This window comes from Salvelinus namaycush, chromosome 29 (genome assembly GCF_016432855.1).
Source record: "Salvelinus namaycush isolate Seneca chromosome 29, SaNama_1.0, whole genome shotgun sequence".
In the NCBI taxonomy this organism is placed as follows: domain Eukaryota; kingdom Metazoa; phylum Chordata; class Actinopteri; order Salmoniformes; family Salmonidae; genus Salvelinus; species Salvelinus namaycush.
In genome coordinates, this window is record NC_052335.1 from 9078890 (window position 1) to 9189790 (window position 110901).

The following is a 110901-nucleotide window of genomic DNA, read 5'->3' on the forward strand; positions in this document are numbered from 1 at the left end:
TATTAAACGATTGCATCTGAGCTCCTAGAGTTTGCGGCTCTCATTTTCTTCTTCCACGTGATGGAACAGCCTCAGCTGAACCCAAAAATCACAACAGCTGTCTATCATATTTATTTGGTAGAACGACTGAGAAAGCATGTGGTGTTCATGTCTTGACATTCGAAACAATATTTGGAGTATCTCAACGGCATGCGTTCGGTTGAAGAGAGACTCTCCTATTGGGCTAATCGGTGACCCACTGGGACACCTCGCCTGGTCAGAGTGAAGAATAACAGGCAACACAGAGCTACACACAAGGGCACTTTATTTACATCATGGTCATACAAATGTAGTGGGAAAGATAGTGGAAATGGTAGTGGTTCTGTAATGGATAGAAAACTGGGGTAATGAGTACACAATACAATAACTGGTAGCACAAGTAGAGCAACAATAATATTAACAAAGGAAGGACTGTATAAATACTGACATATGCTACATGAAGAGTATCACACGCAGAATTATCAATTAGAATACTCAAGTCATCTAATAGGATCTCAATGATCACACATTACAACACAGTGAACACAAAGGCAACATGCCAACGCATCACCAGGGGCACACTGCCTGCCCTCCAGGACATCTACAGCAGACGGTGTCACAGGAAGATCATCAAGGACCTCGTCAGCTACCACCAGGTTACTCTACCATGCACCTTAGAGGCTGCTGCACTATGTACTGTACATAGTCATGGAACACTGATCACTTTGAATCATGTTGACATACAGTTTTACCCACTTCATATGTACAGTATATACTGTATTCTAGTCAAGGCATTTCCTATTTAACTATTCCTGTACAAATACTATTATTCAGATATAGTACATATTCTACGCATATATTATCCATATTGTCTACACGTCCCATCACATACTGTATACATACAGTGCATTCGGAAAGTGACTTTTTATTTACGTAAGAATTTAGAGGCTTTGCTATGAGACTCAAAATTGAGCTCAGGTGCATCCTGTTTCCATTGATCATCCTTGAGATGTTTCTAAAACTTGATTGGAGTCCACCTGTGGTATATTCATTTGATTGGACATGATTTGGAAAGGCACACACCTGTCTATATAAGGTCCCACAGTTGACAGTGAATGTCAGAGCAAAAAAGTTCTGCAGCATTGAAGGTCCCCAAGAACACAGAAGTTATGAACCATCAAGACTCCAGAGTTCCTATGTAGAGATGGGAGAACCTTCTCGAGGGACAACCATCTCTGCCACACTCCACCAATCAAGCTTTTATGGTAGAGTGGGCAGACGGAAGCTACTCCTCAGTAAAAGACACGACAGCCTGCTTTGAGTTTTTCAAAAGGCACCTAAACAACTCTCACATCATGAGAAACAAGATTCTGTGGTCTGATGAAACCAAGATTGAACACGTCTGGAGGAAACCTGGCACCATACCTACGGTGAAGCATGGTGGTGGCAGCATAATGCTGTGGGGATGTTTTTCAGCAGCAGGGACTGTGAGACTAATCAGGAATGAGGGAAAGATGAACGGAGCAAAATACAGAGAGTTCATTGATGAAAACCTGCTCCAGAGCGCTCAGGAAGGTTCACCTTCCAGCAGGGCAATGACCCTAAGGACACATCCATGACAACGCAGGAGTGGCTGTGGGACAAGTCTCTGAATGTCCTTGAGAGGCCCAGCCAGAGCCCGGACTTGAACCCGATCTAACATCTCTGGAAAGATGTGAAAATAGCTGTGCAGTGACACTGCCCATCCAACCTGACAGCACTTGAGAGGATCTGCAAAGAAGAATGGGGGGAACTCCCCAAATAGAAGTGTGCCAAGCTTGTAGCGTCATACCCAAGAAGATTCAAGGCTGTAATTGCTGCCAAAGGTGGTTCAACAAAGTACTGAGTAAAGGGTCTGAATACTTATGTAACTGTGATATTTCAGTAATTTTATTTATACATTTGCAAACATTTCTAAAAAACTGTTTTTGCTTTGTCATTATGGGTTATTGTGTGTAGATTAATGAGGGGAAAAAACTATTTAATCCATTTTAGAACAAGACTGTAACGTAACAAAATGTCTAAAAAGTCAAGGGGTCTGAATATTTCCCGAATGCACTGTATGTATATACAGTACCAGAACACACCTACCCATTCAAGGGTTTTTCTATATTTTTACTATTTTCTACATTGTAATAGTAAAGACAAACTATGAAATAACACATATGGAATCATGTAGTAAACAAAAAAGTGTTAAACAAACCAAAATATATGTTAGATTCTTCAAAGTAGCCACCCATTGCCTTGATGACAGCTTTACACAAGAGTGTGTAAAGCTGTCATCAAGGCAAAGGGTACAATATATCTTGGCATTCTCTCAACCAACTTCATGAGGTAGTCACCTGGAATGCTTTTCCATTAACAGGTGTGCCTTGTTAATTTGTGGAATTTCTTTCCTTCTCAATGCGTTTGAGACAATAAGTTGTGTTGTGACAATGTAAGGGAGATACAGAAGATAGCCCTATCTGGTAAAAGACCAAGTCCATATTATGGCAAGAACAGCTCAAATATGCAAAGTGAAATGACAGTCCATCATTACTTTAAGACATGAAGGTCAGTCAATCCGGAACATTTAAAGAACTTTGAAAGTTTCTTCAAGTGCAGTCGCAAAAACCATCAAGTGCTATGATGAAACTGGCTCTCATGAGGACCACCACAGGAAAGGTTACCTCTGCTGCAGAGGATAAGTTCATTAGAGTTAACTGCACCTCAGATTGCAGTCCAAATAAATGCACATTGTTCAAGTGACAGACACATCTCAACATCAACTGTTCAGAGGAGACTGTGTAAATCAGGCCTTCATGATCGAATTGCTGCAAAAAAAACACTACTAAAGGACACCAATGAGAAGAAGAGACTTGCTTGGGCCAAGAAACACGAGTAATGGACATAAAAATACATTTTGATTTTTGTTTCCAACTGCCGTGTCTTTGTGAGACGCAGAGTAGGTGAACGGATGATCTCCACGTGTGGTTCCCACCGTGAAGCATGGAGGAGGAGGTGTGATGGTGTGGGGGTGCTTTGCTAGTGACACTGTCTGTGATTTATTTAGAATTCAAGGCACACTTAACCAGCATGGCTACCACAGCATTCTGCAGCGATACACCATCCCATCTAGTTTGTGCTTAGTGGGACTATCATTTGTTTTTTAACAAGACAATGACCCAAAACACACCTCCAAGCTGTGTGAGGGCTATTTGAGATGGTTTGGGATGAGTTGGACTGCAGAGTGAAGGACAAGCAGCCAACAAGTGCTCAGCATATGTGGGAACTCCTTCAAGACTGTTGGAAAAGCATTCCTCATGAAGCTGGTTGAGAGAATGCCAAGAGGGTGCAAAGCTATCAAAGCTGTCTTGCTCCTAACAGATTACATTCATATTCTCTGAAACTCACTTAGATAATACCTTTGATGATACCGTGGTAGCAATACATGGTTATAACATCTACCGAAAATACAAAAATGCCAACAGGGGCGGTGTTGCGTCTATATTCAGAACCACATTCCTGTAAAGCTTAGAGACGATCTAATGTTAAATACTGTGATATCAACAGAGAAGTATATTTTCTGGGTGATTTAAATATTGACTGGCTCTCATCAAGCTGCCCACTCAAGAAAAAAACTTCAAAATGTAACCAGTACCTGCAACCTGGTTCAGGTTGTCAGTCAACCTACCAGGGTAGTTACACACACCACAGGAACTAAATCATCAACATGTATTGATCATTATACTAATGCTGCATAAATATGCGTTAAAGCAGTATCCAAATCCATAGGATGTAGTGATCACAATATAATAGCCATATCTAGGAAAACCAAAGTTCCAAAGGCTGGGCCTAATATGTATAAGAGGTCATGCAAGAAGTTTTCTAGTGATTCATACGTTGATAATGTAAAGAATATTTGCTGATCTGTGGTGTGTAATGAGGAGCAACCAGACGCTGCACTTAACACATTTATGAAATTGCTTATTCCAGATAGTAATAAGCAAGCACCCATGAAGAATAAGACTGTAAAAACTTAAATCCCCTTGGATTGATGAGGAATTTAAAAATTGTATGGTTGAGAGAGATGAGGCAAAATGTATGGCAAATAAGTCTGGCAGCCCAACTGATTGGCAAACGTACTGCAAATTAAGAAATCATGTGACTAAACTAAATACAAATAAACTATACTATGAAACAAAGAAATGATATATATATATATATATATATATAATGCCAGTAAAAAGCTTTGGGGCATCTTAAATTACATTTTTGGGGGGAAAAAGCCAACTCAACTCCATTCATTGAATCAGATAGCTCATTCATCACAAAGCCCACTGATATTGCCAACTACTTGAATTACTTTTTCATTGGCAAGATAATCAAACTTAGGGATGACATGTTAGCCAGCCTGCCAGCTTAGTGGAGTCTGCCACTAGCACAGTCAGTGTAGTCTGCTCAGCTATCCCCATTGAGACCGTGTTTGTGCCTCGACCTAGGTTGGGCAAAACTAAACATGGCGGTGTTCGCCTTAGCAATCTCACTGGAATAAAGACCTCCTCCATTCCTGCCATTATTGAAAGAGATCGTGATACCTCACATCTCAAAATAGGGCTACTTAATGTTAGATCCCTCACTTCCAAGGCAGTTATAGTCAATGAACTAATCACTGATCATAATCTTGATGTGATTGGCCTGACTGAAGCATGGCTTAAGCCTGATGAATTTACTGTGTTAAATGAGGCCTCACCTCCTTGTGTCACGCCCTGACCTTAGTTCCTTTTTTATGTCTCTGTTTTGGTTTGGTCAGGGCGTGAGTTGGGGTGGGCATTCTATGTTTTGTGTTCTATGTTTTCTATTTCTGTGTGTTTGGCCAGGTGTGGTTCTCAATCAGGGGCAGCTGTCTATCATTGTCTCTGATTGTACCAAACTCACTAAACATGGCAGTAATAAAGCCTCTCTTGAAAAAGCCAAACCTTGACCCAGAAAATTTTAAAAACTATCGGCCTATATCGAATCTCCCATTCCTCTCAACTCACTGCCTTCCTGAAGACAAACAATGTATACGAAACACTTCAGTCTGGTTTTAGACCCCATCATAGCACTGAGACTACACTTGTGACGGTGGTAAATTACCTTTTAAAGGTGTCAGACCGAAGCTCTGCATCTGTCCTCGTGCTCCTAGACCTTAGTGCTGCTTTTGATACCATCGATCACCACATTCTTTTGGAGAGATTGGAAACCCAAATTGGTCTACACGGACACGTTCTGGCCTGGTTTAGATCTTATCTGTCGGAAAGATATCAGTTTGTCTCTGTGGATGGTTTGTCCTCTGGCAAATCAACTGTAAATTTCGGTGTTCCTCAAGGATCCGTTTTAGGACGACAATTGTTTTCACTATATATTTTACCTCTTGGTCATTCGGAAACATAATGTTATCTTTCACTACTATGCGGGTGACACACAGTTGTACATTTCGATGAAACATGGTGAAGCCCCAAAATTGCCCACCCTTGAAGCCTGTGTTTCAGACATAAGGAAGTGGATGGCTGCAAATGTTCTACTTGCTCTAGGTCCCAAGAAACAAAGAGATCTTCTGTTGAATCTGACAATTCATCTTGATGGTTGTACAGTCGTCTCAAATAAAACTGTGAAGGACCTCGGCGTTACTCTGGACCCTGATCTCTCTTTTGACTAACATTTCAAGACTGTTTCAAGGACAGCTTTTTCCCATCTACGTAACATTGCAAATATCAGAAACTTTCTGTCCAAAAATAATGCAGAAAAGGTATCCATGCTTTGTCACTTCTAGGTTAGACTACTGCAATGCTCTACTTTCCGGCTACCCGGATAAAGCACTAAATAAACTTCATTTAGTGCTAAACACGGCTGCTAGAATCTTGACTAGAACACAAGAATGTGATCATATTACTCCAGTGCTAACCTCTCTACACTGGCTTCCTGTTAAGGCAAGGGCTGATTTCAAGGTTTTACTGCTAATCTACAAAGCTTTACATGGGCTTGCTCCTACCCATCTTTCCGATTTGGTCCTGCCGTACATACCTACACGTACGCTATGGTCACAAGACGCAGGCCTCCTTACTGTCCCTAGAATTTCTAAGCAAACAGCTGGAGGCAGGGCTGTTTTCAACTCTCTAGAGACAGCAGGAGCGGTAGAGATACTCTCAATGATCGGCTATGAAAAGCCAACTCACATTTACTCCTGAGGTGCTGACCTGTTGCACCCTCGACAACCACTGTGATTATTATTATTTGACCCTGCTGGTCATCTATGAACATCTTGGCCATGTTCTGTTATAATCTCCACCCGGCACAGCCAGAAGAGGACTGGCCACCCCTCATAGCCTGGTTCCTCTCTAGGTTTATTCCTAGGTTCTGGCCTTTCTAGGGAGTTTTTCCTAGCCACCGTGCTTCTACACCTGCATTGCTTGCTGTTTGGGGTTTTAGGCTGGGTTTCTGTACAGCACTTTGTGACATCAGCTGATGTAAGAAGGGCTATATAGTAAATACATTTGATTTGACGTGCCAGCAAACGCTGACAATACACATCGAAGTATATCGGACCAAATTATGAAAGACAAGAATTTTACTTTTCAATTCTGTAAAGTCAGTGTGGAAGAGGTGAAAAAAATATTGTTGTCTATCAACAACGACAAGCCACCGGGGTCTGACAATCTGGATGGAAAATGACTGAGGATAATAGCAGACGATATTGCCACTCCTATTTGACACATCTTCAATTTAAGCTTACTAGAAAGTGTGTGCCCTCAGGCCTGGAGGGAAGCTAAAGTCATTCTGCTACCCAAGAATAGTAATGCCCTCTTTACTGGCTAAAATAGCCGACCAATCAGCCTGTTACCAACCCTTAGTAAACTTCTAGAAAAAATGGTGTTTGACCAGATACAATGCTATTTCACAGTAAACTGTAAATAGACTTTCAGCACACTTATAGGGAAGGACACTCAACAAGCAGAGCACTTACACAAATGACTGTTGATTGGCCGATAGAAATTGATGATAAAATGATGGGGGCTGTCTTGTTAGACTTCAGTGCAAATTTTGACATTATCGATCATAGTCTGCTGCTGGAAAAACTTGTGTTATGGCTTAACACCCCCTGCTATAATGTGGATAAAGAGTTACTTGTCTAACAGAACACAGAGAGTGTTCTTTGATGGAAGCCTCTCAAACATAATCCAGGTTGAATCAGGAATTACTCTGGGTAGCTGTCTAGGCCCCTTGCTTTTTTCAATCTTTCCTAAAGTTGATGCTACTGACTTTGAGTAAAGCCAGAGTGTCTATGTATGCAGATGACTCAACACTATACAAGTCAGCCACTACAGTGACTGAAATGACTGCAACACTTAACAAAGGGCTGCAGTTAGTTTCAGAGTGGGTGGCAAGGAATAAGTTAGTCATAAATATTTCTAAATCAAAAAGCAGTGTATTTGGAACAAATCATTCACTAAAACCTAAACCTCAACTAAATCTTGGAATAAATAATGTGGAAATTGAGCAAGTTAAGATGACTAAACTGCTTGGAGTAGCCCTGGATTGTAAACTGTCTTAGTCAAAACATATTGATACAACAGTAGCTAAGTTGGGGAGAAGTATGTCCATAATAAAGTGCTGCTCTACCTTCTTAACAGTACTATCAACAAGGCTACTACTGTTCAGTCATTTGGTCAAGTGCCACAAAAAAGGACTTGACTCAGAACAGGGCAGCACGGCTGGCCCTCGGATGTACACACAGAGCTAATATGAATAATATACATGTCAATCTCTCCTGGCTCAAAGTGGAGGAGAGATTGACTTCATCACTACTTGTATTTATGATAGGTATTGACATGTTGAACGCACTGAGCTGTCTGTCTGAACTACTGGCACACAGCTTGGACACCCATGCATACCCCGCAAGACATGCTACAAGAGGTCTCTTCACAGTCCCCAAGTCCAGAACAGACTACGGGAGGCGCACAGCACTACAGTACATAGAGCCATGACTACATGGACTCTATTCCACATCAATTAACTTACACAAGCAGTAAAATTAGATTTAAAAAACAGATAAAAAAACAGATTATGGAACAGCGGGACTGTGAAGCAACACAAACATAGGCACAGACACATGCATACACACACTAACATACACGTGTTGTGAAATCTGTGAATGTATTGTAATGTTTTTACAATTTTATAAGCTGCCTTAATTATTATGGATCCCCATTAGCTGCCTAGGCAGCAGCTAATGGGGATCCACAATAAATACAAATAACGACAAATAAGACATGGCAAAATGCGTAGAATTTTTGGCAATCAAATTTTGGCAATAGAAAATGGCAATTTTTTTCTCTCTCCGTCAACAAGAGGGGTTCTCTTTACTGTACATTTGATACGTTTCCCATTGTGTTTTACAAAGAGTGACGCCTTCTTTGTGTGGGTGGGTATATACTGTAGCTCCTGTTATGGTTTCACAATAAATGTATACAAATGGATGAAAAAACTTAACACTACAACAGCACTTCTAGCTCATAAAGGTGGAATCTATATGTTGAGTTTTTTCCCCTACAGTGTTACCCTGAGTGAGTTATTAGGGTAAATGTTTCAGGACAGTTGTAGTTTGTTTCATTGCCACGAGGTAGAGAAAAGGTATGGATTGCGCCTTTAATACACCAAACATTCAATCACAATGAAAGACACAATGTATACACATGAGGTCACTCAAATCTAATACCGGCACATAAAACAACCAGGAAAATTGCCTAGAACTAAGACAGGCTAGGGGAGTTTTCACATATGAAATTCGGTTCCATGGTTCGGTTTCCTGTAGCATTTGTGAGAATTGTACAGAATAAATGTTGCTTTCACAAGAACCCGAAAATAACGGATTCAGGGTGCGATCAGCACGACGCACATTCTACATGACGTTAGCGAGCTAGCTTGTTTACAACGGGCAAGAAAGTTCCACGCGACTCGCGCTGCCGCGTCACAATATCAAGTACACTGGTCTCGAATCTTGGACCCACTACTCATGCAGGTCCGGGATTAATTAATTAATTTCAGCCAGGGTTTGTTTGTGTTTCACACATGCTTTATACCGTGGATCAGGGTACCAAACACTCCAGGATCCGGGTCGTAAGGGAATATGGGAATTCCTCACTTTAGAAATTGTCAAATGTAAACAGAGAATATGTGGAAGTTCCATGGGAGTTCTCTAACTGGCATGATGGAACAAAGAGAAGGATGTGAATCATGACTGCACGTGGAACACCACACACGCCACCACAACATTGATAGTGACTAAACCACACCTAGACACTCAATATCATTCTCCTTGTTCTCGTGGTTGAGGTGAACAGTGAAGTTGAAATGTTTTGTTCACGTGAATTGTTGTCGTGAATGTGTGTCCTTGAAATATTTGGTTCGTTAAAGGTCTTTGTAGCCTAGTTGTTCTAACTCTATGATGCCCATGACATGTTTAGGCATGTTATTGCTGGTAAGGGAAAAGACACAGGATTATTTCCCCCTTTGCTGTTTATTGGGACATGGCACAATCTGGCCTACCCCTCCCAACAGAGGCCCAACCTCTATTTCCCTTTCATGCTTTCTCATCCTGCCGTAAGGGCGTCCAGAATAACTTTTTTCTCTCCCTTCGTTTAAAAAAAACAGCTTGTCACTGTTTCTTATCGCTTTATTGAACTGATGAGTACCAAAGACCCAGGGAAATGTTTCACAGGTGCACAGTTCACATAGGGAGTGTATATGGATTGACATCCCCGGCAGCTCTGAATACTGCATGACAAGAACAACCTGTTAACCGGTGAGGCATTATCTTTTCCTTTGACAAGTACAGGCTTTCACTTATTGGTGCCTTATTGAGTGCAGTTTTGAATGGTCATGTAAAAGTCTATAAGTATTAAGTGTTTTTAGACTATAAAAAAAGTCAACGAAAATCATTATTAGTCAAGAATAAGGAATTTCAACATTCACCAGATGACATTGTGACAAACTAGACTTGTGGATCAGTACAGCAAAGGGGTATAAGATCACTTGTTTAAAGTACACCTTACCCACAATTGTGAAAAAAACAAGAAAACATGTACTTCCAACACGTTGTGCTGAAAGGACATTTTTGTTATTAACGTCAACACAATCCTGAGGTAGCCAGGTACATGGGCACGTTTCCTCATTGTTCCTTTTGAATCTAATCTGACTTAACCATTCTCATTGTTCATGTTTCCATTTGCATCAGCTGTATCTGTGGTTACTCTCAAATGAGAGAAAATGTTTCATCTGCACCTGCTTCTTTTCTCATACTTTCTCTCTGTACACAAGCGCTTTTTAATAACAGTTGAACAAAAATCTTCATTTGGTTTCATTTCTTTGAGTGTGAATGATAATGTAATAATGCGTTTTTCCTCTCTTCCACAGGAGCCAAAATGCTGTCAAGTACTTTCCTTACAGGAGCTTTGCGTATCTTCCTGGTAGGGATCCTCTGTCTAGGAGGATTTGTGACACTGTTTTGCATGTATTACAAATCAGCTCTGGACTGCACTCCTCAGCCTCATTACTCAAAGCGACCTGAGAACAGATCCTTGTCTAAGAAGCAGCCAGCGCCAGACAAGCCCATCATGCTGTTGTGGTTCTGGCCTGAAAACCGCGAGTTTGATTTTAGCGATTGTGCCACTTTCTTCAACATTGATGGCTGCCACCTGACAGATGACAGGTCTCTGTACAACAAGGCAGACGGGGTGCTCATCTTTCACAAATCCATCAAATACGATTTATCCAACTTGCCTCCATCACCTCGACCACCATTCCAGAAGTGGATTTGGTATCATGTGGAATCACCTACAAACACAATTAGGATACCTGGTCTAGAGAACCTTTTCAACTTGACCTTGAGTTATAGGGAAGACGCAGACATCCCTGTTCGTTGGCGTTTGACCGCAAGGAAAGGCCAGGGTGAAGACTTTGTGCTGCCAAAGAAGGATAAATTAGTTTGCTGGATTGTGAGCAACAATGACCCTAACACTGGAACAGGGGTACGGAATAACTATTACAGAGAACTTGTAAAACACATTAAGGTGGAACTCTTTGGCACAGCCTTTGCTAGATTCTTGAAATATGAGGACTACTACTCAACACTCTCCAGCTGTAAGTTTTACCTCTCCTTTGAGAACTCAGTCCACAAAGACTACATCACAGAGAAGCTTAACGGACCACTTGCAGCAGGAACTGTGCCAGTGGTATTGGGCCCACCGAGACAGAACTATGAAGACTTTGTCCCAGGAGATTCCTTCATCCATGTTAATGACTTTCCCGATGCAAAAGCACTGGCTGAATTCCTCCTCAAGTTGGACAAGGATGATGAGGCATATCTGCGCTACTTTCAGTGGCGTAGAAACTTCTCTGCTCAGCAACATCTGGTTCAACTGAGTCAAGAGTTCACGCAAGCTATTTGCTATGCCTGTGACCACATAGGCAAACATTGGGAGTACAGGGTTGTTCACGATATTTACAAATGGCATTTTGGTTAATCAGTCACTTACATCCTCACCGGTGTATGTGCTGTTACCACTATATTACCCTCTTCTCTCCATGTACATGATCATGCCTCAGGGTGGAATTTAGTCACACCCAGCATCCCACAAATGCAACGTTTACACAGTGCCTTTACGACCTATTGCACTACTTGTAAGATAAGTGTACCTGGTTGTTTTACTGTACTAGTGTCATAGCTAGGTTTTTAAGTATCCAGAACCATTCAGGCTCTTATCTTTATAACTACCCAACAACTAACCTCTGCACTATTTATTGTCTGAATTACTACCTGTATGTATATTTTATATCTTTACACTCACACATTTTGAGCTGAAATAATTAAAGGGTAATTCCACCATTTTTATCTCCAGCACAATACCAGTGTCTACAAATGTGAAAACAGAGCATTTCTACGTTTTGTAGACAATAATATGAAGTAAAAAAACTTCTAACTGATGACATCATCCATTTTCAAACACCGTGAGAGTAGTTATCGTAGGGTTAGCTTCTGTCAAACTATTTACATCCTGGTGACTTCACACCAGGATGTAAATATCACACCCATTGTTCAGAGTGGCCGGGGCATTACCACATGTCGTATGTAAACATCACACCCCACTTTTTTGATTACTGTATTTCGGATGTGAGGAGGGTCCTAGTGTCTGTGTGCAGACATGGTGTAAAAGGTGTTGATCAAGGGGCTATTGTATTGGGGCCTAGTTGCTTCAAATAATTGTTTTATTAATAACCAGAGCTGTGAATTTAAAACATGCAGGGTTAATTTAATTCTAACCAACGCTCCAACCAAGTTCTCTCAGAGAGAATGCTTGAACTTGTAAGTGGTGTGTCAAAGATCAATGATGTATAAATTTTTTAAACACCCATCATTGTTTTTTATAAAATGTCTGGGAGAACACTCATTGGATCTTTTCAATATAGCTCCTGGAGACCTGGAGAAATCTTTGAGTACAGATACCTTGTGAAATTTGTTTCACTGATTCATCAAGGGTGTAATATCTGTCATTTCAACAGGATTTTATTGTCTTTATCGACTTGTTATCCATAGCTGAGAACCACGGACATGTGCAGCCAAAAACTTCAGAGCCTTTGTTATTTGTCTGTTGATGGTTGACAGGGTCCTCATTGTATTCAAACTGGTGAGGTTTAGACCTCCTATAGCCTTCACACCTGGCCTTATGGGGAATCAACAAGCAGCTGGCTGGACTTCACAGGACCCTGGAAGTTACTTTTTGAATTACTTTGGTGCAATTTTTACAAGTGTGTGGAACATTTTCACAACTCTAAGCACAAAAATGCAATCAGATCATCGAAATAGCTTATGTTTCAAAGCTCATTTTCATTTGACTGAGTACAACAATTCACAAAGTCACTTGTTCACTGCACCAAATCACACATTCAATTTGGATACATATTCAATCTAAGTATCTGCTTTTCAAAATACAATATTCACTTTATTTTTTATATGATTTTCATAATTTGCTAACAATACAATTAACTATCACTTAATTAAACTGCTCAAAACCGATAACTGCTGAACCAAAATGAAATATGGCATAGTTAACGTACAGTGCCTTTGGAAAGTATTCAGACCCTTTGCTATGAGACTCAAAATTGAGCTCAGGTGCATCCTGTGTCACGATCGTTATATGGTGGAAGAGAGGAGGACCAAGGCGCAGCGTGACAACAATACATTCTTCTTTTAATTAAGCGAAACGAAGAACACTATACAAACTATACAAAACAACAAACGAACGAACGTGACGCTATAAACAAATAGTGCTGACACAAACACTACACATAGACATAGACAATAACCCACAAACTACCCAATGAATATGGCTGCCTAAATATGGTTCCCAATCAGAGACAACGATAGACAGCTGTCTCTAATTGAGAACCAATCTAGGCAACCATAGACATACATACATACACCTAGACTAGACACTCCCCCATAAACATACAAAACCCCTAGACAATACAAAACACATACATCCCCCATGTCACACCCTGACCTAACTAAAATAATAAAGAAAACAAAGATAACTAAGGCCAGGGCGTGACATCCTGTTTCCATTGATAATCCTTGAGATGTTTCGACAACTTGATTGGAGTCCACCTGTGATAAATTCAAGTGATTGGACATAATTTGGAAAGGCACACACCTGTCTATAAAAGGTCCCACAGATGACAGTGCATGTCAGAGCAAAAACCAAGCCATGAGGTCGAAGGAATTGTCCATAGAGCTCCAAGACGGGATTGTGTCGAGGCACAGATCTGAGGAAGGGTACCAAAAAAAATCTGCAGCATTGAAGGTCCCCAAGAACACAGTGGCCTCCATCATTCTTAGATGGAAGAAGTTTGGAACCACCAAGACCCTTCCTAGAGCTGGTCGCCCGGCCAAACTGAGCAATCGGGGGAGAAGGGCCTTGGTCAGGGAGGTGACCAAGAACCAGATGGTCATTCTGACAGAGCTCCAGAGTTCCTCTGCAGAGATGGGAGAACCTCCCAAAAGGACAACCATTGCTGCAGCACTCCACCAATCAGGCTTTTATGGTAGAGTTGCCAGACGGAAGCCACTCCTCAGTAAAAGGCACATGACAGCCTGCATGAAGTTTGCAAACAGGCAAACTCTCAGACCATGAGAAACAAGATTCTCTGGTCTGATGAAACCAAGATTGAACTCTTTGGCCTGAATGCCAAGCGTCACGTCTGGAGAAAACCTGGCACCATCCCCAAGGTGAAGTATGGTGGTGGCAGCGTCATGCTGGAAGACTAGTCAGGATCAAGGCAAAGATGAACGGCGCAAAGTACAGAGAGATCCTTAATGAAAACCTGCTCCAGAGCGCTCATGACCTCAGACTGGGGCAAAGGTTCACCTTCCAACAACGACCCTAAGCACACAGCCAAGACAACGCAGGAGTGGCTTCGGGACATGTCTCTGAATGTCCTTGAGTGGCCCAGCCAGAGCCCGGACTTGAACCCAAAATAACATCTCTGGAGAGATCTAACAACAGCTGTGCAGCATCGCTCCACATCCAACCTGACAGAGCTTGAGAGGATCTGCCGAGAAGAATGGGAGAAACTCCCCAAATACAGGCGTGCCAAGCTTGCAGCGTCATACCCAAGAAGACTCGAGACTGTAATCGCTGCCAAAGGTGCTTTAACAAAGTACTGTGTAAAGGGTCTGAATACTGAATACTGTAAGTGTGATATCCGTTTTAAATTTAAATACATTTCCCAAAATTTCAAAAAAAAAACGGTTTTGCTTTGTTATCATGGGGTACTGTGTGTAGATTGCTGAGGGAAAAAAATATTTAATCCATTTAAGAATAAGTCTGTAACGTAACAAAACGTGTAAAAAGTCAAGGGGTCTGAATACTTTCCAAATGCAATATATATAGTTTGATAACGGCTGAACACTGTACTTTTCTATATTTTTATCTCATAAATGTAGTGATTTGGCATCAATATGTGTTGGAAGGTAAAACCCAATCATATATGGATGTGGCTGTAAATACTACATCATATGACAAAGTGGAAAGAGTCAATATGTGCTACCATTTGAAATTACAGTGTAGTGTACAATGCACTGCTGACATACCTGGGTTATACACAGTGGTGGGCCATCAGGGCCAGCAAGGCCTTCTCTGCTGGCCTAAACATCATCAGAATATAATTTTTTTTAAAATATATTTTCCCACAAATATGTATTAAATTATTCCCCAGAGTAAGAGTTATACTCTTCATTTCATAGCTTTCCTCTTGGTTGCACTGCTTCCAGCCCCAGGTTGAGATTTGGAGGGCTGGTCTTTATGTTAGATCTTTTATTCAATCATATTCAGCCAACATGTGTTGCCAGGGGTCTAAAATCTGCCCTCAGGCCTTCAGAATCAACAGTGCGGGCGCTTGTAGCTTAAAGTGAATGGATACTGAAAATTTAGTGTCAACCAATCAGCTTTAGAGTTGGCTATTGTACGCCTGCTGGCTGGCTCCAGTGTTACACAGGAGCCAGCTAGCAGGCGTAGTGCGTGCACGTCTTTTTATTGGATTACCAATATTGAGAGGCAGGTCCTATGGGCAGGTCTATGCAGAGCTAGGAAACTGAATTTGATAAACGAATTAATTCGCGTACTACTAAGCTGTTTTTTCAACCCACAATGGCGGAAGGAGGAGAAGATATCGATTTGGTCGAGGATATAATTATAACGCCATTCTCAAGACAAACTTTTCAAGAAAGGTTAGACATTGTAAGGAGAGGTCGCCCGACGCCGACGCTACAAAGCCTGTCACAGGCGGGAAAGGGGTTCGTTCGCTCGCCACTTTCAAAGTTCCAACTACGAGCGCTATCAATGGCTCACAGGCTCCGAGAAGCACTGCAAACTGTACTGCTGGGAATGCCTATTATTTGCAAGTGATCGATTTGGTGTTTGGAGCCACACTGGCTTTGCAAACTTGAGTTGTCTAACCAAGGCAGCAACGAGACACCAAAGTACGGCTGGGCACTTACAAGCAATGGTGCTTTTGAAAACTCTTGGGGACACCCGAGTGGATCTACAGCTCAACGAACAAGCGCGCAGGACAATGGAGCTGCACAATGAAAAGGAGAAGAAAAATAGGGAAATATTGAAAAGACTCATTGATTGTGTCATGTTTTTGGGTAAACACTTTACCCAAAAATGTCAATTTTTGTCAATTTCAAGGTGACGCAACGCCTGGTTATACTGCGTTTCTGTCTAAATGTATAGTGTCTAGAGCCATGGCATCATAATGATGGTAATAAGAGGTGGATTAATTCGGGTGGGACTGTGTAGGACCTCACTGAAGGCCCAGGCCCCAGGCCCACGGCACGCCACTGGTTATACATAACAATATATTCCACTCATTATCTGAATTTCATTGAGACACTGTGAGCAGAGAGACAGGCAATACTGTATAAATTGACAAGGCACATAAAAAAAGGTTATCTTGCACAATGTTGCATAGAGCAGAAAGGGCATACAACACAGTGCTACATTTTTAAAGTAGCCAAACTGTTTTACAATACCCCTATTTCTGATGATTTGTCCTACGTATGTTCTGTATAAGGATAATGAAACTGTAAGATTGACATATTTCTCAACCTGCTCACAACCTGCCATTTGATACAAATTATAAAATGGTGCATGTCAAGTTACAGTCAAGTATTGTATGGAAACTGATATTTACCATCTATTCAGCACTTCAAAAATAACAGTTTTGAACAGTGTACCTTGTATTTTTGCTATTGGATTACATGGTAGTTAAAAAGACTAAATGGTGAGCCTATCATTAACTAATGGGTTTTCCATATCCATCCCCATCACTAGTAAATTGTTGATGTTTTTCAGGCCCTTTACCGCACTGATGATGTCATATTTACTACTGAACAGTCGTTTAGACAAAACACAAGTTGTTATACAATCCGCATTCAAATGATTCCATACGGAGAACAGGCATATGCACTTTTCTGAAAGATCTTGCTGTTTGGATTACATTTATTTGTCTTTTTCATAATCGGTTAGTCTCAGGGTGTTGTGTAGATATGGATTTTGTGTTCGTTTTTAAAATATATTCATAACACATCCTAGGAATAATTTTGACACACACAATTTTGAGAAAAATAACCTAAGGTGAAACAGGGAGACACTAATGGTTTATATATTACACATATCCAGAATGCTCATTCAGACAATAAACAACAAAAGTAGCTTTTAAAGGATGTTACAATATATTTTAGTTATCAAGATACAGTATGTCAGGACTGTACTACTACACCAACACTACGTTGTAACATACTACTAATGTACTACTATTCAAGATGGTAACCCTTGAAAATGACTGATAAGTGCCTAAACTGGAATGCAGTGGCAGTAGGGTAAAATGATATAAATGAAGTCAGAGCTCAGGCTCCGCGCTTCACAGCGCTGTTTGGGTTTTGACTGACAGCCGTTCTGAACTTGAGCACCGCACTTAACATGAAATGATCCCCATCCCTCCCACTAATTTGGCAACTTTAGCAATTTTTGTTGTTGTCTGAGTGAGGGAAATGCGGTAAATTAAGAGGACTCAATGTATTTTGAAAGATGAGATGTTGAGGATTATAATACCGCTTTGACATCATACAAGCAAGCCAGACACACCCATGAGTCCAAATGTGGACTTCACATTTCCGTATCAGAAAACTCATGTCATATACAGTGTCAATGTTTTTTATCACTATGTTTGATGTAGTTAGTTACAAAATGACATGGCATCAAAACCCTAGGTTGTTCTGAACAGAATGAACAGCAGCAGGGGCTATGAAGTCATGGAGAAACTAGGTCCAGTGACATACAGGGTAAACCAGCCAGATCAGCCGTAAACGGGAGCAAGTGTATAACATTAACCTTTTGAAAAAGTGTCAGGAGGATGATGTTACTGTGGCCTACTGTCTGTCTCCACAGAGCTTCCCGAGGAAATGCCACATGTTTACAACATCTCAGGGTAAGACCTTACTCTCCAACAACTCCAAGAGGTTGATCATTGATCAGTACACGGTTTTCTTTTCCTCTTTGCCCGGGTGGACAGATGTGCTAGAGCACAATATCCGTACGCCAGTTGGGAAGACTGTACACGTGAAGCCGTACAGGGTCAGTGAAGCTCGTCGCAAAGCCATCCACACTGAGGTCAAAAGGATGTGTGAGTTGGACGCCATAGAGGAGTCAAAAAGACCATGGGTCAGCCCCATCATCCTGGTATCCAAGTCAAATAGTACACTGTGCTTCCTTTTGGCCTTCACGGGGCCCCAGCCACCTTTCAAAGACTGGCCAAATCGGGACTTTGCTGCTGCCTACCTGGAGATGGGTAAGAAGTGGGTGTGGCACCGTGAGAGGCATGAGCGTAGGTGTGGCTGAAGGACTCCCAGTGCAGCACCATGGACAGTGGCACTGGCTGCAGCACAGTGGACCACGACACTCAGTTCAGCAGTGTGGAAGGCTGAGCTATCATCAACACCAGGCCAGCCGAAGACAGCGCCACAGCTATGCTCACCCAACACACCCTGTGCAGGATTATATAATCAGCACACCTGCAAGGCATTCCCTAATCAACTGACTGGCACAAGAGTGCAGGCTGCACATCACTCAAGTGAAGGAGTTAGGTAGACACAGCCAGAGTGTGCCTACTCTCCCACTTACACTGCGGTTCTCTCTCCTTCCACAGACTCCTCAGAAGGAGAGTTACGGACTTGGCCAGTGAGGCCACACCACTGCAGGAGAATACAGGTGCCTGCCATCTCTAACCACCCTCTTGCTTGAACAGCTTGTGGACCAGAGTGCCAGAGACACTAAAAGCTAAAGTAAAAGCATATGGAAATTGAACTATATTGTTGTGTGTTTACTCATTGCCGCTTGTGTAGTCAGGCACAACCACTCTTCCCGATAGGCATTTATTGGTAGATTGGTTAAAAAAAAGCAGACGTTGAATATCCCTTTGAGCATGCGGAAGTTATTAATTACACTTTGGATAGAGTATAAATAAACCCACTCACTACAAAGATACAGGCATCCTTCCTAACTCGGTTGCCGGAGAAGAACGGAACCGCTCAGGGATTTCACCATGAGGCCAATGTTGATTTTAAAACAGTTACAGTTTAATGGCTGTGATAGGAGAGAACTTAGGATGGATCAACAACATTAGTTACTCCCCAATACTAACAGAGTGAAAGATGAAATCCTGTACAGAACAAAAATATTTAAAAACATGCATCCTGTTTGCAACAAGGCACCAGAGAAATACTGGAAAAAAATGTGTCAAAGTAATTAACCTTTTTCTCTATACAATGTGTTATGTTTGGGGCAAATCCAATACAACACATTACTGAGTACCACTCTCCATATCTCCAAGCATAGTGGTGGCTGCATCATGTTATGGGTATACTTGTAATCGTTAAGGACTGGGGAGCTTTTCAGGAGAAAAAAGAAACGGAATGGAGCTAAGCACAGGCAAATTCCTAGAGGAAAACCTGGTTCAGTCTGCTTTCCACCAGAGACTGGGAGATTAATTCACCTTTCAGCAGGACAATAACCTAAAATACAAGGCCAAATCTACACTGGAGTTGCTTACCAAGAAGTCAGTGAGTGTTCCTGAGAGGCCGAGTTAAAGTTTTAACTTAAATCTGCTTGAAAAACTATGGGAAGAACTGCAAATGGTTGTCTAGCAATGGTCAACAACCAATTTGACAGAGCTTGAAGAATTTTTTAAATAATACATTGGCAAATGTTGCACAATCCAGGTGTGGAAAGCTCTTAGAGACTTACCCAGAAAGACTCACAGCGGTACTCGCTGCCAAAGGTAATTCTAACATGTATTGACTCAGGGAGTTTAATACTTATCTAATCACGATATATTCATGTTTTATTTTTCATAAATGTTTTACAAATGTTAGGGTGGGTTGCACCAACATGGATTAACTATTAAACTGGGTTAAATCAAGGTTAATCTATTAATCATGTTGCACCAAATTTTAAACCTAGTTTTAAATTAATCCTAGTTAAAATCCTTCCTCTAATCTAAATCTAGTTTTCACTTTAAACCTCGATTAATTTTAAGCATGTTGCTCAATTTAAATGTTTTTTTAATATAAATTTAGATTGGAGGTTAATTCTAAACTGCCACTTGAGGTGGTTTAACTGATAAAATGGCAGCATATCTACTGTGGAGAAACCAAAATGGCAGAGTTCCTCAGAGAATAATTAGAGACAGGTTGAGTGTTATGATAACTAACTCATTATTAGTAGGCTATTTACGTGCCCAGTTTGTACAACAATTGAATTGGGGCTTATGACATGCCCAGCCTTGATACGAGTGAGGATGTTACGCAACAATCTGTAACGGGCCTGATAACGGTAACATGGTAGTGAAGTTGTATTAACGTTACTTTTAACGTGCATTATAGGCATTGACATTTTCCAGTGATTTATGCTTACTAAATATTGGTGGTTCAAGTTGTCCGTTGTCATCATAGGGGTTATGGAGAGGGGCAAACTGCTGGGCAATAATCTCGCATATCTTCTGGGTGATAGGATTAATTCCCTTGGAGGCCCAGTGTTGCCAATTTAGCGACTTTGTCGCTATATTTAGCGAGTATTCAGACTCCTCTAGCGACACATTTTCAAGAAATCGACTAGCGACAAATCTAGCGACTTTTTCTGGTGTTATTGGAGACTCTGACGTGAAAGCACGTATTGTTCTTACTCTTCTCAACGAGCAGTGGGTGCTGCCGTGGGCCCCACCCCGTCCCAAAGCACTCACAGGCGGCCCAGTCCTCGCGCAGCAGTCCCTCCCAGCTGCAGTCAGAGCAGATGTTCACCCCTCCGCGTCCAGACTGCAAATGAATCGCGCATGCGGGAAGCCTCCGCTGGCTGATCCCACCCTGGCTTACATTCAGGGCGGGATGTAAATGTAAAATGTGCTTGTCTAAAATAAATCACTGCATTTGACTCACACAGCCTTAGTCACTTACTCACCTTGTCCACTGTGTGTGTGTGCCTCTCTGTGACATAAGCTAAACATCTAGCTGGCTAGCTCATCATGTCTCAGTCTAAACTGTACACTCAAAAATACAGAAAGGAGTGGGAATCAACCCTGAATTCAAAGGCTGGTTGAAGCCGTTTATTGGAGATGATACACGGGCATACTGCCTGTATTGTAAGGCTGATTTCTACGCCAAACTTAGTGATGTAAAAAAACACATGACAACTCAAAAACATACTCAAAAGGCAAAGCCTTATAACAGTTCCACCCAAAACAAGCTGCCATTTATTGTAAAAAAAAATTGACTGCAAAAAAGGCAGCTTGTTTTGGGTGGAACTGTTATAAGGCTTTGCCTTTTGAGTATGTTTCTGAGTTGTCATGTGTTTTTTTACATCACTAAGTTTGGCGTAGAAATGTTTCAAAAAAAATAAAAAATAAAGTTATACACTTCTACTCTCCCCCATCCCAGTATGTTACCAATTCCCACTTGACTCTGTATCTTATTCCCCTTCATGGAGCTCTGGTAGTTTCATGATTAAAGAAAATGGTTCATTGGGATTCTACATGACATCTTTAGGGGTGCCACACATTAAGCAAGTGATAGAACCTTTTAAAACACAGTTTGAGATCATTGTAGGGTTTTTTCCTCCAGTACTTTGAATAGGGAATGGGGTTTCCACGGGAAATGTTTTCCTGAGGTTCCAACAGTAAACACGGGGGTAGGGCTTAGCGAAGGATCAATTGTGAATTATTTCAGTGTTAAAGCTGTCTGGAATAATACGCTTTCAGTCCTCCCAAGTCATAAGTCCGCAACCCTCTCTCTCCAACTCTAGACCGCAGCCATCCTCTCTATGTTCTCGAAAACCCTACTTTTGAAGTTTTGAACTTGATGATACAGTAGGTCTTGTTATTAGTTTGCCATAGTAGTAGAGCTAATGGTCGTGTCCCCCTGCTCTGACGTTGTTTATGCATGCCAGATCTTACAATGCCCAGATAGGTATTTTACGTATCAGGTGAGCTAACCACATCATGGGTGCGTTCCTTTGCCCAGGCGTTGCTGACATGTCAGATCTTACAACGCCTGTTTAGGTATTTGACTACATATTCTATAGCAATCTAGTGCCCGACGGCACAGTCAATGGTGTGGCATGCAACCATTGGTTAATGCATGTAACGTCTGAGCAGGGGAACACAACCCATAAGTTTTAGCAATATGGTGGCCGACTGCACAGTCGATGATGTGGCACGCAACCATTGGTTAATGCATGCAGGGGAACGCAACCATATTGTCAGGGACCGCTTGAAAGTTCTTTGAGCCCCTCAGGAATCCTATAGGCCCCTTGGTTCATCACTGACATAAAAGACTTGCAGAATTTTCTAAAGAAGAAGTGAAGTTCCTTCTGGAAAAATTAAGTTAATCTATTCTATAGCCTAATGTTTAGCCTACCTGCTCTGCCATACCTGGGTCGTTCCATATGCTTTCAATCACTTTCTGACTGCACCCTTTTTGATTTGAACGAAACCTTTCATACATGCTTGCCCATAGTGGACGTGGTCAGAAAGTGCCTTTTTGGACCTGAACGCCATAAATGACCCATTTGCGAACCCACCCTACCATAAGACGTCCATCTCTTCTTCGCTGAAAAATATTGATATAATTTGAAAGCTTATAAAACAGGGTTGTCACGGTTGTTCTATGACTTCTAGAAAAAAAGTTATTACATTTCTTTCAAGTTTTACTGTCAATTTTTATTTTTTATTTTATTTTGATTTCACCTTTATTTAACCAGGTAGGCTAGTTGAGAACAAGTTCTCATTTGCAACTGCGACCTGGCCAAGATAAAGCATAGCAGTGTGAACAGACAACAACACAGAGTAAACAATAAACAAGTCAATAACATAGTAGAAAGAAAAAAAGAAAAAAAAAGAGAATCTATATACAATGTGTGCAAAAGGCATGAGGAGGTAGGCAATAAATAGGCCATAGGAGTGAATAATTACAATTTAGCAGGTTAACACTGGGGTGATAAAACATCAGATGATCATGTGCAAGTAGAGATACTGGTGTGCAAAAGTGGTGTGCATGATCATTTTTTTTCTCATTTTCACAAACGTTGTAGCTTAAACCCTATTTTACATCATCTGAAGTATTTATGTTGTGCCCATCATCAGTTGAGACAGCATACTCTTGAATAAGGGGTGGGTGTCATTTCGATCATAGAAATAGAATGCATAGAATGGACCTATCCCTTCAGACCACTGCCATTTAGCTGGTACACCATTGACATATACATTGAATTCAAACTTTAACTTCCAACAGAGAGGAAGAGCCAAAGCAAAAGGGTTTACTCTGCCCAAAATCTGTCCACAAAAATAAGACCACAAAGTGAAGGATTTTTGTATTGCAGTCAATGAGAGAGTATCGAATTTGGTCAACAAAAAATGAAACTGCTCATTTGCTACGTGTGGCTTATTTGATAAAAAAAAAAAATCGTAATAGTTAGATTTTTATGAATGCACTGATATAAGTGGACGCAGGTGGCATTTCAGCAACTTTGGAAAAAAACAACTTTACAGCTGTATATCGGAGTTCTGCCTAATCCCGCCTGCCTTGCATCTTTGAGGACATGTATTTAAATTGCTAGAGCGGTCACTCGACTATCTTGTCAATATAATATATCCTCTCTGCTTCCAATTACTACCACACCATACTTTTATTTTCCGGCATAAGTAAAAGCAGGAAATCATCTATGCCTCCATTGCCATTCATTCCAATTAGACTGGTGTTGGAATTCTCCCTGACCAAGATGGCTGACATTTTGGCTCCATTATGGAACTTTGAAAGTTTATGACATAACTCCTTTAGTAGGGTTGGGCAGTATCCAGATTTTGGAGTTTTATGGTATTACCGGTTTAGTACACAAGGGGGCGCCAAAAAATAAAATAAAAAGCCAATTGCGCATCTATTACCAGAATGCTAATACGATTTGCACAAGTAATAGCGAATTTCCATGGAGGCTGCTAGCTAAATATGCTAACGAGCGCAAACGAAAATGCACGAATTGCAAAGACAGGCAATCCAGCTCATGAAGTTATACATATGGTAGGAGCTACCGAATGTCATTTTTGGTGAGTTTGGACATTTACAAGCGAATGTGAACGAGAGAATGTATTGAAGAACAGTACTGACTCTGGAGCAGCATGTGTACTTTCGTTCACTGACCTAGATCACTAAAGTTATGTTTAGGGGTTGCTGCATTAACGGAAAAAAAAAACACATAAGAAATATCTTGCTGCGTTTTGTAAACGCAGATCTAAAATGCTTGTTATTGTAATTTCTGCTCTGCATCAGATTCATTTTGTGCTTCAGTTCACAAGCGGGTATTCTATCAGTGTTCTGACTGATGTGTAGATACTTTTCGCTGGTACTTTTCTCCGTGAAGCCAGCCTAATTTTCTCCAGTAAAATGCAAGATTAACTTTAAGTAAAACGTAAGGAAATGTAGCTGGCTACATTATTTCTATGATTAACATTAGAAATATCATGGCCATGCATCGTTTTTGCAAAAAGATACCTTGCATTTTCATTGTAAGCTCATTTACTTGTGTGGCTGCCAGCCAAATAGCGTTGCACTTCTGTTGTCATCTGATGAAAATGAAGCTATTTTCTGCCGAATGTGTTGCACTAATGTATTTTCTGTGAAGGAAAACTATAGTTGCACGTCCCTGATACTCTATTGAAGCAAAAAAACAAACACTGTTGGTTTATAATTTAAAACGCAACCGCTGTCAATACACATCGGGATTTACCTGCTCCCGCTTTCTCTCTTTGTGCTATTTACAAACGCACACTTGACTGGCTCAACTGTTCTGGGGAAATAAGGTAAGCTTCATAATGTAAAATAATGTGACAGGTGAAATTAAGAACGTGATCTGCGTCATCTTCTATGTATTGCACAAGTTGACTGCAGGTATTTACTTAAAGTAGCTACAAATATAACAATTTATTGAAATACGTAAAATAAATTCAAAGGTATTGACGATATTGAAAACCCATCCTGTGGCTATTTCTAAATACGGTAAATGGTATAGGCTAGTGTATACCGCCCGAGCCTATACCCTAACGTAACATAGCATACTTATTTAAGTGTCTCGGATTTACATTTACTAAGTTAAAAATCCACGAGACCAGGCTACAGGCATCCATGGACTGCATTGTCATTCTCAACCTGAATTGCATCACAATTCATGATATCCTCCTCTCTCAACCACCCTAAACTTGGACATATTTATAAACACATTTCCAGTTAAATAAATGAGCCTGGGCTCTGGGATACAACTTTTCGCAGAAGGACAGTAGGCTACCTTGCACGGAGCAGCTTAGTCCAGCCCTTTTCTTTTCTCTGTTTGCCGCATTAGAATCGAGTTCCTAGCAAGACCCAACATTATCTTGGGCCACTCTGTAGTGTAGCCGGCTCTCCCCTGCACTCGCGTTTCAACAACAGCAGCAGCAAACAGCCTCAAGCCTGTCTCTGACTATTGAAGCAACAGAAATAGAGGTAAACGGAGAAAAATGCGGTGAGGCAGAAAAAGAGAGACAACTGGAGTATTTTATCGGCCGGTAAGTGGGGATATCAAGGTGGGTGGTTGATTGCATTGCAATAGCCTACGGTGTTTGCCTGATTCAAGCAGCCCGCACGGTGATATTGTTTTATGCAGGGATAGACGCTAATAGTATGTGCATTTCTGTGTCTTGTCATTGCATATCCCCCTCTTATAGCCTAGCCTTGTACAGATCCGAGTTCTGTATATCATATCAGGGTTTCTTTCATTCAGAATCTGCTCTCTGTGTCTACACATGTTCAGAGTTTTACTGTAGCCTTATTGCCATGCCTAACAATTAGACACTTGTATTCAGCAGGCATTTCTTCTGCAAGACCACACACACACCAGTGGATAAACCTAAGCAGCTGCCTTTCCATTGATCAGGCAACCTATTAATTCCACATGAAACTAAGGGACGGTGCTGTCAGGTTCTCTTTCCATCACCTACTTGTATGATTAATCTAATGTTACACTGGACATGATGATGGTGAACATCCTGCAGGGTTATGCACATCCCAGCAGTCATCCCTGTGTTCAATTAGCTTGCAGCATTTTAAGTATGGGTCATTGCTCTGGATCACTTGTCAACAAACATGGTTTGCCACTGTAGTCAGAGGGTACCTGCTCTATTAAAGGAGAATTTAGAATTGAGCAGTGTTAGCCATACTTGTGTTAAAAGATTTATGGACTGAGCATTCCCTGTACTTCTAGGTGTATTACTCCCTGTCCACTCTGAGGCGGACCCAAGAGAGAGCACCGGAGGGGAGAACGAGGGGTGCTGGGACACATAGTCACGTTGCTTCCACTCTGCACCTGCTGCATCATGGGTAACGTCGCTGGCAAGGACGACCATGGCCCTACAGGTTCCCTACATGAACATACACACACACACACACTCTCTCTCATTGTCACATGTCATTATATTAAACTCTGACAGTAACTCTGATTAGAACCTTCTCTTGCTGTTTCCCATGTTTCTACAATATTTCCTTTCAAGCTGTTTGTACTCCTACACAATTTGTTCATTATCTTTATGCCTCCCCTTCTCGATCTGTCTACCTGTGATTCTATATTGTAGCATTGGTGACTTCTTTTTCTGACACACACACACACACACTTCCTCCCCTAAACACCTGTTTAAAACCCTGGCCGTTCCTATCCTTTCTATCTGTTTTCAGTAGGCTGGAAACCGACTCAGACTGGGGTGGGAATAGCTCCCTGGATACTGTGTGCCCATCGCCAGGCACATGCAATACATCAGGCCGTGCTAGCTGAATGATGAGTGCAGAATTCTGCTGCCCAACACAACGACAGGGAGGGGGAACATGAGACACTAGAGGCTTAGGGACCTGTGTGTGTGTGTGTGTGTGTGGATATGCAGTAGAGTATGAAATAGTGGATGTGTTTCGAATGTAAATCAATTGACTAAAAGCAGCAAGAGATGCGGCGTCTAAATTCAGTGAGGGAGTAAGTCTCTAGATATGGCCACTTGGGAAATGAGTGTATGTTAATGTAGGAACGCGTTAGACACTGCAGAGCCTGTCATGCCATCAGCCTACCAAGGACTGTGAGAGAGAGGAACGGCATTGACTGTTTATATATGCATATTCTGCATCAAATTGCAGGCATCCTGCTATAGCCACACCCAACTCTGGTCTCCTTCTGTGTAGTTTGTATAGACTAGAAAATAGCTTAGGACAGCAGTTCTGTCTCTCTCGCTCTCTCTTTTCTGCTCTTTCCTAGTCTCCTTTCCCCTTTCTCATATATCTTTAATCTCCCCCTCTCCACCCTCTCTCTCTTTCCAGGGTCTCATTTAGATCTGTTCCACACTCCTCCCTCCTCCCCCTCTGATTCTGACCTGGCTGCAGCTCTGGCCTTGGCTCCAGCTGCGGCTCGGCTGCTGCAGCAGGGGACACCGTCCTCTGGCGCCACCGGAGGCATCGTCTGCCAGGGCGGAGCTTCCCCCTCCACCAACTCCAATTGGAGCCACACGCTGTCCGTCCCGCCAGAATGGGCTGTGATTAGCCTAGAGAGTGGTGCATCGACGCAGGTAACGGGGGTGGAAATGGACAGTGAAAGGCGAACGGTGAGGAGCTCCAGCAGCCACAACAACCACAGCAGCAGCCCTGTGTCTCCAGGCCAGGGGCCTCCGTCGAATCGTAGCCCTTTGGAGCAGAGCTGGCAGGACAGGGACAGTGGGCTGGAGCCCCAGGCAGGGCCAGAGCGGGCTAGGGAGGATATGGCCCTGGCTCTGCTGAACCTGCTGGAACATCACAGGTCCACACTGGGGCTCAGTCCCGGCCTGGACGCGCCAGCCGGAGCAGCCGGTAAGGTCTCCACATCTGCATGGCCGTAGTAACCAAATCGTTGTAACCCAATTGTTTGTCTTGACAGAGTGTGCATACATGTTCTTATAGTACATGTGTCTTGATCTGAGTGTTTCGTGTGTGTGTTTCGTGTGTGTGTTTCGTGTGTGTGTTTCGTGTGTGTGTGTCAGAGCTGCTGAGGCAGTTGATGGTGGAGAGAGAGTTGCTGGTCGAGGAGGTGCGCAGCCTGAAGGACACACTGAGGGTGAGTCAGACGCTCCTCCCTTCTCTTCCCCACTGCATTCCCTCCGTCTCTCCCTCAGCACTGCAGACACAAAATCGTTTCAAAGACCACACACACACACACACACAGACACAAATATATCCATATTACTTTGAAGTGGATTGTGTTTTCCCTTCTCTACCCAGTGTTGTGCTCTGTTAGCTGTTTTAGGGCTCGACTCAATCAGTACCGCGAAAGACATGCGGTATAGAGTGATTTAAATTTGAAGGTGGATTTCCGATTGAGCTGACATATGCAGCGTTTACCGTGAATGCTGTCTCCACGAAAGCGGAAACGTTGCCTTTAAGGGTTGATCGACTCACCCGTGCGTCAATCTAAGTAACACCATAAAGAAATCCCCATCAACATCTGGCAATTTAAGCTAGAGATATCTTCTTTTTTTCCCTGCATGGACTGCATCTCAATCCACCACATCCACCAATGTCGGCCTTGCGCATCTGCGGTGGAAGGTGGCCGAGCTACAGTGGTGTTTGTCAGACCACGAGACATCCTGAAAATCTTTCTTCTCACGGCCTACAAACTGCTATAACCTGTCTATGGAAAGAGGAGACTCTCACGAACACGATGTTCTCCGTTTTGCTCTACGACCGCCACAAAGGACTCGTCTGAAGGTAACGCATACAAATGAATGGAAGCATGGAGGTAGTTTTGGGCCAACGGCTTAGACTTTTAGAGGTTAAAGTTCAATCACCCTATACATATCTTCCGCAATACGATTTAATCAAGCGGTAAGTAATTCCAGCGGTAAGTAAGGCAAATGTTCAGGCAAGTCACAGTGTTTGTGGAAGGCAGGGTTTCTCAATGTGTGTGGTAACTTAAGCAACCTTTATCAGTGGTTCAAAAATGTGACCTGGATTTGACTTTTTTTTTCTAGAAGGGTTCTGTTTGAGAATATCAGTCGGCCTCCACCATCTGCAAACACGGTGCAACAACTACTGTAAATGAGCCAGTGATAAGCAGTGGGATGGTCCTGACATACAGTATGGGAGGTTGTCCCTCTCTCTAGATTGCTGTGACTAACTGTACCCAGGGAACATTGCAAGGATTCCTGGCATACTTTGTTGAAATGTCACCTGAATTAATTATTCTTTTGACCAATGGAAAATCCCTGTTTTCGACATGTTTACTGTAGACTGTATCAACAGCACTGTTGATGTTCTGCTACATGTGGCAGCATGCATGTCTGTCTGCTGGCCTAGATGTGAAATGATACCACCTCTACTTCTCACCTTCTTGAGTTCCCCTGCCTCTTCTATATGACCCACCCATGATATTCAAGATGATATTAAATATAAACGGAGTGTACAAAACATTAGGAACACCTGCTCTTTCCGTGACAGACAATCCAGGTGAAAGCTATGATCCCTTATTGATGTCACTTGTTAAATCCACGTCAATCAGTGTAGATGAAGGGGAGGAGACGGGTTAAAGAAGTTTTTTTTTAAGCCTCGACAATTGAGACATGGATTGTGTATGTGTGCCATTCAGAGGGTGAATGGGCAAGACAAATGATTTAAGTGCCTTTGAACGGAGTGTGGAAGTAGGTGCCAGGCGCACCGGTTTGAGTGTGAACTGCAGGTCTGCTTGGTTTTTCACACTCAACAGTTTCCTGTGTGTATCAAGAATGGTCCACCACCCAAATGACATCCAGCCAGCTTAACACAACTGTGGGAAGCATTGAGGTCAACATGGGCCAGCATCCCTGTGGAATGCTTTCGACTCTTTGTAGAGTCCATGCCTTGACGAATTTGGGCTGTTCTGAAGGCAAAAGGGGGTGCAACTCAATATTAGGAAGGTATTCGTAATGTTTTGTACACTGTATTTCCTGATACAATGAGTCAACTCACTCTTATGTTCTCCGCACAAATGTATGGCTCTAGTTTGAGTGTACAGAATATTTAAGTCTCTCTCTCTCCCAATCTGTCTGGTTGTCTCATACTCAGATGGAGATGGATGGACATTGAATTGTGTCTTTATGTCAATTATTATTTATTTCTCTCGCTCTCTGGCAGACTGAGCGAGCTGAGTGGCACCAGTTCCAGTGCGATCTGCAGGTGGCGGTGTCTGTGGCCGACCGGCTGCGCATGGAGGCGGAGGAGACTCTGGGCACGCTCAGAGAGAGCCACGGGGAACTGGAGGGCCAGCTGGCCCAGGCCCACTGCAGACAGCAGGACACAGACAGGGAACTGGAGAGCCTGAGTGCTGAACACAGAGAGGCCTGTCACAGACTGTTTGCTCTCACCCTGGAGCACCAACGTACCATGGCTGAGCTGGACACACTGAGACGCATGCAGACAGAGAGAGGGAAGGACTCACACAGTCACAGAGAGATGGAGGGAAGAGACACGGAAGAGAGGCCGGCTGGTGAAGAAACTGGTGAAGACATAATTGCGGTGGAGGCGCTGGATGGGAAGAAAAGAGAGGATTCAGAAAGGGAAGTGGAAGGAGAGAAAATAATAAATATTGAGGGAGTGGATGTTAAGATGGGAGGGCAGTCTCCTGAGGAGCTTGTTAGTGGAGGGGAGAACCTGCTCAAAGGGAAGGGGGTGGCGGAGACGTACCTACGGAATTTGGTAGCAGCTGGAGAGAAGGGGTGCGGCTTAAGAGATCCACGGAGGATCGTGATGATGTCAGAGCGTTCCAGGTGAGAGCCTCATCATGCCTGTATGATGCACTAGCACAGTGGTCACCAAACGGTCGATCGCCAAGGCCTTTCCAGTTGATCACCAAACACTTCTGTAAAAAATAAAATAAACGATAAAGCCTTGCATTCCTATGTTTAAAAAAAAAAAAAAAAAAAATGTTTTGCACTGTTGGTAGTAGATGCACTTGATTGAGGAGCCATAGGCCCGAGAATGCAAAGTGTTCCCATTTTGAACCATTTCATGTGTCTGAAGGTAGAACACCGCCTACCTAGCAGGCCCAGAGAACAAATCAAGTGCACCTATAGTCCTACTGCTGGCCAGTCAGCTCAGATCAGTGTCTGCACAGTTTCTTTGCGCCATAGACTGTAAAGAAGCACCGAATGCACACCAAAGTTCATATTGTGAAATTTCTAAACTTTTCTAACCATGACTAGAGAGAGACTCAAAAACAGCAGCTCTTTGCTGTATTCGTTATGAGTAAGTTCATGTTTTAAGTTGTTATTCAGCTCTGTCAGCACTTTGTTTAGAGGAAGAGAGGGATGGTGAGTCGGACTGACCATGAGATGCAGGCCATCGGTCCAGTAAATGAAATGAAAAAGCTAATTGGTCACTCAGCTGTGCCTCACAAGTAATACAACAAATGATCTATTACCACTACCAATGTGATCATATACCTAACATTTTTTTAATTATAATTTCAAAATGGTCTGAGAAGAATGACATTGGCAGGGCATTTCAAGCCTAGCCAGTATGCAGTGATAATGAATTGGGCCATTATCTTACTGCACACATGTCATTGCTACAGAACTGATTGGTTAATGTTGCATAGGCTTACATTTTAAGTCATGTTATTTATTTATTTTATCTGAGTGGTAGATCTCAACTTTTTTGACTCAGAAAATGATCTTGACTCAGAAAAGGTTGGTGACCACTGCACCAGCAATTTGGGGGTTGAGAATCTGTTGTTATCTGGAGCCTGTCACTTTGACACAACTATTATTTTTGAAAGCAGTCTAATATTTGATGAAAGCTAGCCTGTGTCTGTAGGCGCAAGGGTTGACCTCTGCGCAAGGCCATGCTATATAGACACAAGTGTCCTACATTTATCTGTTTCAACTAAGTCCTATCTTATCTGTTCCAGGAGCCTCTCTCGACTTCCCCTGCCCACGGACACTCTCCCTGCACAGAAGGGTAGCTCCCAGACCGCCACTAGTACAACATTGCCTCTATGCAAGGTAATGCTTGTTTTCAACCAACACGTTTGTTTTTGGGAGTATCTAATCTCTTTGCAATGGTTTCAAATCTCATGTTATTTGTCACATGCCCCGAATACAACGAGTGTAGACTTTACCGTGAAACGTTTGCTTTGCGAGCTCTTTCCAATGATGCAGCGTAATATATAATAAATAAATTGGTAACACGAGGAATAAAAATACACAAAAATGAAGCTATATACAGGGAGTACCAGTACCAGATCAATGTGCAGGGGTACAAGGTATTTGAGGTATACAGTGCATTCGGGAAAGAATTCCAACCTCTTTTCCACATTTTGTTATGTTACACCCTTATTCTAAAATGGATTAAATAACAAAATGTCCTCATTAATCTACACACAATACCCCATAATGACGAAGCGAAAACAGGTTTTTAAAATTTCTCACATTTATTACAAATAAAAAAACATAGACCTTATTTACAGACCCTTTGCTATGAGACTCAGGTGCGTCCCGTTTCTATTGATAATCCTTGATATTTCAACAACTTGATTGGAGTCTGTGGTAAATTTAATTGATTGGACATTATTTGGAAAGGCACACACCTGTCTATATAAGGTCCCACAGTTGAGCAAAAACTAAGCCATGAGGTCAAAGGAATTGTCCATAGAGCTCCAAGACAGGATTGTGTCAAGGCACAGATCTGGGGAAGGGTACCAAAACATTTCTGCAGCATTGAAGGCCTGCAAGAACACAGTGGCCTTCATCATTCCTAAATGGAAGAAGTTTGGAACCACCAAAACTCTTCCTAGAGCTGGCCGGCCGGCCAAACTGAGCAATCGGGCGAGAAGTGCCTTGGTCAGGGAGGTGACCAAGAACCCGATGGTCACTCTGACAGAGCTTCAGAGTTCCTCTGTGGAGATGGGAGAACCTTCCAGAAGGATAACCATCTCTGCAGCACTCCACCAATCAGGCCTTTATGGTAGAGTGGCCAGGTGGAAACCACTCGTCAGTAAAAGGCACATGACAGCCTGCTTGGAGTTTGCCAAAAGGCACGTAAAGGACTCTCAGACCATGAGAAACAAGATTCTCTGGTCTGATGAAATCAAGATAAAACTCTTTGGCCTTAATGCCAAGTCATGTCTGGAGGAAACCTGGCACCATCCCTACGGTGAGGCATGGTAGTGGCAGCATCATGCTGTGGGGATGTTTTTCAGCGGCAGGGACTGGGAGACTAGTAAGGATAGAGGGAAAGATGAACGGAGCAAAGTACAGAGAGATCCTTGATGAAAACCTGCGCCAGACCGCTCAGGACCTCAGACTGGGATGAAGGTTCGCCTTCCAACAGGACAACTACCTTAAGCACACAGACAGGACAACGCAGGAGGGGCTTCGGGACAAGTCTCTGAATGTCCTTGAGTGGCCCAGCCAGAGCTCGGACTTGAACCCGATCAAACATCTCTGGAGTGACCTGAAAATAGCTGTGCAGCAATGCTCCCCATCCAACCTGACAGAGCCTGAGAGAATCTGCAGAGAGAGAATGGGAGAAACTCTGCAAATACAGGTGTACCAAGCTTGTAGTGTCATACCCAAGAAAACTCAAGGCTGTAATCGCTGCCAAAGGTGCTTCAACAAAGTACTGAGTAAAGGGCCTGAATACTCATGTAGATGTCATATTTCAGTTTATTTTTAATATATCTGCAAAAAAAATGTTTAAAAAAAAAACTTTTGCATTGTCATTATGGAATATTGTGGTTAGATTGATGAGAAGAAAACAATAAGGTGGGAACGTAACAAAATGTGAAAGTTAAGGGGTCTGAATACTTTCCGAATGCACTGTATACAAATGTATTAAAACTGATGACATTTACGTAAGCACTGTATACAGTGTTCAGACCCCTTGACTTTTTCAACATTTTGTTACGTTATAGCCTTATTCTAAAATAGATTAAATACTTTCTTTTATAAAGTCCATATAAGGAAATCAATCAATTTAAATTAATTAATTGGACCCTAATCTATGGATTTCACATGACTGGGAATACAAATATCTGTTGGTCACAGACACCTTAAAAAATATATATATTTTTTTAAAGTAGGCATAGATCAGACAACTAGTCAGTGTCTGGTGTGACCACCATTTTGCCTCATGCAGCACAACACATCTTCTTCGAATAGAGTTGATTTGGCTTTTGATTGTGGTCTGTGGAATGTTATTCCACACTTCAATAGCTGTGCGAAGTTGCTGGATATTGACGGGAACTGGAACACGCTGTCGTACATGTCGATCCAGAGCATCCCAAACATGCTCAATGTGTGACATATTCTGGTGCGTATGCAGGCCATGGAAGAATTTGGACATTTTCAGCTTCCAGGAATTGTGTACAGATCCTTGAGACGTGGGGCCGTGCATTATCATGCTGAAACATAAGGTGATGGTAGCGGATGAATGGCACGACAATGGGACTCAGGATCTCGTCACGGTATCTCTGTGCATTCAAATTAACATTGATAAAATGAAATTGTGTTCGTTGTCTGTAGCTTATGCCTGCCCATACCATAACCACACCGCCACCATGGGTCACTCTGTTCACAATGTTGACATCAGCAAACCGCTCGCCCACATGCTGCCATACATGCCGTCTGTCATCTGCCCGGTACAGTTGAAATCAGGATTAATTTGTGAAGAGCACACCTCCAGCATTCCAATAGCCAGCGAAAGTGAACATTTGCCGACTTAAGTCGGTTATGATGCCGAACTGCAGTCAGGTGAGGACGACGAGCACATAGATGAGCTTGCCTGAGATGGTTTATGACAGTTTGTGCAAACCCAGAGTTTCATCAGCTGTCTGGGTGGCTGGTCTCCGATGATCCCACAGGTGAAGAAGTCAGATGTGGAGGTCCTGGGCTGGCATGGTTACACGTGGTTTGCGGTTGTGAGGCCAGTTGGACGTATTGTCAAATTCTCTAAAACGTAGTTAGAGGCTGCTTATGGTAGAGAACATTAAATTCTCTGGCAACAGCTTTGGTGGACATTCCTGCAGTCAGTGTGCCAATTGCACGCTCCCTCAACTTGAGACATCTGTGGCATTTTGTTGTGACACAACTGCACATTTTAAAGTGGCCTTTTATTTTCCCCAGCACAAGGTGCACGTGTAATACTGTTTAATCAGCTTCTTGATATGCCCCACCTGTCAGGTAGATGAATTGTTTTGGCAAAGGAGAAATGCACATTTGTGCACAACATTTGAGAGAAATAAGCTTTTTGTGCGTATGGAAAATTTCTGGGATTTTTTATTTCAGCTCATGAATCATGGGACCAACACTTGTTGCATTCATATTTTTTGTTCATTGTATATATGAGTGTGTTTTATATAGTCTTAGTCTGGACTTAGTCTGGTCATTTTCTGACCAATTTGGAAACAGTCATGCATACTATAGCCACTACTCCTCTCTATCACTTACCAGAAAGAAGAGCCAGCCAAAGGGAGAAGGATGGACCGCATACTGCAAACACAGGACACCTGGTCCAGCTTCTATACAAGTGTGTTCATTTCATCAACACATACATTATACTTTGAGTTCAAACATAACTGTTTGCTTTTGAATGTGTATAGTGCATTTTGCTATATTTGTAAAGTTACTATGCTCTTAACTAATTGCTAACGTCTAGCAGAAAAACAGGAGGAGGACCAGAACGCAGACCCACCGTCCTCGTTCAGGTGAATGGACAGGCCCTCTAAAGATACTTAAGAAATATGCCCAAATAAAGCCTTCTACCCAGCTATAACTTTTGTCTGTTATCCACCTTCCAGACCTCAGGATGGTTTCAGCATGCTGCTGCGACGTCATGGAGGCTCCAGGCGGAACTCACTCCTGCGCTGGTGTCAAAGCCGCACCCAGGGCTACAAGGTAAGAAATAGCAAAGAAAAGTACCATTCACATTTACCAAACCATTGGTCACCTTATCTGACCAATACAAGACAACCCTCTATTTTGGATATTTTTTTTTTTATAGAATATTGAGATCACCAACTTCAGCAGCAGCTGGGAGGATGGTCTGGCTTTTTGTGCTGTGTACCACACCTATCTACCCACACACATCCCATACAGCAGTCTCAGCCCAGGAGACAAGGTACGAGAAATGCATTCACATATACGACTCCATAGTTCACACAATATACAAGCTGTTTTAATAACCCTATTCACACCTACATTTTTTTGTTCTGTGCAGAGTGAGAACCTGGGCCTTGCCTTCCAGACAGGGGGAAGTGTAGGAATCACATCCACACTGGTGAGACCCACATTTTAACATGCTATGAAAGTTGTTGGGAAAGAAACTGTATTTTTTTTTAATGTTTTAAAAGAGCTAGAAAGAGTAGAATGGTAGATGTCCTGTCACCGATGTCCCAACTGTTCTTCTGAGTCTGGTCATGGTAATGCTTCTCAGTTGCCACTTTTTTTTTTATGTGAGTAGTGGTTGTCCTTGTAGAGCCGAGGGTACAGCTGGGTGTAAGCTTGTCTTTAACAGAGTGTTTTATTTGCTTGATAGACTGTGGAAGAGATGCTGAGACCAGGTGGGCCTGACTGGCAGAGGGTCCTGGGGTACGTTGAAAGCATGTTTCGTCACTTTGAGATGTGAGGTCATTTTCCTTCTGTCTTCCCTCCCAAACTCGACATCTAACTGGTCCGCCACCACCAGTCTGGTTCGTTTTCTTGCATCTTGAACTGAACTGAGACAGCTGATTGGCTGAATTGACTGACGCACCACTAAGGATTGTAGGACAACTGTTGGAAATGATTTCTACTTCAGCTTCACTCTCCGTGCGGACTCCTGCTGCCGGCCATTGGTTGTAGGTGCACTGTGGATGGAAGTGAGGGTTTTAGGCTGAGAGCTGTTCTTTTGTTAAATTTCATGGTGATTGCACTGAATATGAGAAGACATTTGGAAATGAGAACACATTTGGAAATGAGAACACAAGGAGCAACATAAATGAGGAAATTGTGGATGTGACTATCTGAGGACTACAGTATATTCTAGACAAATTGCACCAGGAAAATGGATCAGACTTCAAGTTTCACTTTGGCTGCCACTGTTGTTCTGTGTTGCACTTATTCTGATGCCTTTTTATTTAAGCACTTTATCAACAATAGGAAATCAGTTTTTAACTGGAAGATTTTTATTTTATGGACACACTCTCTGCCATGTTTCACATTCTTTATCAGACTTTATTTGCTTAGAAATGTTGGGATATTTATGTAGCCATAAGTAGTATTCTAATGTCAATGAACCTCAACTCAAAGCACAAAGAGGAGCCAGATGACTTGAATGAGTTAATTTAGTGGCGCTGCATCACAACCGGGATCAACCAAGAGTGACTGCCTTTTGAGAAAATGTATATACAGAACTGTCTAATTAAGCAATAAGGCCTGAGGGCTGTGGTATGGCCAATATACCATGACTAAGGGATGTTCTTAGGCAAGATGCAACGCGGAGTGCTAGGACACAGCCCTTAGCCGTGGTATATTGGCCATATAACAAACCCCTGAGGGGCCTTATAGCTATTATAAACGGGTTACAAATGTAATTAGAGCAGTAAAAATAAATGTTTTGTCATACCCGTGGTATACTTTCAGCCAATCAGCATTCAGGGCTTGAACCACCCAGTTTATAATTAGTTATATTTTGAATCTATTGGTTTGAAAATATTTTTAAGTCAATGTTTTAAATGTAGAATGAAAACAAGTGCCATAGGGTGGACTAATGAACAGAGGGGCATGTCTCCTGTTATGGGAATGGATTGTCTGTTGCTTCTATAAATCAGACAAAACCTCAATGTGGCCAAATAAGGACTGAAACCTCCATTGTTTGTCTTTGTGTGAAGGAGAGATGTACAGTATGTGCAAAGTATAAATTGAGGCATGTGCCACTCCCCGAAGAGTTTTACTGTGAATGATAACAGAAACAGTTGCCAAAGCCTTACTGCAATAATAAAGTTTGTGTTAATCTGCTTGGTGTGTTGCTGTTTTCACTTTAAAAAAATAACATTTCAACCCAAAAAATCTGAGTAGCATTTTCTTTTTTTTATTACATGTATTAATAACTCTTATCCAGCAGTGACAACAGATTGAAAAGGTCAAACAGTAAATCATGGTATAAATGACTTAAGGCAAAATGTAAAAAAATAAATACGGAAAACAAATATTCATAAACAAAGGATTTAAGTTAGCTGTCAGGTGTATTGCATTCCTGGATTTAAATGCAATAACTGAACTTTGAAGAATTAAATTTGTCCATCCTGGTTGGAGGTTGCAATTCTGACATTTTGTGTTTTAATTTGAACCAATACAGGTCTGATTTGTGTGCATTATCCCAGGGTGATATACCAAGGTAACCAATTCACTTTTTCCTATGATTGATTGAAAATAAAAAAGATGAGTTCCAAGCGTGCACGTACTTGATGAAATTGACCATGCACACACATTTTCAAGTCCAGTAACATTTTTAGATGTCCCTTCTCAGAGACCAAGGTGAGTTTCCTAGGAAGCTGTGATGGCACCACCTATGGGTGGAGTGGACAGGGGAGGCAGAAGAAGAGACTTCAGTTTGATGGACATGGCTGCTATCTCTGGGTCCTGAGTTTCATACATCTTCACCAGACGGGCAAATTTAAGGACACCTGAAAAATTGTTAAAATAAGCAATGACTACCATAATTTCACAAAAGAGCTCGAACTGAACATGAAGCTAAAAGTCAAAACACAAATCAATGCCACTGAAAAGTGACAATAGATTGTCTCTATCCTATATCGAACTGGTTTCACGAAGTGGCTTCTTACCCTCGCCCTCGTTGTTGAAGCCATACGCCTTGATGACCTCCTGTTGGATCTGGGTGGCAACAGGGAGCACCAGCTGCAGCATCTTGCCCATGTCGTTGCAGGCGCTCTCCCGTGCCTCCTCCATCCGTGCTGCATTCTCTGGCACAGAGAAGGCCTGGATGACCTCACTCAGCACTACTGCAACACACAAGAGCATTGTGAATAGATCTGTGCCACAACTGGGCATTAGTAATAGTGTGGGGTGGCAGGTAGCCTAGCAGTTAAGAGCATTGGGCCAGTAACCAAAAAGCCGTTGGTTCAAATCCCTGAGCTGGCAAGGTGGAGAAAATCTTCCGGTCAGCCGTTGAGCAAGGCAGTTAAACCCCAACAACTGCTCACAGGACAGTGGACATTGATTAAGGCAGCCCACCACACCTCTCTGATTCAGAGGAGTTGGGTTAAATGCAGAAGACATATTTCGGTTGAAACCATTAAGTTGTGCAACTGACTAGGTATTCCCCTTCCCTAGATAAGGAAAAATTATGTGACTGTTCATACCTCTGGCCTGCTCAACAGTGAGGGTGGGCTGCTGGGCTGGAGCTGAGGCCATTATGTGTCTGGGAAAAAAGGTGTGATATAAGAGCAGATATTTCAATGAATAATGTGTATTTCAGAAAACGTTACTTAGCTAACTTCTGCATGTGTATGTACAGTGAGTAATACTTTCCTGTGTCCATTACTTACACAAACATAGGAAAACTGCATAAATGGACATATCTATCTAGCTATATATTTAGCTTTATCAAATGAATCCAGAACTATGGATGGATATGTTTGACATGAGTACAGTATCCTTGTAGCAAGCTAGTTAGCTGTTGTGGCTAGGTAGGCTAGCTAGGTGACAGCATCTAGTTGAGCTAGATAGCTATTCCATCTTTAACGTTACTCTGGAATGCGCAATTAAATACCTACATAAAAAAATTAAATGCAGTATTGGTTACTTACAATATATCAGTTGATAAATACAAACAGCCGAGCAAGAAATGTTTAGCTTGTCAGCTGGGTGGTGGGGAGTGACGCTTTACGACTCGCCATTACGTCATTACGTACGCCTGGCTGAACAGGAAACAAAACAAACTAAAGTGAAACAGATTTACAATATTTAATTCTTCCTGTAACAGTGAAACATTGAATTCGAGCATTACCATGAAACCACATTTTAGAGAATATTTCCGCGGTTGAGAAGACGGTATTTCACAGGAAAAATCATGTTGGGACTGCTCAAAATCTAGCTAGCCAAGGCAGTAGCCAGTAACTTTCTTTCCAATCTGTCGTGCACATGTTGCCACGCAGTCTTTCATTGCCGCATGACTCAAGAGTTGATTACAATATGGAGCAAAAGCTTGCAGAGTTCAGAGCTCGAAGAAGGGCTGATGTGGCTCCTAAGAAGAGCGAAAAGCAGCCCATAACATCATCTGACAGTGGCAGCACTCTGATCTCGGCCAGTTGCCAGTCATCAACAGCTGATGCAGACACACAGGAGTTTACAGAAGATCCAATCTCTGCTGTCTCTCAGGCTACAAGGACTAACCATTGGGGGGTAGGCTAAAACTCAATACTCAAAATACTATGGTCCGGTTACCCGTACACAGTTTAAACCAAGTCCTGGACTAATAAAAACTTTAATTGGAGATTCATTGAGCATGCTGTCTGGGAAACCAGCCCTATTTGTCAAGTAGATGTCCGTTAGTAATACACGTCGATTCCATCTTGTCAATGTTCGCTAATTTAATTTAATCTTTCCCCACCGTTTTAGGATGGCTGGTTGCTGGAGAGTAATCTGGGTCAATGGCTTGTTTCGAAGCGACTGGCTTTCACAAATCTGATTTTGCTGAAGGTGTTGCTTTGGCTGGTTCTACTTGGGCTGTTTGTCGAACTGGAATTTGGGTTGCCTTTCTTCCTTATCTCTCTCTTCTACTGGCTGTATGAGGGGCTGCGGAGCCCAACTGCACGTCAACCAGGAGAACTGAGCGCTTATTCAGTGTTCAACCCAGACTGTCAGCCTCTCCTGGGGGCACTTACTGCAGAGCAGCTAGAGGGAGAGATGGGCTACAGACCACTGGTCAACAGATGAGACCCTCAAACAACTGACCTTAATCTGACATTTAATAGCTACTGTACTTTAAGCTTTCCACTGTAATAAAAATGAACTGGAAAAGTATTTGAATGGTGCACATTGCTGATGTTGATTTTTAAGTCAAATGTAGCCTATTCCAAACTACAAGATCATTCAACACTGCCACACATTGATGATGCTGTGAAAGCACCAACATCTGCTTGTTAATACCATTAAAATGTGTGTACTTGAAACTTAGAACATGATATTACTGTACTTTGAACACACAGAGAGAAGGTTGACAGTGTCTGAAATATTTTAGAAAAATATACTTTTGAATATATCTGACAGTGCTCGGTTTCCTTGCGCTTTATGACACGACAGATGTTATTGGCCATTCGTTTGGGGCTTCCAAACGGTACATCGACAAGCGGGCAGAGTAGCCCACGTTTTGCGAGCATGGAGAGGCCAGAGATTGCCAGGCTAGTAAATTGGGCTAAGGAACAGAAGGTGGGTATTGGAGAAAGGCCAGCAGTGCATGTTCTACAAGCAGTATAGCGGATGAAAGCACGGCATGAGCGTGGTGAACGAATAGACGTGGTTATGGACAGCGATGAAGAAGGAGAAGAGCGGAGTGCAGTGGGAAGATGTGTGTTGAGGAAGCGTATTCTGATGGCTCAGAAATTGAACCTGATGAGAGTGAAGAGGAATTACCTGTGGTGGCAGGCGTGGTGAAGACCTCAGAGTCCAAGCCTCGCCCCAATGGTCACGCAACGGGATGATTCGGGCCCAGTGGGAGTCACATTTTTGGAGAAAGTTGATCTCTGCCTTATGGATCAGCCAAGCCAAATGTAGTCTCAGGCTGGGTAGAAAATAAGTTGTTAACTCTGTGAAGGTAGCTCGGAGTGATAATTTTCTGTTTCTTCTGTCCAAAGGGAGCAGGTGTTTCGTGTCGTGTTTAGGGACAAGACCTGTGACTTGCTTTACTCTCTGGAGCAGGGCACCTTTGAAAGGAGTGATTACTGGGGTGGCATTGTGTTGAGGTGGAGCAACTAAAATGAAGGATCCCCTGTGTCAGTGACACCGCCGTTTGGTGGTGAAACTGAGAAGACAATGTCTGTCAGTTTGAGTTTTGAAACAGAATCTTTAACGAAGTTAAGTTAGGATATGTCAGTTATCCAGTGAGAGCTTTTGTGTCGCACCCACTAAGGTGTTTCAGATGCCATGCTTTTGGTCATGTTGCAGCTCTGTATAGGAGGGAGATTCCGAGATGTGAGAAGTGTGTAAGAGGGCATGGGAAAAAGGAATGTGTAGTATCCGTGGGAAAAAATTATGTCAATTGTAGGGGTGCCCATGTTGCTGGGGATCAGAAGTGCACGGTGTGAGAGAGACAGGTTGAGGTTACCAGGGTCAAAGGTTGCCAGGCTCAGAGTAGAACAGTATGCTGAGGCAGTGAAGAGAGTAGAGGATGATGGGTCAAGGGTGAGTAGTAGGCCTAGGCCAATACAGAGTCATACGAATTTGTGCTTCAGTAAGGTGGGCTTCTTAGCAGTCATTGCCATGGTTATCAACTGTACCGCAGAAATGGAACGTAAATCAAAGAAAATAGATGTTGTGCTGGCAGTTGCAGAGAAGTACTTGGGTGTACAAGGTTTTACTGCAGAAGAGTTAAGGTGTGTTGAGCGAAAGAGTCCGATCCTCCCAGGCGTCGGCCGGTGTAGGAACAGTTTGGGTCAAAGTAGTGGAATGGGGTAGTGATTAATTATTTTTATGAAAGTGGTATATAGCTGTAGGGTTAGTTGGTGGTGCAATTTTTTCCTTTTCCCCCTTCCTTGTAATTTTTGTATCACAAAATGTGACGTGATCGGCCACACACTACTGTACAGTAGGTGGCGGCATGCGCAAACAACATGTGCAAACGCCATGATACCAAAGTAGAAGAAGACCAACGTCATCACGTACGCCCGAACAGGAACAGGAAGTAAACATACCAAAGTAGAACAGATTTTAAGATATATCATCTGCGAATGTGTCATACCACTCTTTGTGGCAGTGAATCGTTGAATCACCTCAGTGCCTTGAAAGCATCTTATATAACATTTCCGCTATTCAGAAGGCGGGATTTCGCACGATCGCGAGGCAATCTGCTAGGTAGACCTATCAACAATCCATCAAGCTAGATGGCTAGCTAGTGTTTTTACCAGGGATTGATACGCGCCGTTCACCGCTCGCACATTGCCACGCACTCTATAATTTCTGCATGAGCATGAGTAAGAAGTTGTTAACATTCGCAAAAGCTTGTAGAGTTCAGAGCCCCGTACAAGGGCTAGTGAAATGCAGCCCATAACGTCACCTGGCAACGGCAACACTTTGAAGTCAGCCAGTTGGGAGTCAACAGCTGATACAGACGCACTGGAGTTGACAAAACATCCGATGTCTGCTGTCCCTCAGGCTACAGGGACTTTACAATGGGGGGTAGGCTAAAACTAAATTACTCAAATGACTAAAACGTCAGTTACTGGGGTAGCTTCATGGCATAGTCATAGATAGCTAACTTCAATTCCACCCTTCAATGTTAGCTAGCTGACTTGATTCTCTCCTCATTTTTTTTAGGATGACTGTCTGCTGGACTGCATTCTTGGTCGAAGGCTTGGTTCAAGACGACTTGGTTTTGCAAACCGGACTTTGCTGAAGGTGTTGCTTTGGCTGGTTTTGCTTGGGGTGTTTGCTGAGCTTGGCTTTGGGTTGCCTTTCTTCCTAATCTCCCTCTTCTACTGGCTCTACCAGGGCCTGCGGAGCCCAACTAAACTTCAACCTGGAGAACTGAGCGCTTACTCAGTATTCAACCCAGACTGTCAGCCTCTCATTGGCACTCTCACAACAGAGCAGTTGGACTGTGAAATGGGAATACTACAGCTAACCATGTAAAGCAGTGTTTCCCAACTCCATTCCTCCAGTACCCCCAACAGCACACATTTGTTGTAGCCCTGTACAAGCACACCTAATTCAACTTGTCAACTAATCATCAGGCCCTCAATGAGTTGGATCAGGTGAGTTTGTCTGTGGCTACAACAAAAATGTGTGCTGTTGGGGGTACTGGAAACACTGACGTAAATGAACTGTTTTTAAATGTGTGCGAGTTACGCCTTTTGTGTTAAAATGATGTTATGTTTTTTGGTTGCACCTAGACTCAATGAACAATGCACACTGCTGTTGGTTGTAATGTAAAACTGCTTGTTAATTCCATTAAAATTTCTACATCTCACTAGTTTATTTGTCTTACTTGAATGAAACAACACAGGTTCACACACACACACAAATACCAAAGAACGACAGTAGTTGTCCATTACTTGATGTCACAGAGCAGGGCAAAACCACTTTAAGATCGGGTGACTGCACTGCGCATCACCACCCCTGTGATGTAGGTGAGGTCTTTGTGCCTGGGCTTGTAGATGGAGAAGATGAAGAACTTGGGGGCGGTGGAGTGGATGGTGAACGTGAATCACAGGCGGGGGTGAACATGAGACGGCAGTTTCTTCGGTCCCAGCCAGCCCCATCCAGGAACAAGACGTAGGGCCCCCTCCTGAGAGACAGCGATAAGATTATGAGGGATGGCATTGAGAGTTCCAATGAGGAAGATGTATCTAGCACATGTGTTGTTAATGACACTATTTTGCATGAGGTTACTTAGTCGGAGAGGCAGTAATCTCCTTGCTCTGCTTCAGCACTTCGTTATGCAGGGTGCCTGTGTCCAGAGCCCAGCCCTGGTTACGTCCTGCCTCATGGCTGTCAGGAAACCTGCAAACATAAAGGGATAAAAGTGGAGGCTCCTCAGAGGAGGAAGGGGAGGACCATCAGTGAATTTCATTTTTTTTTTAAATAGTAAACCATTTAAAAAGTTATCCTTTTTTAGATAAAACTATACTAAATATAATCACGTCACCAAACAATTGATCTCAGTGAACTGTGGTAGTTTGCTGAGTTCCAAGTTGAGCCAGGTCAGATCCAGGATCCAACGAACAGCTTGGAAGGGCACGCCTTCAGGTCTAAAGCAGCACCCTTTATAACATGTTACATATTTACTATTATTATATTACTACAATAAATACTATATTACTACAATAAATACAAATAGTTTATGGGAATATATTACTATTAACCTACACTACTACCTATACAGAGATCTGTTAACTAGGATCAGTAGTGTGGATCTTATACCTTTGATGAGGATCTGGAATTTGTTATGATTAACGTTGTTCTTCACCAGCACATTGTCCAGGGCGGAATCCAGCTCCTCTCGTTGCAGAAGTTCTGGTTGAAGGGTCTGCAGTATGACAGGAAGCCAGTGAGCTGGTCTGTCCAAAGAGAAGAGGACAACAGACGGTAAATGGTCACATTGAAAAGCCTCTGGGGGAAAGAACTGAGAATTGATATTGTCTGTAGTGCATTGTTTTGTATTGCATTGCATTACATCTATATAGATAATGCCTTTAGTCAGAATACTGAACGTAAAGGAACTTTCTGCTATCCTTCTCTTATCTGTAACCTGCCTGTTGATCTGAGGTCTAAACTGTTTTCTCTGCTCTGTCCAGTGCACTTTCTCTCCACTAAGCCCATCAGTGAGTGCTGACGCTGACACCATTTTATTCCTGCATTTTCTTATTTTTCGTCCAGCAAGTCCACAAACTCATCTACTGAGTGAACTATATTCTATTGAACTATTCTATCTATACATTTTTATTTATTTTGCATTATTTCTAATTCAAGAAAATGTTTTTTTTTAAGGATTGGACCTTACCTGTTCCTCTTTCATGGCAGCATCAAACTTGACTTGTACTTTGTCCAACTCGGCTTGTTTCTCATCCAGCTGAGCTTGAGCCTTGGCCAGCTCAGCATTGGCTATAGTCAGTCTGTCTTCTTGCATAACCAAGTTAGCCTGTCCACACTCTAACCAGGCTAACCAGGCTGGAGAGAGGAAATGCTGTTCACAATGGTTATCTAATATCAGTTCACACACACATGCACATGTACACATAGACAAATAGTGTTACGATACTACTTTATGGAGGCTAACATCATTCAGCGCCTGTTCCCCGTACCTTGAATGGCAGCACTTCCTTGTTGATGCCAAAGAAGGTAGTCATATCGGCGGTCCAGGAGAGCGGGCCAGCCACGATGTTTACGCACTACACGCTTCAGCACTCAGCGGTGAGCTTGTGTGGCCTACCACTTTCCAGCTGAGTCGTTGTTGCTCCTAGCCTTTCCACTTTACAATAACAGCACTTACAGTTGACCGGGCAGCTCTACCAGGGCAGAAATTTGACAAAATGACTTGTTGGAAAGGTTGCATCCTATGACGGTGCCATGTTGAAAGTCACTGAGCTCTTCAGTAAGGCCATTCTACTGCCAATGTTTGTCTATGGAGATTGCATGGCTGTGTCAGCAATGAGTGTGGCTGAAATAGCCGAATCCACTAATTTGAAGGGGTGTCTACTTTCGACTTTCCCACGATTTACCTGTGGATTCCAGAGAAACCCCCCAGTCTGGACCGGAACACAGAGTTGTTGTTCCAGCGCCCCGCCACCAGATGAGGCAGGCATGTGGGGAGGGGGGAAGAGGGACTCCATGATGCCATTGCCAATGGAGAAGGTCACGACCTAGATTGTGGTGAGAGTGGAGGATGAGCTGAGAGAGGAGAGGAGAGGAAAGAATGAGAGGAGAGCTGAATGAGCAGTGTTGTATTCCTGGGTGATATTATTTTGGGAGTGGGACAGAGCTTGGACAGTGTTTTTACTCATGCTTTTAAAAAATGTATTGTCTGCTTTTTTCATCTCTGGATTTCTGTACATGTTGTTTTTTTAATCGTCAATATCCTTCCCCCTTGACAACATATAGCAGATTGATGCACTGATGTTACCTGCATGGTTAGACGACAGGCAGACTAGATTAGACAGGTAAAATGTGTATGTGGTATATTGTGGAATAATTTCTGTACAGCAGATATTGTAGCTAATACCTCACGAGAGATGGACTTACATGCGGAGCCATTCCTCGAAAAACTAAGAATAGGTCTCAGTTAACCCACAGTTTTATTCCTTGATGTTTAACTTCTCTAGGATAGGGGGCAGCATTTTCACATTTGGATGAAAAGCATACCCAAATTCAACTGCGAGCTACTCATCCCCAGAAGATAAGATATGCATATTATTAGTATATTTGGATAGAAAACACTCTGAAGTTTCTAAAACTGTTTGAATCATGTCTGTGAGTATAACAGAACTTAGTTAGCAGGCGAAACCCCGAGGACAAACCATTCAGATTCTTTTTTGTTGAGGTCACTCTCTTTTCAATGGATTTTCATTGGGAATACAGATTTCTAATTTACCTTCTTGCAGCTCCTACCGCTTCCACTGGATGTCAACAGTCTTTAGAAATTGGTTGAGGGTTTTTCCTTTGTGTAATGAAGAAGTACGGCCATCTTGAACGAGGGTCACTCGAAGTGTCCTGTTTGTTAGAGGCGCATGACCAGAAAGCTAGCTACAGTTTGTTTAATCCTGTATTGAACACAGATCATCCCGTCTTCAATTTTATCGATTATTTACGCTAAAAAATACCTAAAGTTGTATTACAAAAGTAGTTTGAAATGTTTTGGCAAAGTTTACAGGTAACTTTTGAGATATTTTGTAGTCACGTTTCACAAGTTGGAACCGGTGGTTTTCTGGATCAAACGCGCCAAATAAATGGACATTTTGGATATATATTGACGGAATTAATCAAATAAAAGGACCATTTGTGATGTTTATGGGACATATTGGAGTGCCAACAACAGAAGCTCGTCAAAGGTAAGGCATGAATTATATTTTTATTTCTGCGTTTTGTGTCACGCCTGCAGGGATGAAATATGCTTCTCTCTCTTTGTTTACTATGGTGCTAACTCAGATAATAGCGTCGTTTGCTTTCGCCGAAAAGCCTATTTGAATTCTGACATGTTGGCTGGATTCACAACCAGTGTAGCTTTAATTTGGTATCTTTCATGTGTGATTTAATGAAAGTTTGATTTTTATAGTAATTTATTTGAATTTGGTGCTCTGCATTTTCTCTGGCTTTTGGCCAAGTGAGACAGTAACGTCCCGCCTAAACTCTGATTTTTGGATATAAATATGAACTTTACCGAACAAAACATACATGTATTGTGTAACATGAAGCCCTATGAGTGTCATCTGATGAAGATCATCAAAGGTTAGTGATTCATTTTATCTCTATTTCTGCTTTTTGTTACTCCTCTCTTTGGCTGGAAAAATGGCTGTGTTTTTCTGTGGCTATGTACTGACCTAACATAATCGCAAGGTGTGCTTTCGCCGTAAATCCTTTTTGAAATCAGACATGTTGGCTGGTGTCTTTCATGTGTGATTTCATGAAAGTTAGATTTTTATAGTAATTTATTTGAATTTGGCGCTCTGCATTTTTACTGGCTTTTGGCCAAGTGGGACGTTAGCGTCAAGTCTAGGTCCAAAAGGCTTCTTAACAGCTTCTACCCCCAAGCCATAAGACTGCCGAACAGCTAATCAAATGGGTACCCAGACTATTTGCATTGACCCCCCATTTTTAAAGATGCTGCTACTCGCTGTTTATTATCTATTATTTATGCATAGTCACTTTACCCCTACCTACATGTACATATTACCTCTATTACCTCGACTAACCTGTACCCGCGCACATTGACTCGGTACTGGTGCCCCCTATATATAGCCTCGTTATTGTTATTTTATTGTTGCTTTTATTTTTTACTTTCGTTTATTTAGTAAATATTTTTCTTAACTCTTATTTTTCTTAAACTGCATTTCACAGTAAGGTCTACACCTGTTGTATTCGGCGCATGTGACAAATAAAATTTGATTTGATTTTATAAAGACCTTTTTGGAGGAGAGTTTCAGACTGGCTTTGAACTGGTCAAAACGTAATTAATTTAAGTTATTTACACCATGGAAGATGTAATTAGCTCAGAGCTCTTCCTTAAGATCGGGGAATGTATGTGTGCGAATACAAAGCCAAATGTGGATATGTTTTTCACCATGTATAAACAAAAAACTAACATTCCCATTTGCATCACCCTTCCATGGATATTTTCTTCACTCATATTGGGGTTGTATTTTCAAGTCATTGTATATGTACAGAGAGAATTTAAATTAAAGAATGTAAATAATAATCCTTTCGTCTCACTTCCTCATTACACCTGTCACTCTCGCTCTCACCATAAGGTCACGTTAAATTGTTGATACTTTTCATAACCTATTGCACATACAAAAGTGGGATTTTATGTTATTCACTCATTTTTAAAATGTTTTTGCACCACCCTATTTTTGCGATTAGTATGTACAAGAAACTGCTTGACCTGGCTCTTCAGTAAGGCCATTCTACTGCCAATGTTTGTCTATGGAGATTCCATGGCTGTGTGCTCGATTTTATACACCTGTCAGCAATGGGTGAGGCTGAAATAGCCAAATCCACTAATTTCAAGGGGTTTCCACATACTTTTGTATATACAGTGCATTCGGAAATTATTCAGACCCCTTGACTTTTTCCAATTTTTTTTATGAAACAGACTTATTCTAAAATAGATTTTTTTAAATTCCCATCATCGATCTACACACGATACCCCATAATGACAAAGCGAAAACAGGTTTTTAGACATTTTTGCAAATTCAATAAAATTCAAAAATGTAAAAATTACTTTTCCATAAGTATTCAGACCTTTTACTCAGAATTTTGTTGAATCACCTTTGGCAGCGATTACAGCCTTGAGTATTCTTGGGTATGACGCTACAAGTTTGGCACACCTGTATTTGGGGAGTTTCTCCCATTCTTCTCTGCAGATCCTCTCAAACTGTCAGGTTGGATGGAGAGCGTCACTTCACAGACATCTTCAGGTCTCTCCAGAGAGGTTTGATTGGGTTCAAGTGCGGGCTCTGGTTGGGCCACTCAAGGACATTCAGAGACTTGTCGCATGCCACTCCTGTGTTGTCTTGGCTGTGTGTGTAACGGATGTGAAATGGCTAGCTAGTTAGCGGGTACGCGCTAGTAGCGTTCCAATCAGTTACGTCACTTGCTCTGAAACCTATTAGTAGTGTTGCCCCTTGCTCTGCAAGGGCCGTGGCTTTTGTGGAGCGATGGGTAACGACGCTTCGTGGGTGTCAGTTGTTGATGTATGCAGAGGGTCCCTGGTTCGCGTCCGTGTCGGGGCGAGGGGACGGTTTAAAGTTATACTGTTACATGTGCTTAAGGTTGTTGTCCTGTTGGATGGTGAACCTTCGTCCCAGTCTGAGGTCCTGAGTGCTCTGAACAGGTTTTCATCAAGGATTTCTCTGTACTTTGCTCCATTCATCTTTCCCTCGATCCTGACTAGTGTCCCAGTTCCTGCCGCTTAAAAACATCCCCACAGCATGATAATGCCACCACCATGCTTCACCATAGGGATGGTGTCAGGTTTCCTCCAGACATGACGCTTGGCATTCAGTACAAAGAGTTCAATCTTGGTTTCATCAGACCAGAGAATCTTGTTTTTCATGGGGCTGAGAGTCTTTAGGTGCCTTATGGCAAACTCCAAGTGGGCTGTCGTGTTCCTTTTACTGAGGAGTGGATTACATCTAGACGTTCTCCCATCGCCACAGAGGAACTCTGGAGCTCTGTTAGAGTGACCATTGGGTTTTTGGTCACCTCCCTGACCAAGGCCCTTCTCCCCCAGTTAAGTTTGGCCGGGCTCCAAAACCCACCGCTTTGTCATTATTGGTAATTGTGTGTAGATTTATGAGGATAAAAAAAAAGATTTTAGAATAAGGCTGTAACCTAACAACATTTGGAAAAAGTAAAGAGGTCCGAATACTTTCCGAATGCACTGTATAGTGTATCTCTGTGCATTCAAATTGCCATCGATAAAATGCATGTGGTCACGTCTGGAGGAAACCAGGCACCTCTCATCACCTGGCCAATACCATCCCTACAGTGAAATGTGTATCTAATGATTGTTATTAAAATACCTGCATGCCTCCATGTGGGTTCAATCCCTTTTGTGGGGAAATGAGGCCAAGTGGCATTCACAAGAGGTGAATGGCCATACCTCTCCTCACTCTCCCTACACCATGCAGTTCTCTAGGTAACATACAGTACATGACACCGCTCAGTGAACCACAAGATATCCTGTCCTTTTATCAATGTGGTCTAAATACACTTATAAAGTCACAGATATAGGCTATATTCTATTTGAACATATTCTTACTTAAAGTAAATGATCTGGTAAGCCTTCATTTATTATTTTCTTTACAGATCTATTTTGTCACTATACCTGTCAAATTACAAAATAATATTGTACTTGATATCCTATAGAGAAATTGTAATGTTCATAATGACATTCACCTTTTTTTCAATAGACTGCCAGGGCGACAAATGGAACCTCCGGTAATTCTCGCTCTCATTTCTTGGCCGGAACTAGGGTTTCTTAGAGATAGAGGTAAATATAATTAAGAAACATAATTAAGAATCATCATGAACACAGTCTGAATGGTTCGACAGCCATTACGGCTGTAGAACACGAACAATTATGGAACACTGGAGCTAAGGTTTTGCCACCGATTGGATGCTGGAAGACATCGGCCACAAGCTTGACCCAAGACAGCTTGGATGCAAAAAGGGTCGACGACAGATGTCTTGGTCAGCCTCCGAGACATGATATACAATCCACTGATGCAAGGAAGACCATTATACTGTATATGCACCATAATAACAGCAGATTTTGGCAAATCCGTCAACAAAGTTGACCTTACAATGGTACTAAAGTTCCTGATTCAACTAGGAGTCAGAGTCCCTTATCCCCTGACTCTGTAGCTTTATCTCCAAAAGGAAGCAGAGGATGAGGTACTTAGGCACCCTTTCACCATGGCAACATCTGACCTGTGGAGTGACTCAAGGTTAACTTCGGCAGCGCACTTCAGAAGTTCGATCACATGTGGAAATACATTTTTTGCCCATGATCTCCTCCAGTCTAACAGGAACTTCCTACCACAACCAATCATCGCAACCTCTAGAAGAAGAAAAATGGCACTCACACAAACTCAGACCTGTCACAGCAAGAACTGAATGATCTCAAAGATCATCCATCCCCTACATGACTCAATTATTGAACGGCAACTCATAACAACATCCACAACAATAGTAAACGTAAGTTGCATGTATGTTACTTTTGTTTTATTACATTTTTATCATGCAATTCAGAGTTCAATTATATTCTGCCATGTGAATGAATTAAATGAATTTGAACTTGTAATATTGAATGAAAAATAAGTATCTGTTAGTCATGTCTAACAGATATGTCACTGTGTAATTTTTGCCATGAATTTGCCACGAGCCACAGCATCCCGATAAGTTTAGATTGCTTGTCATCCTCACACCGTATGTGGCTGACTGCTATCACAGTATGACAGGGTCAACAACGTTAGGAGAATGGACTTCATCTTCTCTCAATGTATTCACAGCTATCATACACAGAAGGAAGGGATAGAAGGAAGGAAGGCTCGAGTGGAAACAATATCAGCCAGTGTGAATGATACTTTCAGGCCATATTGTGCAGTGTGCTTTGAATTTGAAGTGGAGATCTAATTGCATAGTGTGAGATGCTGCCACCATTTCAGATTGGTGGAATTGTGTTTAACCCACATGTTTCTCGCCATGACCCTCCTCTCCATGTGCATCCTATCTCCTTGGCTCCTGAACTAAAGCTAGAGAACATAGAGAGAGAACTAGAGAACATAGAAAGAACTAGAGAACATAGAGAGAACTAGAGAACATAGAGAGAACATACATAGAGAGCTAGAGAACAAAGAGAGAGAACTAGAGAATGTTATGTTATTTAACCTTTCTTTAACTAGGCAAGTCAGGAACAAATTCTTATTTACAATGACGGCCTACCAAAAGGCAAAAGGCCTCCAGCGGGGACAGGGGCTGGGATTTTAAATTAAAATATAGGACAAAACACACATCACGACAAGAGATACAACACTACATAAAGAGAAAGAGGAGGAAGGGAAGCGCTACTAAGGTACACAATAGTACATTTTGGTAGATAGAAGGTGCTCTTTGGTAAAAGGGGTAAATTGGTCATCAAAAAGAAAGGAGGACCAAGGCACTCTTCATATAATTAATTACAATTCCTTTATTAGTATGGCATGTTCAATAGAAACAAAGTTTTAAAAACAGACGCGTTTCGGCTGCATGGCCTTCGTCAGGGAGTACAAAAAAAAAAGGAATACAATGTCCTCTTTTAAACAGATTTAATACATAAAGAGAGACCTAAGTGTAACGGCTCTCGTTGGTGGTAGGAAGAGTAGACCAAGCGCGGCGTGGAAAGTGTTCATGATTCTTTTATTAAAAAAACACTCAAACAAAATAACAAAAGCGAAAACGCACAGTTCTGTCAGGCTAAGACACTAAACAGAAAACTGGAGACACAGTGTGCATCTCCGCATAACACGGTGCCTGACCAGTCACACTCTCCCCACGGTAAGCACGGGGAGTTGGCTCAGGTCTAAACCCTTACTCCGCCAATCTCCCCGTGTGCCCCCCCCAAAAAACATTTTTGGGGAGCTGTCTCTCGGGCTTCCGTTGTTGACCTAACTCCTCGTATCGTCGCCGTTCCGCTCTCGCTGCCTCCATCTGCTCCCTTGGACGGTGATACTCTCAGACCCGCGTCCAGGGTCCTTCTCCATTCAGGATTTCCTCCCATGTCCACTCCTCCTGGCCAAGCTGCTTGGTCCGTTTTTGGTGGGATCTTCTGTAACGGCTCTCGTTGGTGGTAGGAAGAGTAGACCAAAGCGCGGCGTGGAAAGTGTTCATGATTATTTTATTCAAAAAACACTCAAACAAAGTAACAAAAGCGAAAACGCACAGTTCTGTCAGGCTAAGACACTAAACCGAAAACAAGATCCCACAACCTAATGGTGGGAAAAAGGGCTGCCTAAGTATGATCCCCAATCAGAGACAACGATAGACAGCTGCCTCTGATTGGGAACCACACTGGCCAAAAAACAAAGAAACAGAAGACATAGAATTTCCCACCCGAGTCACACCCTGATCTAACCAAACATAGAGAATAATCAGGATCTCTAAGGTCAGGGCGTGACACTAAGACAACAACACAGTGTGGCAGCAACACATGACAAGCCAAGGTAACTTATGATCTGCCCTTGCCAGTACTAAGTGGTCACCATCCAACCCTGCCTATAATAAGTAGCCTTAGTCTACTTTCCATATCTGCTCTTATACCTGTAGCTATGTTGTAGAGTAATTATATAGCATACGTACCTGCAACAGGACATTAGACACTATTCAACCATGTAGAGCTGTGGGGTAATCAGTGGGATCATGCCCAACACTTACAAACCCTCCAGTGTATTAGTCCAAATAGTGTTAGCTGGGACAGAAGCCTGCACACCCTGTAGCTCTCCAGGAAAAGGGTTGATGACCAATGCCCTACATGACGTGACAGGTCAGGAATGCCTACTAACCCTAATATAGGTAGGCCTACTATACTTAATAGCACAGATAGTGCCAGTGTTGATCTGGGTCTGGACTCAGAGCCCAGGGTCTTGGTCCATTGGCACTAATCCCTGAAACACAAATAAACCTGTAGCCCTTAGAAACTTGTTGTGTTGATCTGGAAGTATTGTATGCAATATGCTGGTAGCTCCATCTTGACCTCTGATAGGCCAGGTTGGATTAAGGAAATGTCCTGTTGTTTGTACTTTACATTGGTACAGTATTGGTACACACTTTTTAATATATATTTTTTATAGCTAGCTGGGTCTCAAAGTGAGCTTACTGGAGCTCTGATCTTGACTTGCAAGACACTGCTTATCTCTGCAATATAGTTAAAGGCAGGTAGCAAGGTATACATGCTGGTAAATGTAATATAAAACCACTTCTAACACAATTTGCCTGAAGCAATCAGGATGGAGAGCACCACAGATCTCCCCAGAGGGAGCTTCAATAGATTTATTTTTTCTTTCCCCTAATTGTCATCTGACCCTTTTTGTTGAAGATTAACACCCTAAATATTCATCACCCATCTAGCAATCGAGCCATATTGGAATACTTGCGGTGACAGCCGGTTAAATTGTGTCCCTTGACAAGGCAAGAACAAAATGTATGTCAGGAGAAATGCAGTATTATCATAAGGAGAGTTATACTTGGAATACTGAGGAGGAATGGAGGGAAAAAGAGAGGGAGGAAAAGGGTGAGGTTGAGTCGGTTTTAAATGGCGGGAAAAAGGGAGACGGTTATCTTCAAGAAGAATGGTAGAAAGTGTAAGCAGAGTGAGTTGAAGACGTGAATGAGGGCGAAGTATCGGAGGTGGTAGGTATGGTTCTCAGGCTTTACACCGAGGGTCAGGATAAAGATGAGTCTGTGACAGTAGGAGTGAAGTTTTTGGCTGATCCATTTGAGGGTAACCAGAAGTGGTCTTGTGATAATTATATGTGTTTCTGCTGGTCAGAGGGAGCAAGAGATGTGAATGGTTTTACTCTCAAAAAAAGGGCGCCATTGAAAGGAGTGATTACTGGGGTAACGGTAAATGTGAAAGCTGACCAACTGAAGGGAATATTCCCGGTGTTTGTGGTGCTCGTTGTTTGGTGCAACGCAGACAGGGTGGCGTGAGTGGAAAAACAGAAGAGTCATTGTCTGTTCTTTTGAGTTTTGATGTTGAGTCTTTGCCCGACAAAGTGATGTTAGGGTATATAAGTTATCCTGTACAAGTTTTTGTGCCGACTACAATATGTTGTTACAGGTGTCAAGCTTATGGGCATGTGGAGGCAGTGCGTAGGAGGGTTCCTAGGTGTGAGAAGTGTGCAGAAGGGCATAAGACAAAGGAATGTGTAGCATTGGGGAAAGTAGTGGTATGTGTTAATTGTAGGGGTGCCCATGGTGCGAAAGAGGCAGGTTGAGGTTTCCAGGGTGAAAGAGATTCGCGTCAGTTCAAATCTGGCATCAGGACAAAATGTGATTCATAGTCACCGAATATATTTTAAGTATTTTAATTAAACTCAAACGATAAATGGTAAATGCAATTTTCGTATATACGGGTTCGCTGTATCACCGCGCAGGGTTAACAGGGAACTGTGGAATGTACTCAAATAGTAGTTTTTATACTATGACAATTTTATTCTCAACTTGTCCATTTGGCCTATCATAGTAGAGGTTTAGCATGGTTAATACTCTTGCTCCTCCTTTGTGGGCCCCCGAACTTGTCCAAGCCCCTTGGCGTTTTCCTTCTCCACATCTGGTTGTTGGGTAGAGCAGCTCCATCCTGTGTCCCCCTCGATTCTTCACTGAAACAGTTCCTAATATGGTATTGTCCAGTATTCTAAACTCCTGGTTGGTCTAGAGAGATGCACCCCTCCCCTCTCCAGACTGTCCACAGCTTTTATGGCCTGTGGTGGTCAGTCCTTACACACCTACACACACACCCCCCTCTGTATTGTGTGTGTGTGTGCAACAAAACAACATTCACCTTCAACCAATATGCTAACAGCCTATAGTGCATAAACATAAATCCTAACAAGGGTTAGAGTAGTGCAGAAGTTGTCATATGCTGAGGCAGTGAAGAAAGTAGAGGACAATGGGTCAATGGGAGAGATCGTGAGAGGAATGGTGTGAGTAGTAGATATGTACCAGTACAGAGGGATAAACCAACAAGTGATATATGTTTCAGTAAGATTGGATTTTTGGCATTTATAGTAGTGGTTATCAACTGTACTGCAGGGATGGAACTTAAGTCTCAGAACATAGAGGTTGTGGTGGCAGCTGCAGAGAGGTATTTGGGTGTGCGAGACTTAACATCAGAAGAGTTACAGGGTGTGTTAAATGGTGGTGTCCCATCATTTGACTGTTGGCCTGAAGTAGGACTAAATAGATTTAAATAGTGGAGTATGGTATTTAGATGGTAGGGTATTTGTTGAATTTTTTATTTCTTTATTTTAGACATAAAAAATAAGCAAACTATAAGGAAGTTATACTCCAATCTAGTAGGTGGCGGTAATGCCACATTTAATGGATGCCAACCTGCCGTTGAACATCATCAAAGAAGAAGAAGCCATATTGGGTTTTCTCCCCGGTGACGTCCCTGCACCCAGAGTCGCGGTATACCTCACATTCATTGCAGTACAAGTGTCGAGCTGTTACTTCCGGAGATTAGTAAGAGACATTATATTCTTTCATTAAAAATGTGCTTACTAGCTAGATTACTGGTGTACTATAAATGTGTAGTGAAGATAGTGTTCTCAGTGCTGCTGAGTGAATGTTCATGTTGTTGTCTCAATTTAGATCGCTTTCCTAAATACTGTAGTTAGCTAACCAGCACTAAGTTACTAACGTTCCTGCAGTTGTGGCACTACAGTAGCTAGTAGTCTAATGCCGAGGAACTGTCAGAACTAGCCTAGGCAACCGATACAGTGCATGGACGCTAGATGTGCACTATCAACTACCTAGGCTAAGTCAGAACAGACTTATTTGCTTGAAAATATCACCAGGTTTCTGGTAGTAGTAAGCATTATAACACGCACACATACACAGCTATTAGTCACTTCGGTTACCCAGAAGTACAATTCTCGCGAATGTTGTCACGAGAGATTATAGTAAACCATAACGTTAGCTAGTAACCTTTGACCGTTGGGTTTAGAAGGGTAGAATCATGCGCATCTAATTCATTCCAATAGTTAAGCCAATTGTCCTCATGGCACATTGTTACTGCAACTACTTCATTTCGTGTGTGTCATTGAGATATGGTGTGTGTAGGACAGGTAGTATATTAGTGCCAAAGTGTGTTTTAGGCACAAAGCTATTTATTTTGCCAAAGTAATGGTGACAGCACAAATACTGCACTTTCCTCTACTACATGTCGAGGGTGTGTTGATTACATTGACTTGTTGACTGATGTGAGTGATACAATGAAGTCTTGAGGGTGCATGGTGGAAACTTTCTCCCTCAGCTTTACACTTTTGTGTTTCTCTTTCCATCAGCAATGTCTGGAAATCCAGCTGTGGTGATGCGTCTGGTAGCTTCGGCTTACGCTATGGCAGAGAAGGCTGGAGCCATTGTACGAAGGGTTCTTCAGAGCGGAGAGCTGGGCATCGTGGAAAAGGTTTGACTGACTGAACGGAGAGGGGGACAAAATGCTGGAGATTGATGGGCAGTGAAATGGAGCTTGATTGTTGTTTTATAAAGGATTTCTCTGTACTCAATGTACACAGACAGGTGCCAACGATCTACAGACACTGGCAGACCGGCTGGTCCAGCAGAGCATCTGTGCCTCCCTGTCTAAAAGCTTCCCCAAAATCACCATAATCGGAGAGGAGGTGGGTATATGAATGTACATTAATAGGATCTGTCCTAATGTTATTGACCAATAAACGTTGATCTGCAGATTAGAATACACAACACGTTTCACAACATCCTAGTCTGAACAGTGAACATCTCTCTTACACGTCAGGATCTGCCAGAGGAGGCAATCAAAGAGGACCTGATTGAGAGCGGTCAATCTGAAGACATCCTACAGAAGTCCTGTCCAGCAGAGTACAGTGCCCTGAAAGAAGAGGAGGTGAGAGAGACACTTTAGAGCTGAAACTGAAACCTACTGTCCTGATTTTGATTATTTTCTGGGTACTGACTGCTCATTCCAGCTATGTTTCTGTGTTTGAATGGCAGATTTTTTATTTTATTTTTTTAGCTGGTTGTGTGGGTCGACCCCCTTGATGGCACCAAAGAATACACTGAAGGTAAATGAACTTACTAGTGTTATTATTTTTGCCAGTCACTCTGTGATAAGAGTCACTGACTCGAAGCCACAAGAGGGTAGAACATATTTGACAAAAACCTCCCCGTTCTTTCTTTCATTCAGTCTTAACATTACCACATCTCCAACCTAATCATCAGTGCTGATTCCCTGTTTGCTTTCTGTCTCTCTCTCTCTCTCCTATCTTCATCCCATTTCTCTTCATCCCTGCTTAGCAGCAGCAAAGTGTTTCTACCTGCCAAATCAGATGCGTCACACGGGGTCGGACGCCCAGCTTCTTGGCACGGCTATCCGTATGGTGATAGAGGGAGGGCATTTGGACTGGGAGGGACAAGAGCAGAATAGGTGGAGAGGGAGGGTAAAGGAGAAATGCTTGGGCATCAAATCAAGTTTATTTTCAGCAGATGTCACAAAGTGCTTATACAGAAACCCAGCTTAAAACCCCAAAACAGCAAGGTGGCTAGGAAAAACTAGAAAGGCCCAGGAAGAAACCTAGAGAGGAACCAGGCTCTGAGGGGTGGCCATTCCTCTTCTGGATGCATTGTGTGGAGATTATAAGATTTCATGGCCATTAAGGCTAGATTGTTCTTCAAGATGTTCATATTTGACCGGCAGAGTCAAATAATAATCACAGTGGTTGTAGAGGGTGCAACAGGTCAGTACCTCAATAGTAAATGTCAGTTGGCTTTTCATAGCCGACCATTCAGAGGTCGCGACAGCAGGTGCGGTAGAGTCAAAAACACCAGGTCCGGGACAAGGTAGTACGTCCAGTGAACAGGTCAGGGTTCCGTAGCCGCAGGAAGAACAGTTGAAACCACAGCAACAAACTCGCCACAGACACCGTGGATGCCATGGAACCTCATGATGTGATAGCAGGAAATAAGGTGAAATATACAGGGATGGGAAGGTATAGGGGTGCATATGTATTAATATACAGTGCCTTCCGAAAGTTTTCACATCCCTTAACTTTCCACACGTTGTTACAGCCTGAATTTAAAATGGATTAATTTGAGATTTTTCTCACTGGCCTATACACAATACCCCATAATGACAAAGTGAAAACATGTTTTTAGAATTTTTAGCAAATTTGTTGAAAATGAAATGCAGAAAATCTCATATTAGTATTCACACCCCTGAGTAAATACTTTGTATTTTCAAGTAAAGTCAAAACTGTAACTCAAGCCATTCAGGAACATTCAGTGTTTTTTTCTTGGTAAGCAACTCCAGTGTAGATTTGGCCATGTGTTTTAGTTTATTGTCCTGCTGAAAGGATAATTCCTGGGATCAGTGTCTGGTGGAAAACAGACAACCAGGCTTTCCTCAGATTTTTTCCCCCTGTGCTTAGCTGAAGTCCGTTTATTTTTTTATCCTGGAAAAACACCCCTGTCCTTAACGATTACACGCATAATAATAAAATAAAAGCAGAGATTGAATATATTTTTGAGCATGGTGAAGTTATTAATTACACTTTAGATGATATCAATCAATACACCCAGTCACTACAAAGATACAGGCGTCCTTACTAACTGTTGCCGTGCGACCAGACTGTGGACAGCCAGGCGTCATCAGGCCAGGTAGTCCTGAGGAATGGTCCTAGGGCTTCTCTCTATCCCTTTTTTTCCTGTGTACCATTATACTACTTTTACCTCACTGATTTGTTTTTCATGCTGGAAAAATACACTGAACCAAAATATAAACGCAACATGTAAAGTGTTTGGTCCATGTTTCATGAGCTGAAATAAAAGCTCCCAGAAATGTTCCATATGCACACTAAAATGTGCAGTTTTGTCACAACACAATGCCACAAATGTCTCAAGTTTTGAGGGAGTGTGCAATTGGCATGCTGACTGCAGGAATGTTCACCAGAGCTGTTGCCAGAAAATGTCATGTTTATCTACCATAAGCCACCTCCAACGTCGTTTTAGAGAATTTGGCAGTACGTTCAACCTGCCTCACAAACACAGACCATGTGTAACCACGCCAGCCCAGGACCTCCACATCTGGCTTCTTCACCTGCGGGATCGTCTGAGGGGGAGTGCTGAGGAGTATTTCTGTCTGTAATAAAGCCCTTTTGTGGGGAAAAACTCACTCTGATTGGCTGGGCCTGGACCCCAGTGGGTTGACCTGGCTCCCAAGTGGGTGGTCCTATGCCCGCCAAGGCCCACCCATGGCTGCACCCCTGCCCAGTCATGTGAAATTCATAGATTAGGGCCAAATTAATGTATTTTGATTGATTTCCTTATATGAACTGTAACTCAGTAAAATCTTTGAAATTGTTGCATGTTGTTTTTAAAATATTTTTGTTCAGTGTAGTTATACAGTACAATGACAATACTTGTGTGAAGTCCACTGTTATTGTTCCCTTCAGCTAAAATGTTGTCATATGATGTCAGGGCTTCTTGATCATGTGACTGTTCTGATCGGCATTGCATATGGCGGGAAGGCCATTGCTGGGGTCATCAACCAGCCCTTCTTCAATTATCAGGTGACAACAAACAATTTTTTCTACCTTATACCCTCTCACCCTATCAGGGAATGACATATTCAGTAGGGAGGAAATGTTATGAAATGGGGAGATTTGTCCAAATAAGAACAGATTTTTCATTTTCTATAGTGTGCCCTACTGAACACTACTTTAGTCTGTGTGTATAATGACCTTTCTTCTGTATCTACAGCTGGGGACGGAGTCAGCAGACATGGGGAGAACTCTGTGGGGAATGCCCGGACTGGGCGCTTTCGGGTTCGAGCTACAAGAGGTCCCGGATGGCCGACGCATTGTCACCACAACCCGTTCCCACAGCAACAAACTCGTCACAGACACTGTGGATGCCATGGAACCTCATGATGTGATAAGAGTCGGCGGAGCAGGAAATAAGGTGAAATATACAGGGATGGGAAGGTTAGGGGTGCATATGTATTCAGAGAAAGTATTCACATCCCTTCACCTTCCACATGTTACAGCCTGAATTTCAAATGGATTAAATTGAGATTTTGTGTCACTGGCCTATACACAATACCCCCATAATGACAAAGTGAAAACATGTTTTTAGAATTTTTTTGCAAATTTGTTGAAAATGAAATGCAGAAAATCTTATTAGTATTCACACCCCTGAGTAAATACTTTGTAGAAGCACCTTGTTGATCATTGCTAGACAACAATTTGCAGGTCTTGCCGTAGATTTAAGTAAAGTCAACTTTAACTCGGCCACTCAGGAACATTGTTTTCTTGGAAAGCAACTTCCAGTGTAGATTTGGCCTTTTGTAGATTTGTCCTGCTGAAAGGAGAATTCTTCTCCCAGTGGCTGGTGGAAAACAGACTGAACCAGGCTTTCCTTTATGATTTTTCCCTGTGCTTAGCTGAATTCTGTTTAGTATTTTTATCCTGAAAGACTCCCCAGTCCATAACGATTACACGCATAATGATAAAATAAAAGCAGAGATTGAATATCTTCTTGAGCATGGTATTAATTACACTTTGGATGGTGTATCAATCAATACGCCCAGTCACTACAAAGATACAGGAGTCCTTCCTAACTCCGTTGCCAGAGGAAGGAAACCGCTCAGGGATTTCACCATGAGGCCAATGGTGACTTTAAAACAGTTGAGTTTAATGGCTGTGATTGGAGAAAACTGAGGATGGATCAACAACATTGTAGTTATTCCACAATACTAACCGAAATGACAGAGTGAAAAGAAGAAAGCCTGTACATATTACAAATATTCATCCTGTTTGCAATTAGGCACTAAAGCAATACTGCAAAAAAATGTGGCAAAGAAATTCACTTTATCCTGAATACAAAGTGTTATGCTTGGGGCAAATCCAACAACACATCACTGAGTACCACTCTCCATATTTTCAAGCATGGTCGTGGCTGCATCATGTTATAGGTATGCTTGTCATCGGCAAGGGAGTTTAGGGTAAAAATAAACAGAATAGAGCTAAGCACAGGCAAAATCTTAGAGGAAAACCTGGTTCTGTCTGCTTTCCAGCAGATACTTGGAAACATTCACCTTTCAGCAGGACAACCTAAAACACAAGGCCAAATGTACACTGGAGTTGCTTACCAAGACATTGAATTTTCCTGAGTGGCCTAGTTAGATTTTCAAGCTGATTTAAGTCAAAACTATGGCAAGACTTGAAAATTGCTATCTAGCAATGATCAACAACCAACTTGACAGAGCTTGACGTTTTAAAAGAATGCAAATATTGTACAATCCAGGTGAGCAAAGCTTAGACTTACCCAGAAAGACTCAGATGTAACTGTAGAATTGTGAAAATTCACTTCGTCTGAAGATGACAAATAATTATTTTAGGGGTCTATGACCCTACTATGATATTACATCTGACTTCATTATCATGTGAATGCTATAGCCCCATAATCATACCCAGTGGGTATAGCCAAGTTTGCAAGCCTTGCGTCACCACTTGGAATACTATAAGATGCACGTGTCTAGGTTTACCATTATGCAATTATTAAGAGGCTAAGGGACAAGGAGCTAATATCTTGCAATCAATGTCCTAGCATTAAATGATTGAGTTAACTCTGGCTCAAAAATGCAGTTCGAGAAAGCATACAGTACCAGTCAAAAGTTAACACATCTACTCGTCAAGGGTTTTTCTTTGTCTTCCCTATTATTCTACAATGTAGAAAATAGTAAAAATAAACTATGAAATAATGTAGTAACCAAAAAAGTGTTAAACAAATCAAAATGAGATTATTCAAAGTAGACAACTTTTGCACACTCTGCATTCTCTCAACCAGCTTCACCTGGAATGCTTTTCCAACAGTCTTGAAGGAGTTCCCACATATGAGCACTTGTTGGCTGCTTTTCCTTCACTCTGCAGTCCAACTCATCCCAAACCATCTCAATTGGGTTGAGGTCAGGTGATTGGAGGCCAGGTCATCTGATGCAGCACTCCATCGCTCTCCTTCTTGGTCAAATAGCCCTTACACAGCCTGGAGGTGTGTTGGGTCATTGTCCTGTTGCAAAACAAATAATAGTCCCACTTAGAACAAACCAGATGGGATGGCATATTGCTGCAGAATGCTGTGGTAGCCATGCTGGTTAAGTGTGCCTTGAATTCTAAATAAATCAGACTGTCACCAGCAAAGCACCCTCACACCACCTCCTACATGCTTCACGGTGGGAACTACACATGCGGAGATCATCCGTTCACCTACTCTGCGTCTCAAAGACACAGCGGTTGTAGCCAAAAAGCTCAAATTTGGACTAATCAGACCAAAGGACAGATATTTCCACCAGTCTGTCCTTTGCTTGTGTTTCTTGGCCACAGCAAGTCTCTTCTTATTATTGGTGTCCTTTAGTAGTGGTTTCTTTGCAGAAATTCAACCATGAAGGCCTGATTCACAAAGTCTCCTCTGAACAGTTGATGTTGAGAAATGTGTCTGTTACTTGAACTCTGTGAAGCATTTATTTGGGCTGCAATTTCTGAGGTGCAGTTAACTCTAATGAACTTATCCTCTGCAGCAGAGGGAACTCTGCGTCTTCCTTTTCTGTGGCGGTCCTCATGAGAGCCAGTTTCATCATAGAGCTTGATGGTTTTTGCGACTGCACTTGAAGAAACTTTCAAAGTTCTTGAAATGTTCCAGATTGACTGACCTTCATGTCTTTTAAAGTAACGGACTGTCGTTTCTCTTTGCTTATTTGAGCTGTTCTTGTCATAATATGGACTTGAAATGCATTCCACGTGACTACCTCATGAAGCTGGTTGAAAGAATGCCAAGAGCGTGCAAAGCTGTCAAGGCAAAGAAAGAGTGGCTACTTTGAAGAATCTCAAATATAAAATATTTTGATTTGTTTAACACATGATTCTAGATGTGTTATTTCATAGTTTTGATGTCTTCACTATTATTCTGCAATGTAGAAAAGTCAAATAATGAAAAACCCTGGAATGAGTAGGTGTGTCAACTTTTGACTGGTACTGTATATTGTGAATAAAATGTACTATTAGACATCTCATCAAATAATATTTAAAGGAAAATTACTCCAATGTGAAGACTACGGTTCGTATCTATTTAAAAGTGATCAGATTTGGACTTCGAGTGGCGCAGCAGTCTAGGGCACTGCTAGAGGCATCGTTTCAAAGCCGGGTTCGATCCCAGGCTGTGTCGGCTTGGCAGGGTCATACCAGAAATCTTCATGATAAAAAGAATGCAAAATATTCTGTTTTAACGGCATAGAAAATTCATCACTATGATATACAAACGTACATCAAGAGATCTACCCTGACCTAAGTTTAAGACAAGCTTTTATTCTTCTAAGAGCGATAAATCCCAGTATCTCCCATCGTCTAATTTAACATCAATTTGCAAGGCCCAAAACATAAGTCATAACTTCAGACACGTCCTCTAATCTAATTATCACACCTCAACACTGTATGATAAGAGCACATCGTTGTTGTTCCCCTTTGAACTTTCCGCTGTCCAACGAACAGAATAACAGTTTCTCTAACAAATCCACAGGACTTACAGTACAATGAAACATATCAAAATTCATAGCTCTTTATGAACTCTTGAATTCACATAGTAACATTAATTTTGTCAATTCAAATCTTCACCTCCTGGCTTCAGTGACCCTAGGACGTCTCTTCATCGAGATTACCACAGTAAAGGTGTGTTTGACCACTGTGGCCCACAGATGGTCAGTCATTCAAACAATGCCATACATCATGATTGAGTCATCACACTGGGCCTCGGTGCCAACTAGACATCTTCATCACTGGCCTTCATCATTCACTCTCTATTCAACTAGATAATAACTGCCAAAGGTGATTCTAACATGTATTGTGGTATTCAGTGGTGTGAATATTTATAAATGACATTTCATTTTCAATACATTTGCAGTGTTGTGTGTAGATGGGTGTTTTTGAATTCTGGCTGTAACACTTTGGAATAAGTCGAGGTATGAATACTTTCTGAATACACTAATTATACAATGTAGTCTTACTCCTCTGTTGCACCCTATCTTTGTGTAGATTATTCAGCTTGTGGAGGGGAAGGCTTCAGCCTATGTATTTGCCAGTCTAGGAACTAAAAAGTGGGACACATGTGCCCCTGAAGCCATCCTGCATGCAGTAGGAGGTAAGCAACAATCTTCCTCTATCTTACTGAAAGTACCTCCTAATTATGAGTAAGGACAGTAATGTTGCCTGCCATTTTTTCTCTTTTGTCTGTCCCTCTGCAGGTAAGCTGACAGACATGCATGGCAGTGCGTTGTGTTATGATGCTAACGTGAAGCACATGAACTCCGCTGGGGTGCTGGCCACTCTACGCAACCACCAGTATTATGCCAGCAGAGTGCCCCAGTCAGTCCTGCAGGCCCTCAAGCCCTGATTGATAAATTTACTGTACCACGTATTGTCCAAAAACAAATTAGTATAAAATGTTCTTTAATCATGAATCGTATTTGTTTATTTCTATAATAACCTGTGTAACATATTGCACATCAGTGTTAAAAACAACACTGCACTTTTATACTGTGTATAGATAATTGTTGACTAGGAAAATCAGGCCATGTTTGACAGTTTTGTTCCCAAATTTTTTTTACTAGACATTTCTACACATTTCTAAACATTAACAGCCCAGACTGATTCGGCCAGCAGCATACCCCCCTGCATCCCACTGTTGTGTTTGTCCCTTGATTGGAGACGTGTGCCGTCTTTTGGGTAGGATGTTAAACAGGTGTCCTGACTGTGGTCACTAAAGATCCCATGGCACTTATCGTAAGAGTAGAGGTGTTAAACTTCTTGCGGCTGAGATCCCGTTAACGGGATCGACTTAACAGCCAGTGAAAGTGCAGGGCGCCAAATTCAAACAGAAATCTCATAATTAAAATTCCTCAAACATACAAGTATTTGACACCATTTTAAAGCTACACTTGTTGTTAATCCCACCAGTGTCCGATTTCAAAAAATCTTTACGACGAAAGCACACCATCTGATTATGTTAGGTCAGCACCTAGTCACAGAAAAACACAGCCATTTTTCCAGCCAAAGAGGAGTCACAAAAAGCAGAAAGAGAAAATGAATCACTAACCTTTGATGATGACACTCATAGGACTTCATGTTACACAATACATGTATGTTTTGTTTGATAAAGTTCATATTTATATCCAAAAATCTTAGTTTACATTGGCGCGTTATGTTCAGTAATGTTTTGCCTCCAAAACATCCGGTGATTTTGCAGAGAGCCACATCAATTCACAGAAATACTCATAATAAACATTGATAAAAGATACAAGTGTTTTACATGGAACTTAATGCAACCGCTATGTCAGATTTTACGGAAAAAGCACACCATGCAATAATCTGAGTACGGCGCTCAGTCACAAAAACAAGCCATACAGGTACCCGCCATGTTGTGGAGTCAACAGAAGTCAGAAATAGAATTATAAATATTCACTTACCTTTGATCTTCATCAGAATACACTCCCAGGAATCCCAGTTCCACAATAAATGTTTGTTTTGTTCGATAACGTCCACCATTTGTCCAAATACCTCCTTTTTGTTCGCACGTTTAGTTCCGAAGGCCAAAGTCAAAAAAGTCCATTACAGTTCGTAGAAACATGTCAAACGATGTATAGAATCAATCTTTAGGATGTTTTTAACCTACATCTCCAATAATGATTCAACCCGGAGAATTCCTTTGTCTGTAGAAATGCGATGGAACGTAGCTAACTCTCACAGGGGTGCGCCTGAGTGAGCTCGTGGCACTCTGCCAGAGCCCTGACTCAATCAGCTCTTATTCCCCCCTCCTTCACAGTAGAAGCATCAAACAAGGTTCTAAAGACTGGTGACATCTAGTGGAAGCCTAGGAAGTGCAATATGACCCCATGTATATTGGATAGGCAAACCTACAAACCTCAGATTTCCCACTTCCTGGTTGAATTTCAGGTTTTTGCCTGCCATATGAGTTCTGTTATACTCACAGACATTATTCAGAGTGTTTTCTATCCAAATCTACTAATAATATGCATATCTTAGCTTCTGGGACTGAGTAGCAGGCAGTTTACTCTGGGCACCTTATTCATCCAAGCTACTCAATACTGCCCCCAGCCATAAGAAGTTTTAACCCCGGTGTCCTGGCTAAATTCCCAATCTGGCCCTCAGACCATCACGGTTACCTAATCATCCCGAGTTTACATTCATCTCCCCTGTAACTATTCCCCGTTGCTGTAAATAAGACTGAGTTCTCAGTCAACTTACCTGGTAAAATAAGGGTTAAATTAAATAATTACCAAAATGGTATGGCATAAAAGTAAGCAAGCCTGACACCCATGACAAGTCGGAGGACTTTGAGAGCTGGTGTCAGACAGGCTTGGCCTTAACCATGTCCAAACGATTTGGTAAAAATCTCTGTTCTAAATTAGTAATTGGCTGACATACATCCGTATTACCTTTCTGGTAGACAGAACAACAACACTAGGCCCTCCGATGCACTGGTTTGAAAGGCACCCTAAAGCATAATGACAGACATGAGGCAGGGTCAACAGCACTGTTCCATTTATTCCATTCAAAGATTCTGAAACAAACTTGTACAAATCTCAAAACTGTTTAAAACAATGACAGTTTCCAAATTGAAGAGACCGATAGATGAGAACAAGGCAAAAGGCGAGATGTGCCCTAAAACTAAAATGCTATTTAAAATATTCCTTAGTAAACTCATTAGTTGGATGAGAATAATAATTCTGAACCAGATATTGGAATCAGCATACAGGAAAGGTCCACCAAGTAGATATACTCACTGGCTCATGCATTCTGATGCCTTGCTTGTTGTTGACGTCTTCAACCTCTTTAGGCGGTCAATCTACCACTAGGGGGCAGCAATGTCTAAGTAGCTGACACTGCAGAGTAAAAAGTGCCATCTCTGCGAGCTTGGTAAACATGCGCTGACCTCCGTGTGTAATATTTCATGTTTACAAGAACTGCAGGGGCAATGCTGAAAACAGCTCATAAGTATATATACAAATAAAAAAAACCTGGTAATAGTCTTGTGGGGCCAACTGGTCGTGTGTGAGAAAAATAATAGGCTACTGAACACCAATTGAAATCAGGTGCCTTTGAATCTTGCCTTTAACTTCCCAAGCCACAACCATCTATGCATTCTCACAGGCATACAGTAAAAGCAATGTCCATAACAAACAGTCTTCAGCAATGGAAGCAGGTTCAGTGGATAAGAAGAGAGGCTGGTGTGGAAGGGCTTGATTCAAAACCAACAGGCATTTGGAACACCCATTTGTGAGCCCTTTGAGTTAGTACACGCAACCTTAACTGTACTAGTACTTCTCTGTATATACCGTCATTTTGTATGGTTCTGATAATATGCATTTGTACGAGTACTTTCAAAGTAATTTTTGTTAATACTTCATTAGTGTCCGCATAAAGAGAACATTGAGTCCAACAGGGTGAAAATGACATTCTCCAAACTCACTAGGAGGCTAAACCATTCCACTCAGTTACTGTAGCCAAAATGTGGGAGGAAAATGGCATGTTATTAGTAATATTGTGAGAAGGTTACATACGCATTAGCAGGGAAAATGCGAGGGTCTGGAAACGTTATAGGTCTGGAAGAGTCAACGTTGTTGGCTGGGGGGTAAAGAACCCACCTCACTCAAATAAAAAGCTATACTTTTTTTACTATGTTTGAAGGCAGAAAAGCGTCCGTTCCAAATGTGTTGCCCCTTTCCACAAAAGGTTTGTATCGTATTGCTGCACCTTAACCTGAGCAACACATTTCATAGCATTGAAAAACCACAAGTCACTTACATTATGAATAAAAATACCAACAAACAAGCAAAAAAACGAAATGTTCACAGCAAAGATTTTATGTTTTACACATATATGAAAGAGGTGAGTGGGGGTCAGGGGGGGGCTAGAGCACTTCCTATAGATGGGAGGGGACAGGACGTTGCAGGGGAAAGGGTGCGAGGAGGATGCGTGACGGGGGGGGGGGGGGGGGGGGGGGCCCAGACGCTCACCTCTTCTTGGGGGCTTGGGCAGTACGGGGCGGGGTTACGGGGCGTCCCGAGTTCACCCCTCCATACTGGTACTTAGCTTTTTTCTCTGACGGCTTCAAAATCTGAGAGAGAGAAAGTATTAATACTCAGTGTGTTTCCAGCATTGGGAGACTCATCCACAGTAAGTGTGTTTACGTGTGTGTTCTCACCTGAAAGGAACACATGAGGGACTCGTCAACGCTCATCATGCCCCCAGCGTTATCAAACTCCCCGCAGTAGTTGGGAGCCGAGAATAGCGTCACCAGCTGCCGTTTGGCAAAAAATTCATAGCCGTCCTCAACAACCTTCCAGTACAGAACAACACTTGAGTTAATAAACCTTCTTTAGAGATGCATCCTAATGAACATAGCCCTCATACATTAGGCTCTACCTGGTGGGCTCTGCAGATGAGGTCCAGGTCGTGGCGGTTAAGGAACTTGCTGACCACGTCGGCCCCAAAGGTGAAGGAGACGCCCCGGTCGTTTTCCCCCCAGCCCTGCACATCTTTGTCTGGATCCGACCACAGCAGATCACACAGCAGGCCTAGCACAGAGAGAGTGCAGTCAGAGCCACCACAAATACGGCACATGTACCACACACACACGTTTACACACCTGTGTCAGGGACATCGGTTGGCCTCATGATGCGTCGAATTTGCTCCATGGACTGTAGATCAGGAGAGAGACCTGAGGAAGAGGGATGATTGTGAATTAATAATATTCATAGAAAAAGAATTGATAGAAAAGAACCCACGCATACCTCCATGGCAGCAGAAGATCTTCTCATCGATTATAGCGGCGATGGGCAGACAGTTGAAGCAATCTGTGAAGGTCTTCCACAGCTTTATGTTGAATCTGCGTTTGCCTGGGGAACACAACATAGAAAGACATGGAATTACACTGAGTATATAAAACATTAAGAACACCTGCTCTTTCCATGACACCAGGTGAAAGCTATGATCCCTTACTGATGTCACTTGTTAAATCCACTTCAAATCAGTATAGATAAACAGGATGAATGTAGCTTTTTTTTAGCCTAGAGACAATTGAGACTGGATTGTCTGGATTGTGTGCCATTCTGAATTGTGTGCCATTCAAAGGGTGAATGGGCAAGACTGGGGTATGGGGTATGGTAGGTGTCAGGCTCACCGGTTTGAGTGTGTCAAGAACTACAACACTGCTGGGTTTATAACGCTCAACAGTTTCTCGTGTGTATCAAGAATGGTCCACCACCCCAAAGATATCCAGCCAACTTGACAACTGTGGGAAGCATTGGAGTCAACATGCGCCAGCATCCCTGTGGAACACTTTCAACACCTTGTAAAGTCCATGCCCCGATGAATTGAGGCTGTTCTGAGGTGGTGCAACTCAATATTAGGAAGGTGTTCCTAATGTTTGGTATACTCAGTAGAGAACACAAAACCATTGCCATTATGAATTCCATTTGTGTGTTGGCCCTTTCCACAAAAAGTGCCGCAGACACTGAGAAAGATAACCGATTCAGCGTGTGTGTGTGTGTGTGAGAGAGACACTGCTTCCTGTCTTACACTCATCATAGAAACCGTAGATGCGGTTGATGGAAGCACACTCGTGGTTGCCTCTGAGTAGGAAGAAGTTCTCGGGGTATTTGATCTTGTAGGCCAGCAGTAGACAGATGGTCTCCAGGGACTGCTTGCCTCGGTCCACGTAGTCTCCCAGGAACAGGTAGTTAGCCTCCGGCGGGAAGCCCCCGTACTCAAAGAGCCGCAGCAGGTCTGTGTACTGGCCATGGATATCACCTAGTGGGAGAACGAGAGCAGAGAGGTTATGAGACAACAATTATTTTAGGTTCTCTTTAACCAGGGTAGTCACATTGAGATTGACATAGCCTGGACACTTGGCAGGAGTGGAGAGTGAGCTTGATCCAGATTGTCCTTGCTGGAAGGGAGATGGCCCCATCCTGCAGAGCCCGCAGACACTTGAGGGAGACACACACCACTTACATCCTACTGCTCTACTTACTGAGCTAGGCCCATGTCTCTCCAATGTGTTATCCTATCCTCTCCTTTCTCTCTGACATGTTGGTTTAAAGACAACTGTGTGTGGGAGAGGATGCCCTTTTCACGTTCATGTAAATTCACAAACATTAGGCCTATGTCTTTATTCAGACAGCTTATATTTTTCTAACCCTGGTATGTCTCATACATTTCTCATATGCTATTTGTCCTCTCAAGGGGAAAGAAAGAGGGCCCAGGAGTAAGGATATAGCAGTAGGAAGGAAGAGGAATACTTCATTGTACTGACCGCAGATTTTGAGCGGAGCCTCCAGCTCCAGTAGAATGGGCTGACTGAGGAAGATCTCCCGGGACTTGATGCACAACCCCCGCACCTCCGCCTCCGTCATCTGGACTATCTTCCCTGGACGACATCCTCGCACTTGAGGAGAGAAAGATAGGGCTATCAATCACAACCACGAGTCATGACCCTTCTCTCCATTTTAAATCGTGCTGGCTTTAAATGTGTAATGTGCTTTTCATCGTCTTCAAACCAGTGCAGAATATGCAACCACTTAAAGTGGCAATCTGCTGTTGAAACAAAGTGTTCGCCCCACCTGTTTCGTTAAACAGCTGAGGGACAGGGCTGGAGAAGTGTAACCAGTCAAATTCATAGACAGTAGGGTTGTCCCGACTAAAAAACCTCTGTCGACATGTTTTAAAAAAGAACAGACGACGACACATGTACACCACCGTTCAAAAGTTTGGGTTCACTTAGAAATGTCCTTGTTTTCCATGAGAACATACATGAAATTAGTTGCAAAATGAATAGGAAATATAGTCAAGACATTGGCAAGGTTATAAATAATGATTTTTAATTGAAATAATTGTGTCCTTCAAACTTTTCTTTTGTCAAAGAATCCTCCATTTGCAGGAATTACAGCCTTGTAGACCTTTGGCATTCTAGTTGTCAATTTGTTGAGGTAATCTGAAGATATTTCACCCTATGCTTCCTGAAGCACCTCCCACAAATTGGCTTGATGGGCACTTCTTACGTAACATACGGTCAAGCTGCTCCCAAAACAGCTCAATAGGGTTGAGATCCGGTGACTATAATGGAGTGGCCAGCACAGACAGAATACCAGCTGACGGCTTCTTCCCTAAATAGTTCCTGCATAGTTTGGAGCTGTGTTATAGGTCATTGTCCTGTTGTAGGAGGAAATTGGCTCCAATTAAGCGCCGTCCACACGGTATGGCATGGCGTTGCAAAATGGAGTGATACCCTTCCTTCAAGATCCCTTTTACCCCTGTACAAATCTCCCACTTCACCACCAAAGCACCCCCAGACCATGACATTGCCTCCACCATGCTTGACAGATGGTGTCAAGCACTGCTCCAGCAACTTTTAATGTTCTGCATCCCACAAATGTACTTCTTTGTGATCCGAACACCTCAAACTTAGATTAGTCTGTCCATAACAATTTTTTCCAATCTTCCTCTGTCCAGTGTCTGTTCTTTTGCCCATCGTAATCTTTTCTTTTTATTGGCCAGTCTGAGATATGGCTTTTTCTTTGCAACCCCCGCGGAGTCGCCTCTTCACTGTTGACTTTGAGACTGGTGTTTTGCGGGTACTATTTAATGAAGCTGCCAGTTGAGGACTTGTGAGGCGTCTGTTTCTCAAACTAGACACAAATGTACTTGTCCTCTTGCTCAGTTGAGCACCGGGGCCTCCTGGATTCAAATCAGGGTGTCTGTAGTGACAGCTCTAGCACTGAGATGCAGTGCCTTACACCGCTGCACCACTTGGGAGCCCACAAATAGATTGGCTAATACTTTTCAGGGAGTCACTGGGTGACTTGGGCAAGCGCCCTGCTAGTGGTCTGAATGGAATTGAGTTGGGATTAAGGATGCAAATTTCAGTCAATTTTGCTGCCGAGCAAACAAATTTCCGTGCCGAGTAACTGACCCTCATTGTCAGAATGTTTTTATTTTTTAAAACAGTAAAATGACATGACCAACAGAAAATACTATGCATGCATACAAGGAACTGCCATTTTTCATCAAGAGCTTAATGGAAACATGCACCAACAGCAAGCCTATCGTCAGCTAATAAAATGTTATTTTCAAACATTTGCATGAAAAAAAACATTCTAAACAGCGCACCTAATGCGAAGAGTTCCATATATGACAGATAGAAATCTCTATTAGATACTTAGAAAGAGGGTGAATCTAATAGCAACCACTTGGATGGGTTGCTAATATGACTAGGATTGTACATTTGGCTTCTGGAAAAACAAAGAAAGTTGATATAAAAACCAATAGAACAGGAGAGAAAGGCTGGTTAATGGCACAATGAAGTCCTTATAAAATAATTGCCTCCATGTTTCTATAGTGGGATTTTGGCTAGGCTACTTTGAAGCAAGGTAAAAAATGATGCTACACTACAGGACTGTTTTGCTAGCACAGAGTGGAATATGTTGCGGGATTTCTCCGATGGCATTGAGGAGTATACCACCTCAGTCATTGGCTTCATCAATAAGTGCATCGATGACGTCGTATCCACAGTGACCATACGTACATAGTAGAGATCGATCGATTATGATTTTTCAACGCCAATACTGATTACTGGAGGACCAAAAAAAGGCGATACCGATTAAATCAGCCGATATTTATTTATATTTGTAAATGACAATTACAACAATACTGAATGAACAATGAACACTTATTTTAACTTAATATAATACATAATATCAATTTAGTCTCAAATAAATAATGAAACATGTTCAATTTGGTTTAAATAATACAAAAACAGTGTTGGAGAAAGTAAAAGTGCAATATGTGCCATGTAAAAAAGCTAATGTTTAAGTTCCTTGCTCAGAACATATTCCCAGTTAAGAAGTTTTAGGTTGTAGTTATTATAGGAATAATGACGCGTCAACTATTTCTCTCTATACCATTTGTATTTCATATACCTTTGACGATTGGATGTTCTTATAGGCACTTTAGTATTGCCAGCCTAATCTCGGGAGTTGATATGCTTGAAGTCAGCGCTGTGCTTCAAGCATAGCTAAGAGCTGCTGGCAAACGCAGTAATGTGCTGTTTGAATAAATGCTTACGAGCCTGCTGCTGCCTACCACCGCTCAGTCAGACTGCTCTATCAAATCATAAACTTAATTATAATAAACACACCAAAATATGAGCCTTTGGTCATTAATATGGTCAAATCCAGAAAGTATCATTTAGAAAACAAAACGCGTATTCCTTCAGTGAAATACAGAACCGTTCCGTATTTTATTGACCGGTTGGCAACCCTAAGTCTAAATATTGCTGTTACACTGCACAACCTTCAATGATATGTCATAATTATGTAAAATTCTGGCAAATTAATTACGGTCTTTGTTAGGAACACATGGTCTTCACACAGTTTACAACGAGCCGGACGGCCCAAACTGTTGCATATAGCCTGACTCTGCTTGCACTGAACGCAAGAGAAGTGACAATTTCCCTAGTTAATATGGTCTGCTAACATTCATTTACTTTAACTAAATATGCAGGTAAAAAAAATGATCCTTCTGTGTATTGATTTTAAGAAAGGCATTGATGTTTATGGTTAGGTACATTTGTGCAACGATTGTGCTTTTTTTGCGAATGCACTTTTGTTAAATCATCACCCGTTGAGCGAAGTTGAAGTAGGCTGTGATTCGATGATAAATTAACAGGCACCGCATTGATTATATGCAACGCAGGACAAGCTAGTTAACCTAGGAATATCATCAACTATGTGTAGTTAACTAGTGATTATGTGAAGATTAAACTTATCTTATAAAATATAATCAATGCTAGCTAGCAACTTAGCTTGGCTCCTTGCAGCCACAAGGTCCTTTTGATGCTGCACTCACGTAACAGGTGGTCAGCCTGCCACGCAGTCTCCATGTGGATTGCAATGTAATCCGCGTCCCCCTAATTAAATCGGCCATGCCGATTAATCGGTCGACCTCTAGTACATACCCCAACCAGAAGCCATGGATTACAGGCAACATCCACATTGAGCTAAAGGCTAGAGCTGCCGCTTTCAAGGAGCTGGAGAAATCCCGCTATGCTACCTGACGAACCATCAAACAGGCAAAGCATCAATACAGGACTAAGATCGAATCGTACTACACCGGCTCTGACGCTCGTCAGATGTGGCAGGGCTTGCAAACCATTACAGACTACAAAGGGAAGCACAGCCGAGAGCTGCCCAGTGACACGAGCCCACCAGACGAGCTAAACTACTCCTATGCTCGCTTTGAGGCAAATTGCACTGAAACATACACGAGAGCACTAGCTGTTCTGGAAGACTGTGTGATCACGCTCTCCGCAGCCGATGTGAGTAAGACCTTTAAACAGGTCAACATTCACAAGGCCGCAGGGCCAGACGGATTACCAGGATGTGTACTGCGAGCATGCGCTGACCAACTGGCAAGTGTCTTCACTGACATTTTAAACCTGTCCACGTCTGAGTCTGTAATACCAACATGTTTTAAGCAGACCACCATAGTGCCTGTGCCCAAGAACACTAAGGTAACCTGCCTAATTGACTACCGACCCATAGCACTCACGTCTGTAGCCATGGAGTGCTTTGAAAGGCTGGTCATGGCTCACATCAACACCATTATCACATAAACCCTAAACCCACTCCAATTTGCATACCACCCCAACAGATCCACAGATGATGCAATCTCTATTGCACTCCACACTGCCCTTTCCCACCTTGACAAAAAGAACACCTATGTGAGAATGCTATTCATTGACTACAGCTCAGCATTCAACACCATACTGCCCTCAAAGCTCATCAATAAGCTAAGGACCCTGGGACTAAACACCTCCCTCTGCAACTGGATCCTGGACTTACTGACGGGCCGCCCCCAGGTGGTAAGGGTAGTTACAACACATCCGCCACACTGATCCTCAACACAGGGGCCCCTTAAGGGTGCGTGCTCAGTCCCCTTCTGTACTCCATGTTCACTCATGACTACACGGCCAGGCACAACACCATCATTAAGTTTGCCGATGACACAACAGTGGTCACCGACAACGACGAGACAGCCTATAGGGAGGTCAGAGACCTGGCCGTGTGGTGCCAGGACAACAAGGTCTACCTCAACGTGATCAAGATAAAGGAGATGATTGTGGACTACAGGAAAAAGAGGACCAGAAACACCCCCATTCTCATCGACGGGGCTGCATTACTTGTTACTTTTAGTTCTTATTCTTATCTGTATTTTTTTTAAAACTGCATTGTTGGCTAGGGGCTCGTAAGTAAGCATTTCACTGTAAGGTCTACACCTGTGGTATTCTGCGTCTGTGACTAATAACATTTTATTTTACTTGAAATGCCTCATTATTTGAAGTAAAGTAAAACGATTGGGTTTCAAACAATTATACTGCCTCAAGCTCACATTGCAAAGTGGTGGGTGACTTGTTGATAGCCTGCCTACCGTTGACTATAGCCTATGCACTCGATTGGGGAACGGGAGGTGCGCTTTAATTACTAGTTGAGATTTAGGATTTAGAAATAAAAATAGTAGCTATTTTTAATCGTAGCCATCAAAACAGTTTAAACACATGATTGCTATTTAGATTTTTTTTGCGCAATGACTGGGCTTATGAAAGCACTTTCCACTCCAGTACCTGCTTTTTTTAGGAGCTGCTTCCGCACTGTCTGACAGGTGATAGGCTATTCCGTTCCTAAAACTAGGCTCTGTATGATTTGCACGTGACAAATAAGATACATGAAGACCAATGTAAAACTACACACACCAATTTTATTCCACACAATTATGCAAATTAACCTATAGCAATGTGCTGAACTGAATAGAACAGGTGGTTGTCACTTTTGCTGAGTGTTCCAAGTGGGACAGTGTCACGAAAAGGTGCTTGATGGAAAAATGTACAGTGTGTAATATCAGGTTGACTGTGGTCTTCAACATCTCCTTGAAATTCACCTTGGCTGTTTCGAAATGTATTCAGTATTTATATGAAAAAAAGCAATCCAGACAAAACATGCTTTTCATGTAGGCTAAAGTGTGACATCTTCCATAAGTGAGTTCAGTCCAGAAAATAAAACGTTCATACCAAACCAACATTGAAAGCGGTTTGTAAAATGACTAACTAGCTACAGATGCGAAACTGTGTAGACATCAATGGCAGGTTAAATCAATATTGTGACTGCTCGAGTTGACGCATAATTGTTAACTCGGGTTTTCTGTGTTATTGCTACCTATAACGTTACATATAGACATATGACTAAGTTAGAGGCATTCTTACTTCACTAACGTAATAGCCCCTATACAGCCCTGCGTTGAAAAACATTGTGAATGTAGTTAGCTAGCTAGCTTTAACTGACTATGTTACCTAGCAACACGGACAGAGAGGGGAGAGGGGTGTGTGTTCCCGTTGGCAAAGCCCCCTCTCATCAAGGTTTAAAAGCTAACACTAGTGCCTAACGAGCAATAAAAATATGTGCATACGTGTATATATATATATATATATATAAATAAATAACATCCCTGTCCTGCGCTAGTGCAGAGTAATTAACTATCTAATTTCGTAATCTAGAGTAACGTTTGCTTGCTTGATCATATTGCTACTGTAACACACCGCGTTAGCTAGCATAACACAAATCAAACGTGACAGCATATATTTATATTCAAACAGATGTTGCCTTTTTGGCAAATTAACTAACTAGTTACAGGTAAATGGTAGTTACCTAAAAAGGGCATAACACAGTTATCTAAGGCTAAAGTCACTAGTTTGTTGAACCACTCTCCCAGTCCCACCTTTCTCCTCTGACGCGCTAACGTTAGCTAGCTAGCAAAGTCAACTGGCGTCACCAAATATGATTTTACATTCGTTCTTCGAAACCTGAAAATGACATAAATTTATGTTACATCCTTTTTCTTTGCTGTCCCCACCAAATAACCACAAGGTTAATTGCAAAACAAAAATATCATACCTTCAAGCAATCGAGAGATGATGCTGTCAACGTTGAGCTCGCTTTCCGCCATTTTCTTTGAAACACTACGCAGAGAGAACTATGTCGTGCTCACCAGCAGAGGGCGTGGTCTACTACTGTACAAACGGTGTAGTTTATTTTGGTTCACTCAGGCTTTCTGTCTTTTGGCAAAGATTTGTAACCAGCAGTACGGTACGAGCTTTTTAAAATTGTATTTGGAGGTACAAAACATTTTGCAGGTAGCTTTCTTTACCTTTCATTGAAGCTGACCTGCCTGCAGACAAAGTACATTCTAAGTTTATTAACATAATTTGGGGATATCCATTACTTTTATTGTGACCCCTCTATCATAGCTCTATCAAATATTAACATGGTGAGACAACTTGTTGTGTACCCTCAATAAAATACCCCCCTTTCTCCCTTTGTTAATCTCCATGGACAATGGCTCCAACTTCTATTGCAATGGGCTTGGGTTACGCTGACCTATTCATCCTGGTAATTCATAGGGGCTCACATGATGCAACTGAATGCCAACATTTCTCTTGAAATACCCAATGACATAGTTACTGACAATTTAACCATTTTGGTTGATACAAAGCTGTTGTCCATTATTGTCCATGCCACCTACATGCTTTTGACACTGTATTTCCACATTCAAATTTACAGAATAAAATCTCTAGAAAAAAGTATTTGTTATCTGTTGCTGAATATCATTAGAAACCAGTTCCTTTCATCTCAACCTCTTTCTCTCCCATTTTCCTCTTATTCCGCCGTTCTCTGCAGGACATGAGCAGCCATGTGATTCCCCAGCCGATCAGTAAGCCAGTGACGCCCAGTAACACGGGCACCCACACAGGTATGGAGGAGTCACACCGGGGCACAGGGCTGGGGGTGGTGGTGTTAGTGACTGGGACAGGGGTGGTGGTGGTGGTAACAGGTGGACTCGGGAGGCTATTGACCTTAGTGAAGATGAAGGGTTGATCCTAAAGGAGAGAGCAAATTTCAGTTCAGAGGAAACTAACCTGAGCATAGATCTTCTTCTGAGACATTGTAAGAAGTAGCTTTCAGTAGGTGATATGACTAAAATGGTCTGCTGCTCAACCAACATACTCGACAACCCACACGTACTGTCAAGTAAGCCGAGAACTGACTCACTGATTGCCAATTCAGCCAACACCTGACCAACCCTGCCGGGAAAAAAACAGCATAGATTTCAAGATGGTCCTTGCTTGTCTATGCTGATTCATACTGGCCTATGCTGGTCAAGCTGCTCTGACCAGCATGGTCTAGCTCAGGGGTGGGCAACTTTGATTGGGGTGGGGGCCAAAAGAAAATCTGAACTCATCATAAGGGGCTCCACTCTTGACATCAGAGATAGTTTTGGATTTCATTTCCTGCAATTCTACAGTTTGCCATGGGCCATAGGGAAATGTTCCAATTTTAAAGCAAGTTTGCTTCAATTCTGCACATTTTGCCATTGGGTGGAGAGAACATATTTAAATTTTATAACTAATTTCATGCAATTCTACTCATTTCATCATGTTGCAGGGGAAAAAATAGCAGTTTAACAGCTAATTTCCTGCAATTCTACACATTTTGCCCTGACACAACCAGATTTTGAAATTGTACTTTGAGTATTTTACTATTCTCACACTTAACACTAAGTTCAAATCAAAGTTTATTTGTCACGTGCACCGAATACAACAGTGAAATGCTTACTTACAGGCTCTAAACAATAGTGCAAAAAAGGTATTAGGTGAACAATAGGTAAGTGAAGAAATGCAAACAACAGTAAAAAGACAGTGAAAAATAACAGTAGCGAGGCTATATACAGTAGCGAGGCTATAAAAGTAGCGAGGCTTCAAACAGACACTGGTTAGTCAGGCTGATTGAGGTAGTATGTACATGTAGATATGGTTAAAGTGACTATGCATATATGATGAACAGAGAGTTGTAGTAGCGTAAAAGAGGGGTTGGCGGATGGCGGGACACAATGCAGATAGCCCGGTTAGCCAATGTGCGGGAGCACTGGTTGGTCGGGCCAATTGAGGTAGTATGTACATGAATGTATAGTTAAAGTGACTATGCATATATGATAAAGTTGAGACTGTGAGTAAAATAATTATTAATATATATATATATATATATATATATATATATATATATACACACACACATACATACACACACACACACACACAGTACCTGTCAAAAGTTTGGACACCAACTCATTCAAAGGTTTTTCTTTATTTTAATATGTTCTACATTGTAGAATAATAGTGAAGACATCAAACCTATGAAATAACACATATGGAATCATGTAGTAACCAAAAAAGGGTTAAACAAATCAAAATATATTTTAGATTTTAGATTCTTCAAAGTAGCCACCCTGCCTTGATGACAGCTTTGCACACTCTTGGCATTCTCTCAACCAGCTTCACCTGGAATGCTTTTCCAACAGTATTGAAGAAGTTCCCACATATGCTGAGCACTTGTTGGCTGCTTTTCCTTCACTCTGCGGTCCAACTCATCCCAAACCATCTCAATTGGGTTGAGGTCGGGTGATTGTGGAGGCCAGGTCACCTGATCCTTCTTGGTCAAATAGCCCTTACAGAGCCTGGAGGTGTGTTGGGTCATTGCCCTGTTGAAAAACAAATTATTGTCCCACTAAGTGCAAACCAGATGGGATGGCGTATCGCTGCAGAATGCTGTGGTAGCCATGCTGGTTAAGTGTGTCTTCAATTCTAAATAAATTACAGACAATGTCACCAACAAAGCACCCCCACACCATCACACCTCCTCCATGCTTCACGGTTGGAACCACACATGCAGAGATCATCCGCTCACCTACTCTGCGTCTCACAAAGACACGGCAGTTGGAACCATAAATCTCAAATTTGCACTCATCAGACCAAATTACAGATTTCCATCGGTCTAATGTCCATTGCTTGTGTTTCTTGGCCCATGCAAGTCTCTTCTTCTTATTGGCGTCCTTTAGTAGAAGTTTATTTGCAATTTTACCATGAAGGCCTGAGTCATGCAGTCTCCTATGAACAGTTGATGTTGAGATGTGTCTGTTACTTGAACTCTGTGAAGCATTTATTTGGGCTCCAATCTCTGAGGCTGGTTACTCTAATGATCTTATCCTCTGCAGCAGAGGTAACCCTGGGTCTTCCTTTCCTGTGGTGGTCCTCATGAGAGCCAGTTTCATCATAGTGCTTGAGGGTTTTTGCGACTGCACTTGAAGAAACTTTTAAAATTCTTGTAATTTTCCAGGTTGACTGACCTTCATGTTTTAAAGTAACGATGGACTGTTGTTTCTCTTTGCTTATTTGAGCTGCTCTTGCCATAATATGGACTTGGTCTTTTACCAAATAGGGCTATCTTCTGTATACCACCCCTAACTTGTCACGACACAACTGATTGGCTCAAACGCATTAAGAAGGAAAGACATTCCACAAATGAACTTTTAAGAAGGCACACCTGTTAATTGAAATGCATTCCAGGTGACTACCTCATGAAGCTAGTTGAGAGAATGCCAAGCGTGTGCAAATCTGTCATCAAGGCAAAGCGTGGCTACTTTGAAGAATCTCAAATATAAAATATATTTTGATTTGTTTAACACTTTCTACATGATTCCATATGTGTTATTTCATAGATTTGATGTCCTCACTATTATTCTACAATGTAGAAAATAGTAAAAATTAAGAAACCCCCATGAATGAGTAGGTGTGTCCAAACTTTTGACTGGTACTGTATATATATTTAGATTTTTTTAAATGGAAATTTATCCGTGGCCTACAAAAGTTGCCCATCCCTAGTCTAGCTGGTCAAGCTGGTCTGACCAGCAGGGTCTAGCTGGTTCATAGATTGTATATATACTGTAAATGGATAAAGCCATTGATCACGTGACACCATTCATTCCTATGTGAAGACTCAATAGCGCATTTGGAGCCAAGGGGAAGATCTCAATTGCATACTCTTCGCGTCCTCTCTCCTCGTATTGTTCTAAAAACACATTGGAGGAGAAGGTCAGGGGGGAGGGACCTCTGTCTTTCTCATCCAATGTGTTTTGAGTAGGAGACAAGGAGAGAGGAAGCAAGCAGTATGCCCTTGAGATCTTCCCATAGAAGTAGATTTTTAGCTTAATAAAATGGTGTCTCATAGAGACATAAAATGCGCAGATTGAGCTAGTCCAGGAAGTGACGTTGCAGGCTAGGTCAGTGCTGCCCCCTCTCATTGAGGATCTCAAGTTGAAGGCCGACCGGGCCGACCGGGGTAATGCAGGTTGCTGGTAGAATCGAAATTATATTTTTAAAGGTGCAATATGCATAAATCGCTCCGCCATTTCCTGGTTTCTAAAATTCTTATAGTTAATTTTATTTCAGTTATTTGGCAAAACAAGCAGTCATTGTGTAGAGAATTGTACCATCTAAACCGGTGTGAAATATATTTTCCATATCCAAAAATATTTTATTTTCAGCTGTTTGAAGCTGGTGTACAAAACCGAAAATAAAAGATGCAAAAACGAAACTTAAGAACGGGAAGCATAGAAATAGCGCACATAGAACATATCCACCGCTTCTTAGACTTGCTTTCAATGACAAGGACAGATCTATAACTCACATTTCTATGTGACTTTGGTCGGGTCACCCAAAAAGTTACATATTGTAGCTTTAATGTCTGCAATTTTAAATAATTGGTTCAAGGACATACACTATATATACAAAAGTATCTAGACACTCCTTGAAATTAGTGGATTTGGCTATTTCGGCAAAACCCGTTGCTGAAATGTGTATAAAATCAAACACACAGCCATGCAATCTCCATAGACAAACATTGGAGGTAGAATGGCCTTACTGAAGAGCTTACTGAAGAGCTCAGACTTTCAACATGGCACCGTCATAGGATGCCACCTTTCCAACAAGTCAGTTCATGAAATTTCTGCCCTGCTAGAGCTACCCCGGTCAACCGTAAGTGCTGTTATTGTGAAGTAGAAACGTATAGGAGCAACAACGGCTCAGCTACGAAGTGGTAGGCCACACAAGCCCACAGAACAGGACCAGCAAGTGCTGAAGCACATAGCGCTTAAAAATCGTCTGTCCTCGGTTGCAACACTCACTACAGAGTTCCAAACTGCCTCTGGAAGCAACGTCAGCACAATAACTGTTCGTCATGGCAGAGCAGCCACACACAAGCCTAAGATCACCATGTGCAATGCCAAGCATCGGCTGGAGTGGAGTAAAACTTGCCGCCATTGGACTCTGGAGCAGGGGAAACGCGTTCTCTGGAATGAGTAATCACGCTTCACCATCTGGCAGTCCGACGGACAAATATGGGTTTGGCGATGCCAGGAAAACGCTACCTGCCCGAATGCATAGTGCCAACTGTAAAGTTTGGCGGAGGAAGAATAATGGTCTGGGGCTGGTTTTCATGGTTCGGGCTAGGCCCCTTAGTTCCAGTCTAGGAAAATCTTAACGCTTCATCATACAATGACATTCTAGACTATTCTGTGCTCCAACTTTGTGGCAACAGTTTGGGGAAGGCCCTTTCCTGTTTCAGCATGACAATGCCCCCGTGCACAAAGCGAGGTCCATACAGAAATGTTTTGTTGGGATCGGTGTAGAAGAACTTGACTGGCCTGCACAAAGACCTGACCTCAACTACATCGAACACCTTCGGGATGAATTGGAACACCGACCGCGAGCCAAGCCTAATTGCCCAACCTTACTAATGCGCTTATGGCTGAATGGAAGCAAGTTCCCGCAGCAATGTTCCAACATCTAGTAGAAAGCCTTCCCAGAAGAGTGGAGGCTGTTATAGTAGCAAAGGGGGTACCAACTCCATATTAATGCCCGTGATTTTGGAATGAGAAGTTGGACAAGCAGGTGTCCACATACTTTTGGTCATGTAGTGCACAGCTGGTCTAATAGAAGCAAGTATTGGCACCATGAATATCTTACAAAGAAAACAACAGCCTGCAGTACCGTGGTCGCCCTTGAACTTCTGGGCTTCTATGAGAGGGGGCAGTCATTCTCCCCTGAGCTTGTCACCAAGGCTGGTCACCAGCGAAACCAGTGCTGGTCTATGCAGTTTTTTTCAGCAGGGAAACTTTTCCCCAATAAATGTTGTGTTCATGTCATGTGCATTCAGCATACCTCAGAGGGGCAGTTGATCTTGGTGCGGTCGTATGTGAAGTTGTTGTAGACCTGCTTCATGCCTACCGGCTCCAACTGCAAAAACAAAACAATACCGTTGTCAGACCACAAACCTGTATGCCTTAAAATACACTGACCATAGAGCTCATGTGTTTTGAGTTATGCTTCAGAGTGGCAGGTAGCCTAGTGGTTAGAGCGTTGGACTAGTAACTGAAAAGTTGCAAGATCGAATCCCCGAGCTGACAAGGTAAAGATCTGTTGTTCTGCCCCTGAACAAGGCAGTTAACCCACTGTTCCTAGGCCGTCATTGAAAATAAGAATTTGTTCTTAACTGACTTGCCTGGTTAAATAAAGGTAAAATAAAAAAGAGTGCTCTCTATGTAGCCTGGTCCCAGATCTGTGGGTGCTGTCTTGAAAATGAACATGGGGAGTTGGCAAGACAGCACAAACAGATCTGGGACCACACTACTCTTTATGTGGCTGTCCTTACCATGTTGTTCCAGAGCGCAATGGCCATCTCAGCGTGTGCTCGCTCACTGATGTGGAAACAGTCCACTGAGAAGAAACTCAGGTCAGGCTTCCCAATCTGAGGAGACAAGAGAACGCAGTGTGTGTGTTTGTGCGGGCTTGCGCATACATGCATGCATGTGTGTGTGTGTGCAGTTGAACCACACTCACCCCAATGAGAGGGACAAATGCGTGTCGTAAGTAGGGTTGAACGACTACAGTGAAGTCCTCTCGCCCATCATAGCGCCCCCCAGAGACCAGTCTCTCAGTCTCCATCTGGACAGAAGCACGGAGAGGGTAGAAAGAACAAAGAGACACTGTTAAGTATTGTAGAATTGTGTCGGATTGATCTGATCACATCGAATCCCTGTATCTTTATGTGTGGAACTTATGTATCTCTGAGTAACACACTTTACATGACACATTGGAACATTGGCAAAGACCCTCCAAATCCCAGTTGTTTTAAGACTGGTAGTTCAGACCTTTTTCTGCACTTACCTGGTACTGCTGGTTGATCCGCCTAACCTCTGTAAGCTCAGGAGAATTCTCTTCAGGGTTCAAAAAGCAGGGGCAAGAATTCCTGTGCAAAACAAAGACACGTGAGAGGAAACATTCTGAATATATACATTCTACCGACATACGGTGCAGTGGGTGTAGCTGCCGTCTTTGTGGGGAAATGGGGAGGTCCCATACAAACCTCTGTATGAGGTTGCAGACCAGATCGTTCTTCCTGACACTCCTCAACGGATTAATTTCCAGAACCTCGATAACATTGACCATTACCCTCGGTACCTTAGCGAGAGAGATGGAGGGAGAGAGAAAAGAGGGGTGAAAGATGGCATGATATTTGGCTTTAGATCTTTAGATTCTGCAAATGATCCTCGTTGAGTAAGTACAGGCTTTCACCGTTAATAGATCTCCATTACCAAGCTGTCCATCACTTACCTCTTTGTACAGCATGTCCAGGCTCAGCATCAGATTCTCACTGTAGTTCTTGGGTGTAAGGTTGTTCTGTGTAAAGAAGAGCATACAGTAAATAACACTATTTTTAACACTACCACAGTTCCCCAATGTGCAACAAAGTTATTAAGATTGTAATACTTTTTTTGTGTCTTTTGTTTGACTTTAGGATAAGAATACATACATGGTCCATGCAATAATCACACAGATCCCTGGCACCAACTAATAAGGTCACTAGCTTCCAATCCTGTTCAAAATTCACCTTCTGTGTGGAAGACGAAGGGATACAACGAGAAGAGAGAAAAATAGCTATAGATTATCATACACTCATATAATACAACAATATGTAATTATGATTACTAACTGAGTCCAGTATAACTATTCAACACATTGAAGAGGCTGCGTCCCAAATTGAAACCGATTCTCCATGTGGTGCACTACTTTTGACTAGGACCCATAGAACTAGGTGCCAATAGGCCAATAGGTGCCAATGGGACATAGTCTCACCTTGTCATCTTTCATGGCCTTGATGAGAGCTTGGACTTGGGCTGCGATGTCACTACGAGACATTTGTTAAAATGTGGTGTTTATTATTCCTTTGTTCAAATGAGAAGAAAAGACAGGAGACACTGAGGGGGGGGGGGGGGGGGGGGTGATAGGGGGTGATAGGCTGCTGGAAGTGAAAGGATGACACAAAAAAGAGGATGGGAAATAGATTGACAGGAAAAAGAGGACAGTGAGTGGACGAGGGAACAGAGAGGTCTAAACTTAGCTCTCTACTCACAAGGCCATGGCTCCAGGCACCGCCATGTTAAAGCCGTTATTCTGCAGAAAGCCCTGACCCTTAGAGAATCCCTGGAGGGAAGGGTTGAATTTTTTCAGGATGTCTGAGAGAGAATTGAGAGATGGAAATACTTATTGGCTTATTCTGGTGAAGCACACAGACATTTCAGTATCAAATGGTCCTTTTTAGCTAAACTACAGAGAGGGTGCTTGATGAAGAATGTTTCCTCTATACAAGGAGGCTGCACTCCAAAGGAATGTCATGATATCATATGCTGAGACCGCCATCTTGTGGATATGTGGAATGCTGCAAAGACACGAGATCATGGGACGGGTGATGTCATGTCTTGTGCACTGGGTGTTCGTTGAAGTCTTTCTCCAAAGATGTGACAGAAATGTGAAATCATCAGTGTGAGGAAGCTACTCTGAAAATATAGCGTACCATGCTACAAATTACTTCACACCGGAAGAAGTTAAGAAACGTATAGTTTACCTAACTTTTCAAAAGTAGCTCACTACATCCAAACTGCTGAGTAAAAAAATGTCATACCTAAATCTGAAATACCATAGACTACAAATTGCAAGAACAGATCACTCTGGAGTCAGATGTTAACCGAATTTGTAATGTATCCTACTAAACACAAAAACCGAATTTTCCTTTAAAATGATCCAATAGGATCAGTGACAAGAGGAAATAGTGACTCACTTGGTAGTGTGGTGACAGTGTCCAAGGTCTGATCTCCTCCGATACTGCAGAAATGCGCACACATTTAGTCAATTTCACTGTTGACAATTGTTAAAAAACAGTATGGCAGTGTCAATGTGCTCTGCAAGTGGTCCATAATGTATATGCTGTGTAGTTTGACTATTCTTCTGCATGATTCATTACAGTAGGTACCTCCATGACACTCCTTTATACTGCGTGTTGAGTTGCAACACGTTCTTTGCCTTGGCTCCAACTGCTGCCTGCAAACATATTACAACAAAGGCACATAAACAACCCATCATGTAACAAATATACTGTATCCTCTCAGCACAAAGGATAATATAAAAGTCAGACACAAGCATGTACTGCTGGTACATTAGTATGCATATGAACACACTTGACTTGCACAAACACTTCGAACATCAATGGGGCATCACTAATGCCAAACGACTCCCTGATAACAAATGATTTGATGGTTCATATCAGGGTTTTTCTGGATCAAAAAGTGGGTTAGGTGGTGGGCATGGCGATATTCCAAGATGGCGTAGCAGTGCGGACGTGTTTGTTGTTGTCCCGTGTACATTTTATGTTTTTTTGTTTTTGTTGTTGTATATATTTCAATATATTTAAACCTTTTTTTCCATTTTTAAATTAAATATACCTTCCAGCAACACGCCTCACCCATTGTGATACGGATCTGCTATTTTTAGACCTTATAGCTAGAACCTCCATCAGGGACTAGCCATCAGAAGCTAACCAGCTAATTGGCTATTAGCTATTTAGTCATTGTTAGCCACTGCTAGCGGCTTTTACCTTTAGCTCAGACACCAGCTGCTTTTAGCCTGGATAATACCTGCCAGTCTGCACAGCACGATAACAACCCTGAGCATATCGGGCTGCTTTTGTCCACTACATCACCGGATTCCTGCCGTAAGCTCTTGACCATTACACTGGATCATCGCAGCTAGCTAGCTGCTACCGAGTGGCCCAGCCCCGAAGCTAGTCTTGAGCCAGGCCCATCTCCCGGCCTGCTCAGTGGACCCTATGATCACTCGGCTACACAGCTGATGCCTCCCGGACCCTTCACTAACACGACTAGAAGCAACCGACGTAATTCCGTCCGATGTGCCCTCAACCGGCCTTTGCCGGACGTCGGTGACGCCCTTGTCCCGAAGCTAGCACCAGTTAGCCTCAAGCCACGCACATCTCCTGGCTAGCGTAGTAACGACTACCTAACGGCTTTCCTGTCTCATCTATTGCTGTTCACTGGACCCTATGATCACTTGGCTACATAGCTGATGTCTGCTGGACTGTTCATTAATCATGGTACTCCATTATGTTTATTTTGTTTATCTGTCGGCCCCAGCCTCGAACTCATGCCCTGTGTGTAATTAACTGACCCTCTCTGCCCATTCATCGCCATTTTACCTGTTGTTGTTGTCTTAGCTGATTACCTATTGTTGTCTTACCCGTTATTGTCTTACCTAGCTCTCCCAATCAACACCTAAGATTGCTTTATGCCTCGCTTTATGTCTCTAATGTCAATATGCCTTGTATACTGTTGGTTAGGGTAGTTATCATTGTTTTATTTTACTGCGGAGCCCCTAGTCCTACTCAGCATGCCTCAGATAGCTCTTTTGTCCCACCTCCCACACATGCGGGGACCTCAACTAGCATAACTAGTGCCTCCAGAGATGCAAGCTCTCTTATCATCACTAAATGCCTAGGTTTACCTCCAATGTACCCGCACCCTTCCATACCCCTGTCTGTACATTATGCCCTGAATCTATCCTACCACGTCCAGAAATCTGTTCCATTCATTCTCTGTTCCCAACGCACTAGACGACCAGTTCTGATAGCCTTTAGCCGTACCCTTACCCTACTCCTCCTCTGTTCCTCGGGTGATGTAGAGGTTAACCCAGGCACTGTGTGTCCCCAGGCATTCTCATTTGTTGACTTCTGTAACCGTAAATGCCTTGGTTTCATGCATGTTAGCATCAGAAGCTTCCTTCCTAAGTTTGTTTTACTCACTGCTTTAGCACACTCCGCCAACCCTGATGTCCTTGCCTGAATCCTGGCTTAGAAAGGCCACCAAAAACTCAGAAATTTCCATCCCCAACTACAACATTTTCCGTCAAGATAGAACTGCCAAAGGGGGAGAAGTTGCAGAGATTGATAGATCTTTTCAGGCTTACTTTCCAGGTCTGTGCACAAACAGTTCAAGTTTCTAATTTAAAAAATGAATCTCTCCAGAAGTAAGTTTCTCACTGTTGCCGCCTGTTATAGACCCCCCTCAGCTCCCAGCTTTACCCTGGACACCATATGTGAATTGATTGCCCCCCATCTATCTTCAGAGTTCGTTCTGTTAGGTGACCTAAACTAGGATATGCTTAACACCCCGGCAGGCCTACAATCTAAGCTAGATGCCCTCAAACTCACACAAATTATCAAGGAACCCACCAGGTACAACCCTAAATCTGTAAACATGGGCACCCTCATAGATATTATCCTGACCAACTTGCCCTCCAAATACACCTCTGCTGTTTTCAATCAGGATCTCAGCGATCACTGCCTCATTGCCTGAATCCGTTATGGGTCCGCGGTCAAACGACCACTCCTCATCACTGTCAAACACTCCCAAAAACACTTCTGCAAGCAGGCCTTTCTAATCAACCTGGCCTCATCCCGTCAGTAGAGGATGCCTGGTTGCTCTTTAAAAGTAATTTCCTCACCATCTTAAATAAGTATGCCCCTTTCAAAAAATGTAGAACTATGAACAGCTATAGCCCTTGGTTCACTCCAGACCTGACTGCCCTCGACCATCACAAAAACATCCTGTGGCGTACAGCACTAGCATCGAATAGACCCTGCGATATGCAACTTTTCAGGGTAGTCAGGAACCAATACACACAGTCAGTTAGGAAAGCAAAGGCTAGCTTTTTAAAACAGAAATTTGCAACCTGTAGCTCTAACTACAAAACGTTTTGGGACACTGTAAAGTCCATGGAGAATAAGAGCACCTCCGCCCACTGCACTGAGGCTAGGAAACACTGTCACCACCGATAAATCCACAATAATCGAGAATTTCAATAAGCATTTCTCTTCGGCTGGCCATGCTTTCCTCCTGGCTACTCCAACCCCCGGCCAACAGCTCCGCACCCCCCCCAGCTACTTGCCCAAGCCTCCCCAGCTTCTACTTCACCCAAATCCAGATAGCTGATGTTCTGAAAGAGCTGCAAAACCTGGACCCGTACAAATCAGCTGGGCTAGACAATCTGGACCCTCTCTTTCTAAAATTATCCGCCGCCATTGTTGCAACCCCTATTACTAGTCTGTTCAACCTCTCCTTCGTATCGTCCAAGATTCCTAAAGATTGGAAAGCTGCCATGGTCATCCCCCTCTTCAAAGGGGGTGACACTCTAGACCCAAACTGTTACAGACCTATATCCATCCTGCTCTGCCTTTCTAAAGTCTTTGAAAGCCAAGTTAACAAACAGATCACTGACCATTTCGAATCCCACCGTACCTTCTCAGCTGTGCAATCCGGTTTCCGAGCTGGTCACGGGTGCACCTCAGCCACGCTCAAGGTTCTAAACGATATCATAACCGCCATTGATAAAAGACAGTACTGTGCAGCCATCTTCATCGACCTGGCCAAGGCTTTCGACTGTGTCAATCACAGTATTCTTATCGGCAGACTCAACAGCCTTGGTTTCTTTTCTCAAATGACTGCCTCGCCTAGTTCACCAATTTCTTCTCAGAAAGAGTTCAGTGTGTCAAATCGGAGGGCCTGTTGTCCGGACCTCTGGTAGTCTCTATGGGGGTACCACAGGGTTAAATTCTCAGGCCGACTCTTTTCTCTGTATATATCAACGATGTCGCTCTTGCTGCGGGTGATTCCTTGACCCACCGCACGCGGACGACACCATTCTGTATACATCTGGCCCTTCTTTGGACACTGTGTTAACAAACCTCCAAACGAGCTTCAATGTCATACATCACTCCCTCCGTGGCCTCCAACTGCTCTTTAAATGCTAGTAAAACTAAATGCATGCTCTTCAAACTGATCACTGCCCGCACCCGCCTGCCCGACTAGCATCACTACTCTGGACGGTTCTGACTTAGAATATGTGGACTACAAATACCTAGGTGTCTGGCTAGACTGTTAACTCTCCTTCCAGACTTATATTAGGCATCTCCAATCCAAAATTAAATCTACAATCAGCTTCCTTTCGCAACAAAGCCTCCTTCACTCACGCTGCCAAACATACCCTTGTAAATCTGACTATCCTACCGATCCTCGACTTCGGCGATGTCATTTACAAAATAGCCTCCAACACTCTACTCAGCAAACTGGATGCAGTCTATCACAGTGCCATCCGTTTTGTCACCAAAGCCCCATATACCACCCACCATTGCGACCTGTATGCTCTCGTCGGCTGGCCCTCGCTACATATTCGGCGCCAAACCCACTGGCTCCAGGTCATCTATAAGTCTTTGCTAGGTAAAGCGCCGCCTTATCTCAGCTCACTGGTCACCATAGCAACACCCACCCGTAGCACACGCCCCAGCAGGTATATCTCACTGGTCATCCCCAAAGCCAACACCTCTTTTGGCCGCCTTTCCTTTCAGTTCTCCGCTGCCAATGACTGGAACGAATTGCAAAAATCGCTGAAGTTGGAGACTTATATCTCCCTCACTAACTTTAAGCATCAGCTATCTGAGTAGCTTACCAATCGCGGCAGCTGTACCTTACCTCAACCCCATATTGTTTTTATTTACTTTTGTGCTCTTTTGCACACCAGTATTTCTACTTGCACATCATCATCTGCACATCTATCACTCCACTGTTAATTTGCTAAATTGTAATTACTTCGCTACTATGGCCTATTTATTGCCTACCTCCTTTCTCCATTAGCACACACTGTATATAGATTTTTCTATTGTGTTATTGACTGTACTTTTGTTTATCCCATGTGTAACTCTTGTGTTGTTGTTTTTTGTTGCACTGCTTTGCTTCATCTTGGCCAGGTCGCAGTTGTAAATGAGAACTTGACCTCAACTGGCCTACCTGGTTAAATAAAGGTGGGAAAAAAGAACAACAAAAAAAGAATGAGCGAGGTCAGACATCCGCACGGCTACATTTTAGAGAACATTTTAGAGGCCCCCAACTTGGCGCTGTAGAGAAATTTGAGCATTTCTATGTCAATTTCCAGCAATTCTACACATTTTTCTTTTTCTCAAACATAATAACAAAATGAATACTGCTAAATTCATATTTTTTGGAATCTTTAATTCTCCCTGACTGTCTAGCTTTTATTTAGGTGATTGTTAGTTCCCAAAGAGGATATTATAAAAACATCTATATGTCCATTCTCTTTTCTACATACTTTGTATCTGGTTTTAGTCGTTTAAGTTTACATTTAAAGCATTTTTCATCCCTAAAATGCACCAAGTGTTGTTTTTTTTTACACTGTTTGGACTTTTAGGGCCAGCCCAAGGATTACAATGGCATAAAAATCCCTGGATATGTCAGCAAATTTGCTATCAGCACATTCAGATTGTGCATGCATGGGTGCTTGTAAAATAGAACAAAGGCGTGCACACACACACACACACACACACACACACACACACACACACACACACACACACACACACACACACACACACACACACACACACACACACACACACACACACACACACACACACACACACACACACCAACATAAACACTCTCTTACAGTGTTTGAGTCTCCCAGTGCTGCCACCACCTTGATGTCTCCTGGTCGCAGCTTATGAACTGGGGACAGAGGAACAGATTGATACATAAACACAAATACACCAGCATCTCTTTACTTTCCATTGTCCATAATGTTACAACAAATTAATCATACACTGTTGGGTTTCGACACCTATCTCAGACACGTTGTGTGATTGGTGTGGTGAGGGGGTTGGACAAATGTTATGCAACCAGATCATTGGCCTTCCCTCAGTCATGCACTTCCTCTTATGAAACCTTGTCACCTCTTACTACACTTTTCTCACTCTCACCTGATGTAGGCACAGAGGTGGATGGAGCAAAATTTCCACAAGGGAAGTCACTTCCCCAGTTCTGGGAGAGAAGACAGACAACATATTGACAGATGAATGTGAGACAGCATTGTCAAATATTGAATACCTAAATTAACGAGTAACACATTGCTGTAATACCAGTTATCATTACTCCTCTATAACTTGAAAGTTTTGACTTGGTCCACCTTATCTACACATGTAACTTTTTTACTGGAGGGCACAGAGATTTAAACCTGGAATGGTGGACTACCGTAATTGGTGGAAGTGTTGGGGTGGGTTCCTCATAGGTGTAGTTGCTGTTGACATAGGTCCGCACGAATGGTGAGGTCTTGGGGGAAGACAGAGACACGGTTGTATCAGCTAAACATATAGTACTATCAACACTTTATATTCATGAATTGACATGTTCTAATTGCACTCTTTTCTGTAAAACTCCAAAAGGGTTACCAAAATATCTCAGTAAATGCAATGAAATAAAGTGAAGACGTCACAGTAGTTCTATAGTTCCGACAATTGTAAACATATTGTCTTAATGTTGTACCTTAGAGGGGCATTTCACAGGGATATCATCATTAAAGTCCTGTTGGGCAGTCTTTTTGCCCAGAGGCTCCAGCTAGTGGAACACAAAAGCAACAAGAATGATTCAGCAACATGTCAGAGAATTGAAAAGAACTGGGAGGATTGTATTATAGCTTGCATTTCAACTCAAGGTGTTATTTGTGTCTCAATTTTGTGAATCTTCCTTTATGTCCCTCAGTGCAACACAGTGTTGTGTTTTGAGTAGTGACAGTCAGAGCCATATGCTGTATATGTTATGACATGTCACATTTATTGGCACATGTATATATGAAATGTCAGGCTCTATATAATATATAGATGGATATATGTGAGGTGGCCTACGAGAACCTGTCAGGTGTCGCAGATGACTTATTGTTAGGAAAAAAGCAAAATGCAACAAAAATTAGTTTTTGTGGAAATATAGATTTTGGTTGTTTTGAATACTTTAAACCCTTTACTTTATTGTAATGTAAAAATATTGCATTATTACTTAAGGAAAATTGTTGATTTCCATTTTTTTTTATGTTAGCTTGCATGCTCGATGTGAAAACGCTAGCTCAAACTTCCCCGACCTGAGTGTCGCAGCTGACTTGGCCTATTTAAGATAACATGCTACAGATCAATTACATCAGGCTGGTTTAGACACAGGATAATTAGCTAGATTGTTATTAATGTAGTCGTATAAAGTTGTCATTTACAATCAACAATGTAGTTATGAATACAAGTGGGTCGGATTTTAATTTTGTCTAAAAGTAGCCATACGCCGTAGCTAATGAGTAACGTTCATAAAAGAGGTTCAGAGTTTCTTCCGATGTTGCTTGATCAGTGGTTAGGCCTATTAGCTGGCAAAAATGTCATGAAAAGTTATGAAAATATATTAAAAGTATTGCAGTAATTTCAGCCGTTCACAATTATTTAGATTTTAGGTAGCAAAGCAATCAATATCCTATCAGTGGCTGTTCTAGCTTGTATGGCTCTCTGGGCTACCCCCCCCCCTTTAGGTAGCAAAGCAATCAATATCCTATCAGTGGCTGTTCTAGCTTGTATGGCTCTCTGGGCTACCCCCCCCCCCCCCCCCCCCCCCCTCCCACCAAAAAAAGCACCATTCTGCACTAACAGTCATTGTTATTCAGACATTAGGAACAACACACATAAATAATCATAACATTTAAAACTATATACATATAAAAAATATATACAAAAATAAGACTCATAAATATCAGAAAGATGTAACAAAGACAAATAGAAACTAATTTGTTGATTTGTCACTCAAGCATCAATACATTACCCATCCCCCAACACTATCAACCAAGAGTCAAGACTAAACCAATTCACCTTGGTGGTGTGCAGACTGCTTTTATATTATTCTTAATGATTTTGCACAACCCAGAAAAATGTCTGTGAAACTATATATTCACATTATTATGAATTTATTGTGATTTATTTAGTAGCATTTCATAGTGTGACTGATTTTAATAATTGCGTTAGTACTGTACAAAGTTAGAGGTGCGCTATTTGATAAGATTCCCCCGCTCCCCCTACCTTCCCAGGCAGTAGCCTGCCTAGCTCACAAACTAGAATGAGAGTGCCCACTCCGACAAGGTTAATTGATCCACAGTCCCACACGGTGACATGATATCATTGACGTGCAAATGAGCGATAGAAAACCGATCGCGCAAATGTCACCATTCCGAATTTTTTTGTGCACCGCCATCTAACCATATATATATATATATACAGTTAAAGTCGGAAGTTTACATACACCTTAGCCAAATACATTTCAAAACTCCGTTTTTCACAATTCCTGACATTTAATCCTAATAAAAATTCCCTGTCTTAGGCCAGTTAAGATCACCACTTTATTTTAAGAATGTGAAATGTCCGAATAATATTTGAGAGAATTTTTTATTTCATCTTTTATTTCTTTCATCACATTCCCAGTAGGTCAGAAGTTTACATACACTCAATTAGTATTTGGTAGCATTGCCTTTAAATTGTTTAACTTGGGTCAAACGTTTCGGGTAGCCTTCACAAGCTTCCCACAATAAGTTGGGTGAATTTTGGCCCATTCCTCCTGACAGAGTTGGTGTAACTGAGTCAGGTTTGTAGGCCTCCTTGCTCACACACGCTTTTTCAGTTCTGCCCACAAATTTTCTATAGGATTGAGGTTAGGCCTTTGTGATGGCCACTCCAATACCTTGACTTTGTTGTCCTTAAGCCATTTTGCCACAACTTTGGAAGTATGCTTGGGGTCATTGTCCATTTGGAAGACCCATTTGTGACCAAGCTTTAACTTCCTGACTGATGTTGTTTCAATATATCCACATCATTTTCCTGCCTCATGGTGCCATCTATTTTGTGAAGTACACCAGTCCCTCCTGCAGCAAAGCACCCCCACAACATGATGCTGCCACCCCCTGCTTCACGGCTGGGATGGTGTTCTTCGGCTTGCAAGCGTCCCCCTTTTTCCTCCAAACATAACGATGGTCATTATGGCCAAACAGTTCTATTTTTGTTTCATCAGACCACAGGACATTTCTCCAAAAAGTATGATCTTTGTCCCCATGTGCAGTTGCAAACCGTAGTCTGGCTTTTTTATGGCGGTTTGGAGCAGTGGCTTCTTCCTTGCTGAGCGACCTTTCAGGTTATGTCGATATACTACTCGTTTTAATGTGGATATAGATACTTTTGTACCTGTTTCCTCCAGCATCTTCACAAGATCCTTTGCTGTTGTTCTGGGATTGATTTTCACTTTTCGCACCAAAGTTCGTTCATCTCTAGGAGACAGAACGCATCTACTTCCTGAGCGGTATGACGGCCGCGTGGTCCTGTGGTGTTTATACTTGCATACTATTGTTTGTACAGATGAACGTGGTACCTTCAGGCATTTGGAAATTGCTCCCAAAGATTAACCAGACTTGTGGAGGTCTACAATTTGATTTTCTGAGGTCTTGGCTGATTTCTTTTGATTTTCCCATGATGTCAAGCAAAGAGACACTGAGTTTGAAGGTAGGCCTTGAAATACATCCACAGGTACACCTCCAATTGACTCAAATTATGTCAATTAGCCTATCAGAAGCTTCTAAAGCAATGACATAATTGTCTGGAATTTTCCAAGCTGTTTAAAGGCACAGTCAACTTAGTGTATGTAAACGTTTGACCTACTGGAATTGTGATACAGTGAATTATACGTGAAATAATCTTGTGTCATGCACTAAGTAGATGTCCTAACCGACTTGCCAAAACTATAGTTTTTTAACAAGAAATTTGTGGAGTGGTTGAAAAACGAGTTTTAATGACTCCAACCTAAGTGTATGTAAACTTCCGACTTCAACTGTATATACCCTAGCATGACTATCTGAAAAACACTCTGCATCAAAACTCAGAATGACAGACAGGGTATCCAAGTCTTGCGCTCGCCACCGGGTCTGAGTCGCACCAAATGGCATGCATCACAGACACCGGGGATCCCCAACTTCAGTTGATCCACCCTAACACTCAACCCCACCCCAGTTGTCACTCCTTTCAGCGGTGCACTGCTCCGGAGAGCAAAGCAGGACACCACTTTCACCTCATGTCTCAAAACGCGCAGCACCCTCTTCCTCTGAGCAGCAGACACACACAAAATAAACACAAGTCCACCTCTGGATACTTTGACCAAATTAACAGAACCCAACTCCTTCTTCACCCAGCCTGATACCACAAACGGATCGGCCAAAAGTTATGGGTTCACCTTCTTAATGAATCGTACTCCCACTGGGCCAGAGTCATCTCAGGCATTTTCCTGGTCATTGGGGTGAGGCTCAGAAGCCTTCACCTCACCTCATTTTTTCTCCTCACTTTCCGTCGACTGCTCGGGGTCTCAGGTGAGAGAGGATCTTCAACGTGGAGCAAGCAGGTATGTTAAGATAGCTAGCTAGCTAGTTAAGTACACAATGCATTAGCTAGACTTTATAAACTATCAGGCCTTCACTACCTGCATCTACTTTGCATTTGTTCAAGGTAGACTATAGCCAGTGTTGTTGGAGTAACTGTACTATTGAAGACAAGTTTGAAGACAAGATGGCATAGCTAATTATTATCATTATTTTTGCCATCTTTCCAGTGGCAGTGTTGTATATAGTCAAATCAAACAGATCTTTCTTGAATGTTTTTCATTTTAGGGATTTGTTGTTGATGGTTCATAATCGCAGTGAAATGTACGTTATTTTGTATCATTATATTATACTGTATATGTATCTATTATTGTATAGTAGAATCATTAATTCTAGTAATGATTATTGAATGCAAACAATACCAGCAGTTGCTGTTTTAAAAATAATAAATGTAGTGACAATCTCTTTTGAAACAATCAAGTTGGGTTGGTGTTTTTCCTCTCATGCCTCTCAATGGAATTAGAAAAAAACAAGAGTCTTTGAATGCCTTTTCTCCGTTTTTACTTTTTGGCTGAAGTCAACTTGAAAACCTCCTTACTCAGGGTTTGATAAAGTTACCTCAATGATTTGAAAATATCTGGATTTGGGACCGTTTGTAGTTTTCAGAACTTCAAAACAAGTTCAACATTTGACAATGTGAAGGGTTTGCCTAGGCTGCCATACATATTATGTGTTACACTCATAGCACATTTCTTTCTCTCTAGAAGCAAAAACGGTTGTTGTGCTGTCCCCATAGAAGAACTCTTTTAAGAACCCCCTTTGGTTCCAGGTAGGACCCTTTTGGATTTCATGTAAAACCTTTTCCACAGAGGGTTCTACCTGGAACACAAAAGAGTTCTAGCTGGAACCCAAAAGGGTTCTATCTGGGGACAGCCACAGAACCCTTTTCTAAGAGTGTATTGGGTCTCACCATGTTGTTCCAGAGACCACGAGCCATCCGAGTCTGGGCCTTTTGACTGAGATGGAAGCAGTCGGGACTGAAGTAAGTGCGGTCTGGACGTTCATCCTATGTGTGAGACAGAGAGTGTAGTGTCAATATGTGTGTTTGTGTGTGTGTGAAAGACAAAGTGCAGAAAAAAAGTAAAAAGGTGTGCAGGTGAGTTTAGAAACCCAAGAGGATATACAGACCCCTTGACTTTCTCCACATTTTGTTACGCTACAGCCTTATTCTAAAATTAATTAAATAAACAATTTTCCTCAGCAAACTACACACAATACCCCATAATGACAAAGCAAAAAAAAAAAAAAAACATTTTTGCTAATTTATTAAAAATAAAAACCAGAAATATCTTATTTACATAAGTATTCTAACCCTTTGCTATGAGTCTCAAAATTGAGCTCAGGTGCATCCTGTTTCCATTGATCATCCTTGAGATGTTTCTACAACTTGATTGGACATGATTTTGAAAGGCACACACTTCACTATATAAGGTCACACAGTTGACAGTGCACGTCAGAGCAAAAACCAAGCCATGAAGTCGAAGGGATTGTCCGTAGAGCTCCGAGACAGAATTGTGTCGAGGCGCAGATATGGGGAAGGGTACCAAAACATTTCTGCAGCATGAAGCTTGAAGGTCCCCAAGAACACGGTGGCCTACATCATTCTTAAATGGAAGAAGTTTGGAACCACCAAGACTCTTCCTTGAGCTGGTCGCCTGGCCAAACTGAGAAATCGAGGGAGAAGGGCCTTGGTCAGGGAGGTGACCAAGAACCAGATGGTCACTCTGACAGAGCTCTAGAGTTCCTCTGTGGAGATGGGAGAACCAGCCCGTTTGGCACATGACAGCCCGCTTGGAGTTTGTCAAAAGGCACCTAAAGGACTCTCAGACCATGAGAAACAAGATTCTCTGGTCTGATGAAACCAAGATTGAACTCTTTGGCCTGAATGACAAGCGTCACATCTGGAGAAAATCTGGCACCATCCCTACGGTGAAGCATGGTGGTGGCAGCATCATGCTGTGGGGGTGCTGCGCGTGAGGCTCGGAAGCCTTCACCTCACCTCATTCTTTCTCCTCACTTTCCGTCGACTGCTCAGGGTCTCAGGTGAGAGAGGATCGTCAACGTGGAGCAAGCAGGTATGCCAAGCGTCACATCTGGAGGAAATCTGGCACCATCCCTACGGTGAAGCATGGTGGTGGCAGCATCATGCTGTGGGGATGTTTTTCAGCGACAGGAACTGGGAGATAAGTCAGGATTGAGGCAAAGATGAATGGAGCAAAGTACAGAGAGATCTTTGATGAAAACCTGCTCCAGAGCGCTCAGGACCTCAGACTGGGGCGAAGGTTCACCCTCCAACAGGACAACAACCCTAAGCACACAGACAATGAGTGTCTTTGGGACAAGTCTCGAGATGTCCTTGAGTGGCCCAGCCAGAGCCCGGTCGAACATCTTTGGAGAGACCTGGAAATAGCTATGCAGCAATGCTCCCCATCCAACCTGACAGAGATGGGAGAACTCCCCAAATACAGGTGTGCCAAGATTGTAGCGTCATACCCAAGAAGAGTCAAGGCTGTAATCACTGCCAAAGGTGCTTTAACAAGGTACTAAGTAAAGGGTCTGAATACTTATGTAAATGTGATATCTGTTTAAAAAAATATATAAAATCAGCAAAATGTCTAAAAACCTGTTTTGCTTTGTCATTATAGGGTATAGTGTGTAGCTTGACGATGGAATTTTAAAAATATATATATTTTAGAATAAGGCTGTAACCTACTTTCCGAAGGCACTGTATATGTATAAAAACTATTCTTTGCTCTCTCTCTCTCATATATATACAGTATATATATACAAAAGATTGTTCACTCAATGAAACAATGCATAGTAATTACAATTGAACATGATCAACTCAGAGTGTGTGTGTGTGTGTGTGTGTGTGTGTGTGTGTGTGTGTGTGTGTGTGTGTGTGTGTGTGTGTGTGTGTGTGTGTGTGTGTGTGTGTGTGTGTGTGTACAAGCGTGTGTCCGTCTGCCGGAGTATATGTGTGTGTGCGTGCATTTGTGCGTTGGAGTGTGTGTGTAGCCATGTAATGGCATTGGAATATTCATACACACGGTTCAGTCTTACAATTGTTGTTTTAGAGAACAAGTGAGTGACAATGCAGTGTGCCTAACCTCCATCACTGGAATGATGATGTCTCGTAGGAAAGGCTGCAGGACCACCGTGAAGTTGTTATGGGTGTCGTATCGTCCTGACTCCACTAGCTCATGCAGTCCACGCTGAACGAGGTAACAATTCATTTTTGTTATTGGTAATCAATGAGCAACCACCCTCTTATGGTATTTACCATAGAGTCATGTATAATATTGTGGTCTCAATGCACTGCAGAATGAGTCTTTGCCATACCTGATAATCTCTGTTCAGAACGTGGAGTTTCTGAAGTGTTACAGAGCCTTCCTTAGGCGAGATGACACAGGGACACAGAATACTGAGGGAGAGACACACGATCAGGTGTTACTGATCTAGACTTCAGAGATCCGTTGGTATATTACCCTGCGTAATGGCAAATATATGAAAGTGGTGGCTTGATGAGGACGATTGCGGATAGGGGGCATCCCGACTCAAAGTGTGCACTTGCACCCTCGCTGTCATGGATTTTACAATGGTGAAAACTCCCTCCAGCAACTGGTCTAGTTAGATTCTCCACTTGCAGGGAGGGACTCTTACTTGGCAAGCCAGGTAGGGCACTTGAGATAGGCATTTTTTTCTGTGTACATCTGTCTCAGGATGGGGATGTAGAGAGGCTCCACAAGGTTGACCAGGGCCCTCGGCACCTGAGAGACAGAGACAGATAGAGACAGAGAGAGACAGAGAGACAGAAAAAGTGTTTGTGTTAAACAACAAGTAATTGAAAACACAGGAATGCATGTGCTTGCTGTTAAGATTTGTAAATGTAAAAATGTGGAAATAACTGTGACATGTCTACAGCTCTTACCTGTTTATGAAGGTAATCCAGAGACTCACGAATGTGGCGCACGTAGTTTTCAGTGGAGTAAAACAGCTGTGGGACAATGAAAGGTAGTGACAGTCAGAGCAATGGAACATGCACATCCGGTACCATATTACTGCAGACAGAGTTCTTAGAGGAGGTCACGATACAGAATGGTATTGTATTGTATCTTGATGTGGTGTATCTTATCATCAAGTATTGGTACTCACAGAGTTGTAGCAGTATTCACACATGTCATTGCCTCCAATGAACAAAGTGATAACTTTCCAGTCTTCTTGGAAATTAACGCTCTGTGAAAGAGGACAGAGGGGGAGAACATGTTCACATATAAGCTTGCTTATTATATCAATCTATGTGTGGTAGGCAAATAAAAAGTAGATTGAAATATAATTCAGGATTGTCTTTTACCGAGTCATTCTTCATCCTGGCCACCAGTGCCCGCACTTGGTCTGGTATGTCCCTTAAAAACAAACACAGACAATCCAACATCACTATTCAGCAACAGTATAAAAACGACAAAACATATTCAGTAAAACATAGTCAGTCAGAGAGGCAGGTATGTCTGGATAGAAGAGTATCATATGGACTGATGATGAGACTCACTTGGCTCTTTCTCCGGCCACAGCCTGGTTGAGGAAGGCCTGAGTGGTGTCCTCTTTGCCTTTGCCCACTGAGTAGCCAGTCAGGGAGGGGTTAAACTCACGCAGGATATCTGAGCAGCAACACAAAAGACATATCCGTCAAACCTGACTACATTGATAACGATGCACATAAAACAACAGCATTTTTCTTACTCTTCTGAATGTAAATGTGTGAATGTGTATTCCAGTCTTTGGGCAACATTTTGGCTACACAATTAGCCTGATAGCTAAGACAAGACGACAGCAACAAGAAGGGGACTCACTGGGAAGAGTGGTGACGGTGGTGAGGTTCTCGTCTCCACCGACACTGAGAAACACAAAGGCTGATTATAGACTATTTAGAGATGTAAACCATATAGATTAGTGTTCACCTCTACCTCCAGGTAACCCACCGCAAAGGAAGATGAACTGACATTGACACTGCACTTTGTACTGCTGTGTTATTGTAGGAGCGATAAGGACCCTTTATGATAAGGACCCACCTGTATGATAACCCCCTGTACTGCGTCCGGACATCCAGTAGGTTGATTACGCTGGATCCCGATCCGACACCGTTGCCCGCCTGCCAATCGGTCAAAGAGAGTGTTATAAATATAGCAATAGCATGAGTGTAATAATACGGGTAGCAATAAAATATGATGAGCAACAGTCCTACAACTGGGTAATGTAGATTACTTCACTAATGTACTAGCTACTATAGTACAGATAAAAGGTAAACAAGGAACAGGTGACTTACAGTCAGAGAGTCACCCACTGCAGCTACTACTTTAATATCGCCAGGCCGGAGGGCATGAACTGTGAACGCATAGAAGAACAGGTGATGAGAATGAAGTAAGGCAAACTTTATCCAGGTAGCACAATCAGAAACCTGTTGACATCTGTTTTCTAAAACTTTTTTTTGACAATTTTTAAATTGGGGCTGTAACAGTCTATTACAATTCAGTCGGACAGTACTTTTGAAAGTATTTCAATCTGAAGGAAGTATGGTTTGAAGAGACTGTAATGCATCGGAAAAGTGTTGTGAAATTCAGAAGATATTTTTTTTATGATCTTCTGTGTAGAAAATAACTTTATCATTAATGATGTTATTTTACCCCCGGTCTGATTTAGTGCCTGGTCTTATCCATTCTGTTCTAATGAGTCTAATGGGCAAAGTAGAGGGAAACGGAAGTCTTATCTTTCAGCGACGGGGTCATAATATGGTGTAGCTTAAACAGTTCAAAGGATAGAGCCACACTTGCAAGAAGAAAACAGAAACCGCTTTGTTAATTACAACGCATCTAGTGATCCCTAGTTTGGGAAACTGCAGTAAGTGCAGTGTTATACAAGACCAGGGCATACTGGCTCTGTTTCAACAAACAAGCTGTATATTGTACACTGTATGTTGTATCATTGTGAGGATTCCTCTCACCTGAGGTGGGTGGGGAGTTGGAAGGGCTACGGTCTTCGCAGGGCATATGAGTGCCCATGATCTGATGACAAGGCACGCAGAGCACATCCAGAGTAATTACCATGTATAATGTGTATGCAGAGACCACCATGTGCAGGGGTCTAATAGTCATACAGTATCAGGCCTCATACATGACAACAATAACTCACAGGGTCGAGAAGAGGAGAGGGCTCACTGGTACGATCTGATGGAGAGTTACTCTCTGTTCTCAGGAAAGGCCGGTCCTGCGAGAGAGAGAGCGAGAGAGTGAGAGCGAGAGAGTGAGAGCGAGAGAGAGAGAGAGAGAGAGAGAGAGAGAGAGAGAGAGAGAGAGAGAGAGAGAGAGAGCGATAGAAATGTAAAGAGGGTGGGGGATGAAGGTTTGAAAACAACAACAGCAATATTTCTCAGTTGTATGAATCATACTATACTGTGTGAGACTTTTATAGGCAGCTCATAGTACAGTATGTGCACAATGTACAGTACATTCTATTAATCCCACACGATACTGTATTTAACCAGACTTCAGGCAGGGGTCCAAATAGTATTTGTGTTCTTTTAACTACCTTAGCTGCACTTTATTGAGCTTGTTTGGTGTAATGGAACCAATGAATGGGCCCTAAAGTACAAACCATACTCATCTGGCACTCCAGGCAGTCTCAATGAAAGTATTTGAAAGAAAACTACTTGAACCCAGGTGTGGTGTGTGTTGGAGGCCACACTCTCACCTCACTGGGGCATAGCACAGAGATAATCATGCTATTTTCCTCCATGTTCTGCTGGCCTATGGTGGGCTGCAGCTGAAAAACAGAAAACAAGTCTCATTTGTTTGCCTTGACTAGAACTGAGAGCCGAGACAATGCCACAGTGTGTTAGCAGCATGTGTAGTATTTTGTGTGACTCACCAAGTTGGCCCACATCTGTACTGCCAGTTTGTCTGTGTGTTGTTCACCCGCTCTGGGGGCAGCGCTCTGTACATAGATTAACACGTATGCATCAGAAATGCAAGCGTATGCACACACCATAACAACTCAACTCTGCATCACACAATAGGATAGGCACATTAATGTATAAAAATTGTAGGGAGGGTTTAATGGCTTGTCACTCACAATAAAAGAGGCGGGGTCTGATGTGATGAAGGGGGCATCCTGCAGTAGGACGGTGAAGTCATCTCTGTTGCTGTACCACTGCTTCTCCACCAGGTGTCGATCAAGGGACTCCTATTGACCACCATGAATAATGGTTTGTAAAAATAACTATATATAATACACATTTTTAACTGAAACATTGGTCCACTAAATCCCCAGCAAGGAGAGATGAGTGTGCCACTTTCATTTGAACTTGTAAAGTCCCCTGTACTACAGCCCCTTCCGTCCATATCTCCTATAGCCATTTTTTCCACTATACAAATAAGATAAAATGAGATTAGATTGCATGTTATTGTCTGTTTTCACCCCCAAAAATATTTTGCATCATAAAAAACCCTTACGGGTCATATAATACGGTAAACAACATACAGAACATACAGACCTACTGTATGTTGTTTACCGTATTTTATGTCCCGTAAGGGTTTTTTATGATGCAAAATATTTTTTGGGGTGAAAACAGACAATAACATGCAATCTAATCTCATTTTATCTTATTTGTATAGTGGATAAAATGTAAACAGCACATAGATGTTGGGGATATAGTGTAGATGACGTAGATGTAAGACATTGAACCTGGAGGACTTGAGTGAGGATGGCCTTCAGTAGTCTGAGCTCCCCTTCATGTTTTTCCTCCATACATTGACACATCCTGTCAATAGACATACAAGCAATCAAATGCCTACCAGAAACTATAGATTGAAATCACTGAAGAGTTTCAAACTCAGGGAATGAGTGCACCGACTGATTGAGGAGTTGTGCAATTGGTTGAGAAAGTCACCTGTTCTGATAACGAAATCCAGTATCATACTCTCCATACCACAGTGCAACATTGACAATGGTCCGCTTCAACTGCAAACACATTAAGAGTAATCTTAACGGTCATCTAAATGAATGTACTGTAGCATTGCTGAGTGTCACACGAGTCACCAAAACCCACCTGTGACTGCAGCACCTGCAGCGCAAGATCCACCTGATGGACAGCTGCTGTGATTGTCTCGCTGACCTGCATACACACAAACACTCACTCAAAGGAACGCCGCTATGAACACTGTAAAGTCATGAAATGAAGACGTGGACTGAAATCCAGACATGTGAGGTGGCTACTGACCTGGTCCTGACATACACAGAGCTCATCCACCTGAACAAATAGCATGACCAGCTTCCAGTCTGTGTCTAGCTCAACGGCCTATCAGAGAGAAGAACAGACACAGTCAGAGACGACAACCGGGGAAGCTGTTCTGATTCTATAGGACAATGTGTTGGGTGATGTAGAAGGAGAGTCGCTAGAATACCTGGTTACTCCTGAGGGAGAGGGTTAGTTCCTTTGCCTGCTCGACAAGAGCCCTGCAAATGAACAAAACATGGTCTGAAATACTACTTTTCTCACTCTTTCTTTCACGCTCTGTCTCGGTCTCTACTCTCACAGGGAGCAAATGTAGTTGTGGTTTACCTGTGCTGTGAGGATTCAGAATAGAGGTTTGTCTGACCAAGGAGAGTACTGGTCATTGCAGGGTTAAACATGGTCAGCAACTCTAGCGGGGCAGAGAGACAGGGGGGAGGAAGTTGCTTGATTATAAGTGAAAGCAACATTGTCATATGCACACGACTTGGCACTTCATGGCGTGAAAAAAACATTATAGGAAATGGCCCTGTAGGCTCTATATATTAAGTACTGTATGTACTGTCTATATAGATATACTGTAGATACACGTGGGCAAATCGGTTTGACCAGACACGTAGGACTGTCTTGGTACTGACATACAGTAAGTGCCACGTGAGTTGAGAGTACAGTGTGTCTATCACTTTCATCTTTATTTATGTTCTTTTGTATTGTCTTTATTGCTTCCTTGTGAAATGCTTTCTTGTGAAATTGTTGGCGGCAAAGACTGGTGGTTCTATCGTTAGTATTGTCAGGGTTGGTACTGATACCAGACCGATGAAGATGTCGCACGGTAGTGTGAGGTTAATGAATTGATACTAAAATGATCTATAATAACCTATTAGATGGGAAACTGTTCATTCTTGTATTTGTGTATCGTCTAAAAAAAACGACAATTATTTTTATGTAATGACACGTGAAACCTTTCAACAGTTACAGTCATTTATATAAGAGCAGGCCTAACACTCCCACTATCTCAAGTACATAATTTCTTCCAAATGTATTCAGTTTTTCAATGCTTTTATCCTTTCCCGCACAAGCCTATCATTGAAAACTGTTCAGAAGACAAATAAATTGTTTAAAAGGTAAAAGCCTAAATTCTGTCTGGTTCTAGATTATCTTGATGAAGTGAGATGAAAATTCTACGTAAGTATACACGAGGGTCAGATTGCAATGGGAGGACATTTGGCATGGAAGAGGAAGATCTTGATAAATGTCTTATCAACCAATAAGTGTGTTTTATTGAGATATTATTTGATGCAGACTGTAATTTGGTGCTGAAGGTCACATGAAATTAGAATTTGTATTTCTGTGTACTTGTGTCTGTCTATGTTAATAGCCTGGGTTTGCATACATATTTTCGCAATAATATTAGACTGTGGAGCAAGACCTTTTCTTCTGTTTCAAAAAACTGGTTTGATACATTGAGTAACCCCCAAACCCTCATGAATAGCAGGGGCTTACCATGAAGTCTCGATAACACTCTGGACAGCTCGCTGCTGCAGAGAGTGAGAGAAACAGAAGGTTGAAAAACCTTTCTGCGTTCACATTGACACTAGGGATAATTCAATATTGACACCTGGTGGTGTCCCCTTATCTATCAAGGTTAGATAAATTTGATGTGCTGCTTACCTGTGTGTGTGGGGAAGTCCAATGGCAGAGAGCACAGCCACATCTGAGGGTCTGACACTGTGAGCTGGAGAGAAAATAGTGAAATTAGGAGCCGACCTGAGGCTGCACTGGTTGATCGTTCAGAACAGCCAACTCAACTCAAAAAGGACTAAAGAGACTGAAGATATGCACTGAGTATACCAAACATTGGGAACACCATCCTAATATTGAGCTGTGCCCTTGGAACAGCCTCAATACGTCGGGGCATGGACTCCAGATGTTGTCGAAAGCGTTCCACAGGGATGCTGGCCCATGTTGACTCCAATGCTTCCCACAGTTGTGTCAAGTTGGTTGGATGTCCTTTGGGTGGTGGACCATTCTTGATGCACACATGAAACTGTTGAGTGTGAAAAACTCAGCAGCGTTGCAGTTCTTGACACAAACCGGAGCGCCTGGCACCTACTACCATACCCCATTAAAAGGCACTTCCATTTTTTGTCTTGCCCATTCACTCTCTGAATTGCACACACACACACAATCCATGTCTCAATTGTCTCAAGGCTTAAAAATCCTTATTTAACCGGTCCCCTCCTCTTTATCTACACTGATTGATGTGGATTTAACAAGTGCTGTCAATAAGGGATCACAACTTTCACCTGCATTCACCTGGTCAGTCTATGTCATGGAAAGAGCAGGTGTTCTTAATGTTTTGTACACTGAGTGTATCTCTATATTCTAGGTGGCCAGACATATCATTGAACGAACTCAAAGACATCAAGCAGAGTACAAGGCCAGATCATACTGTTCTTAACCCAGTTAAGATGTACTTTCCCTCCTCGGCTGTCAAGCCATTGATAACAACTACTGTATATCGCTAATGACTGATTAGTGAACAGACTCACCTGAGGAGGGAAGGGTCTTGGAGAGAGAGATCTGAGTGCAAGGCAGTGCAGAGGCTGGGAATAACAAAAGCGACATTACAGGTCACATACTATGGAGATTAATACAGTATATTTTTATACAATCAATGTTGCTTACTGCTATATGAATGTGGAAAGCATACATGAAGTATGCACACATTAAATAACATCTTAGGTTTTCTCAAATACTTTCTCAGAGCAAATTTGCTCAATGAATTTAGCGTTATCATCTTAGAAGAGAGGTGACAAGAACACATTCAACAAGAATGCTGTCATGTCCCCTACAGTATCAATAAGAGAGTTCATTGTCCCATATGATTTATACTGTTTTTGTCTCACTCCTGAAAGCCTGACAAGGTCCCCAAGGTGTTACTTTAACTATGCAGAAATACATTAAAATGGTACAACCAAAGCGGGCAACAGTACATCAATTATACTGAAATATAAGAGACCTCAGGCATGCCAATAATCACCACAGGAATACAACTTGACTCTACTTGCGATATTTCCCCAATACCATTCCTGCAAACTGAAGACACAAGGCCACTGGTATTCTTCAATTCACCCAGTTTGTAAACTTTTATGTTTAAAACAATCAGAGAGTTTGAGTATAGAAGTGCATAGAAACCTGGTGCTGTGGAGAACCCCAGCAGAGCTATAACCAGTAATGGAAGCATCCTTTGTCTGTCAAAGTTTGTCCTCATAGGCCACCTGTTGTCTTCTGTCTGTCTTGTCTGTCTGACTATCTGTCTGTTTGTCTAACAGCTCAGTTGTCTGGGCTTACTGTCCTTTACCGTCCTGCTTCCTCAACCTCGCGGTTTGATGTGATTCAAAGGTACACCTATCCAGGATATATAATACACATCATGCATATGCATATGCATATTATGCATAGTAGGGGGGGTTGGGCTCTCGTTCAAGGGCATGGCTGGGACATTGTGACATCACTATGGTGAAAATCCCCATGGAAGAAAGAATGGAAGAAAGTGAAAGCAAAGACAAGAGCGCGAGAGAGAGGGGGCAGCCCCAGCTGAGCCCAGTTCAAGCTATTGTCACGACTTCCGCCGAAGTCGGTCCATCTCCTTGTTCGGGCGGCGTTCGGCGGTCGACGTCACCGGCTTTCTAGTCACCTCCGATCCACTTTTAATTTTCCATTTGTTCTGTCTTTGTCTTACACACCTGGCTTCACTCAACCAATTACTTGTTTATTATTTAACCCTCTGTTCCCCATGTTGTGTTTGTGAGTGATTGTTTATTGTAATTTGGTCCGTCTTTGTGGGCTCGTGATGTTACTTCGTAAATTTGTCTTTTTGAGTAAAATACGTTGATTACTCATATCTGCTGTCCTGTGCCTGACTCTCTACACCAGTTACACATAGG

At 42.4% G+C, this 110901-nt stretch overlaps 8 protein-coding genes and 2 long non-coding RNA genes across 14 annotated transcripts; 4 read left to right on the plus strand and 6 right to left on the minus strand.

Moving 5' to 3' along the window:
* The first annotated feature begins 9143 nt into the window (after positions 1-9143).
* Positions 9144-11980, plus strand: LOC120024535 (4-galactosyl-N-acetylglucosaminide 3-alpha-L-fucosyltransferase 9-like). The gene is made up of 2 exons (XM_038968812.1): positions 9144-9880; positions 10492-11980. Exon 2 carries the CDS (start codon positions 10500-10502, stop codon positions 11598-11600), a length of 1101 nt encoding a protein of 366 aa, XP_038824740.1. The 5' UTR covers positions 9144-9880; positions 10492-10499; the 3' UTR covers positions 11601-11980.
* A 12164-nt stretch (positions 11981-24144) lies between these two features.
* On the plus strand, positions 24145-37738 carry LOC120024209 (cytospin-A-like). 4 transcript variants are annotated; one of them, XM_038968400.1, is made up of 12 exons: positions 24145-24285; positions 26472-26623; positions 27566-28087; positions 28258-28331; positions 30383-31014; positions 32157-32250; positions 35698-35773; positions 35903-35951; positions 36045-36141; positions 36248-36364; positions 36464-36523; positions 36782-37738. In XM_038968400.1, exons 2-12 carry the CDS (start codon positions 26584-26586, stop codon positions 36869-36871), a joined length of 1851 nt encoding a protein of 616 aa, XP_038824328.1. In that variant the 5' UTR covers positions 24145-24285; positions 26472-26583; the 3' UTR covers positions 36872-37738. The 4 variants fall into 4 exon arrangements, with proteins under 4 accessions (XP_038824328.1, XP_038824330.1, XP_038824331.1 ...); XM_038968402.1 differs by having other exon boundaries at positions 35906-35951; XM_038968403.1 differs by having other exon boundaries at positions 26472-26587.
* Positions 37739-38292: 554 nt separating this feature from the next.
* On the minus strand, positions 38293-40158 carry grcc10 (gene rich cluster, C10 gene). Of its 2 annotated transcripts, none has more exons than XM_038968683.1 (4): positions 40053-40158; positions 39606-39664; positions 39069-39242; positions 38293-38909 (listed from the first exon to the last, which is right to left on the minus strand). In XM_038968683.1, exons 2-4 carry the CDS (start codon positions 39655-39657, stop codon positions 38770-38772), a joined length of 366 nt encoding a protein of 121 aa, XP_038824611.1. In that variant the 5' UTR covers positions 39658-39664; positions 40053-40158; the 3' UTR covers positions 38293-38769. The 2 variants fall into 2 exon arrangements, with proteins under 2 accessions (XP_038824611.1, XP_038824610.1); XM_038968682.1 differs by having other exon boundaries at positions 39069-39245.
* Positions 40142-41268, plus strand: LOC120024442 (SAYSvFN domain-containing protein 1-like). The gene is made up of 2 exons (XM_038968680.1): positions 40142-40647; positions 40864-41268. Exons 1-2 carry the CDS (start codon positions 40387-40389, stop codon positions 41179-41181), a joined length of 579 nt encoding a protein of 192 aa, XP_038824608.1. The 5' UTR covers positions 40142-40386; the 3' UTR covers positions 41182-41268.
* A 16029-nt stretch (positions 41269-57297) lies between these two features.
* On the plus strand, positions 57298-66418 carry bpnt1 (bisphosphate nucleotidase 1). Its single transcript, XM_038968317.1, has 9 exons — positions 57298-57399; positions 58224-58345; positions 58455-58559; positions 58694-58801; positions 58931-58979; positions 61390-61481; positions 61672-61872; positions 65994-66099; positions 66203-66418. Exons 2-9 carry the CDS (start codon positions 58226-58228, stop codon positions 66349-66351), a joined length of 930 nt encoding a protein of 309 aa, XP_038824245.1. The 5' UTR covers positions 57298-57399; positions 58224-58225; the 3' UTR covers positions 66352-66418.
* A 2084-nt stretch (positions 66419-68502) lies between these two features.
* LOC120024282 (serine/threonine-protein phosphatase PP1-beta catalytic subunit-like) lies at positions 68503-79081 on the minus strand. The gene is made up of 8 exons (XM_038968483.1): positions 78983-79081; positions 72295-72426; positions 71559-71789; positions 70772-70876; positions 70627-70698; positions 70404-70555; positions 70183-70317; positions 68503-70095 (listed from the first exon to the last, which is right to left on the minus strand). Exons 1-8 carry the CDS (start codon positions 79032-79034, stop codon positions 69991-69993), a joined length of 984 nt encoding a protein of 327 aa, XP_038824411.1. The 5' UTR covers positions 79035-79081; the 3' UTR covers positions 68503-69990.
* Positions 79082-79270: 189 nt separating this feature from the next.
* LOC120023906 (phospholipase B1, membrane-associated-like) lies at positions 79271-85210 on the minus strand. Its single transcript, XM_038968005.1, has 2 exons — positions 85141-85210; positions 79271-79965 (listed from the first exon to the last, which is right to left on the minus strand). The coding sequence occupies exons 1-2, from the start codon at positions 85198-85200 to the stop codon at positions 79696-79698; spliced, it is 330 nt and encodes a 109-aa protein (XP_038823933.1). The 5' UTR covers positions 85201-85210; the 3' UTR covers positions 79271-79695.
* A 402-nt stretch (positions 85211-85612) lies between these two features.
* Positions 85613-88160, minus strand: si:dkey-177p2.18 (phospholipase B1, membrane-associated). The gene is made up of 9 exons (XM_038968046.1): positions 88097-88160; positions 87392-87494; positions 87115-87166; positions 86792-86872; positions 86593-86658; positions 86345-86439; positions 86146-86227; positions 85819-85923; positions 85613-85726 (listed from the first exon to the last, which is right to left on the minus strand). The coding sequence occupies exons 1-9, from the start codon at positions 88158-88160 to the stop codon at positions 85613-85615; spliced, it is 762 nt and encodes a 253-aa protein (XP_038823974.1).
* A 138-nt stretch (positions 88161-88298) lies between these two features.
* On the minus strand, positions 88299-94181 carry LOC120024466. Its single transcript, XR_005472858.1, has 3 exons — positions 94154-94181; positions 93844-93902; positions 88299-88356 (listed from the first exon to the last, which is right to left on the minus strand). It is a non-coding gene; the product is annotated as an uncharacterized LOC120024466 (long non-coding RNA).
* An 8641-nt stretch (positions 94182-102822) lies between these two features.
* On the minus strand, positions 102823-103318 carry LOC120024473. The gene is made up of 3 exons (XR_005472859.1): positions 103217-103318; positions 103022-103073; positions 102823-102903 (listed from the first exon to the last, which is right to left on the minus strand). It is a non-coding gene; the product is annotated as an uncharacterized LOC120024473 (long non-coding RNA).
* Positions 103319-110901: the final 7583 nt, after the last annotated feature.

Coding starts and splice junctions, on each gene's coding strand:
- LOC120024209 (XM_038968400.1), top strand. CDS start 26,584: ATGGGTAACGTCGCTGGCAAGGACGACCATGGCCCTACAG. Junction 26,624..27,565: donor GGACGACCATGGCCCTACAG/GTTCCCTACATG, acceptor CTCTCTTTCCAG/GGTCTCATTTAGATCTGTTC. Junction 36,365..36,463: donor GTCTCAGCCCAGGAGACAAG/GTACGAGAAATG, acceptor TGTTCTGTGCAG/AGTGAGAACCTGGGCCTTGC.
- grcc10 (XM_038968682.1), bottom strand. CDS start 39,657: ATGGCCTCAGCTCCAGCCCAGCAGCCCACCCTCACTGTTGAGCAGGCC. Junction 39,246..39,605: donor CACTGTTGAGCAGGCCAGAG/GTATGAACAGTC, acceptor TGTGTGTTGCAG/TAGTGCTGAGTGAGGTCATC. Junction 38,910..39,068: donor CTTCAACAACGAGGGCGAGG/GTAAGAAGCCAC, acceptor ACAATTTTTCAG/GTGTCCTTAAATTTGCCCGT.
- bpnt1 (XM_038968317.1), top strand. CDS start 58,226: ATGTCTGGAAATCCAGCTGTGGTGATGCGTCTGGTAGCTTCGGCTTAC. Junction 58,346..58,454: donor AGCTGGGCATCGTGGAAAAG/GTTTGACTGACT, acceptor CAATGTACACAG/ACAGGTGCCAACGATCTACA. Junction 61,482..61,671: donor AGCCCTTCTTCAATTATCAG/GTGACAACAAAC, acceptor CTGTATCTACAG/CTGGGGACGGAGTCAGCAGA.
- LOC120024442 (XM_038968680.1), top strand. CDS start 40,387: ATGTTGCCACGCAGTCTTTCATTGCCGCATGACTCAAGAGTTGATTAC. Junction 40,648..40,863: donor CAAGGACTAACCATTGGGGG/GTAGGCTAAAAC, acceptor CCACCGTTTTAG/GATGGCTGGTTGCTGGAGAG.
- LOC120023906 (XM_038968005.1), bottom strand. CDS start 85,200: ATGAAGCAGGTCTACAACAACTTCACATACGACCGCACCAAGATCAAC. Junction 79,966..85,140: donor AGATCAACTGCCCCTCTGAG/GTATGCTGAATG, acceptor TCTCTCCTTTAG/GATCAACCCTTCATCTTCAC.
- si:dkey-177p2.18 (XM_038968046.1), bottom strand. CDS start 88,160: ATGTGTGCGCATTTCTGCAGTATCGGAGGAGATCAGACCTTGGACACT. Junction 86,873..87,114: donor AGGCCATGAAAGATGACAAG/GTGAGACTATGT, acceptor TCTTCCACACAG/AAGGTGAATTTTGAACAGGA. Junction 86,440..86,592: donor TGGACATGCTGTACAAAGAG/GTAAGTGATGGA, acceptor TCTCTCGCTAAG/GTACCGAGGGTAATGGTCAA.
- LOC120024535 (XM_038968812.1), top strand. CDS start 10,500: ATGCTGTCAAGTACTTTCCTTACAGGAGCTTTGCGTATCTTCCTGGTA.
- LOC120024282 (XM_038968483.1), bottom strand. CDS start 79,034: ATGGCGGAAAGCGAGCTCAACGTTGACAGCATCATCTCTCGATTGCTT. Junction 70,699..70,771: donor GATCTTCTGCTGCCATGGAG/GTATGCGTGGGT, acceptor CCTCTTCCTCAG/GTCTCTCTCCTGATCTACAG. Junction 70,096..70,182: donor CCCTCATGTGTTCCTTTCAG/GTGAGAACACAC, acceptor TCTCTCTCTCAG/ATTTTGAAGCCGTCAGAGAA.